We start from the raw sequence: 144,179 nt of genomic DNA, 5'->3' as shown, positions 1-144,179 counted from the left end.
ATCTAGCTCCAACACCCTGCAGTGGGCAGGACTGCCACCCACCATCTCAGGCCCCATCCAATCTGGCCTTGAACACCTTCTGGGATGGGGCATCCATAGCTTCTCTGGGCAACATGTGCCAGGGCCTCACTGCCCTCTGAGTAAAAACTTTCCTCCTGACATCTAATATGAATCTCCCTTCTTTTAGTTTAAAACCAATCTCCTTATCAGAGAACTGTAGAATCATGTGATTTGTGAGGGATCATAAAGGCAATCTAGTCCAACTTCCCTGTACTGGAATAGGTTTCTCAGAGCTCCCATCCTATCATACCATGTAAAAAGTTGGTCTCTGATGAACACAACCCCCATCCCACTCCCTGCAATTCTTAGGAGTGAGGAGTTGGGAAAGATGGAGGAGCACTGGACATAGGAAAGGGGCAGGAAGGTACGGTTTTTATGTTCTCCTTTGTTTCTCATCTTATTGTTTTGTTTTTAATTGTCATTGAATTGGTTTAATTGCTTTCTTCCTTGATTGTTACTTGTTGAATAATCTCCCTGTTCTTATCTTGACCCATGAGTTATTTCATTGTATTTTTTTTCCTGTCCTTTTCAGCTGTGAGCAGTGAGTGTCTGAGTGGGCGTCAAGCCACAGTACAAAGTCAATTAACCACAAAGGCATATATCTTGGCTTTCACAAGGCCTTTAACATCATCTCTGTATATTGTACTTTTAGCCAAATAGGTAAGATAAGGACTGGATAAGTGGATGGTGATGTTGACAGTATATTGGCAAGAGCCTCAGCCTCAAATAGCAATGATAAGTGGTACAAAGTCCAACTGGCAACCTGTAACTAGTAGCTTTCCTCAAAGAACAGTACTGACAGATTATCTATTCGAAATCTAATCACTATAAATAATTTTCCTTCAAGGACTGGAATTTCTGTTTAGCAGCTGTCAAAGTGAAATTCAGACTAGACATCATAGTGTTCTAAAAACCAGCTACTTTAGAAGAACTTATAAAACGATACCCTCCCATTGTTTTCTGTTTCATACCAGCTTCAGGGCTTATTTACACCTCTTTAGATATATTTATCATACACATTCAGTATATTTTGGACAGTCTCTGCTTTTGTTTGGTTTTGTGGTGTTTTTGTTGTTGTTGTTGTTGTTGTTGTTGATGATGATGATGATGTTGCTGTTTGGTTGGGTTTTTTTTTGGTTTTTTTTTTTTTTCTTGTATCTTTATAGCACTAAGGATATTCTTTCCAGGTTTATTCTTGACGTATACTCAAAGCAGTAGAGCCATCACTCTGTAGCACCATTGTGTTTACCCTAGTTTTAACCTTATTACTTCTTCTGTTCTCTGCAGTCTTGAAACATTCTACCTCCAGCCAACTCTTTTTTATAGTCAATATCTATCTTCATCATGTTTTTCTGTTCTCCAGCATTTCTAACCATATAAAAATATAATACAATCGGTAGCCCATATATGCTGATTTCACTGTTATTCTTGCAGATGCAAGAAGCAGTATTCACAAAAGAGGAAAATATATCTCCCAAATGCATTAGATGCAGAGATGGAGGAGGTTCAAAGAATTGTGAGTCCTTGGTTCCCAACAACAGTCTGCGGGGAAGAGCCTGCAGGAGAAAATGCTTCTGAATTTTTCACAGTAAATAAAAGTGCTGCAAAAGAAAAATGACAAAATGGACTATATCTGTCTCCTTCTCTACTTCCCACACCTTTGAAGGCAAAGGTGTCTGCTGATGGCATGGTCTCTCTCTGGTGAAATTACAGTTTTTATCCGTATAGTAAGTAGCTCAGCTTCAGCAGTGGACTGAATTTTGTCATTTTTTTATCCCCTTCCCTGCCTTTCCATTGCAGAAATGAAAGATCATAGCTGAAGGCATAGACTGGACACTCAAGTCCCAGGCAAGATCTGCTTCATTGATGGATCTTCCAATCAGCAGGGTTTTTTTTTCAGTTTTTATGTTATACACACACACACATGTATAAGTATGGTGATTATTTTTATACATATATATTTATATATATATAAATATATATATATATATATATATATATATATATTTATAACCACACAGAATAGTGGTTATACAGTTTGCTGTGAATGATGTCTCACATGTATCATGTTGTATACACTGATGTATGTTCCATGAAATTTGTAGTAATTTATATGCAGACGCTACAGAATATGTGTTTTTATAGATATCTATAAATGTGATAATGAATCTGGGTATTACATATAACAGCCACCAACAGCTTGTTGAGGAACCCAATTCTGTCACTGCATGTTAGGTAAGATCTGAAACAGTGTATGGAACTCCTCAGGAGGCGCCAGCCTCTCTCTGCCTTGTTTCTGTTCCTGGATCACATTTATAGAGGAGGTACTGGCTCAAAGGAAAGGAGCATTTGAATGGTGCCTGAAAAGGTGTTGTGGGAGTGCTATTTTGGAGCTAGACACGTCAGTCTCATTTAGACCTTATGATGGTTGTTTGTATCCATGGTCAAGCCCCAAGGACTGGAACAATTGTTTTGCTCCTAAATCTTTCAGTGATGCATTTTTCCCTGGACTGATCCCATACATGCTTGAACCAAATCTCATTGTGATCACTAGAATCTGTCCCACTTGCTGATTCAGAACAGGAAGGCCTGAGTAACAGGAAAAATAAATAAATAAATAAATAAAATCTCTTAATATAGCAGATTATTGCTCCATGGGGCAATTTATCAGTAACAGTTGGAAAGGCTGTGAACCACACTCTCTCCTGAACACAAGAGACAGCAATCTCTGGAATGAGGAGCAGGGAAGGGTGCAAAGAGCAGGATAAGGTATTGTCAGAAGCTCTTTGGAAAAATATAAACAATCTGTTAAGGAGGAGGAGGTGTAGGAGCTGAGCAGAAGCAAATTAAAATGATAATTAGAAAAGAAAAAAAATATACTGAGTAGCTAAGTACATTTTAGCTGGTAAAGCCAGGGATTTCAGATTTATTCACAGCAGACAGATGGTAAAAAGGGGAGAAAAAAAAATCCAACCAACTACAGACAGCACACCCTATAAACAGCCCCTTAGCATGAATATTTGGGATTTGGTTAGGGGTGGGAAATGGGGAGCTGGCAGCCTGGTACGCAATTACTGCATTTTGTATCTTTGCAGCAGTGGAAAAGGGATCAAAAAAAACAGAGGCAAAAGGCTCCAGCCCTGGTTTATTGTGAACATCAGCTGGAACAGTCAAATAATCCTCACCATTCATCTGAACTGATCTTTTAACTGTAATTTTCACATTTTTTTGTGTAAAAGCTTTGGATTTCCTGTTTGTTACAATGCCAGTGTCCCTGGGTACCTGAAAGTTTAATTAAAGAACATATGGTTTAAATAGATAAGTCATTTTGCCATGTAAATTATCAATACATCCTAAAGAAGAATGAATGAAAAAGAACTCTAACACCCCATTCCCCAACCTCCGATAACATCAAATAACAGCTGCTGTAGTAAGCAAAACAAGAAAGAATAGAAATAATCTTCCCAGTTCGATAAAGCAGTGCATGTCTTGTCAATGCATCAGAGGTGAAGTGCAGAGATTCCCATAGTAACTGACTGCTCAGTGCACCCTTGAGGCATAGAGCAGAGAGCAATGCAGTGAATTGCTTCAGCTCAGTACCAAAATTTTTATCTATCGTCTTGCTCAGAGTACACAAATTGCCCATACAAGCCAGCCTTGATATCTCTTTGGTGTGTGCTCCAGAGCCTGGGATCTACATCTCAGTCCTCCAGAGCAAGTTCGGATGTCCCTGTGAATGACAGCAGGTGGTTAAAACTAAATGATCACTGTGGTCCTTTTCAACCCAGGCCATTCTATGATTCTACAATATTTGGTTTGGTTCTGTTAAACAGAGATAGTTTATATGTTGCCAGCTTTCTCGGGGGATGTACTTGCTTCACCTTTCTAGTCTAAAACTGAGTTCAACCTATTGCCATGCTGAGGTCAGAGCACAGAATTGGAGATCCCCAAGATATATGAAAAATGTCCCTTTACATCTGAAACTACCGGCAGAGCTTCAGCTGGCAGAAGAATCACAGTATTTATAGCCCCCAAACCTGCAAATTCATAAGGACACCTGACTTGTGAGGAGAGTAACCAGAGACAAGCTATTCACACGCTTTATTATTTATGGAATCATGTCTTTGGATAGCATAACTGTGACCAAATTGATTTAAAATAGACAAGCATTTTTATTGAAGACCAAAACTTATGGATATTTCTGCTGATTTCAACAATATTTTGAATTTGTACTGCTTTGCTAATTGGGGTGGTTTACAACAGAGGCATTAATTTAAGAAAAACGAGTAAATGTTTGGGCTTTTTGATGTTTGCTTTAAAAATGAAATGGAAATTAAACGGAAATGAAAGAGAAACCTTTGATTTCCCAGTGCAATTTCTTCTGTGAAGATGATGGTTAGATCCTGAAGTGTTGCATTCTGTGTGTTTTCAGTTCTTGTGTGATATTTACAATGTTGGGTTTTTTTTGTTTTGTTTCTGCTGAAATAATGTTTCTCTCATATATGGAATAAAAAGGGGTTTTGTAAGAGCATAAATCTCAAATAGGTGTGAGATCAAGTGGGAGAGTTAGCCTTCCTATCCACAGTCACCCATACCTAGCTTTAACCCATGCTCAAGCACTGAGTCTTTGGACACAGCTACAGCCACAAAGACCACTGCTGCAGAGAGGTGTAGACCTCCTGGCTCTGACTGAGGGGCATGCAGGGACCCAGTTGTTCCTTCCTCTGTGGTCAGTGTAGGCAAAATAAGCCTCATTTTTGTTTTGTTTTTGTTTTTTGTGCTGCCAAAAGAGAAGAGTAAAACAGCCTGGAGGATCCAACACAGGAAGAAATGACAGAATATGGCAGGCACCATTGCATTCACTGGAGGAACAAGCTTACTTTCAGAAGGATCTTTGAAGAAAATAAAGGCTACAATTTCCCCTTGGCATCAGGCCTGGTTTTGCAACAGCCATTTCCATATTTCGCTTGTTTCAGCTTAGAGGCTGTGATTCCTTGATAGATCAGAACTTGCATCACTTCATCTCCCACTTAACTAATTTGATGAGGAAAATGGAACTGCTACGGAGGCAATTTGAGTGTATTAAAAAAAAAAAGCTAATGCAAAATTTTGATTCACCAAATTTAAAGTCCATTTCCATTACATTTAATAAGTTCAGCCTCTCTTAGTTCATCTGTACTTATCTTTAAGTCTGCATGGCTGGGTGGCATTAGAAATAAGAAGATTATTCATAGTAGGGTGCTCTTCCTATGAACTTTTTTTAGCTTTCAGTAGAGATAAAGAATTTTTACTCAACTGTATACCATTCTATAATCACATGTGTGGTCAGCTTTTCTGTTCTTACAAAATCACATCTCACACCATCAGCCACAGACCTTCCAAAAAATACCGAAAGGAATACAGTTAATTCAAATGGAATAATCATTAAAGTAAGAGGATATCCTGGCACATGACTTTTTATTTCCCTACAAGAATACAGTTATGAAATCAAAACCACAGTCTTGTTCATGCATGTAAGAAGAGGATAGTGAAAGGAACTCGCTACTAGAATTCCCACCCTGCTGCTGCAAACCCATACACAAGCCATTTGGAGCTGAAGGCCTAAATCATGATGTACCACACCAGATCAAGGAAAGTCAGCAAGGAAATGAGCCCAAAGGAAAAAAACAAAACTCTTAGTGATTGAGATTCACATGGGGAGAGAGCACGCTAAAAAGCTTCCTCTAGGTATAGCAGCTGGTGCTTAAATTTAAGGACTGACTGGGAAAGAATCTTGCATTAGCAGGAGCAGCTGGTGTTTCTCTGTCTGAGGAGTCAAGGAGAGGGAGCAGCACACTTGGAGGTGGGAAGGTGCTGCTGTTCTTTGCAGCAGATGTTCCTTAGCAACGAACTTGAGCAGATGGGAGCTGAGTACCACCATGCTCAGGTGCTGGCAGCAGCCCCTGGTTCCCTCACGTCCTGCCTTGGGCAGAGAGAGGTAAGGCAGGACAGCAAAGTCTACAAGAAAGATTTAATCCTGATGAAATGAAAGGAATAATCCTTCATCTGCTTATACTTAGATGAATCCCAAGAGAGTTGAAAAAATTTCATTAAACAAGTTTGATAAACACCAACAACAGTGTTGTAATTACATCTACACTAGTTACAAGTAATTATAGGGGTATTACACATATACATCCATCTATCCAATCTTTCATTTTCTGTGCCTGTGTTAAGCATGTTATCTGAAAATAACACAGATGCAGAGGATTTCAAAGAAAGTATATTTTGACAGATGTGTAGTCAAATTAGAGGAAACTGATACCTTCCAGAGGACAACTAATTAATCTAGCACACAGGGAATACGAAGGATCATCAAAGTTGAACATAGCTAGAAGTAGCAATGGAGCTGTTTGTTGACAGCATCTGTAAGGCTGCAACAAAACCCACCAAGTTACAGTCACCAATTTTCTACAAAATCAGGTATGCAGAACCTAGTGCTCTGATATCCTGTAGTATGTTACTGCTTATGTAAGCACTGTCTTATTCTTATTAAAGGAAAATAAATTATATTGCCTGTGTTTGATCTGGCACCATGCCCTTGAGCCTTGGTTGTAATCCGCATGCAGGAATGAGGGGGAATAAAAAAACAGAAGGGCCATAAAACTTCATGGTCAATAGAGCACCATAACTGCCTCTTGGGGAAAGGAGAAAAGCCCTCTTATGTGAGTTTGTATGTAATAAGAAGTGGTTGGTTTTCTTGCATTCCCAGAGGGTCACTATTTTGTTTGAAATATGTCTATATCCAAGTTAGGTTTATGTAAATCGGACTTTTGTCCCCAACACCTCTTTTCTATCAATATCACTACTTATGAAAATCTGACTGACTGATTGTCTTGGCTGATGACCTTGATTAATCAGGATCTAGGTGAACATCTTAAAGACTCAGAGATAGCTTTTTAGCCAGGAAAAACAGATCAACACATGATTATGCATTCTGGTGAGTCAAGCACACCCATATGGGATCTCATCTCCTGTGTCTCTATTTCACTTCTGCTAATCTAACCTCTTAGCAACATTTTAGCAATTCCTGTGGGTGCAGTGAACCAAGCAGTGAATAGAAATTGAAAAACAACGGACAAATATGAACATAATTCCATCAAAGCTGATAGATTGTTTGTTCCATTAACTTAAAGGACACCAGTTTGTGTAATAATATTATTTAACATGAAGGCTGCTCCAGAAGTAATGCTTCCTATTTTATTATGTTGGTCCACAAAAGAGATGAATGTTGGTGATAAGGCAGTAGAGGGTAAACCTTCCCACCAATATCCCATTGAATTTTGTTGCTGTGTGACAGCATGACAGCAGAGGTGCAAAATAGAAGTGCATATGATTCAAAGGAGTGTAACTGACTTCTTCTATGAAGCAAAAATTGCACCTATTCATCAAAACTTACTGAACTTTTATGGAGATCAGACAGTGGAAGTGATCATAATGAGGTGGTGGGCAGTTCATTTCAGCAGTGGAAACAGCCACAGAGGGGCACTTCAGCTGGTGCAGATGTTTACAAGCATGGCATACAGGCCCTTGATCATTGCTGGTAAAAAAGCATAGCTGATGGAGGTGTCTATGTTGCAGAATAATATTCAGTACCTGACAATTTTCTCCATCAAATAATGTCATTGTGCTCCTTGTATCTGCTGTAGTCTCCATATAAATAAATAGGAGGCATTACTTTTGGAGTGACCTACGTGCAAATCGAGGTTTAATCCAGTTTCCCTCATATTGCACTCAAATGGACCTGAGACAGTAACAGGAAACTGAGAAATGGCCACATCTGAAACCATGCAATAACACTTCTCTTGCTGCAACCTGAAGAAAAAACCACTTTGTACACCTGCCAGACCTGGTTCAGCCAACTTCTGGATTCTGGTCTAAGGAACATGAGCAAGGATCACCTTCTCAGAAGATCTGACATTTAGATTTATTTCCTGCTTTTCAGAGGAGAAGTACCAATCAAAATTTACCTTGAAAGAGGATTGATTTCCGACTTTGAAGGAGATGAACAAGAGTGGGAACTTCAGAGTTTCTGCTAACTAGTAAACTGAGTTTTGGCTCCCGAGGATCTAAAAGACCCCTCCCGTATTGCCCCACATAGCAGAAGAGGTGTCAAGAAACAGTAAACAATTCAAAACTTGTAATCTGGTGGACAAGTAAGTGGGCTGAAATGTTTGAGATAGGCAATGTGTCACGGAGCACACGAAAAACATTAAATTGACCATTATCTCCTCAAAACTGCACAATTCTGTTGAACTGGTCAGTTCTGATAAGAAAGAAACCTCCAGCCTGCTGCTCATTTTACTTTTTTTGTTTTTCACCTATATGAAAGAAAGAAAAAGGTGTTCTCAGTTTGGAAAAGATATAATACTCTCTGAAAGTAATGCTTCCTACTTACTCCCATGGAACTTACAACAGATACAAGGAGCACAGGAATGCTATCTGATAGAGCAAATTCTTAGCAACAAAATACTACTTTTCAACATAGTCACCACTGTTAGCTGTGTATTTTCACCAGTGATGAACTAGAGCCTGCATGCCCTGCTTGTAAATACCTGCATGTCCATCTGGAACATATTTGTCTTTCTCATTGCTGTTGCCACAGCTGAAATACATCATCTACCACCTTACTGTGCTCATATTCACTGTTTGTCTCCATAAATTTTCAGTAATCATTGATAAATGTCAGTGAGTGCAATACCTCCATACCACCAACATCTGCCTCTGACTCTGTGGGCTAAGATAATAAAATAGGAGGCATTACTTCCAGAACAGCCCTTGTACCTTCATTGACTTACTTACTGTAAAGTAAAACAGCAGTAATTGCATTTCACTAAAGATTATTTCTAGCTGCCTCAATGGGAAATAATTTTGGTTTAAACTGATTTAGAAACATCCAAGTAGGAATTTGCAGTGCTTTTCTTCTGTTAATTAATATCACTTATTCACTTAAACAATAGCAACAGTTCTCTAAATGCATTATGGGCAGGGGCTGGGGATAGCAGGCAATGTCCATATACAACATCTTTGTCTCGCAGTAGCATGCCTGTTTTCCTTTTCTTTAGTTGGGTAATTTAATATAGCTTCTCTCACTCCTCTTCACACCCACAAAGCAAAAGCCACTATACTGACATTTCCAAGGCAAAAACATGCAGTTTCTTTTCTTCATCATTTTATACTCTATCGAGGTTATCCTTTTAACTAGTAGGAGAGCCAGCTTCACGTTTCATAGAATATGCCCTTTTTAATGCAAAGCGTTAGCTAGAATGACATTTCAGTGCTGATCCTGAGAAAAGGACGTTGCAAAGTGTCTTTATGTGAGATAAATCCAGTGTAGCGTGAATAAAAGAATTTCCAATGCATTTCCATTCTGATTACATATCTGCTTGGAAAACTAGATGTCTTGTTTAAATCATCAGTCCGCTGGGTTCAATGCTATGCAAATTACAAAGAAGCTCTGTTTTGCAGGACCTTCTGTACTGGATCCATTGAACAAATGTGAATGTTCCAACATGCAGAGCTTAGAAAGTTTGTTGTGACACTCCTCTGCACGGACTGTGTCACTTTTCATACTAAACTGGCTTTTTCAGTCTTTGTTCAGCAGGTTATGTCACTTGAATATACTGTAATTATTTTGAAAAAGATTTACTTTTCATTCATTACTTTTTCATTCATTTTATTACTTGAATAGGAAATCTATTCTGCTTTTACTGTCGTTTTCTCCTTTTTATTTGTTTGCTAGAAAGATTAATAGAATCCTTTTTATAAAGGAGCTTTATATTCCATTATATGCTACAGTAGCCTTGTTGTGCAAATAGTATTATTACTTCTATTTTCTACTAATAAAAGCAATAACAAACTTAAGTACTTGTTTCATTTTGTGAAGATTCTTCTTTTCCTAAAAATTAAATTCCAGACAATTCCCAAAGATAAAGAGGAAATTTTTCTGCCAATATTACAGTCGTCAAATGGAAAATGGTATTTATAGTGCAGTTATTGTTACTGTCACTAAGCAAACAGATGGTGATCTGTGGGACAGGGAAAATCTTGGTGCACATCTTTCTTTGACCAATCCTTTGGTTTACAGGTTAATTTCCTTTCAGTGTTCTTCAAATATTACACGATGTCACGGTCATTGTAAGACACTCATATACAATGCTGAGGCTGAAATGAACAATCACACTACAAACATGAAAAATTTACATTTAATTCTGATTTAGAGGAAGGAAGGAGTATGGTTACAGGACTGATGTTTAAGAATTCAAAGGAAAAACAGAGGAGGTCATTACCGGACAGCTTAATTCTTTTATTCCCTTTTTTATGATTCTGACATTACATATTTATTTCAGTCCCTTATGGTTTTGACAATGTACAGTCTCATTATGTGAAGTTCCCAGTATTTCACTTACCCCTTAGGGTATGTAAAAATAGCAGTTTTATTTTGTTTGTTTGCTTTATTTCTTCTATTTCTTTTGATATAACTTTTTCTCCAGCTTTGCTTTTAAATGTTGTCTAGTTCTAAATGTTTCAGAAGTTCTCACATGGTCTTATTTCAAGCTTCCTCACCTATTTGCAGAACCACCTCCTAGAGGACGGAAGTGAAGATTTCATACTAGACTGCCCTACAGTTTCCCAAGGATAGAGTTGTAAGGGACCTCTGAAGGCCATTTAGTCCAACTCCCCTGCAATGAACAGAGACACCACAGCTAAGTCAGCCAAGGGCCTAAACCAGCCTTGCCTTGAAAGTCTCAAGGCACAGGGCATCACCTCTTGTGTAACATAGAGACAAGGACCACCATTCAGCTAAGACTTGGAGTATGGGAGATGATCCACCTTTATCTTTCCAGTCAGCCTGTGGCATGGCCTGGAAGGAGAACTGCACATAAAGGTGGAATTCTCAGAAATTGCTGTGGTCCCACCATAGCTGGATGTCCATGCCATGCTCTTTTCTAGACTATTTAAATATCTGAAGAGATAGCCCTCCAAATACTCCATCCACATATTAGCACACGCTGTTTATCTCCACCTTGTTGGACCTAGATGTGTTCTAACGAGCACGTATCTGTAGTGATCACTTCCATCCCATAACGTTCCCCACATGTACTTGAAAAAAAAACAACAAACAATTAAATGTTCCATGCTTCACCCTTCCTTAGCATTTATTTCCCACCCATGCTCCTAGATATTAATAGCCAAGCAGGTATTTAGAAGGAAGTGCATGGGTTCTCATTCCTCAGCTCATGTGTATCTCTTTAAAGAAGCCATCAGGAATAGCTGCCTTCTCCCTTTTACATTTGCTGCTTTACTATCAGTGGTATAAACACCAACTCTTCCACACTCTGCTCTACACTAGCAGTAAGTTCACTCTTAAAGCAAAGAAATAAAACTTCTTATAAGTAGAATGAAACGACCTTTATTTGTTGTATGGCTGAGCAAACTTCATAAAAATAATGCGAAGACTGTGCCATGAGGTAAGGAAAGATGGTAAATTTAGGCTGATGCTGTGTCCTCAATTTGAACTGTTCAACAAGAAAGTATACAATAAAAGCAAAGAGTTGGCTTTAACTCAGGTTCTCTTGGAATACTCATTCTACTATATGCTTAATATATCTTCAGTTATTTCCAGAGCTGCCTATTACATGAGACAGAATTACTGGGAAAGCAAGAACGCTGAAAGTCTGTCACTGGGGATCAGAGCCCCTTCAAATTAGATGTTAAAATGTGAAATCACAGTACAGTCCTTGCCCAGACAACTCAGAAGTTAAATGCCAGAAGGGCTGCAATAGATGAGCCATTCAGACAGATGAAGGGAGGAAAAGGAAAAGAGGCTGAGTACATCTGAGAGTAAAAAGAACAAAGGTTATGAATTCCAATATAGAGGTTTTTCCCACATATGGGAGTTAAGGTAAGGAAAGCATCTATAAGCTTGAAAAAGAGAGAAGTGAAAAGCAAGCATATGGGTCTTCTGTTCTTAGTTTGGAATGGACGTTTGGGTGATTGTGGGTTTTTTTAGTCCATCCAGGTTTAAGCTAGGCATTCTAATATTAAAACAATTAAACAAAACTCCTTAAAATGGTGCTGTCAAATAAACCTGACAGATGGGTAGTGGCCTCAGTGTTTCTGTAAGAGGGATGCAGCTACAGATTTGTACTCCAAACTTACATGTCTATCTCAGCAATAGGATCCAGTGTTGTCATTGCATAGTACAGGGAGCTAGAGATTGATTCAGTTGCCTTAAAAGTAGGCATCCTCTTTTGTTTAAGAGACTTTAGAGCATCTTACTTTTCCCCTAGATTCAGGAACATGATATTGGTCTCCCAGCATAAGTCGTGTGCTAGATCTACTAATCTCATTCAGGTATCTTGACACTAGACGCCTGTGCTTAATCATCAGAATGGAGAAACAGTCAATAAATTCAGAGAAGCCTAGGAAGAACTTACAATCTCTTAAACAGGGATTCAGCTTAGTTGCCCAATTGGACAACCATGCTTGACAGCTACCCAGCCTCTAGCTATTACTCTAGATGGTTGTAGAGCTCTAGCCAATGCTGTCTCATGGATATTTAGATTATATGTCAAGAGAAATTTTTCACTAAAAGAGTAATGAGTTGCTGGAACAGGCTGCCCAAAGAAGTAGTGAATGCCCCATCCCTGGAGATATTCAAGGACAAGTTGGATGGGGTCTGGGGCAGCCTGACCTAGTGTCTGATTTAGAATTGGCAACCGTACCAGCAGCAGGGGGGGATGAAACTAAGTATTCTTTGAGTTCCCTTCCAACCCAGAACATTCTATAGTTCTATATCATGTAGATGTGAGAGATACTGTAGGGCATCAAAAGAAGGACTAGTTGTCTTTGGGACATAAGCTGAACAGATCCTATGATACTTGGTCAGTTCAATAATGCTGTAGGTCTCTCTGTCATGACTTTGGTCTGGATTTAGTTGCCTACAGAGAAACATCTACTAAGGTCTAAGACTCCACAAGCTGTCCTGCCCGGCCTCTAGTGGCCTAGAATCTACCTGGCTTAGGTATCATCTTAAATCGCCTATGAGATGCTTAAGAGATGCTCCAGTGATGATAATGAGAAATCTAGCATAACTGGAAGTGAACACCTACATTTAAACTAACAAATGTTTAGGCGGGCCTAAAAGAAAGGAAAGGTGAACACTGATCTTAGCTGAAATAAAAAACATGAAAGCCCCTGCATGTGAGGGGAATGTTACAAATTTTCCACCTGAAGAAATAATGTATAATGAAGATCAATTATCTTGACATGAAACTCCAAAGCAGCAGACATCCCACTATGTAACTCGTTTTGCTGCTCATGTCTTTTTATAAAATAATAGAATCATATCCATCAGTATCTTTCTGATGTGTATTTGTATTCTTGTTAAAGCAAATGAGAGAGATAACAGAAGCAAACAATCAAAACCCTCCTGCAGTCAGTGTTTTTAATTACTATTCTCTGTGAGGCACAACTAGTGATCGTGAGTTGTTGTGGGGATTTTTTATGCTTCATCGCTGCATGACAGTTTCACTGCTATGCTACTAACCTAATTGTGCTCTCTTCCTCAGCAGAACAAGTCCTGGATGAACAGCCAAACATCTCTGATGAGAATTCACAAAACACCTCATGACTTCCTCCCAGCATCAGTAAGGAAAAAAAAAAAAAAACAAAAAACAAAAAAAACCAAAAACCTACCAACCAAACAACAACAACAACAAAAAAACAAACAACTGAATTACCTTTTAAGTTGACTGGATTTCTTTCTTTTTTTTTTTTTTTATTTTATCTTATTTGGAGTATGGAAAGAAGAATTCTATACTGAGTAAATGCTTCATTAGAGTCATTTTCTTAAGTGCATTTCAGCTGTGTAAAAACTACTGACAGCTTAAACTTTTGTGTAAAAAAAATGATACAAACTAAGCTTTAGATAAATTCTCTTAAGCTTACAAACACATAAAGGTTTTTAACTTTTTATTTTTATTTATAATTCCATTTTAACAAGTTTTAGCAACTAGTTTTTCATCTATTTAGGCCCAGCTCCAATGTCAAGGTAAGGTGTTGGGAAATAAAATGCCATAGAGTAAAAAATATCAAAACTATGTGGTAGTTCAGCATGACAAGACAACATATCACTGCCCAGCTGGGATGCCAAGAGGAAAATCAAAGCAAGCACTGGTGTTTGTAGCCTCCCACATAACATGACAAATGTATGCTGTGATCTCAAGAGAAAGGAGGATGAGCTCAGGAAGTGTGTAATGAATGGTGCTCTGTCTTTGAGAGTCAGCAGCACTGGGAGCAACTGCAGTTCCAGTAAAGCTCCATTTCCTACGTTTTTATATTGAGTTGTTGATAATCAATAGCAAAAAGAACTCCTGTTCCTATCTCTTCTACTGAAAAGACTCAACACAGATCTCATACAACATTTTAGTGGCTGATTGAGCCTTGGATCCCCTTCTGAGAGCCAGCAAGGAACAGCAGAAGTGTATTCCGCAGTTTCATCATAAATGATCCCCTGTTTCCAGCAGAGGGAGACACAAGGCATTTGGCAGCTGGCTGGTCCCAACTAAGGTGACTCCTAAGGGATTTGCTGAGAGTGGGCTTACCAGAGGGATGCAACTGCGGGTGACAAAGGGAAGAGTTCAGGAGAGGGATGTGTAAACAAAAGATAGGGATATGGTGGCAGGGCAGGTACATATCACCTGGCTGATATTCAAATTGATGACATCAGTGGATCTTTTCTTGTCCACTGACACAGTTATGCCATCATAGAAGGCCATTAGATTGGTCAGACAGGACTTACCCTTAATGAAGCCATGCTGGTTATTCAGATAATGAACAGGAAAGGAGCCTGAGGAGGCTCCCACTGAGATTTGCCCCAGAAAGTGGCAGAGGAGGTGGAGAATTAAGTTGTACTCATCAGACAGCTGAGCTGGTCAACCCCATTCTATGCAGCAGCATGGCATCAACTCCTGTGATTAAATGGAGGTATATGCACAGGTATAAATAAATAAATATATAAACACCTTCTGCACAAACATGAAAACCAAGAGTGTTTAATTCAGGCTTGGCTGTTACTTTCTTCCCTGCATAAGGACTGTGCAGTGTGAGGACCACTGTGAGATATAAAGAAGCATTGACTCTATTAGCTTTTAGCTATTCACCGTATTAATCATAATCCAGCTCACCTTTCAAAAAGTAAATAACATCTTTAAGATTATCAGAGTCAGTTTCAAGCAACATTTTTCTTATTAAGCAAGCACACGGGACTGGGAAAAATCGATAGGAGAGTTAGACTTGCCTCTGCGTAAAGGGTGTTTGTGATCACTTGTAAGTCACTGTAAAAGATGACAAAGCTGCCACATCATAGGGAAAAGTAATTTTACAGAGCTCAGGTGAGTTGAAATTTCTGCCTTCTCCACTCCTGTTAATTCAGTACACCATGTGTCTCCACCAGCTAAACGAATCTGCAAGCTTGCCAGAGACAGATGGTCACCACAGTGACAGAGATCAGTGTGCTAATTTCCACTTTATGGGCCATGACTCCTTCCAGTTTCTTTTCAGCTATAAAGAAAGGAATCCTAACTCTTCCTGGACTTTGCAGGTCAGTGAGTTTGGGCTGTAACAGCTCGATGTTGCAGGTGGTTGGCTGACTACATCCATCTGGGAAAAGGAGAGGTTCCTCATTTCAGCTGGTAGGAGGAGGAAACTTGAGTGATTTCTACCACATTCATCACCTGGCTGACACAGTCCACCTCTCTTGCTTTCCTAGTCACCTCAAATAACTGCAAACAACAATGGAAATTCAGTGAAATTAATATAGCTTTGACTAAAGCTACTGTGTACAAAAATGTTTTAGTTTCCAGTGTGATTTTTCCAGGTAACTTCATAAATATGAGACTTTAAAAATTAATTAATTATGCCAAATTTTGAGGTGATTTTGAGGGGTTTTTTACTTTGTTGTTTGTAGTTGAGGGAGCAAGTTGATTTTTTATCAAAAGAGCAATGAATTTTGAATGTTGTTAGTAGGCCTGTTATTCATATGTATTACAACAGAGCTTTGGAGGTTGCATATGTAATGGGAAGACCAGTGGCTCTGAATAAGAAAAGGTAAGTAGCTATTCTAGATATTCTGGCAAACTATTTGCAATGCAAAGGAAAGGTGATAAAAGGAACAACAGAAGCAGAGAAGTATCAAACAAGTTGCCTCTGGATTTACAGCCTATGTGTATTAGAGAATCATTCCATTTACCTTCCATTTAATGGATTGCTTGTAGTAGGAGTTAAAGTACATAAATGAAAACAAATATATGTGTTAGACATTATGGACACTGAAAAAAAATGCTTCTAGAGAGGAAACAATGTGGGTTTGTAGTAGTACCAGTTATGATACCAATGTCAAAGGTGTAGCAAAGCCGTTACCTTTCCTTCTCCCTCCTGTATCTATTACATGAATAAAATTAAATTATTCTACCAGCGACTTTCAAATAGATGCCAAACTTCACCTAGATTAATGGGCTATTATTTTTTGTGTTTGTCTTTCTACCATTGTTAATTCTGAATTGAAGTGCAGCTACTAATGATCAATCGGGCCTCTAATATGCAAATCTTTACATTATTAGAAGTAATGGCATGCACAGAACGTAGTGTAGCTGAGACTTTACTTTGTTAGCTGTGTTCACCAGACAATTCCATAACCTCCATCTGTCCTCTGTGTATATTTTGGTAACTAGCATTGAGTGTCTATCTAAAGTGAATACTGTAACCTGTATTGTGAAATCAATCAATATTACTTGCTGCCATTGATATTACATTCTGAGGATATTTAATTGTATATCTCTGGAGCACAGGTGTATTTATAGAACGTGTCAATACATTTAGCTGGCTGAAATGGAAAAATAAAACTTTATTTCATTTTCAGTGGTATAAAACTTGGTCGTGCAATGTAGTAGAACTTCTTTATTCAGATCTATGTATTCCGTGAAAATAGAATTATTTTCAGAATCTTCCCAAATTTGAACTGAAATTCTATATATTGCCACAAATTTCCTGTCGGTGAAGCATAGCAAGGATAGTGTGCAACTAGAATAAGATTATTTTAAGCTAACTTCTGAATTTGCTGTAATCTATATAATTGGTTCAAGATCAATTTTTCTAGGCAGTGAAGCACTTTCAGTACACAGTCCTGATTCATCTGTAAAATGTGCCCAATATATATAAAGACATCCTGGCTTGTATCAGAAATACTGCTGCCAGCAGGAAAAGAGAGGTGATTGCCCCTCTGTACTCAGCTCTGGTGAGGCTGCATCTCAAGTACTGTATTCAGCATTCAGCCTCTGAGTACAAGAAGGACACTGAGGTCCTGTAGCATGTCTGGAGAAGGGCACTGAAACTGGTGAGGGGTCTGGAGCACAGGTCTTATGAGGAATGGCTGAGGGAGCTAGGCTTGTTTTAGCTGGAGAAGAGGAGCCTCAGGGGTGATGTTATTGCTCTCCATAACTCCTTGAAAGGAGGTTTTGAAGAGGTGTGCATTGGCCTCTTCTCCCAGGTAACAAAAATAGGATGAGAAGTAATGGCCTGAAGTTGCACCAGGGAGGTTCGGATGATTTTTTCAGATATTAGGAAAAAATTATTATCAGAAAGAGTGCTGAAATGGGCTGCCCAGGGAGGTGGTAGAGTCACCATCCCTGGAGGTGTCCAAGGAACATTTAGTTGTTGTATTGAGGGACATAATTTAGTAGAAAATATCAGTGGTAGGCAGACAGTTGGATTAGATGGTGTTGAAGGTCTTTTCCTTCAACATGATGATCCTTTGAATTTTATATAATGTATAATATGTAACATATTATGCATAATATATAAACATATTAATGTTATATATAATTAGTATGTGTGTATATTTGCATAGCCAATGTATGGACGATAATATTTAAGAACAACACCAATTCAGGTAGAACAGAAACTGTTTCCAATACTATGTTTATATCTGCTTAACAAAACATTTTATATTGTTAAGAAGTAATAGCAAACAGTGCTGTTCTTAGTGAAAGACTTTGCTTTTGGGTTGTAATATGGTCAGACAGTTATGCTAGAAATGTATGTATGTCTGGGATCATTATTTGGCACCGAGTGGTCTGTATTTGTACTATTAAACTCTTCTAGCCTGCAAAACTGGGTGAGCACATCCAAACTGCTAACTGGGAATGGTTTCTGTTCTGTGCCGATTCCCCCAATGTGTCCAGGATGAGTTCGGGAGAGCACCAGTTGGCTGCAATGAAAACCATAACAGGAGCCATTTAACATGACTGGTGATCAAGTTCTCATCCCTGGGAATGTTCCCTGGCACTGTTCAATTAGCTGGGATAGATGTAGTCCAAAAGTCTAAACTAATTACTGTGAAAAGAGACAGTAATTCAGTGGTGGTCTTTCATTGCCATATGCTGACACCTTTGGGGTCTGGAAAAAAAAAAAACAAAAAACCTAAAGAAAGCTTCATTAAAGGAATGCTCTGAAAGACAATTGCAATGGGGAAGCAATTTCAGGCATCACTTATAACACAGCAAGCAGCGTGAAAATGAGCAAAGGAGGGAAAAATGAGCCCATAGGAACATGTCATGATAAAACTATGCTTCCCTTAATTTCTTTCCTACTATTTCACTAGAAGAAAATTGTGTTAAAGTGTTGAAGAAACAAAACAATTTCTTACAAAGACAAGCTGTTTCCTTTAAAATAAGCCTTTTGAATTATGTGTTGGCATTACTGGATTATAGAGTTAACCACATCCTGCTCCATAGGAAGAGCTCCAATCAGCTCACAGTTAAAGCAGACTACTGGATCTGGTATCCTGAGACTCTGTTCAGGACACAGTAGTTGTGAGGAACAGTAAAAGAAACAGGAACATGTTACTTGGGAGAACCTTACCAGGTAAGGCAAGTGTACCACATACAAGCTGCAGCCTTGTAAAAGCCAAGATTTCCCAGTAAAAAGGCAATTGTAAATGATAAATACCTCAGATTGAATTACTTTCCTTACACACACACACTTAAATGTATGTGGCTTATAATGAAATGTCAACTAGACCTATCTCCAGCATGGATTTACCAGTGTAGTAAGCAAGCCCATTTAATCTATCTTCTTGTCACTTGTTTTAGAGTAGCATGTGCACTGGATCATAGGAAAAGGAAGAAACTGTACTGGGATGCATCATTTTGCTACTGGTACTGCATCCTTATCTGCCAGACCTCTAATGCCAGAAACTGTCTGGATCAGAAGATACTGTATCAGAAAGGAGACAAACAACACATGAAAAGGCTATAACTTGCACTATACCCCTCTAAGTTATCAAGTACGGAATGCCCTTTGAAAATAGACAGATCTACAAACATGGAGGCAGAGGATAAACTCCCTTCATGTTTACTGGGACACAAGCCAGGATATGACAAATGTATAATCATTCACTTATTGAATGGAACAACCAAGTTTAATGTCTACCTCCAGTACAGCTCAACAGTGAAGAGAGGACTAGTTTTACAGTTTTCTCACTGGATGGAAAACATACATGTAGGGCATGACAGACATACAAGTAACTTGATTGTGTCTCAACTAGTTCTCCTTTACCAGGACAAATTCAATATGTGCTTAAAATGACTGGATCTCTGATGTGCCTCACTGCCCACTTGTGTAATGGTATAAGGAGAAGTTGTCAGAATGTGATCTATGCACCCTTTTAGCTTTAACCAACTTCCATTCACTAAATTGTGGGAGATGGATAAAGGTCAATTGGTAGCTGAGAAAACTGAGCTTAATCACAGCCCACCTAAATGAGGAAAGACATTACCAGCTGGTATTATATAGTAAATTAAACAGGCTGTAAACTGGCCTCTAAAGGTCATTATACATTGTAAGGCAAAGGTTGTACTATGGAAATGCTAATTGATTTTTAATATTGGCTGCTGACTTTCCTGTAGAGGGTGCTGAGTGCCTCTTGGGAGTACTTGCTGACACTCATTCCCAATTCAGCCATAATTCCCACTCCGTACCAGTGAAATCAGATGGATTTTTGAGGTCTAGTCCAGCATAGCTGGAAAGGGACTAAGGACCCAGGTAATAAGCATGACTCTGGCAATGACAAACTATTCAACTTCTGTCCATGGTGAGAGATACCACTGCATCTCATCTAGAAAGCAAGATAATTCCATCCTCTATGCATTCAGAGATGGAAAGGGCAAGTTATTATCCATCACATAACTAGTCTGAGCACAGTGTCAAGGCCACAGTGTTTTCAGTATTTAACTCTCATTATATTTCAAATCACTTAAACGTAAGTAAAAGAGCTCAATAAAGAAAAGTCAACAAACTAATACAAGTTCAGTGGAGGCCGCTGAAATGGTCAGGTCTACAACACTAGATCAGGAGAGAGTGGCTGAGGGATAGAAGTTGTTCAGTTTAGACAGTGGAGGAAAATGATCCGAAGTGTTGGCTGGTGCTCAGATGAACATAAGCCCAGTATGCCCAGGTGTCCAAGAAGGCCAATGAGATCCTGGTTTGTCCCTCTGTGCTCAGCTCTGGTGAGGCCACGCTTTGAGTACTGTGTTCAGATTTGGGCACTGACCAGACATTAATGCCCTAGAGTGTGTCCAGAGAAGAGCAGCCAAGCTGTGAAGGATCTGAAGTCTTATGGGGAGTAGTTGAGATCTGAATTTATAAGGCTCTGAGGGATGTTAGATCCCACTGCTGGTCCTCTTTTGTAAAGGAGTTTTCAATAGAGACCTCCTCAGGTCAAAGGAAGCTCTGTATGAACAGTGATATTTTCCCTTCTGTAAAGTATATGGTTGATAAACTTATTGTTTGCATACAACCAGTAGCCTGCTATGATTGTGATCTTCAATAGATGCTTTCAGAGAAGATTTGGTTACTGAATACATGCAAAGCCCAAATCTTCCCAAACTCATTTAATTAGAGTCAGCTCCTTTTCAAGGAAAACCTGAAAGATGAAGTACATTATGTGGAAGAATGTGTTTTCCAGGGCTCTGGTATGGCAGACTTCCTTACTCATGGACATGGACTGCAATGACAGAGGAAACCTCTGGCAAAGCACTGGCAAATTCAGCTCTAAAATGAACGCTGGAAGGTTAATCATCATTTGTATTAGATCACTCGCATGCAAAAATAGACAAAGTCTGTAAAAGAAGGAGGATAGAACTTAACGATTACATCATTTTGTCAAAAAATAACAACAACAAAACCTTTGCTGTTTTGGAAGTGTATATTTCCAGGGGAAAAAACAGTAGGAGCATTTCAGCTTTCAAACTGGGACTTCTTTAAATGACACTTCCTGTAGTTTAGACAACATTACCATTTATGTTCAACTTGTCACAGCTTTGCACAAATGCTCAATACGAGAAAAAAAGAAAAAAAAAAAAAGAAAAAAAAGAAATGAAAAAGAAATGAAAAAGCACTACCAGGGCTTAAAAGGAAGAGGGGAGAACAAAAGACAGCTTATTCCCAGTGCAATCCAGGCTCCTTTTTGTCAGATTTAAAGAATTTTATCCAGTTTCCCCATTAATCAGCCAATAAAGGGGACCCACATTCTGACAAGAAGCATAAGATAATGTCAACATTATTTGCAAACTGCTACATTACAGTGACAGCCTAATGTTTATTACTGTCAAATTACTGTCATTTTATTAAAAGGACAAAAAGAGCTGGCTTTGCTGAGCACAGCTCTCAGTCCCACTAGACTAGTGAAGCTGCTCCCTCTTCCCCCTTGCTGTTCACTGTGATGGAGCACGGTACAAACATTCCTCTGTACAGACAGCACCGTGAACATGCAAGTTAATGAACAATGTAGGGACTTTTAAATACCATGAAACCTTTTTATCTGAATCACCCTTTGTGGGTTTTTTGTTTTTTTTGTTTTTCCCTCTCTCTCCTGAAATAGAAATATATATTATTACTACTGTTTTTTCTCATAATAGCTATTCTCCCAGTAGCATTTGTACTGTTAGGGCTACATTCTTCTAGCCTTACACCATTTTGAAACATTTTCCTGCTACATCAGTTCTGGCTCTTGTGAAAAGATGTGCTTCACAATTTTAGGAAGTATCTCCATGAGGTGCTGGCCCAAGTTGCCCAGAGAAGCTGTGGATGCTCCATCCCTGGAGGTACTCAAGGCCAGGTAGAATGAAGCCCTGGGCAGCCCGATCCACTGCTTGATTTAGTGCTTGACAGGGGGGTTAGAACTAGTTGACTTCTGAGGTCTGTTCCTATCCAAGCCGTTATGTGATTCCATGATATCCTTTTAGATTTGGGTCTATTACTGAAATAACGTCATATTCTCATTACTAACAATTTTCCAGTACAAAGTGATAACTCTTGGTAACAAATAAGGGCTAATTCATTCTGTAGGCTCATCTGAAAACACGTTAACTTTGTTTTGACAGCGTGTGTACTCTGTGCACCTCACATGGCTAATCTGCAATGGGTATCAATCTGCATCAAGAGGACTTCTCTATTGTCTTAATTCCATATTATGGGAAATTGTCAAGATGCTGTTTCTGTCCTCTTGAGGAAAAAGATTATCTTTTTCAAACATCTCAATTGCATTGCAGATTGCTTGCTTATTGCTTACTTTTACCAAGATATGTAGGTTAGATCTTTTTTTCTGATGTAAACTGGGAGTCAGCTTAAAGGTTACAGCAGGAATAAGCACAAACTCAGACTAAATTTAACTAAGTCCAAGAAAAGGGAAGGGGGCACATCTGACAAAACCTTAGGGGTTTTTTTGTTTGTTTGTTTGTTTTAATCAATATCAAATACAAATGACCTCCAGAACACTGACATTTAATTGCAAATATTTAGTAAGACTGAAAGTCTGTCTCTTCCAGAAAAGATCGGTAAATTTTTCAGGGGATTGGGGGAGATGAAAGGAACCAGTCCTCTTCTCAGGGCTATAATAATTTAAGGACCGATATCTCTATCAGTATCTGAATCATTACTCCTAAATTTGCAGATGTCTGGAAAAAGATTTTAAAGTAAAATAAGGCAGAAGAGTAGGAGCTCTTTACTCCCAGGGAATTTCATATGCTTGAAGAAAAGCAGTTGGCTTTGCCTTCTGCTGAAATGCAGCTCTCTCTGGGGTAGAGAGAAGCAGCTGTGTAACAACACATAGCGATGGCACACGGGAACTTGTCAGGAAAGGAAAAATTACACATGAATGTATAGTGGGATCATGGAATTTGCTAGACAAACTGTGCTGTCATTAGCCATTCAGATCATCAGATTACTGGGACAGAGATGGGGATTAAGTTTCCTGTACCACAGGGTCTTTAAACACTCCTGTGTGGGAAAGCTTGAAGTGTGATATCTTATTTGAAGGCTGGCAACCACCACCTCATAGAGCCCTTTGCTCTGATACTGCTGCCCTGCTGTTGCTTATGCTGTGCAAATGTCATAACTGCAGATATATTTTCACTGAGGAGCAACATTTGGTTACAGGCTGAGAATGCTGGTTCTAATAACTTGGGTTGTTTCCAAAAAGGTTAAATAATAATAATAATAAAGAAAAAGAAAGGAAAGGCAACAATCCAAATATGTATCAAAAGCTGCACAACCCACAGAGTCAACAGGGACCTGAACTGAGATAATAAATAACTGGCTCTGAGTGGACATTGGAGGACTTATCAATAGGCTAATAGGAACCATACATTCATAGACACATTAAATAAGGCAGTGCTACTCAAAGGAAAGTAAATAATAAATTGCAATTGGCTAGGGTTTTTTTTTTTTGTTTGTTTTTAATATACACTAGTACACTCTTTGAAAATCAAATTCCTTAGTACATTGCCTGCTCTTGAGATGTATCTGTAGCAGAACAAAAGATCTGCAGGGATGATTAATAAGTAGCTCTGTTTCTCAAGCACTGATTAACAGCATTCCCACTTACACAATACTCCACTTGAATTAGCAGAACAGGATTGTCAGTGAATGGCACTAATGGGACTGGTAGCAGAGCAGCATGAGGAAGTCAGTTCTTTCCTGTAAGCATATTCTGATTATCAGGAACTTATTTGTAATCATCTCACTTACAGTCTGCATTTGTACGAGCGAGAAGGCAGAAGAGGGAACACAGACTTCATGTTAAGAGTGATTATTCATTATTAAATTAACTACTATATTAACAACTGCAATTATTTCAACAGTAGTACATATGGGTTGATAAGGATGTGTCAGCAAACCTCAGACAACCAAATGAGGGCTCTAGCATAGGAGGTCTCCCACATTCCTTTGGGCAAATCATACCTGGCAGGCCTGTTTTTCCCTTTCTTCCACTGCTCCCTCTCACAGCATCCATACAGGAAGCAATTAACAACTGCAGGTCCAGATTTAAGAACACATTATGTGGGTCCAAAACCTCCTGAAGCATATAAGTCTATGAAGTGGAGGAATTTACTTCCCCTGACTCTGTAAAAAAACCCCACAGATTCTGATAGCATCCTATAAGAATCAATCAGAGGTGCAATGAACAGAACTCTTACGATGGTCTTTTGCCTGTTGGCTGAGGGAGAAAAAAAGATGTGACTGTTACTGACTTGATAAGAAAAAGGAACAAGAAAACATGCTGTATGTTTTTTAACCTTCTTCTTATGTATCTTTACAAAATGGAAAGAAGGAACAACCTCTTTTGTTTTCGATTGCTCTTAACTACCTTGGCTTGGGAAAATATTGGACAATTAGCCCAGTGTACTAGGTAATGAAGAATGGGGGAATATTTGAATGGAGATGCATCTCCCTATCCCTTCAACTTTTTCCTGCTATGTACAGAATCAAAAAGATAAAGTAAAAGAGGCCTGAAAAAAGGCAAATTTCACATCCATCACAAAGAAGGAATATCTGAGGAACTGCTGGGAAGGTTATGGAGTAAATTCATGCAAAGGCACATCTTCCCAGAAGCATATGATGGACAAGAAGGTGACTGGCAAGAGCCAGTATGAATGTACCAAGGAAAAATCACTTGTGATCAACCTGTTTGCCTTCAGTGGTGAGACGACTGCCATGGTAGGGAAGGGCATGGGAAGTGCAGCTGATGTCATGCACTTTGACAAGAGTGGTGAACTTGCAGTCAAACTGGAGACAGAGTGGTTGCATGTGGACTCCACAGTGGTAGGAAAACTAGGCTGCACTGAAAAGCAGATGGTCATCTGGTGTTTAAGGGTAGTGGTCACTGGATTAATGCTTTGGTGACTGCTAATTCCTTATGGCGCATCTCATTAATGTACCATACCAGAACCAACAAAGTAGCACAGAGTGCACTGTAAGCACGTTGGTTTAGAATAAATGTGTGAGTTGGAATGGGTCCAATTAAGACAATACAGTGCAAGGCAAGGCATTCAGGTGAACCTTACAATGACGTTACTGCATTACAGAATCACAGAACAGTTCAGGTTGGATGGGACCTCTGTAATTTATCTTGTCCAACACTTCTGCTCAAGAAATCTTGCCTACAGCAGCTTGCCCAGGACCGTGTTAATACGGAGAACTATAATTAGTGCAAACATTGGGGAGTTATGAGTCAGTGTCATGTTTTATTGTTTCTACATGTTTTTCTTTTCTGTGTTTAATCAAATATATACATATAAATTTCATTTGGCCTAGAAACTCCAGGCTTGTCCTCAGATAAAAAGCATACTTTCAAAATATGTTTCTTTGGAAAAAGTCTTTGGAATAAGTTTATTTTGAACTGAAATTGTAACTGTTCCAAACTCTGGAGCAACCAGTTTTCTGGGAAAAATTGAGTTTCTGAAGAACATCCAAATTAAGAAGTTCAACAAAAACAAAAAAGTCCACTGAAAAACTGCATTGATGAAAAAATAAGCTTGTTTTGGCTGTTTCTCTGTATAGTGCAAAATGATCTGTGTCCATTACCTCTTCCTTAACACAATAGAATTTGAAAGTCTGCAAATTCATCAGATGTTAAGAGCCATAGGAATATACTGCCTTAGATTTCCATTAGTGGAAGTGCTGCATGTTTTCTGTTTTTAGTTAAAAGATTTCCTACCCATATTCCAAAGGAGAACTAATCTTATTTATACAGCTCTGGATAACTGGAAAAGTACAATCAAGGCTTTTATTTTCTTTCTATGAGGCATCTAATGGTTATTACTGGGGGCTAGGTACTAATATTTTAGCTACTAAGCTGAAATAGGAAATATTTTACTTTCTTTGTGCTAAGTTTTTATGCATAGAAATTCAACTACATTTTCTCCGGTCTCCAGTCTTTCCTGTAGCCAATCCCATTTAAATGTTTCCTTTAAGCAGCAGCCAACATTAATCTGAAAGGTGATTCAATGATTTATACATAACCATAAATTTTCTCCTGTATGAGTCGTTTCAGCCAATGTTGAAGCTAATCCTTAGATTTAAAGTGCTTATGAGCAAAGAAAAGTATGTAGTGATGTTTAACAGAAAGCTCTGGGAACAAACACTAGCTATGGAAACGCACAAGACAAGAAGGCCACGTCACAGGAACATCTGAAGTGGAAGGCATCAAAGGATAAGTCTTTTTCCGCTCAACCTTGGCCAGAAGGAGAGGAGGAAGGTGGGCAATAAACAGAGTTACGTGTACCTCTCTCATCTACTCCTACTCAGTAAAATTCACTCTATGCTGTGTACCAAACCACATCTTCCACAAATTACTATGACAGCTGCTTTCTGTGATTTTTTCCAAGTTTCTATTTATTTCCAAACCATATCAATTGCCATTATTTTCACTGTATCAACAAACCTAGATTTGGAACTGAAATATAAGTGGGAATCACCATGCCTCACTTCAGACATCTAGAGATTAAACATCCAAATGAGTCTAATCACCCACAAAATCACGGGGAAAGAGCCTGTTGCTTTCAGAGGATGAGACACCTGATCCCAATGTACTTCTGCCTCAGGTAAGATGAGTTATCATTTGAGCTCGTTTCTCTTGGTTGACTGTGACAGGAGTCTGGGCAACTAGTCTCGAGTTTGCCATCTGAGTTTTAGAAGCATAAATTGCCACAGTTATTAGATCATTATTGCAGTTATTAGATCACTCAACCTATTCTCCTGTGTAGAAAAACACACAGAAGCCTGTTCTTGTTTATGTAGCTTGCTGCTGTGGCTAACCCCGCTCATGTGAGCCTAACTTCTCATTTAAGACTGCAGAGCTCTTGCACCAGCATTAGTTCTTAGTTTTTTTGCCATTGCTAGATTAGAGTCATTTAGTACTTTTTATTCTATCCCTGCACACACAATTATAAACCACAATCAAGCTTTTTCAAGTCGTTCACAGTAAGATTTCTTATCTCATTTGAATTATTGTTCTGAAGAGCATTTACCAAGCACTTTAAATTATGTACACATGCATGTAAATACTACTCAGGAGTACACAGTGACCTTTCAATGAGGTACTGATTGTAGCATTACGAACATTATCTGCTTATAACTTTGAAGGCTACAACCAAAAGTTAATAAGGTTACTACTGCTCTATGAGGGATGCCAATGCCAGACTAGTTAATACAGATAGCTCAGTTATCAGAGATCATGCATGGTTCCCACATTTTGCTGTTAAAGGAGACCCCTCTGACCTAGGGCAGATCACTTCAACTTCTTAACATTAGATATATCTAATTCAAGAGTAAACCCCATGGAATCATGTAGGGAATACTGTCTGTCAAAAATATGTTGTTTTGAAGATGAGCAGCTATTACATGGCCTCCTGGACTAGCTCAGGAAAGCTGTGCTCTGCAGCATAAAGGCTTTTTTCTTCCATTCCAGACTTGGAAATACAAATGGCTTTTAGTATTTAGATTGCTTTTTTAATGACCTTTATTTTTATTTTTTTTTTTTTTCCATCCAGAATTTCCAATTCATTAATATACTTATTCTAATTTCCATTTTCTCCTGTCTGTAACAAATATAATAAAAAATGTAAATAAAATGTAAATGCAGTCAATGTTCACCATAAAACACATCAAGAAACTGCCACAATTCCTTACACGTTACAGATCTTTCAAGAGGAAGAACTGCCAGAGGATCTTTCTCTGCTTTCTCAGCTTCTACTCATAGAATCATAGAATCACAAGGTTGGAAAGGACCTACAAGATCATTTAGTCCAACCATCCTCCCATTACCATTGCTACCACAAGCTACTAAACCATCTCTTGTAGCTCCTCATCCACATACTTCTTGAACACTACCAGGGACAGCGACTCCACCACTTCCCTGGGCAGGAAAATTCCAGTACCTGACCACTCTCTGAGAGAAAAAGTATTTCCTTATGTCTAATCTAAACGTCTTCTGGTACAGCTTGTGGCTATTTCCTCTGGTCCTGTTTGTTGCCTGGCAGAAGAGGCCAAGCTCCTCCTCATCACAACCTCCCTTCAGGAAGTTGTAGAGTGCAATGAGGCCTCCCCTGAGCCTCCTCTTCTCCAGACTAAACAATCCCAGCTCCCTGAGCTGCTCCTCAAAAGACTTGTGCTCCAGACCCCTCACCAGTTTCATTGCCCTTCTCTGGACATGTTCCAGAGCCTCAATGTCATTCTCATAGTGAGGAGCCCAAAACTGAACACAGTACTCGAGATGTGGCCTCACCAGAGCTGAGTACAGGGGGATGATCACCTCTCTGCTCCTGCTAGCCACACTATTTATTACACAGGCCAGGATGCCCTTGGCTCTCTTGGCCACCTGGGCATATTCAGGTGAGCATCGACCAACACCTTCAGGTCCCTTTCCTCTTCAAAGTCATCAAGCCACTTATCCCCAAGCCTATAGTGCTGCATGGGGTTATTGTTGCCAAAGTGCAGGACAAAGCATATCAATCTTAGAGGGTCTCAACTGCTGATAGAACAATGATAGAATAAGCGAATCATGAAAAAGTACACACATTAATATACTGCATAACTGAGCATCATCCCTGGTATATTTCTGGTTCAAACCATCAGAAGTTAAGAAGCTTAAGTGCAGTAAAAAATGAAATTATAAACTGAATATGGTTAATTTTTGCATTTGAAAAATTCCAATAATTCCAGACAACCTCCACAATACATCTAGAAAGTATTCACCATAGTTAATGTATACTTGGTCCTCTCATTGGCTTTCAAGCCTGTGATCAACTATCCTGAAGGGTCTAATGAGTTTTTTAAAGAGTAAATATTCATATTGCAATATAAACATTACAAAATTATCTAGTAGAAGCCTAAAGTTCACAAAACGTACATGTAACAGAGCAATTCTGTAGCAGTCCATTGACACTGGAGGCAAAAGGTTGCATCAATGGATTTATGAGCTGGTAACTGAAATATCAGGAGAATTAATTTCAGAACAGATGCTTCTTTCATATACATCCTCAGTGACAGCAGTGATTTCTGTAGAGGTGCAGTCTGCATCTTTTCTCTAAGTAGGAGGTACACAAGAAATAGCCACTTCCAAATTAAGAAGAAACAGAACCACTCAGAAGAACAAGGAAATAAGACAATATTAAATGAAGATGTGTGTGTGGGGAGGTGTGGGGGAGGGGGCCAAATCTTTCACAGGCAGATCAACAGCATTAGCAAAAGTTACCACTTCAGTCCTTTGCCTTAGGAAGCAATGAAAAACTGTTTGTTTGAGTCAGCAGTTGGAGCAGTTCAGAATGTTTTCCTTTGGAGGGGAAAATCACTCTAAGGTCAGTAAAATAACCTTCTCTGACTCCACAAAGGAAGGGGCCAGTATTTCAATTCAGATAAAATTCTTCTATCTTGACTTTATACATCACTTAAGCTGTGTTACACCAAATTATTCCAGGCATAATGAACTGTGGATAACTCCAGTTTTGCAAAAGCAGAACCTGACCCCATGGACTGATTCACATGGGATTTCTCTCAAGGCGGTAGGATTAGAACCTCGTTTAGTCAGGAACAGCACAGTAGCTTTCTGTCTTGAAATAGCATGAGTTATTTTGATATCTGGATGTAAACATTTCTGAGAAATTTTATCCCACACACTAATTAAATCTAAATTATTTTTATTTCAGAAATCACAAGTATGATGAAAACTGGAAATTTCCATAAAGTCTCTTCCCTCATTTGCTATTCTTAGTAATGTCACCATTTCATACTCTCTTAATACTTTCCAATAAGAAGACTAAAAAATAACTATACAGCAAAGCAGCTTTATTTCTGCCCTTGGCTAAAGTTTCTGAGCATTTTAAAGATCCAAGCTAACAGAGATGTGTGCTCTCAGCTTGTAGCTGTAGAGACAGCCTGCCTGAAGACAAGCACCAATACACTGTAAACTCATTCAAGGCTGCACAAACATTTATCATCTTACCAATATGTGCTTTAACACTAACTACCTTCAATAATTTCCTTTACCATAGGGGCTTTTTTTCCCCATTAAATAAAATGCAGCTGTCTTGGAAAAAAATTGCTGAGCTAGTGAAAATAATTCAGCCTCTTGAACCAATTAATCTTTTTCATAAACTTGAAGTCAAAGATACTCTTGAATCTTGCTGTGCATTTGCTCAGCTGTGACAGCATTAAGGTTGCTGGACATCAGTTATTTGGCAATTTTACCACCCAAGGGCAGATTCAGTACCATCAGCATATTAAATATGTTTTTAACTTTGATAACTATTTTCATCTTTAAAGTTTCCATTCTCTTACCCAGAAGGATGAGGAGTTCACACTTGAAAAGTACACTCAGCAACATGTTTTTAGGAATATGGATAACCAAGGTTTCATTCAACTCATCCACTCACAGGCTGTTTCCTTAATTTATGTACCTAAACGTGGTGAGACTACTACTGCTATTAGACACTGAAATACACTGTTGGAAAGACTAGGATTCAGATTGAAGATGCAGGCTCATGTCTTTTTTCCAAACCTTTAGGTAATGCATCATTAGGACCTGGTAACACAGAACCATAGGGGCTTCTGTATCACAGTAAAGGTGGGAGTCATCAATGACAGCACAGGCAGGATGCACCCGATGTTTCCAACACCCATACAGGTTCTTGATGTGAATGACAAAACACTCATCTCTTCAACATGTCCAAGATTTCACCCAAAAGAGATCACAACAAATACATGATTGCACTTACTAAGAATAGGACTCAGCAGTAACAAAGATAATGACTCACAGCACAAGTTTTTAGTAGAATTAAGCAATTGCTTTTAATACAGAATAGCACAGTCAGCTCACTTTCATTCAACCCTATCAGTTCCCATGTTAGGCTACTCAGTGATTAGAAAAGATATCAGAATTCCTGGCAATACTAGATAGCTTTGATAGTGCCATATATTAAAACAAGTCAAGTCATACTGGCCAGACATTTCAGTATCAGTGTTAGGAAACTCACTCTGTAGTGAATACCTTACTTATTAAATAGTTCATAATATTCCTCAAATGAGATTGTGCCAGTAGTCCTGCTGTTCAGTCCAAACTGCAGGAAGTGAAATTGTTTTCTGCTTATCAAAGTTCCAGCCCCCCAACCTCTGTCAGGATCTACAGATAGTTTTTATCCTTGGCCAGCACTTAAAATGTGCTGTTCCACACTGGAGGCGCCTGTCTGTCATTTGTGACGAGAATCCATTATAATCCATCTCTGGTGCTTACTCAAATGTTTTTGGAGTTTGCTTTTAAAGCACGTTATTCATTTACTATTTACTTATTGCTTGCTGTGGAAAACATTGCAAAAATGCAGTTGTAATACACTGAGAGATGACGGCAGGGAAATTCTTTCCCAACTTTGAGAGCAACAAGTAGAAATCAACTTAAATATTCAAACACTGGAGGTAGACATTTTTTAGACTACAATCAAAGTTGTTTGTTTGTTCGGTTTTGTGTGTTTTTTCTTTTATTTTTTTCCCCCAAATTATTACTCAAGACATTTGAATCAGTGTAAACGTTAACATGAAAACTTAATATTCCACGGATGCCCAATAAATTTCTAATCCATTCTTCAATAAGTTAGTATTAGAAAATAATATATGCTGAAGAGGAGACACTTGGTGTAAAGATTTTACCTGACATTGCTTATTCAAAGTAAATTAGGCTTATCTTGCAGTTTTTGGTGGAATGAGACTCGGTGAATGTAAGAAAAATATATCTGATGGACATGTAACAAGAAGGGGACACTCGTGTTTGTTTTTTTTTTCCCTAAATATTATTTGCAAAGCACAAGGACTTGAATTATCAGAATTTTATTTCTGTTACAAATTATCACAACCACGATTGAAATAAAGCAGAAAGCGTCGAGTAAACAGAACTGTAAGATACAAGATTAATTAAAGTGTAAAAGCCTCATCCAGGACTACTGCTAGAAAACCAGTGATTGCTTATCAGAATAAACAATTCTATGCAAACACCAAGTGAAAGAGAATAAGCGGCATAATACAACTGACAGGAATTAAAATACCATGTCATACAAGTTTCTGAAGGAAACTGGATTATCACTACTACCCATGAGTTTTGTTTGGTGCTTATGTTTAGCTAATACATAAATTTCCTGAAGAAACACTGATCCTCAGTTTAATTTATCCACGTTGTTCATATATCAGACAATCTATTTCCAAAAGCATATTTAAAGTCTAGTCATGAGAATTCATACACACTTAAGTTTCTGCATAAGGCTAAAAAGAGTCACTACAGGAATGTGAAGGTGCATTATTGCTTTGTAACAGGAACTTAAATGAAAATTCTTTATTGAGATCCAAGTAGAACATTTTGAATCACTAAACAAATAAGGGTTCATATATACAATTATTTTAAAAAGTATATAACATTATACACTTTAAGGCTTTAATACAAGAAATACAGAAACAGAGTTTTCATACTCCGAAGCCTGTCTCATTGTTGCCTAGGCACATGGACAAGTACAATGTTCTAAGCAGTCAGTAATTAACATGGCAGAAGTTCCTGAAAAAGAGAAAAACAGAATTTATTTGTACACAATCTGAGAATAGCAAATACTAGTTTTCTGAAGACTGTCAGAATACAGGCAGTAGGATCAGGAAATAATGTGGACAATAAATACATGCAGAATTAGGGAAACCATCGCAAAGACTGCTGTCATTGAATTCAATGCAAGTATGATAATGGGTTCAATGAAAGCAGATAATTCTGTCACTATAATGATATTATTTGACCAATAACAAAGCAAAACAAGGACACCTGATTTTTATTTTCGTTTTTCTCTCTAAACAGAACCAAGAAAATTAAGGTTTATAGAATTTCAGGACTGTATTGAGGAGAAAGTGAATACATTCATCCTTCATACAGAAGGTACTAACAAATGCAATCAAAAAATACAACTTGGATAGGCAACCCAGAAAGCTGAATTCACTTCTGATTCACTTGTTCACCTACTAGCCAAGCCCCACCACTAGCCATTTTAGGTTTAAGCCACACAGTTTCATCGTATATCAAATGAATAACTTAATGATTTATGCAAAACATCTTTATCTTTCAGTAGATAAAAAGGGCCTATAAGAAAGAAGGGGACAGGCTCTTTAGCTGGATCTAATAGAACAAAGATAAATGGTTTCAAACTAAAAGAGGGGAGATTCACATTGGACATAAGGAAAATGGTCTTTTGCAATAAGGGTAGTGAAGCACTGGAACAGGTTGCCTGGAGATGTGCCGGAGGCCCAGTCCCCAGAGAAACTCAAGGTCAGGCTGGACAGGGCTATGACAAACCTTATCTACCTGTAGGTATCCCTGTTCACTACAGGGGAATTGGATTAGATGACCTTCAAGGGTCCCTTCAAACTCAAATGATTTCATGATTACATGGTGTTGAATGTGTCGATAGAGATTTAAACAGTTTCACCATGTCTATTTTAAAAAGATGCTCCAGTTTGCTGCAGCAGTTCCAGCAACTAGTTTTTTCTCTCAGTTATTGAATCTTTGCCCTTTGAACCTGAGCGGGCAGAAATCTTCTCCAAGCTTTCCTAACCTTTATAAGGTCCTCTACTTTAAATCTTTGTAGTAGTCTCAAAATTGTTCTAAAACCATATTTGTATGTACAAAAAAATCCTTTAGCTTGTGACAGTTGCCTCCTAAATATACTATGCAATATGATGTGTAAAAAAATATTTTAAGTATGCAGCTCTAAGTCATGTCTACCGCAGGCACTGAGTGCATGAGGTTAGCAGTAAGAGTAACTGGTCCAAATAGGAAGCAAAGAGAGTATTTGTGCAAAATAGTTCAATTATTTCTTAATTTATGTATTGGATTTATCAGAAACAGCACAGCTAGCTATTCTATAGCTAATGTTTCTCAGCGACTTGCTCTCCATTTGTGCCAGAATTCACTTTGTGTCTTGTGCAGAAATGCTCACCTTTAAATCTTTTTAGAAAATGCTTTATTCAGCTTTATAAAACCACTTTAGACAAGCCTGCTGACCAGATCAGGATTTTAAGTTCCCATTTGAACATCAGTAGCATAAAATTACATTTAGTTTCATTCACTTTCTCCTGTGATGAAATTCTTAATTAGCTGAAATGCTATCAAAGGTAAATATACCTTTTATTCCCAGTCTGAGATACATTTACACAATAAGCAGCTAGAGGACAGTGTACGCACACCAGTACAGTTTAATGCCCTGTTTAATGACAATTTAAATTCATGCCTTTTCCCAGAGGAACTGAAAATGGCCAGTGATTTTGACCGTATTCTATTTCAGTACCTGTAACCATTATGTAATTAAAGCCTTATGTATAAAAATTCAAGGACCTGATCAGAAGCTCCATTATTTATCTAATGATTTCAGAGATGAATGAAGATACCTACCAAAGCATCAGAAGATTAAGGTTTTTGTTTTTGTCTTGGCTGTCCAAGGAGTTGAGTTTCCTGACAAGAGAAAAAAAAAACAACACCACAACATTTTACTAAATCTTAAATATTTAAAATAAAAAATAAAGAAAACAATATAAATCCAACTACAATAGAAACTTAATGATTAACAAAGCTTCGGATAACATTTGCAATGTTTACGTTACTAGAATTTATGGAAAAATAATATCTTACAAACTACTGGTTATGAGGTTTTACAGTTGTTTAATAGGGAATAGTTTGTCCACATTTAACTATCTAAGCTAAGAATTTTAGATTACTAACACAAATTAAATGTTTTAAAATGAGAATTTAGGTGCTCTTAAAACCTTCCCTACATTCTGAAATGAAACTCTCTAAGTTGTAGTCTCCCTGTTTTTATTGGTTAAACTAAAATAAATTAGTGAGATTAAAATCTTATTGGATTTATTTACCTTTGCAAATGAAGACCGTTTTAAGGGTTACACATCCTCTGCCTCTGACGAAAGCGACCTCAATTAGTCAAGTCAGAAAGTCTTTAAAAGCTTTGTGTTTATTGCTTCCAGCACGGAGCGAGGTGGTCATTAACGTACCAAAATTCTCATAAAAATTCCAAAGTTGCACTAGTGAAAAAACGCTCAACAAGGTGAAAACTAATCACATCGTTTTCAGTAAATTCATTAGCTATTTTAACCCATTTTTTTTTACAAAAAATATTTTGATTTAATGTGGCACTCAAGCAGATCCATACCATTTGGATACTTTAAACAGCATTTATATCTACGGTGAGTATGTAAACGTACATTTAAGTTTATACCTTTTTTTTAAAAGAAAAAAAAAAGTTGCGCAATGTTTAATATAAGCCTTTTATGCTGATCAGTGTTAAATTGATTTCTCCCTGTTTACTACTATTTATGGAGTTTTATTATAAGATAGACCATAAAATTAATCTCACACACACTGATTTTCTTTCAAAAGTTTATTTAGTATCAAGCAAGGGTAAAACTTTGCTTAACACTACAGAACATTTCAAGACTTGAGTTACAAAATACCACATTATTTGCATTTGTAATTTGCTTCCCTTTTTACGCATGTTTGCAAAGAGAAAAAAACTAGCAAATGGCTGAAAATAAAAAACTAAAAACTAAGTTGTTGAAAACCTTTAAAATAAAAGGTTACGCTTATGTTAAAAGAACGGACTAACATATTTAGTAAACCTAGTTTAACACTAGTTAATCAAAGGTTATTTTTTTGATTACCTATTTTTCAAATACAGTCTGGAAATAACAAAGTTCCTTGTTTTACATATCTTTCTGTCCAGGTTGTTCTGTCAACAAAATATTTTAAGCTCAGTCCATCCATTCAGATTTTTAAGCGTTTTGATTTAATAAAAAGGGATTGTTCATAGAAAAAATTACTTTGAACAGTATACAGGACTGGTGGAGATTGGATATTTCACAACATCAGACAGTACAATCAGTATCTGGCATATGGCTGGTCTCTGTAGACTCCTTTTGTCGTCCTTGCCGAAGGCGCCTTGTGTCTTGAGTTGGTCCATTCTTCTTGCCCTACAAGAAGGGAAAACACAATTAGAACTCTTTCAGTATTCTCCAATGATGTACTTTCTTCTTAATTGTGAAATTAATCGAAACACTATTTTCTGAAACCAAGGTATACAAAAGGAAGTTTAACACTTGGTCAAAAAAGTGTGGATGCAACAGATCTGAATGAGCTAGCTTAGTCGTTCAGCCCATAACAGCATGCAGTGTGACAAGACTTAAGGTGAAACTATCTAAGGTTCTGGCATTCATCTAAGTCTGCATAGTGCAAAGGCAAAAAATGCCAGGTACATTAACAGACAAATAATGACACTAGAATGAAATAATTGAAGGATTTCAGTTACATTTAAGTGACTCAGAAATATTTTTATTTTGATCAATAGCAATTTAGGCTTCCTTCATATATGCTGTCTAACAGTGAAAAGCCACAGCTTCACTGTAAATACTTCTGGCTTCTAAAAATCTCAAGGCAAAATTGAATTCATTGAACACTCACTTCCTCTAGCTGCCAAGGAATGAGGGTACATTATAAAATTAAGGAGAAAGATTCATCACTTGTTTGAATTTTGACAACAACAACAAAAAACTCTCAAAAACGTGTGCTATACTCAGTGCTTCATAATTCTACCATTTTCATGGTCATAGATATTAAGACCAAGTATCAACACATCTTATTAAATGAGAATCTGAAGTGACGTCAGGGATTCAGAACAAGAGGAAAATCCAGGACCAAATGCAGAGTTTAACAAAACATGACTTAGGCATGCTTTAAAATGTAAGCACAAATCAGAGTACCTTATAGGTACTCATTTAGGTTAGACATTAGGAAACACTTCTTTACAGAGAGGGTAGTTAAACACTGGAATAGGCTCCCCAGGGAGGTGGTCAAGTCACTGTCCCTGGATGTGTTTAAGAGCCGTTTGGATGTGGTGCTCAGAGATATGATTTTGCAGAGGGTTGTTAGAGTTAGGGTACTATGGTTAGGCTGCAGTTGGACTTGATGATCTTTGAGGTCTTTTCCAACCTGAGTAATTCTGTGATTCTGTGATAAACCCTGAAAAAAAAAAGAAGAAATCCCAAAAGCAACCACACACATTCTAGATCTGTCTTCTGAGAACTGCTCTGCACTAAGCATAAAGGTGTACAATTGAATCCAGTGATATCCAGAAACGAAATGTGAAATCTAAATGGCTAGATATAGCAAACTAAAACGTTTAAGTCAATAGAACAAAAACACTACAGCCAACATGTATTGGCTGTATTTCTTTGAATGATAAAACAACTTCCTCTGATGGCAGATATCTGCCATCAGCTTACACAATTAGGAAATCAATAATTTCAAGAGTACAATTTCATCACCTCATTATAATAGTCTAATTCCAGCTATTTTAATAAAAAGAAAAGCACAGCAAGGCTGGAAGAATTAAAATTTACCTTAGCCATCTGGTAACAGTAATATGCATGAAAAGCAACCTCTGAGGCTTATTCATTACAGTGAAAGCAAGGCTTGTATTAAGCAGAAGAACCCTGGCTACACAGTAAAGGCAGCTGGCTAAGGAATAAGAAATAAACTATTCTAGCTTTTACGTACTGCTGCAAAGAACAGTTTACATACAAAAAAACCCGCAGCATTATTTAGAAGTCAGAACAGTTTGAGGGGACTACATGCTTATTTTCAAGCCCCTGACTAAATGAGTACAGTGGAGTCACAGTACTTTTCATTATGAAAGTAAGTACTTTCATCATAAGTATTGTACTTCTACACTCTTTAAATACTCTTAGAAATATCATACTTACTTAATGAAAAAGTAAATTTTTCACTTGCGTTTATCTATCAACATCAACTGAAAGTGATGTGGGATAAAGAAATTTGAAATTAGCACTTCTTTTGATGAACTGACTTTTCTCTTAAGCAAAAAGAACTATCTTAATCAGATGTCACTGTGAAAACTAACATATTAGGTATATTTACAGAACCATAGAATGCTTGTGTTGGAAGGGACCTTTACAATCTGCTTGTTCCAACCCCCCTGCTATAGGCAGGGACACCTCTCTTTAGACAATGTTTACTTAGGACGAGGATCCTGGTTGGGGTAATTTTTGTTTCCACAGAATGTGTTTAAAAATATAATTCAAGAAATACTCATAAAGCTCTTTTAAGTTCTAAAATCCTGTAACATGCACAACTCAGAATCATAACTCTCATACTGTGTACTAGCAATCCTCAAATGTCTGATATTTGAATGATCTTGATTTTAATTTCTCTGATCTCTAGCCAGAGATTTAATATTTATCCCTTAAGCAAAGGTGCCTTTTAACATGCTTTATGCCTCTAATCCGTAACAGATTTCTTTAATTAAACCTGTCACTACCACACTTCTTCCTCAAAAAATGTGATCTTTACTACTGGCATATGGTTTTTGCTTCATTACACATTGTTTTGTCTCCAGATGAGTAACTCCCTGCCCTCATGCCTATGAGCCACCTAAAGTACTTCCACAACCTTTACCTAATGACTGTGCTTGATTTCACAGGACTGATGCTTGCCAATGAAATAATGCAAAAAGACCATAACAGCTTTAAAAGCATTTGGTTTGGCTTTGTGTCAGAGAAGTTCAGTGTATTCTATGCTGGTATTGAGTTCACCACCAGTTATGCCATACTAGAAACATTTACATTCAGCAGCAAACAACTGTCGAACTAAGGACCAACAGACATTTTTTAGTTTAAATCTCACTCAATGAGACACTGCAGCACAATTTAGGCTAATCTCTTTTAGTTTATTTCTTTGATTTCACATTCACATGAGTACACTAGCTAATAGACCACAGTAGTTTCCTGCAGTGTTCTTCTCAATAACCACATGTGGAGCTCTGTGACAGTGAAGGAATTCCTAGCAGCTGTTAGCCACTGCAGCAATGAAGTTTGCCTTATGGAAATTTTACATCTTTGATTATATATACATATAATTTTTTTTTTCAGGCATCCTTACTACTGTAGTCACTTAGCCTAAAGCTACTCACCATATGATTCATATGTTTCTTCACTCAGTCCATGGCCGTAGTCATAGTAATCAGCTCCACTGTACAGGAGGGAAGCAGGAAGGAAAGCAAAAAATAAAGGAGTTACATTTTAAGAAGCAATGCTTCCCACTACACATTCTGACTTCAAAATGAGAATCTAGAATGTAGATGTGTCCTAAGCTAAAGAAACTGAGCATTCAAGTGATAGTACAGCTAAAAGGTCCTCATTGTACATTAAGAAGAAGGAAAAGTAAACCTCATTTACATCTGTTTAGGTTGATTTTTCCAGCATTGAGACCCCAGTCCACAGTGCAAAGTGTTATGTGGGAATTTTACATTTATTATTACACATACAGATAGGAAAGTTGAAGATCTTAGCAGTGCCAGTAAGAAGAGTAGCAGGTAATGTTCTGAATCCAATTCCTTTGCTATCATTGTCTATTACTTCCTAGTGGTTTGCATTTGAATCTTTGAATTCACAGTAACAAAAAACAACACACAAAGCATAAGCAAGTGTTATACACTGCCTACATGTTTGCAGAGTTTAGTGCCTTCAAAACAAGACAGATGTGCACAAATGCAAAGGCTATCACTTGAAGAAGTAGAAAAGAAATGACAATCAGAATTTCAAAGCTTAAAGCAGAAATCTGCATTCATTAGTACTCAAAAATTTGTATGAGTACTATAACCATGGATTAAAACAGTCTTCCTTTTCATGGTGACATTTTCTATTCACAGTAAGATCACTGAATGTAACCTAGAGGACAAGCACTACTAAAAGCAATATATCCATCATTCTCTCATATTTTGTATAAGTATAGCTATGTATAAGCTGTTATATATTGTCCATTCCATCCATTAGGTAACAAAATACTAGTCATCAAAAAAAAAGTGTCTCATTTTCTTTCCTTTTCTTTCTAACCACAGGCAGAGCACAAAGACGATAACTGTATACTCCACAAACCGATGTCACCAAATCTTTACCTGCTTGGTAAAGAAATCTTGTAAAATGTGATTACTAACAAGTAATTGCAAATACTGACAAAGTGTATCCAAAACTAGATGGATTTCTATCAAAAGAAAAATCAGAGTGAAAAGGCAATTTACAGCCTTAGCATGAACCGGTAGATATAATATTATAATACAAGTAACTCTCAAGTTACAATTACTTCTAAGCTGAGTAAGATCACCACAGATTTCATTTTTTAATTAGTAACTTCTGAATTCCACAAAATAATCCAAGCCAAATACAGTAAAGCCCTGATGTGTGTAAATACATATCTGAAAACTGTAGCTGAATGTTTTTTAATTGCTAATGTAAAACTTCCTGAACAGAAACATGAACAACGCACTATGAAAACAGTCACAATATATCTGTATCTAACAATATATCTGTACCCAACAAAACCACTTTATGTGGTTTGTCAGCCCATGTGATACACAGCACAGAAATAAGGTCGAAGTTTGAAGCCTAAGATATAACATAATCTTTCCCTGCAGCAGCCAGTGATAGAACAGTCTTTATTCTGACAACCAACCTGAAATTGACATGCACTATCCCTCCACACAGTGCGTGATTATTTATTTTCAAACTGTCAACTTCAGAGGCCTGTAGCAGCTGAGCCCTATTCCCGTATCTGTCAATCCTGTCAGAATGACTTCTGCAGGGTTTCATTTCATAGACCCAAATATCCATTAAACAAAATGTGACTCATTTTACATTATGTAAACCGCAATACAAATAAACATCTGAAATGGAAAATATTCTACTTGCACTAATAGGATATCATGCCTTATCTATATTAATCGACTGATCCTTCAAAATTAATAATCTGTATAAAAATAGAAATAATAATGGGAAGTGATGTTGCCCAGTGAGTTTCAGTACTTTTTACTTCAATTTCTCCTTCTTCTCAGTGACGAAAGCCAGCTTTTTTTGTTTGTTCTTTTGTTTTTGGTACTTGTCTCCTGTAATGCTTGCTAGGGAAAAATAACTTTTTTTTCTCTCCTGTTTCTCCATTTTACACATGGATATCAGCATTAATTTTGGAACTAATGGAAGGCAGAGAGTTTTCAGAAAACAACCAAAGAAAACTTCCAAACAGGGAAGGTATTTTGTTTTAAGAGTAGCTTCAAAATTTCACCTTTGTCCTATAGAAATCACACACAACAACAATGTAGAGAGAACAAGTATGGATCTTTTTAGCAAGATGTCCTACATGATAGACCCTGACTGACAGGATCACATCCAAACAGAACTTTTCCACAAGGACAGGCCTCTTTCTGTCCCTCCCCTCAGATCTTCATGCACAGCTGCCTCTGATATCAAAATCCATCTGTCAACAGCGAACAGGAATAAGCATGTCCTAAGTATTATTGTCAAGACAATGATCATCTTAGTGAAGCTTCTCATCTCCACAATGTCTTGAGCACTACATTGAATATATGTTCTTAATGCTTTTGTGGATCATTAAAATAGATTCTGTAATCCAGCTTACAGCAGGGTATCATGAAACCAGGACATCCAGAGAAGATTTGGATCTCACAGATATATTTTTTTATTTACTGCACAGCTATAACACTTCTTGGCAGAAGTTTCTTTGGCTCACATTCTCAGCCTGCATCTCAGCTTATGTCTAATACAGAGATAATGACTTCAGAAAGCAGCTGAGACCTATATGTGCAAGCCTTATAAAATACGAGAAAATGATGCAATCGCTCTTAAACTACATTCCATTTTAATCTCATAATATAAATAGCAAATCTATTTCCTATAATCCAAAAAGATGACCACAGTGCCCTCTCAAGGATTCTCTTAGCTATCACTGTTTAGAAATTACTTTTATGGCAGGAATTGTAATATTTTTTACTTGTGTTGAAGAACAGTGAAATGCCTTCATAAACACCTGCATTTTGAAGCTACCTACCAGGCACAAAACTAGGACAATGTATTTCTAACAGAACTGTCTTTCCTTAAAGCAAACAGTTCTACCACCTGGAATGTCTGGTTACTGGTATCTCCAGTCCTTTATCCCTGGACTCCACTCCCATCATGTGTCATATCTCAAAAAGGGAAACACAAAGGACAAGCAGCAGGAGTGACTACAGTGCACAAAGCAAGTAAGAAGACTTCTCAGGAATGGCAGTAGTAGGAACCTATAGTGTTACAGCAAAACCAGACTACACTAACAATCCATTCCTAAACGTGGGAAAGACAAAACAAAATGTCAGCATCAAACCAAAAAGCACCAGCAGAGAAACTAACAAGTTGAACCCTAACCAACCTCACATCACATTTCTCTGGCTTGCAAAGCAGTTTGAGGATGAGATAACAAGGATATCAATCCATGCTGTCAAAGGAAACTAGACTGGAAGTCCTGAACAATCCAAGTGTGTACCAATGTGTTTCAACAGCTAAATGAGAAAAGAAACATGAACCAACATAAACAATAATGCTGAAGTATGTCATTTCCAAACAGACAAGAACTCTCAGCACAATGGGAGCAGTGGGGGTAACAAAGATCTGAATGGTATAAGTTAGACTTCGTAGAGTACAGAAAGGCAGTCCTCAAATTACAGAGATGAATTCATTTAACTTGTTCACTGGCCTTCCATGGGTCTATGTTGTGTGTTTCAAATGCATTCCACATCACTCTCATTTGATGTGATTATATGACAATAAAATTTAAATTCTGATGGGTACTAACTGACTGTTTTTCATGGCATCTGGTGCCATAATAGTGCAACTTCCATCTTCCAGTTATTTTTTCTAAAGTAAAATTAGGGAAGGAGAAAAAAAAAAAAAAAAAAAAAAAAAAAAAGGACTAATTTAACATTTTTCTGTAACTGTTTTCCTTTTCTAAGATTTGGCCAGTAAAATAGATACTCTACCACCAATGGAAACAAGTAGAATTTTTCTCCCCTTGCAAGAAAAGCAAATACTTCAGAGTACTCTCTGATTGATAAAACTACAGTTTTCAAGTAACACTAATAAGCATATGTTCTGTAACATAAAAATGTGTCCTGAACTGATGAAGACCTGTTTCTTGTGTCTCTGTTACTTGCCTACTATTCACTCGTTTCCAAGAAAGCATGAGCTTCAAGTTCCTTCTCCACCTAACATCAGGGAAATCAATCTTATGTATATATATTTTTGAGACTCCTGTAAGTGTGGAATTATGGCATAGTCTTTTTTTTCTATCTGTAAAAGGGTGATGTAGTCTTCGATCCTTCCACGTCTATCTTTCAATGAAACTGGTTACGATATATGGCAACTTTAAAGTTATTTCTAAGCAAATAATTTGTAAACCCTGGAAGTCCAATCATCCAGCTTTTGTCTCCAAAGACCATAAATCTGAGACCCCTGCTGCTGCACACTAAGGCTTAGGAACGAGGTATTTCCAAATTAAATTAATCTCACTTAAATGTAGTCTTCATTATTGAAGCTTAAGTCATCTTCTTTAGCCTAGCAACCGTGTATTCCAAAATTCATTTTACCCTACTCAATACAAGGTCTTATAGTCTTCATTACTGAAGCTTAAGTAACCTTCTTTTTAAAAACATACTCTAATTAAATTTAAGCACTAAAATTGATGTATTTTTTAATTTGTGACTAATTTGAGAAGTAACCATTAATATCTGCATAGACTTTTATATACAAAAAAATATTCACTGTTAATTATTTTCTCTCCTTATTAAGTATTTCTTAAAAAGACCCAATTTAACCCACTCTTTTCTCACACTGTTCCACCTGCATAATCAGCTAAGCAAAGATTCCTAAATCCCACCAAATACTCACCCTCTTTAATTAGCTTGTTTGCGATAATGCTTTTGAAGCTTTATTTGTGCAGAACTATAGCCTACAACAAGCTTCTGTGTACCAGGTGCTCATAAGCAGCAATAAAGAAATTGCAAAATTGTGGCCATTCTTACTATCCCAACAATGCTGTGAATTGATTTGATTTATAAGTCAGAGCATGAAATACTAACTGCTACTAGCATTAAAATCCAGAGAATTACATCTTGAAAAGCTACAGTAACAGACACTGTTTTGCATATAATGCATATTTATGGACCCTGGAAATGCTTGACTACTGACAAACTTAACTTAATGTAAATTTAACACATGGAACATCACAAACAAAATGATAGCAATTAACTTGGGAATGCCAACAGCAACACCTAAATAAGCTAGCTTCAAATCCATCTACTCAACTCTTTGCAAAATCCCTCCTTTCATAAAACAGTAATGTTGCCTGCTTTTTGTAAATACTAGGCACAGTTAAAGAATGTAACTGAAAATTTGAGTTCTTCATTGAAAATATGGAGGACCACATTTTTGGGCTTGGGAAAGAAACAGAATCAGTTTGCTGAAACTAAGGTGCCTCTTCAGTGGCACTAGAAGAGGGACTGAGAAATCTGGAGAACTTTGGCCAATTAGTTTACCTATATTAATTCAGAATCAATTGAGCAACACCATTATTTGATTTTCTATCTTTGTTTTCGATTCTTGATGTGACGTCCAGTAATTTTTCCTCCATTAACTACCTGAAGCTACTAATAACTTCCTTGAACCTTTCCAACCAGAGTCCTTGAACATAGTCTTCTGCAAAAATAAATAAATAAATAAATAAAATTGTCTTGAATCAGTCACTTGATGAACAGTGAAGAACAGGGCTCCACTGCATGGCATCCATAACACTGAGTTTTTAACACTCTTAGCAATTGCCACATGTACATTTCTTTTCGCAAGCTTTTAGACATGCACTGTTCCTTCAACACATTGAGGAATAAGTGCACTGAACTAAATGCATTGAAAGGTGGACTGAAGAGAATTTGTAAATCCCCTCAAAAAGTTCAGATTAGCTTGACAAGATGACTCTAAAGCTTGTTATTTGAATGCACTGCATTTTGTTGTAATTTGAAGTGGTAGGAATTGTTGTTCACTATGCAAGAAAAGTGACTGAGAAACACTGCTTAAGGCAACAGCACAATAGCTGTTGCTGAGAGAAATCTGGAGGATTAAGAAGGAAATGTGGAAAGCAGAGAAAAGCATAGGAAACTAGACAAGCTAGCAATTATTTTAAGTGCTAAACTCTCCCTGTTTTTAATCAGTATTTAGATTAAATTCTCCTGCAACAGAGTCAAGATCACTCAGACTGAAGATCTAAAGCAATTTTCAAATAATAACTGTTGCAAATTAAACATCAAATGACTCCACGACTACAGCAATGACTTGATTTTGCCCCTGAACAGGCACAGGTATGCAGCTATACAAATCATTTCTTTTATAGCAAAGACTGCACATCTCCACTGTAGGTAAGAAATAATGAAAATAGTCATTATTATTATTATTTTCCTTTTATTCCTGAGGAAAAGATGTAAATGCTAGCAGGAAAGCATGAAGAGTTACCAGAAACTTCTGAGTGGCAAAAGCAGACAGATGGGATTCTCTAAATTTTTTTGTGCTACAGTAGCAGCATTATCCATTCTCTTCACAGCAAACTTAAAAGCAAACAGTAAACCTTTAATGCTGTTGGAGAGGTAACAAACCCACCCCCTTTCTCAGTAACCTTATCACATAATCTGAATTTTAGTAACAAACCTCATTCTCTGGCATGTTAACTCTCTGCAGCATCTGTCACTGCTATGAATGGTTGATCATAAGTACCTCTGTAGTCATCTCAGTGCTATTAAGCAGATGGCAACGCTAAATCCGAATGATGTAGTACATCTCCCTAGTGGACTTTGTTTCCATACACTACCATTATTCTACAATTCCTCAGTGATAAATCTTATGTATTCTAGAGAACATTTAACAGTGAACTGACAGTGCCAATTGATTTATTAGCACACGTTTCTCCCCGCCCTATTATCGTCTTCGCAAACACTTGTGCAGATCATGTATGAAACCACTAAGGGACAAAAGCACATTCATTCAATTTACAACATATTTCAGAGATTTAAAAGATTTAACAGACTTTTTTCTTCATATGAAAATATCTAAAAATTGATCTACCAGCTAAGAAGCAAGGCCCCATTAAATTATCTCATTTCCTCCACAACATTCTTCTCTAGATTTTCATAATAAAATTGTTCTAGCACTAATATCAGTCCACAAAAATGCCCACTACTTTCTGCAATAAATCTGAGTCAAAGACTGGAGTTCTAGATGGATTTGGGAAGTCTCTCAGGGCTTTTCTCTTTTCACTGGTGACAGGTGATAGGATAGGGGGAAATGGACTTAGGTTGCACCAGAGTAAGTTTATGTTGGATAGCAGGAAAAACCTCTTTACAGAAAGGGTTTTTAAGCACTCAAATAGGCTCCCGAGGGAGGTGGTTTAGTCACCATCCCTAGATGTGTTTAAAAACCATTTGTATGTGGTGGTAAGGGACATGATTTAGCACAGGGTTGTTAGAGTTAGGGTAGTACAGTTGGGTTGAAGTTGGACTTGATCTTTAAGGTCTTTTCCAACCTTGGCAATTCTATGATTCTAAGTTAGCTGTGTTGTGTGATCATGCACACACATAGTTAGGGGTGCTGTCAAATCTACATGCATGTGATGCACACGAGTATATGAACCAAGAGCCCCACAAGGAGATGCCGCACTAGTATCACGGACTTACAACTCACAATCTACTGTAAGATCCCCAAGTTTTTCACATAGCTCTTCAATATTTAATTACTATATGCTTTTATACAACAGATTTCCTGAAGGAATTACTGACTGCATAATGGGATATCTGTGCAGCATGACCAACTATCTTGAGTTCTACTTTTGCTGCTTTCTTTAGCTATGCATTATGCATCTCCCTTAAATGACTAGAGGTTCTGAACATTTTTCATTGCTCTATAAGCAAAATTCTTGGCTGCTTTAATTGTTTAATTTTCAGAAGTTGAGACATTTGTGTTAAATTCATTTTAGATTGTTTAGGTTTTTATAAAAACACTGAACAGCATTTAAACACCTTACTAGTTTGCACTAACATAAATTTTGTCTAAGGATCCTCTGCAAAAAATTAAACATAATATAGTCACATCTCTTCTAAAAAATCAGTTAAGATACCCAGTCAAGCTCAGTGCAGCTCCAAGGGATATCTTTTTAAAGTTCCTTTAACCATAACAAATAATTCTGATAAAAAAACATCCCCAAGCACTACAATCTGGGGCTTTGTAGCATGAACAAACAACTGTGGATAAGGAAATGTTTTAAATGAAAGCAACCTCTACAGGATTACAGGGCATTAAGATGGATCAGAACTTAGAAAGAACTCTGATGTTTCTCTCCTTATTAATGCTGTGACAGGCTTTAACTAAAGCTTCGCATTGTGTACGACTTATATACTTTCTTGTACATGATAATGTTAAGTAAAACACCACTGAAGTTAAAACAAACATGATATGGTAGCATTAAACCAGTAATAGGAATGAAGAACTGTTTGCAAACAAATGCAAACATGTAAAAATAAAAAGAATACTGAAGAGTACTGCTGTCCTGTACTGAATGGCTGAATTTGAAGGGCATGTGATCCTGCATGCAGACATCTTAAAGATGCAAAAAACAATTTAGAACTATTTCAATTCTAGTGCAAATTTCCATTTTTAACAAAGGAACCACTAAAATAAGGAAAACCTTTAAAAACAAAATAAGTATTTAAACAAGCTCAACATTACCACACATAAAAATACATCTATAAATATTAACCAGTTCTAATGAGGTGAAGAACTACTGCATACGATTTAATGAGCAATACTCATATTTTCTGTTTATTAGTAATTTCCCAAATTTTCTTCTTAATACTGAATATCTTTGATATCAGAATATTCTGGAGAAATCAGTATCAGAAGATATGCTAAAATACTATTATTTAAAAAGATTACTGCTTTCAGCATTCAAATGGAAATAAGAGTATGTTTGTTATTAAATGTATTGTAAGCATACAAACATCTTTTCTATCCATGCATCACAAGGTAGGTAAAATACCAAGTATTATTTAAGTTTAAGGTACGACAACAATTCTATTTTCCATTATTTCCTTCACAGGAAGAACACTGTAATGCAACTAAGTATGATAAAACATCTCTTAATGATTAAAAAACTTTTTGCAATATGGCCTACTATTGATATTCAAATTAAAGCCAGCAATGCTATTATTCTAGGTAGTTCAGATGGCTGTTGACTGCTACTACTTTTTGCCTGCCAAGACAATCCTAACATTCTTTTTGCCAAGTCAGAAAGCATGCAGAGAACAAGCATCCATATCCCAAGAGAAATGTACAAATGAACCATTTTTTGTTTTCTTTTAGAATATTTAACGAAATTATGGGGGGAAAAAATGGAGCAATCATTGAAGACATGAACTCCAAACATAACTGTATATAGGACTTTGAAATTACATGGAAAACATGCAGAAATCAGTTTGCGAAGCATCTCCTTCCAAAACAATTTTAAACATGTATGCATAAGAATATATAATATCCATACGTATGCGTATCATTGTTAGTTCTTTACATGAGCAATTTCATCTCATGGGAAAAAGTATTTGCTAATTTTAGTTCGAAGAAAAAGAAATCCTAGTGAAATCCTCAACATAAAAAAAGAAGCAAATCCTAGTAATGTTTTCAGTTTTGGCTCAGTCAAATGACTTGGTAATGAAATCTGATTGCTGTGTGCAATAAACCCTGTTACCCAACTCTAGAAGCAGTAAAATAGTACAGAATTACCAACATAAAAGTGGAGGACTATTCTGGTAATTTTCTTTCGGGGGAAAAAAAAAAAACTATTACCAGCAGCTGGTCTCTAAATGCCTACAGAGCTTTGTATTTTGGAGGTCCTACACTGTGTAGTCATGTCTTTCCTTTTTTTTTTAAATCCATTTTTAGTAGCTTACAACACTGTAGGAATCGAGTACCATATATACAAAGGTAATCTTTCCCTTGTGTTAGTACTCAACAATAAAGACACTGGAACTTTCCACTAAGGTATTTCACATGAAGTTGATGGGAATAGGGAAATATTCATAAATACAACAAAATTTAAGTTGGGTGTGCCAACATTAAAGTAACGCAGATGTCAGTTATAAACAGCTTGGATCTCAATTTTGCTTTGAAATGTTTTGTAGTCTCATACTACACTGAAAACAAGTAAACATTGCCGAAGCTAAATAATATTTCTCTGATTCTTTCATTAACACACATCCAGCAGCATTTCCCTTCCCTTGTATCTTGCTTCCAGTGGGCATGGTTTGAAGCCCTCATAATTCCAAGCAAAAAGTTACACCTAAGTAAAGCATGCACAAGAATTATCTCTCCTTTTTCAAATGTATCCACTAGAAACAGCTCATAACGAGGATCATAAGCCAAACTTTGTGAGAGGTGATGTTTGCTATTAATTCAAACTGCTACCCCAATACAAGTAACTATTACTTCACAGCTTTTTTTTTTTTTTGTCCTGCTATTGGAAAATTGGACACATTATTTTTTTCTATATAATTAATGGAATTTTCAAGTAACTTCTTTAAGCAAAAATTGAAGAAAGTAAATCACTTTCAAGATATCACTTCTGTTTCTTTTCATCCACTCAGTAATTGACTTTCATACTGGTGGTACTAAAGACAAAACAAAGCAGATTATTTCTAATAAGCGTTTTGTAATATATTTGTTATCTAAAATGAATCTGAAAATGTCTAAGTAAAATTAACTTTCCAGCTGTACAGTATTACACCTACAGAACTTGAAACTTACCTTTGTGCTTGAGTACTATAGCTGTTATCATAGGAATCATAGCTTTGTTCATCATAAGCAGTTCCATAGCCATCATCATATTCCTGAAAGGATACAAAAGAAACATAAAATATTAACCCCCAAAATACTTTACAAACAGTAACTCAGTCCTAAATATGAAAGAGTATATTCTCCAAAAACAAACATGACATATGTACATCCTAAAATGGCAAAATCTTGATGTTCATCAAGACTAATTCCATGCATATCTGAGATTATACGGTAACTTTGAAATTCTTAAGAGCTACTGGCAGCCACACACTTTGAAACAGAAGTTTTAGTTCAACACACTGCCTAGTGCAGCGGGCAGTGCAAATGCCTCATGTTTCCACATACTTGAAGCATGAGAGGCACAGAGCTTCGAGAGTTCTGGGAAGTACTTCAGATAGGAACCAAAGCATCTGAGTAAAAAACTGTGGACTTATGTAACTGATTCTTTATTCTGGACACCAAATTCAATACTCCTACCTAGACATAAAGATAGCACTAGTAAGAACCACAGCTTTACTTCAAATGTCTCCTGCATACTCTTCAACCTGTGGGAATTTAGCAACTCTTATTTAAAACACTGAAAGTAAGGAATGTAATATTGTTCCTCCTAAAGTTTAAGAATATACTGTAATATTGCTTTTCCCAACAGTAGCACTGCATTTCAAGATGAAAAAATAAGCTTCAGCTATATGCTGTACAGAAGTTTAATATGGAAATGGTTGACAATGATGCTGGGCTTTCCTTAAAAGATGCAAAGTGGAGAGATAAAGAACTGCTGCTAATTTAATACTGGATAACACAATAAGCTGAAATTAGCTAAGCTAATGATCAGCAAAAATGACACTGCCTTGATAGTGATCCCTCATAAGGAAGAATTAGGAAATCCAAATAACCCGAAGGCCTCAATGAATATTTAGAAGTACCTTGTCCATTTTCACCAAGTGAGAAAGCCCTCTCAAAACAAAGGGAGCCAGAGAAATGAAGATCATGTAACAGCATATAATTTATGCCAGTAGAAAACATCTCCAGTGATCTCAATCTGACAGCCTGCCATATTCTGGAAGGAAAGCTTTCTATAGCAGAGTCAGTGACATCCTCAAACCAAATAAGAGCTGTGAAGTTGCTATCTATGAGGCTTTTTAGAATTTTCCCTGTCATTTGATATCGCTTATGTGGAAAACCAAGCAATCAGGCCATCAATGCTGCTTCACCACTAACCAGCGAAACTTACTGTGTCCCAGCAGTGATTAACAGAAGGATGCCTATGATTATTTGCAGGTAGAGGAGAATGGCAGACAGTCCCTATTCTGGAAGAGGAAACAAAGATTCCTCCAGTTGGGAAAATAAATACATGCCTAAAATGAAAAGGAAATCTATTGTTTTCTCTTTCATCAACTCACTACCCAGAAACTAAATATTAAAATAGAGTCTTAGCATTTTCTTTGCCCATCTGATACGGAAATGAATTTTCCTTGATGCACCGCACACCAAGCCCACAAAACCATTGCCTCTTGGCACTTAATTATGAACAAGCACTTTATTACTTATTGATGCAATGCACAGACATCTGTTTACAACAGAGTCATTGATCAACAGCAGAAGCTGTCTGAGCCAATGTATTTGTCCTGTTCCAGAGCACTTACATGACATTTGGGCTCCCCTCATAGAATCTACCAACTGTGAAAGCTCCAATCCTAAGAGGGACTCCCAAATTTCAAACTACGTGCACATATCAGTGAGAACAAATGAAAGCAGAAGACTGAAATTAACCTTTTAACATTTAACAGGAATTGGTCATATTCTTCACATTCACATCGATGAACAGGCATAGAAAAAAAAAAGGGGGGGGTGGGAGGGGGGAACAAGACTGCTCATATATATATAATGTCTCACAGACATAAGAACAAATTAAAAAGGAATGGACTTATCAGGTTAACAAAGTATAAAAAACAAAATGAAAGCAGAACTTTAGGAAAGCCCACTTTTCATATTATACTTCAGTGTCTGGTGTTACCTTTCTCTTCCACAGAAAGTTTGCCTGGAATTCATTACTGCTGACAATTGTACATGCTAATTTCTGCAGTAGTGAATCTAATATCTTTTTCATTATTATTATTTTGCTTTAGGTGACTAAGCTTTGACTGAAAAATAGCTAGATTCTATTTTTTATAAGTAGGACTCCTATCAGTTAAGGACGATGTTGCTTATTACCATAATCTGCTTAAATAGATCAATTTTAGTGCTGTATTTATATTTAAAAAAAATCACAAATTTACACTAAAAATAAGTATATCCCGTGGTACATGCTCCAAAAAAAATAGAATATTTTTATATAACTGCTGATGACATCTTGTGAACAGAAAAGATTCAAATTTCAAAATATCTTTATATTGTGCACTTGAAATATCAAGGGCACAGGGGCAACTGAAATCTCTATCAGAGCATTCCATGAAATTGGTCTGATTTTGTATTTTGTGTCAATCACACTGGATTTGAAGTTTCCCTTTCAGGAAGTCATTAACAAGGCTGGGCAAAATAGAGTATTATAATGCAATCAAAGCTGCGCTATATTTATTTTTATTTCTGAAATAAGACCTCTTATAATTTCAATAAATGGCTCATTTAACATTAGTTGATACCCATGTGAAGGATTCTCAGACACCTGTATGGGAAACTGTTGATCACAGCCTGAACCTCTGATTAACCAGGTGAGGCAAGCAATGAGGCAGCAGTGGGAGCACAGGTGAAGGTAATTCTTCTTGGCTCCACCTCTCCCAGATCTCATTTAAGGCTGACTACCACTAAGGCAGAATCTCTTCCATTTATCATAGATTATCTTTCTATCACAATAATCTTTCATATGAAACATCTGTTTAACCTCTGTTTACCTATCAACTGTATAACTGTACAATTGTATAACTGTACAGCCACCTGACCTGTTTCAGGTAATATAAAACATGTAAACATGAATAGAAAGATTTGCATTTATATAAATAAAACATGTAAATTTAACAGTATATATTCATACATAATAAAAAGTATAGAATATTGGTATATATTTCAGAACATGAGATTCATTGGCCAACAGTGCTTAAAGTGAGTAGAAGAAAAATTACACCCTCATACAAATATTTCCATTACATTTTTATACCTTATTTTGGTATGTTTCAGTTACTCCTAAGATATTATTTTTCTTATTTAAAGCCATTATTACATTTCATGTAGCAGACAGCATTTGTACTCCTACTACCTATTAAAAGCAATACAATGGACTTCCCCTGTATTCTAATCACACAGGGTTAAAAAAATACCTCTTGCTGAAGATAATCAGTAACTACAGAATTATAGAATCATAAAGGTTGGAAAAGGCTGCTAAGATCTCTAGTCCAACCATCAATTCATCCCATTAAGCCACATTCCTTGGTACCACATCACCATGTTTCTTGAATACCTATGGAGACAGTGACTCCACCACCTTCCTGTTCCAATGCACTGACACTCTGGGAATTTTTTCCTAATATTCAACCTGACCCTCCCTTGGCCACAACTTAAAGCCATTACCTCTTGTGCTGTCACAAGTAACAGCCTCCTATCTCACCAGAACCACATTCAGGCAGTGGTAGAGTGCAATAAATTCTCCTGAGCCTCCTCCGGATGGTCCCTCCACTGCTCCCCACAGAACTTATGCTCCAGACTCTTCACAGCCTTGTTGTCAGGAAATTCATATTTGCCTCCCAAGCAAGCACCAGCAAGAACACTTTATCTATGAATGGAAGCACTCTGTTTCTATGACTCACCATCCTGCTTCTCAGAACAACCCGGAAAAGCAACCCTCAAACTTAGGCTGATGAGAAGGCAGCAAACGTGCTGCCCAGTTCATGCTTACAATATAAAAATGTAAAAAATACTGAGCTGAAAATATTACAACTGACTTAAAAGTGCAGGCATTTTTCACAGTACAACTGAAATATAAACTAGAACGGTATCATGAGAGACCGCCCTGATTTAAATCCTTTTTTTTTTTTAGGATTTTAGGAATTTGTTTTCAATTTAAGAGATTAAGTAGAATTATAAGGCAGATGCTCTGAAATGATATGAAACTGTTCTGTAAAATCTCAAACCTTGTTAATTACTATCCTATTAAGCTAGCATCACTTTACTTTTCCTCTTAAAGAGAACTCATGCCTGCAGTTGTCTTAATGACAGTGCCTGCAACTGCTGTAATACCAAAGAGTGGAGAGCAGCACAGAAATTTTTCATGGACAGAACCAATGGCAACGTGTAAGAATTCATCATTCAAGTATGTTAAACACTAAGTTACATGGGTCAAATGGTAATAATGATAACAAACTTTGTCAAAACTTCTGCACTACCCCCAAAAAAATCATGAGTTGTGTTGTCTTGAACATCTGCATTTCCTTCTAATAACCGAGTACTTTAAACATTCCCTTGTTTATGGGGAATAGGAAATGGCGGCTTTGAATTATAACCTGCAAGCAGTGACAATGCCAGATTAGTGGCTAGGACATGAAACTCACAATGTTTCAAAGAGAGCATGGCAGAAGCTGGCAAAAAAAAGTGTAAAAATTTTATTTTTGCAAGAAGGTCATTTGCAGTGCTGGAAAAAATCAATAAGAAATCAAATTCTCAGCTCATTCTCTGTAAGAAAATTTAGACGGGCTGGTATCACTACAATACAAAGGTCTCTGTTTCCTTTCCTCATCGTTCTATGAATTTAATACTCACAGCAGTACTCTATCACACAATGCTGGTGGAGTGCCTACCTTTCAGGCAAGAACTACCACATTCAGAAAAGTACTGAATGCAGAGATGGACTTGAAGGAGAAATCACATGAGGTAATACCAGCAATGAAGAATATTTTTAGACAAATTAGAATGGTAAAAAGAAGCAACAGCTGTTTTACTGCGTAAAAATGACATCACCCCATCATTTAAATAACAGGGAATAGAGAGCTATCGAGACAAACATAGGCAGCTGAACTCTGAGTTGTAACATCTGAAGTCTGAGTGATAACAGCAGCAAACAGGCACAGGCTCTAAACTCTTAGAACGGTTCCATTTGTTTTCATTGAGGAGTCCATGTTCAACCAGAACAAGCAAGGTGTTTCTGAAATGAGAAATGCACTGGTAGGTTCTGTTTCACGCACTTTAAAATACAATAATAAAATAAATTAGGGAAGTTGCTAAAGAATATAGGCAGCAGCACTTAAAATCAAGACCAATATAGTTGTGTGTATTCTTTTTTTTTTTTTTTTTTTCTGTATACAATGGCAGGAGCCAGAGTAAGAATCAAAGACTCACACCTACACAACTGCATCAAGTCACAAAGGTCCAAATAAAGATTAGCAGATTGAACTCTGAAATAATTGAGGGAATTGTTTACAAGCACAACACAGGTTGTATTTCAACCTCAAGATAGGCAGGCAAGATAAATTTTCCTGCTTTGGCTCCAAAACATTTTACTGTTTCCACAAGTCAAAAAACATGCCTGAGTTCCTGACAAAAACCAAAAGCTTTTCCACAGTCTCTTAGGCCAGTCACAAAAATCCTAACAGTAACGTTATACCATAAAAAAGAAAAATAAATAAAACATAGCAACTTTAAATTTTCTTTAAACATTTATTTTTGCTTGACCTACTTAGTAAGTAAAAGAACTCTGAAACATACAATAAGACAAGAAACTGTGCTTTTTTGTTCTGAACTTCTTTTCCAAAAGCCTTACCAGAATTCACCCTGACTTTAAGTACTTCAGAAAAGCCAAAACTCAGTAAACACATTGCTTTAAAAATCAAGTGAGATTTCAGTGTAAACCACAGCATTATCCACAAAAGGGAACAGAAACAGAAAAGAGTATTTCTGTAATCCCCAGAGAATGAAGTTACGACAAATCCTTTTCCAGGAACTGAAAGCTGCACTGAAGGAAAACAAACAAACAAACAAAAACAAACAAACAAAAAAAGACTTAAGTAAACAAGAAGTTCTGAATTTAATTTGATTAAAATAATTACAAATTATAAAGAAAATATCCAAATTCAGAATCACAAAATGGCTTGGATTGGAAGGGACCTCCAAGATCTAGTTACAACCCCACTGCACATTGCAGGCAGGGTTAAATGCCCTGGCAAATCAGAACATAGTGTAATTCCTGCAAATTGAGACAAAAATTATACTGGAACTCTGTGCAGTTAAAATTTTAATCCTTTATAAAATCTTATTACTTCTGTGTTAGCTCTTTGCATAATATTTTGCCTTGCATCCCAGGAAATTCACTTGTTCACTTGGAAATAAAGATTTCATATTTTTCATACAGTATACAAACATTTTGCTGCCACTCCTGACAGATCTTTCCTTTTCAACAAGAAACAGCAAGTGAGCAAATGAATGTTAGTGAGAAGGAATTCTGGTTTAAACGCAGTCTGCCCTGCAAAATCAATAGAGCTCCAAGAAATTGCTCTCACAGTATGCTCTGTGTAATCCTCACTTTCAGTTTTCTGACATTTTCCAAATTTGGTGTGATCTCAGTGAAGAGATGCAGAAAGGATACTTACAAATCAGAATGCTGTGTTAAATGGTTGAACTTCAGAACTTCTTATCAGCTAGACTCCACACAGCCCCTGAACACCTTACAGAGTGGATATTAAGACACCCAGTAAGTACTGAAGTCACCTAACACAAGATTATTGGTAAAAATGAAGGCATGAAAAACATTCATTGTGGCCTCAATCCTGTTTATATTCAAGAAGCATCAGTCTTAGATACCTGGCTTAACTCTCAGATTGCTCTGTATGCAGCCAGGAGTTGGGCTTTATGATCTTCATAGGTCCCTTCCAACTCGGGATACTCTATGTTTCTGTGACTTTTTATAAACAGTTATTTAGGAATTGACGCATACACTCCTATTCTCATTGCTCTAAACTCATCACCATTACATCTGGCATTTTCCACAGTGGAAAAAAAGACCTGGTGTTACAGCCAGTACTCAGCATCTGCAGACTTGAATTTGAATGCTGGAGATTAAGCCTGAGAGAATTTGAATGAACTTTCTAAGAAGATGCACTACAAAAATAGGTTGATCAGCTGAAGGGGCTCTCACCTGGAAACATTAAGGCTTTGCATTCATTCCTTTCACTAATTTACACATACATATTTTATAATCATCACTGGGCTGTAAAATGGAGTCTGGACTTTTGTTCTTAGCCATCCAGCCAAACATCACTTGTAAACAAACTACCCACACCTCCTCCTTCCTTTTAATCTTCCCACAGAATTCTTAAGAGTTCCTTCCCAAATGGAAAGGATGGAAACCACAGCTCATAACACTGAGAATGCCAGGACAGCCAGCAGCATGGCAATGAGCACATGCTCCCCAGGGAGAACTGAGGAAATGTGAATATCTTCAACAGGAATCTCAACTGAAGGCCTTCCACTGCTTTCAGTGGAACCAAGCTTTCAATTAAGTGAGACTTACAGCATTACATTTGATCTTTTTTGTGTAGATCTTGTTATTCAGAATGTTATTACGTCCTTTGAGTTTTCCCCGTTCCTTGCAGGGAACAGTATGAGTATAGCCTCACACTATCAAAGTGAATGTAACTTGTATGAGTGAGCCTTGTAGAATAGACCTTGCATGACAATTAAAAGCTGAAGTCTGAATTAAATCTGAAGCACATCTATGTGCACCAGTAAAAGCAATTTATTTATGGAAATACCCACAAGTGTATGCTTCACAAACAGTAAACTTTAGCCATTTCTAAGATCTTGCAGAAACAGATGATAACTTAACACAGATCATAAAATTTCAATTTTGAAATTTGTTATGGGCACCTAACACACATCGAGGTGTTCTATAAATTCTTTGAAGAAGGCTGTATCTTCAAATTAAAATAAATAAATAAATAACCCCCCTGTAATTGACATTCCATCTTGCTTTTAACCCAAGCTTAGAATTCAATATTTAATGCCTAAGAACTGATTATCAGGTCAAGTAAATCTCACGTTAAATTTAACACATTTAAAAAAAGAACTTGACGTGGCATCATAACAAATATATTCAAACAGTAGAGAATTGAAAGGGAGTATCTACAAAACATTTTTGTGAAATGAGAATAGAAGCAAATAAAAATCTAATCTTGAACAGCTTCAATCACACTGCTGCATTATTAATTTGGAAAAAAAGCCTCAAAGTTTTAAAGCTGGTGGGAGAACAACAACAAAAAGCACAGAGCAGGAGTAGTTTCTAGACAGTACTTGTGATTCAACAGTTATGCTCTTATCCTGTGTTTGACTGAATATTAAGAAATCAACAGTAGAAAAAAGAAAAAAAAAAAAAAAGGATTATGTTACTTATTTCCTGCTTATTGAAAATTATGGAAAAGATTAAAATCTCCAGGTAGTAAAAAATCAATTTCTATACCTTATTTTCATTGAATAAATCGGCAACTTAAAAATACACGAAAAATATTTTGACTTACTTACCTATTGCATGTTTGGTTCTGTAAATACAGCAACTCTTGATGAAGAGAACAGTATCCCTGAGACTATCTGCAAGTGCTTCTATAAAGCCAGCAACCGTCTAGGATGTTTTCCCTTATCCACCTATTATAAAAATAATCCTGGACATCATTCTACCTCATACCAGGCTTCCTCCTGACCCAAGCATATGAGGATTTAGAAACGGGAGGTGTATTAGCCTTCCAAGAAAGTTTATCACACCAGAGCAGAGAGATTAGGACAGCCATTATAAAGCTGGCTGGCTGCAGAGTCCTGAATTTTTTCCTATCGCACAAACTGATGCTACAGCTATTAAAAAGACAATGTTAACACAAGACGATAAGGAGCTGTGGTTTAGTAGCTTCAAAAACTTCATCATGGTACTAGCAATATGGTTAAGTCCAAGAGAAATGTGTCCTGGGGTTGAATACAACACAGAAGTGAGACGGGCAAAAAGTGGAAAAACTATACTGAAATGGAAAAAGCGTGCAGATATTGCTGCTATTCCAGTACTTCTGTGATGTCAGCAGAGAAGGCCACATCCAGCGTACAAGAGTGTTACAGGCCTCTGAGAAAGCGGACTGAGCAATGAAGGCAGTCTACCTCTTGTGTAGAACCTCCTGTAAGAGTTAAGTCCTGTGCTCCAAAGATGGGATGGATCATCTGTTCCTGCTCATTTTGAGCTCACATTAACTAACTTCTCTGTCAAAATCAAAGAGTCTTTGCTCCTGGCATCATTTCTGTAGTGTGAAATACTGCCTCAAAATTCACCCTTCAGATTTTTCAGCCTACTGTAGGTATTTTCAATTTGGATTTATTTTTACAGATAGTTTTCTAAGTGATAGAAGACAGGAGAGAAATTAGGATAGACAGGAGAAAGAACTGAGTAAACTACTGTTAGATGTTATAGATTCACTGGTGTGATGTGTTAAGGACTATGAAATAAGTCACTAAAGGGAGTGATAAAGAAGAAAATGTTTACGTGACTCAATGATGGCCTCATTTTCTGTCACACCGCATACACAATAGTATGTTAGAGAAAAGGGCAAAGATTTTATGTACTGAAAGCTCTGCATCATCTTAGATTACAGAATTACAGAATAAAGTGTTTGAAGGCTGCATCCACTATACAGCTTGCCTCCTTCCAAACAATTTCACGCTGTTTTAAAGAGTACAGAGTAGAGATATGTTTGTCTGTGGAAATGAAAATTTTCACAGATCTCTGTAGACATTCCAGACTACAATGGAAATGTTTCCAAGGCTGGTCCGTAACTTCTGCAGATATCTGTGTCTCTGGGATTCAGAAATTATGCCATAGATGCTGCTTAATTAGCTTCTTAATGATACTCACAATCTATTTTCCTTTCAGCAAACTGTGACACCTTACCCACCTTGGATATTCCATATTGCAAAAGAACACTTGATACTTACCAGCAATTAGTAAGCGAAGACTGAAGTAGAACTCTTATCATGTTACCTTACTGACTAAAATGTACAGTTGTGGCCCTTTGATTATATGCTAAAATTGGACAGGTGGATGGAGTATCATGCATTGACACACATACAGTACTCTAATGGTTCATATTTTCTTCAGACTTTTCTAGCAAAGCACTATTTTAACAAAGGAGACACAACTTTTGATAACTGTTAAATGAATCTGCTTGCATTGCTTCATCAGTTACAGGATAATGTATTTACCATTGCTCAGATACATGGAAGATAAGTGGTCTAGTTTAGAGAATGCTGTTGCTTTTTAGCAGCCGTATAACATAGCACTGTTTTTATATGTATTTCCAAACATTCTCTCGAAAGAAACATATACCTGGATAGCAATTCAGAAGGCTGTTACTTCCACACCACACAATTGCTACAAACAGGCATTTAAAAGTAAGAAGTTACATCAGGTTTACTTTCTACCAAACTGCCACCCAATCTACAATGCATGGCCTAGAAATAGGCAGAGTAATTCAGAATTAAACATCTACCATCAACATGGTTTTCAGATTTTTTCGAAGCAGAAACCTAATACATTTAAGAACTACGTAAATATTTTTCTGAATGCACTGTAAATGTCTTTATGATCACACATAAAACCTGAAGTCTGAGCAATATGAAACAGTTCAAGCCTGAGAGGGCGATAAGATTATCACATTCTCCATAGATTCTGGGTGTAAGGATTCATTAGGTTCTAATGAAGAGGTTCTGTTGGGTTCTAAAGCAGTAGTTAAGCCCATCCCTTCAAAAATCCAAACAGCTCACATTAATAGCTCTGAGAACAGCTCAACTTACATATTCACCATATGTCTCCTGTGCCGGAGGTGGTGGCAGAGGCCGGTAGCCTGCAGGTGGAGGTACTCCTCTTGCTCTGGGTGCTAGAAGTCCACGGCTACGACTGACTGGTCCTCTACTGGGAGGCACTCCTCTGGGTGCTGGTGCCCCTCTCGGTACTCCTGCAGGTGGTGGAGGGACTCCTCCACGGCCCCTGTGAATACATGGATTACTTACATAAATATCCCCCTTGGTAGCTCTCTCAGTAGCTCCCTCCCACAGCAGCATGACAACTGGGCTTTGCTACAGACAGACAAAAACTATGAAAGAGCCATTTCAGTCTGATATATTTCTGTATGCTTTAATTCAATTAAATGCATGATACAGTAAATGCTGGAAGATTAAAAACTAGTCGTATGATTCAGTGATGAACTTCTCAGTGGTTTGAGCCATTCTCTTTGCTGATCACATACAAAGAAACACTTAATCAATCGTCTTCACTAAAATTAGATTTATAGCATGTGAAATCACAAACACAGAATATCAAGTTCATTTGAACCTGTCAAGCTACTTCATACTCAGAGGAATCAGTCCCAATGCCCTTCTCATCCTGAGCAAGCTCCGAAATGTAATCCAAAGATCACACTGCATGCAAAAGCTTGGATGGGTCAGAATAAATTATTTTATTTTTCTCCTAGTTCTAAAGAAGTGAATTCCAGCTGTTGCAAGAAACTTTAAGACTTGTAATAAATGCATAAAGTGTTCAATTGGACACAACCTATGTATGTATTCAGGGACAAGAAAAAACAGTAGTATATACATATATTTTTTAAAAAATTCTGAAGGATTAATAGAGGTTAACTTGCAGCCCATTGATTTTGACAATCTATATTTGAATTACTCCTACATTTCCATATTGAAGTAAAAAATCAGAGACATAAACAGGGACAGTTTGCAGAAGTATTTGACCCATTTACAGGTAGAGTTCCCTCCTACCTTCCTATAGTAAAGGCAGATCCATAGAAGCACAACTTGTCAAGTTTGCATCAATTATCCTCTTTTCAACAGGATGTCTAAACTACTGCATATAGACATCTCCTATTTAAAGGAGTCCATTTTCCCCCATTTACTATAATTGAGTTTAAATGACTGCTCTGTAGGCATATTCGACTTAAGACACCATCATTGTCTAATATAACAGTTACATAGAAGAAAATGAACAAAAATTATTACCTTCTCTACACATCAAACCATTATATAATTTCCAGAGTAGTAATTGGATGAAAATATTCTGTCCTGATTTCAATAGTTATTTGCAACATCACCAATACTGTTGAATGAGATCCAGATCTAGTTTTGAGATTTCCTATTCCATTTCAATTAAATTACATAAAGATCTTCTACTTCCAGTGATTCCTAGTTAAGGTCCCTTCCAATCCAAGACATACTATAACTTTTTTTTTTTTTAATTAACTTATTAAAAAAGAGTACTATTTTAGCAGAGAATTATTATTTTAAAAACTACATAAATGTTAAAACAATGCAGAAATGTAAACATTTGCCAAGATCAGCATCTAATTGCTTCTAATTACTGATCAAAACACAGAGAGTAAAACTGTGCTTATTACTTGTTTTTGACTAATCTGTAGAATGCCTCCTCAGGACAGGGAACCAGATGCTTATTTGACTTCACTGAAGTGGGGGCAGGGGTGAGCAGTGATGTTCCCAGACACAGCCTGCTAAAGTTATATAAAGAAATAGCAAATATGACACTTTCCAAGCAAAGCCAAAGGAAAGGGAAATGAGTCTATTGGCATAGACAATAGTCAATACCAAGTAAAAAAAAAAAAACCAACAAAACAAAACAAACAAACAAACCAAAAAACACTAAAAAAACTCCAGAATCGTAAGACAATTTTCTGCACTTCATGTTGGGTATAAGTGAAAGAAGGAAGAATTTGGATACAATGAAAAAACATCTGAAGGAAGAAAAAAGTACCATTTTTACAGCCTGCATCAGTTTATTCTTGGTGAGGTATTGTAACACCAGATACACAATTAAAAGGTATCTTCTGCAAACTTAACAGGACTGATGTGATGCTGGGAAATCATACTTATATTAGAAGACCACTTATATAAAGGTTTTCTGAGTTCCTGAGATGCGTACGAACAATCCGTGAAGTACAGAACTGGGCTACGCCACTCGGATGTTAACTGCAACAGTCTGGGAAAGACTATAAAAAGGTGTAGAGACAGGAAACCCAATAACTGGAGAGTTCAATTACAACCATGCAGTGTGAGCCTATCAGGGTATGATGTAAAAAGCTAACTTTAGGAAACTAAAGAAGATATCAGGAATTGAAGTTTGACTGACAGGAGCAATAACAGAAACTGATATATAATACAGAGGAAACTCTTGAACAGAAATCCTTGCATGTCTTTACGGAAAAGTTCTTTTATTGCTTAATTTGAAAGAGGGAAGGTAGATAAATTGTATTTGAAAATATTAAAAATATATAAGAGCAAAATGTGTACACACAGCATGGGAAGAAATTCCAGAACGTCCCATGCTAAGTCATACCAAATACACAACAGTAGTCAAAAAAAAAAAAAAAAAAAAAAAAGGATTTAGGGAAGGGAAAAGGAGTTCAGTAAGGCCAGCGGAGCAGAAGGAGAGGTATTTGTATTTAAGATGTCACTTGAAAAGCTGAAACTATCTTTGAAATTGAGAGACAGAGACCATTAAATTGTATCTAAAATACTCAAAAACATGTCAGGTTAAGGCATTTTTGAAATGCCTACACAGTTACAAGTCATTTAAACACTCTGGAATCAGGAAAGCTGCCAAGAGTCTGAAATCATCAGTAAAGAGTATCTGTAACATTCACTAAGTTTTTTGCAACACGATCAAGAAAGGATGGACAAGGTCCTAAAGCAGAAGGCTTCTCTTATTGGGAATGCATTGGATGCTGCAGCCAACTATCTTAGTAAAAAAGTTACAGAGCATATAAAGCAAGTATAGTATTGTACTATCTTTGTACAGACCGTAATATGAGTTCAGAACCTTAGCTCCATAATCTGGAGCTGAATGCCAAACTGAATGTCAAGGAAAGAAAATAGCAACCAAAATTCAAAGCAGTAAACTAAGCAGGTGCTGTTAGCGTGTGTGTGTGTGTATTAGACATACAGGCACAGCTGTACATCTCCTAACATCACAGAAAGTAACAGGTTTGGAGTTATTCCTACCCATAGAGCATTTGTATTTAACACATATCCAGTGGGTCAATGATCCAGTGAAAAAATAAGCTACCTTCTAGAAAAAAAATTAATAGTGAATAAATAGAACACTACTATGCTTATTTACCATTTTGTTTTCTCATTTGCAAAGGACAGTACAGAACAACCTAAATATAGGAAAAAATTAAGTAAATTAAGGCACTTTAGACTACAGTTGGGAACTGAGGACAACATAATGTGACAGAATCCAACAGAAGCCAACAACGGATCAGAAGTTATATAAAGAAATATTTATCAAGCATTCTCAAGGTAAGAATGAGGGGATAGGAATTAAGAGGGATTGTATATTAAGTCAGATTGCCTTAAGGTTAGAGTTGTTGTGACTGCTCTTACAGTATGTTCACTGAATCACAGAATGGCTGAGGTTGGCAGGAACCTCTGGGTCCATCTGGTTCACCCCCTGCTGAAGCAGGAACACAGAGCACAGTGCACAGGATCAGCTCTAGGCAGCTTCCAAAGATCTCCAAGGAGGAGAACCCACAGCCTCTGAGCAACCTGTGCTGGTGTTCAGTCACGCACAGTGAAAAAAATTCCCTTATTTTCAGTGGAAGCCTCTGAAGCGAAGTGGTCATTGTCATTACTCACATTTATGATACTGCAAACTTGCAGTACATAAGCACTATGAGAGACAAAAGTTTGCCTATTTTGCCACATTTATGAGAAAAAAACTCTACTCCTGAATATTAGTATGCTAACCAGAACCCCCTGCATTTCTCTGGGTGAAGAAAATTCCACTCCTTAAGTACATATATATACACATACATAAACTGTATTACATATACCATAACCCTAATAGCAGTATTATCTACTGAACAGTCTGCAACAATTAATAATAGCACTTAAGCACACGCCAAAACTTAGCTTGTAGCAGGTGCTGTGAACACGACCTCCAGACATATTCTGAAGAAAAAGTGATGGTCTACGCACTTGAGGCCACTGTTATCAAAGAAATACTCTGCCCTAAAACATCACTACAGCCAAGCACATTATTGTTCCACTTTTATTACCAGCTTGGTTTAGATTTTCCAGACTGTATAAGTCTGGCATTGACAAAACAAGTGACAAAAAACTGCGTATTTAATGAGGATGTAAATTCAAGTGTTTAAAGAACTGATTTTATTCCTAGAGCTTAGTAAATTAACCTGTAGATTTTTCAAGGAACAAAGTCTTTTAGTCCTATTCCCAGGGCCTAAACTAAACAAAACATCACAAATATACATACATACATATATATATATATATATATTTATTTGGTACACTAATCTGTACTCCAGAATAATGTGTGGAAGTAACATAATTCACTCATTATGTCATGAAAGATATTTGGTTGGAATGTGAATAATACCCCACAATACCCTTCTAAAAATTATTTATACTTGCAATTTAGCATAAGAAAAAAATCTACAAGCAAAAAACAATGCATATGAAGCAATTTTCTTAATCTGCTGTTATGAATGCAGTGAAGAATGAAACAACAGTCCCTTCAGAAAATCATTTAACTTTGCTACAGCACTATCTGTAGAGATAGTATAGTAATTATATAACTTTACTTCATGAAAATCCCAAAATGCACCTCACTGTGTTCAGATAAAAATAACTAGAGCACTGAATCTTGTAATTTATTATCTTTTGCTTTTTGACTCAAGAGTGTTACACAAGGAAAAGCACTTTACTTGTACCATTCAAAACCAGGTGATATTATTATTAGACTTAAAGATGTGAACATTTAGCAGTAATTTACAGGTAGTAGTATAATTTTTGACTGCCAATGAAGTAGCACAGTACTAGCTCATACAACTTAGGTACATTAACACAACTATTTAAACACTTTTCTTTTGTCATCATAAGCAATAATTTTTTATAATCACGACTACTTTATAGTAGCCTTGTATAATTACTATGACTTATTTACAAGAAGTAATTATCATCGTTGACCATTACAATCACCTTCTATCTAGCATGTCCTACCAGTTTCCCTTGGCAATAACCCTGCTGTCTCATCTGTTCACTTATCAACATATTTTCACCTAATTACATATCAGATGCTATTACAAGCTTCTCCTTTCATTCGATGGCTGTATGAGTTAGTAACTCTGATTACAAAATCACAGCTTAAGTTTGTACCTTTCTGTATTTTTACTAAAAACAAATTTAATTAGTACTTGCTATATAAAGCTCTTTTTCAGTATCTGATCAACAGTAGGAAGTATATAGAAGAATGGATCCAATATGAAAACGCTCATGAAATTTAGGACTAGCTTTCTAAAACGTTATTACTCAGATACTAAATGCCTCACATTCCTTAATTTTAACATCCATAATTCCATGCATCTGCATTATTTTAAATGTAAGTCAGTCAGCATAGCATTATTTTGTCAAAAGGCATTGAAGCACTTCTTTATTTGAGCACAGATGGCTACAGTCAATGCTCCTCAAACAGGTAATTTTGTCCAGGTTTAACAGTAGATATCTGAAAAGTAAGAGTTCCATTATATTATTTTTAAGTGTGAGCACCAAATTATTGAACTCTTCAATACTCAGGTCCCCAGCACAGAGAGCTAGGCTTCCTCTGCCTTTTCATCATTATACCATTTATATGACTGAGGGTAGAAAAGCTTTGTGGAGGCCTCTGAATAGATTAGGTTGATAGACTGAGTCCAATTGCATGACCTTCAAGAAGGCTAAGTGTCAGGTTCTGACCTGGATCAAAACAATTCCATGCAGCAGCATAGGCTTTGTAGTCACAATAAGTAAATAAATAAATAAATAAATAAATCAAGGCAAGAAAACCTGCAACCATCTGGAAACAGTGAAATAAAAATCATTAAGAAATGACTTACCACATACAGGAATGCACAAGCTAGAATTTTATATGAAAGGACAGGACATTAATTTCTACAAAGAGAAATTTTCCTATGGAGCTAAACATACATGTAATAAGTTGTCATAAAAGAAGGCACTTGATAAGATACGTTATCTCCAGTTTATGTCTGATAAGGAGTAAAAAGGCAAAAATTAGTATTCAAGTGAAACTATTCATGAATAATGTATTATAGAAAAACTTAATAAACTGGGAACTTCAACACAGTTATCACATCCTCATTAGGATGTTGTAAGAATTAAGATTTATATTGTAAAAACATTCTACAGATTATAAAGAGAGGTTAGAACTGATTTATTTTAGACTTAATTTTAGAAGTCTTCTCAGGCTGCCTACTACTTTGAAGATATGCAAGTAAATTTTGTTATTCTGAAAGCTTTGCTTCAGCCTCTCTTATAGGTCTCATACATGCTTATTACTCCAACTGCCTCATCATGGGAAGGAAAAGCCTTTAACGAAGTCTTATTTCAATGAAAATATTAATCACTGAAGTCAATTTCTGCCAAAAGGAATGACAGAGTTACAACTGAGTTTGAGAGCTTGAACTCAGTGGCTGTAGTACCACTGCTACTGAGATATTATAAGTCATACTCAAGTAATCTTTTCTGCTAAAGCAAAACTTCAATTTCTGAGGGGAAAAAGAAGAACCAAAGTTTAAGAAAGTCTTTAAAAAAAGGAAAAAAACAAAAACAAACAAACAAAAAAACCCACAACCATCTTCCAGTTTTGTTTGGATCATATGAAAAAATGGAGAAGACAAATATATTTTTTAGCTGCCATCTCCAAATCTTTCACTAATAAAATTTACATTTACCCTGAAGATACTTCAAGAGCATGCCAATTCAATGAATTGCAAACAACTGAGAGATAGATAGCAATATATGTGCCTTGCATAAAAATGGTGGTTTGAAAAAATAATTTACTGAAGGGGGAAATAGTGATAACTTTTTATTATACTGAAATTCTCAGATAAGTATGCATGTAGTAAGTACTTCATAGAGGAAATTAGTTACGAGGAACTTCAGTGAGAAAGATGGAAGAACAGAACAAACTACTTATATTCGGTATCACAGAAACACTAGGTTAAGGATACATTAGGAATGAGAAAACATTTACAGAGAACTGTAAATGTCTGCACTAAGACCTCAGTATCTGTAAAAAAGTTCTGGTAGAGATCTATAGAAAAGTTGAAAACAAGGTACTTAACTGAAGTAAATCAGCAAACAAAATTCATCAAAATCATTTAAGATCTGATTTGCAATATTTTTTACAGCTGATTACAGTGCTAAAGTCAGGAACCTCGAGGTATAATTACCACTACTTAGAGAAAAATTAAAATAAAAAGGAGAATAGACAAATTTATTTAACATAACTCAACTAAGAATAAATCAACAAATCTGCTGTTAAAGAGAAGGCAGTTATATTCCAAATTCCCTAAATTAAGGTCCATTCTGTATTGTGTTAACAATCATTGTTGGGGCACAGAACTATTTAACAGATTGGAATTTCTCAGTATTTCTTCTAACATGCTTAAGCTAAAACAGAACACTTCAAAACACTATCTGAAAACCATTCTAGAAGCTACAATGTCAGTTACAAGCTTGCTGTAAGGAAGATTCATAGTAAGATAAAGAAAGCAGATCATCATTGCACTTAGCTGCAGCAGTCACAATCTACTGTAAACGAAACAGTTATGGAGTTTATTTGGTTTTGTTTTCACACTTTGGGACTCAGGACTTAAAGCTGTCATCCCAATACTTCAACAAAGGCAGGGAGCTTCCAGAGCAAAAACAAGAGATTCCAAAATCCAAGTTCTACCTCTACAACATATCTGTAAAACAAATTAATCACAATCTTGAAAATTGACTATGATACAGTAAAGAAAAGGAATGCATATATTCTATAGATTAGAAAAATCCCTCTGTAATCTGTAAATCAAGGACACCTTTTAAAAAGCTGTGAGCTCCACAGGGCCAAGACATCGACCCTACATGTGCCAAAGGAGCAACTGGAAGTTAATGGTTAAGTGAACAACCACAGTAAGACTGAACATCTCCTATGATGTACAGTGTTTCTTCAAATGTATATCTCAAGTTTCATAAGATAAATTTCAGCACCGTTGTTAATTCAGCCTAAACTGATTAGATGATCTTTGAAGAATCAAAGTTATTTCTTTCTTCCCATTTTTTGGGTGCTAATGTACACTATATAGATTGTTTTGTTTTGTTTTTTAAATGTTTGAAGGGATAAGCATCAAATACACACATACAAATGAAATTCCATTGCAGCTGAGACATCTACCTGGTCAAAGCAGGAACCGGTACTCCCCTTGCTCGAATAGATGGCTTTCCACGAACTACTGGAACCTCTGCATTCTCTGAACCACCATTCAAATACGTTAACTCTTGAAGCTGTGCCTGTCTGATTTCATCATTGTAGTCCTAAAACAAGGGAGGGTAAAGGGGGAGAAAGCAAACTTTTCAACCACCATACCAAGTTATAAGCAGCAAAACAAAGCTTCTTAAAGGGCTTCCTCTTAAATGAACTCCCCACTGAAAAGTTTAATACACAGAAGAGTGCTATAAGCATATTTCTAGAAGAAGCCTATGCATTAACTGCAATTTGTGCTCAGGTCATGTTTTTCTTCCCTACTGCATATTACCTCCAGGTAGCTTTATCACTTAAAATGTGAATGTTAAAATGCTGTAGATGACAGGTGAAAATAAAATAGAAAAATCAAGGTCTTGTACTCTGAGCTGAGATCTAGCCTGTAGTTATTTAAGATGGATAGCTCATAAAAAGCAGGAAACATCTATTGCCTAGTGTTGCAGTGTGGTACAGAAGAAATGCGCTGTTGTGAACAGCCCCCCACAAACAAGGAATAGATTAACCACCTATGCTCTTAAAATCAGGAGTTAAGGAGAGACTAAAAAATGAAACTCAATCAAATGTTCACTGTTCTCTCAAATAAAGACCTCAAAAACCTTCAGTTCTACAATAAGCAAGGGTGAATAAAGTGAAGACAAATTATTTGTTTCTTATTCAGTACAAATCTTCACTCAAGGTCTACAGAAAACTGAGGTCATTTACATGGAATTAATATAGTATTTCTCAAACCCACAAAAGACTTTTCAAGGGACTTCGTGCCAACCTCCAAAACTGGCATATCGCAGGAATAAAAGGGATAGCACAATGAGCTCTTCAGAACTGAGCATATTTTACTGTCATTTCCCTGCACCTTAACTGGAGCCAAATAATTAATATGCTGAAGTGAATCCAAAGATTCATTTTATTCAGCATCTATACATATACAGTAAGTATAAAAAATATGTATAGCTACTTTAAGAATGAAGTGATACTTCTGATAAAAATCACTCTTCTGCAAATCTTTCCATTTCAAAGAAGGATGGCTTGTACAAATACTACTGCTATTCAAGAATTCAATACTACTGCTATTAAGAATTCAGTTCTGAAATCAAAAGAGCTTCATCTCTCCCCAGAAATCTGATTTTTGTTACAATTAGGTACTATGCAGATACCAAATGACGATAAGACAGCCTTTCACTGGAGAACTCCTGAAACAATGCTGCACAGGAAGATTAATACTTCTGTAAATTCAAAGATCTCAATTATCCTTGGAACATTCTCCTTCCCTTAAACTTCTGCAAAGAAAATACAGAAGTTTTCCTTTACATGCCATTTATGAACCACTAAACTGAGAAATCTGTGGCACTATACAAACATTTTGTCTAGCTACTGTTTTATAATAGGATCTGAAATTTAAATCACAACTGCCCCTTTAAGATCATTCTCTAAATAGCATGAGAAACCAGCTGGCAGAAGATGAGGAATAACTGGAAGACTGAATCAACAGAACTGTTTCAAGAACTGCATATAAGAAGTGTCTGAAATATATATTCCATTGTAAAACCAATGCCCAAGATCCAACAAAGTCACAAAGTCACACTACCACAAGGAAGAGGCAATAAGTATTGCTCTGATAACTACTGAACAGAAATCCAGAATGAATTCTGGGTAGATTAGAATCAAGCACAACACCTACAAGTCTAGCAATCGAAAATGCTATTGACCATAAAGTCTGACAAGAACAAAGCGACTGAGTAATTTAAAGGAAAGGAAGAGAACATACCAAAAGACAGATAAGAGTCAAGGCAACTCGATGAGCACAGCCAAAAAAAACCAAACCCAAAACATCAAATGCTTTTATATCTTACTTTCAGTCATTCTGAAAAAGTTATACTGCTGCAGGTGTTGAAGGCTCACCTTCAGTGTAAAAGTGATTGACCGTGATCTAGAAAGAGTAAAGTGGCCCATAGTATTTTACCATACTCAGCTGAAAGGATATTTCATATTTTACACTTTACCACCATCTGTGATTGCATATTCAGATCTGATCTGGAAATTGAAAAACTTCCATAAATCAGGATCAGTATATAAGAATGCATAGTCAGCTGGCACTGTTCAGAACAAAAACTGAAATCATATTCTGAAATCAGGTCTTCTTTCTGGAAGAAAACTGATAGTTTGCCTAGAAGCCACAGCAGATCATACAGGAAATAAAATCAAATAGCATTTGGCAGCAGTTAGCCCAATATTTATTACTTCTAGAAGGGACAAAGCCAGTCCCTATAACTTCACAGGGATAATGCTGCAAGCAGTTGGGGAACAAGAGATTATGGCTTTTAGAACAACCGCGATAAGATTACATTTGAAAAGCCAAAGGGAAATTAAGTCGTGATCTCATATTTCACAAGAGATCATGCAGTTCTGCTCAGTACAATCAAGGCAATGATCAAAATGTGAGTAGAAATGTCTAATCAATAAAAAGAATTGTTCATTATCAGTCTAATTTTGCTGGTTTAATGTTAATAAGGACTATAATTTGCTAAGTATGTTCATTATGACATAAGGTAAATTAAGATCAATGAAGAAATGAGATTTGCACAGGAGTCAGACATAGACTCTGAATTCAAAAGGCGTTTCTTATCAAATCATGGGCATTTTCATCTAAAAACAGCTGTTTGCCCACAAAAGCAGACAAGCTCCTTATATCTTACTGAGAAGACACTTAAGCCTCCACACAAATTTGAATCATGTAAATATAGTAACCTGCTACATTAAAACGACTCAGCATTCCTACAAATGTTCTGCTGGTTTTCCCTTACATCATCAGTTTGTTTGTCTGAACAGAAGTATATGAAAAGAGGTAAAAATATATGTAAAAAAATCTACTTGGAACTCTTATACATATTTTTGTTATTTATATATATATATATACATAGTATATATATATGTATATATATAGTAGCGTTCTCAGGTCCAGTTGCTTCACTCTAGAGCAGAACTTGCAGCTCCACTCAGGCTGTAGTGGCCATACAGAACAGGCATCAAACTGGTTCTTCACTACACTGACTAAACACAAATATCTGTACTACTGTCACTCCCAGACATGCACTTTTGAAAAGTCTTCTTACCTAAATCTCCCACATTTCAAAGATCTTATACTATTCAGGAACAAAATTTAGCAACCTTATCAGCACCATATAAAAAGAGAAGTGAAATCAATACACCTTGAACAAATATAGAAACCAAAGCATGCTCATTCAATAAAACTGATTTCTCTGAATTCTGTGTAGCAACTTCCTACACAGAAGAATTGCCTTGTACATTAAAAACTATTTTCCTGGGATTATCAAGATATGAGAATAATAACTTCAATGAACATCAAGATGAATTACCTTATGAACTGATTATTCTGCACCATTTTATTACTTTGATCAAAGTCAAAGAAGGAAATATAGAAATAAATACTAACAGGGATGAGAAACTTCTTGATTTCTTCTAACGCATGCCCCATTCTGGCATATGCTTCTGCTGGTGGAGCAAAAACTTCAATTAAAACATGAAGGTCATCATTTAGGTGGAAGTATTTTGCCTCTCCGCTTTTTCTCAATTCCTCCTCCTAAAAAGAACAGAAAAAGGTGGGTTTTCTATTTTTTTTTTTTTTTTTACTTTATCATTTTAAACATTTTAATGTAGGTGTTAGATTTTCTTTGGATGCATTTATGCTTACTGTCCACGTTTAGACAGCAGCAGCTAAAAAGCCTAGAATTTTATACTTTTCTGACACACTTCAAACAAACTTGTTGCTAAATGTCAGAATGTTATCAATTTGCTTATCAACACTAGAAGCCTAGTAACTCAGAAAAGGACTCAGCAGCTCCTTCTCATATACAAGAATGTTAATACAAGGCAGAAAGCTTTCAGTTTTCCCCAAGTGCGCCAGTTTTATGTGGGAAACAAAAAGAGAAATAAATAAGATAAAATGGAAAGCTTCTTTTCTCAAAGGTAACATCTTTAGAAATAGGTTTGTTCCACTATTCCACAATAGCAAGATCTTTGCCAGTATTATTTCCATCTCTTAGTTTTAATGCACTCCTCAAATGCTGCTCATTTATTTTCCATTCTCACTGAGATGGTGTGATCAATGAGTTTCCAAAGAATAAATGGGAAGTGTGGCCAAAAGGCTGAAGGAAGCGATTCTGCCCCTTTTCTTCCTGCAGTTATGAGATCCTAACTGCAATATTCTCTCCAGCGCCGGCTCCCAAGCATAAGAACATGAACTTTGAGCAATCTGGTTTAGTGCAAGGTGTTCCAATAGGGTAGGAACTAGATATGTAAAGGTCCCTTCCTACCGCTTTGAGCACTGCTTAGACAGCAATGACTAAATTGCTTGTTTTGGTACCTGCATTACTGTCAGATAGAAAAGGATGTGTAGTCTATCTGCAGGATGAAACAAAGCTTCTGTCCACATTTTAAGAATTATATCATACAGAATGATGTAATTGCTTTTTTTGTTAAACATCACATTAAAGTTTCAATTAGAATTCTATGATTTTCTAGGAAATACATGCATTAGTCACATCTCAGAACTTGCCAGCCTAATAAGTAAGTTGTTAATCAGTAATTAAATTCTAAGCTCAACTTCAGTGCAGACTGTTGTTCTTTCTCATACAGGAGGAAAAGCACAGAGTGGTTTTATATTTTTGGGAACATTATAAGCCAGAGAAGGTGGCCAGTAAATCATGGCATACTATTGACAAGTACTATTTTCATTTGTAACAGTGAAAACGTGCAATTCACTAGGCAGGTGATGTGATTGTCTTCTTACTGATTTACATTGCCTTTGTGTGCTAAAGCTTGAGCCAGATTATAGAATCTTAGAATCACACGATCATAGAATGGTTTGGGGGACCTTTAAGACCACCTACTTCCAATCCCCCTCTTGTAGGCAGGGACACCTCCCACTAGTCCTGGTTGCTCACGGCCCCATCCAGCCTGGCCTTGAATGCCTTCAGGGATGGGCCATCCACAACCTCTCTGGACAACCTGTTCAGTGTCTCACCACCCAAACAAATACATCACAACACAAAAAATGCATATATATGTTAAGCTACAGATTTCTGATGTCTGCTTGGGCTTCATGTAATGGATACTGTCATGATAACCAAACATCCTCTATTAAAACAACTGCAATTGCATGTTGGCTTAACCTGTACCCAGCATCCTAAATCAGGGCTGTTAGTTTTTTTTTTTCCTTCTTGTACTTCATTTGCTTTCGTCACCTGTTATTCTTTGCATATAAAAACAAGTGTTATTAAACATAAGTGTTTTTTTCTGTGAAAACTCTTTGACATTATCCAGAAGTCTTTCTAAGGTGGAAACACTGTGATGTGGACACTATACATTACAAGCACTATTAGACTGATCTATAATGAGCCACTGCTAATGCCAGTTACTTTCCCAGGAACTCTTGTTTTGGGAATATACATGCAGCTTGTAGTAGCCTCAATGCCAAATGTGACAATAGGCTCCTTACAGACAACAGACTCCATCTGAGTCCAAGTAGTACAAGTATATTTGATGTTTTTTATTTCCTCCCTGAATTTATTTTTTTTGTCACAGGATTTGCTCGTCTCTCCAACAATTTTAGGAAGAAATTCAGGTATCTTAAACACTCAACTGAAATAATCAACTCTTACCTTTGTCTTATCCCTCATAGAACCTTTTCCCAAAATAGACATCTTTGTCAGCGTTTCTTCCTGCAAGCGCTTTAAAGAATTGCCACGTGGACCCAAAAGCTTTCCCACAAAGTTAAACTGTAAGAAAACAAAAAGATATTATGACCACTCAATTTCTAAGCACAGAAACATGCAAAATTTGCTGAAACAACTTTTTGTTCTGGGTGCAAAAAAGCAGCAAGTGCTTAATCATAAATGACAGTCACTAAGTAGAAACGTATAGGACAGTTAACAGCATGTTAGGGAAAACCAGATGCCAACTGAAACCTAGAAGTATCTGAACTCAAAGAACTTTCAAACAGCATAGATAAATGACACATTCAAGGCTGAGACCAGATGTGCTCAAACTGCAATTCAGTTTTTCAACAGTTGTTATCAGGTATATAACCATAAAAACAAAGCTGGCAGCAATCCCTCACAGATGCAGTAGCACCCAAAAAAAGTTTTGAAAATGAAAAAATCTGAATTGCCTTATGCTGCCTGTAAGATTTATGAAGTAATATAGCCTCTCATATAATATACCCTACACTAAAACACAGAAACAAACAGGGAATTAAATCCAAAATTTATATGCTTGTGTTTTCTGTCTCAAAACAAAACGAACATTCTTTAAGGCATTCTCAACTGTTTCCTAACCTCTATTATCACTGAAGTTTACCAAAACCAGCTGCAGTTCATAGCCAGGGCAAAACACTATTAAAGTAACTAAGGAGAAGGTAGTGATGCACTACAAATACAAAGGAACAATATTACTCGGTTAAAACTCAAACACAAAGCATAAAAACAGGCTACTGTGAATACCTGGTGCTCTATCAGCCCAGAATGTGATTCAGAGGGAAGATAAGTCAAAAACACAAATTCTACAACCCACCTAGAGCAGAGAAATAATAAAAAAGAAAATGTCTGCTTTTATTTAAGTATACAAAATTGGGTTCAATGGAGCCAGGTGGCATGAGAAATCTGCACAGCACATATATTCCCAGATGCCTACTGAGAGAAAAGGTACGTAAATTCAATAGGTCACTTTTGTACATCTACATGTTGCATTTTGGAAGTTACATGAAATCTGAAGGATGGTTAGAGAAGATTTTAAGGATAATTTTAAGTAAACAGACACTATTTATATATTTATTTTCATACTAAAATGGGCCTGTAAACATGAGATACACTTTGAAATTTGTATGGAACAGCACATACCAAAAGCATTAATTCATTCTATTGTAAATAATACATAAATTTGGAGATTACTGTTCAGGTATATTTACTATACCCTGCAAAGCTTTATAAAACCATGATATCCATAAACTGTTACAGTCTAAGGCAACCCATTTACGGTAACAGAATTTTAGGCATAAGTGATAAACAACAACACTATAAAACAAATACCTTTGGACTACTTGTTTTTCTGGCCTCATTCATGCAACTGTTCTTCACTTGTCTCTTCCTCTAGTACTGCATGATTAGAGGGCCACAATGGAGAGCTCATTAGAGCCCCCTATCATTAGAGGGCTCATTTGATCTCCCTGCTGGGCTAGACGAATCCAATAGCAGTTGACAATGGGGCAGTAGCAGCTCTAACAAACTCTATTGTTGCTACAATGGAAGTGCTGATGGAAAAAGAAGTCCAGCTCAGGTTCTCCTACAATGAAGAAAGTCTACAGCTCCAGTTCACCTACTTCAATCTGAGACAAAAAAGAAATGCAAGCAATAAAAAAAGCCTATTAAAAATGAAAACTTAATTCTTCTCTCTTTAGTACATGCAAGGTCAATTCCTGACTTAGAAACAAGATACGACTGAATGTATGGCTATGGATGACTGGTCCACACAAGCTATTGAATAAGGCCTTTCATGAACTAGCCTTTTCTGAAACTAGCAGATCAAATCTCAAAAAATACTAATGTGACACTTTAACTCTACTGTGATGCCTCATTTTATTGCTTACAGGTTTTTTTTATATACTGTCAAGGAAAACAGATTGGAAACAGGTTGCCCAAAGGAATAGAATTCTGCCATGCTGAGAACGTTCACAAGGTCATCAGGAGGTTGTACCAGAGCTGTCACAGAATTCCCTTTCTACACAGACTTTTGACTTTATGATTACAAGGGTGTAACTGCAATGAAAACACTCAAACTAGTTTCAATAATTTCTTTAAAAAAATAAAAAATTAAAAAACTAAAAACATTAAAGAAAAAGAAAATCCAAACACAGTAACTTTCAAGTCAGAAATGCCTTGTCATTTTCTTAAATAAGTGATCACTACTAATGATCAGGGCCTTTACAGTTAAATGCAAATGGAAACCTTCATGTAATGGAAAATGACATCAACTTTTCAAGCACTTCAGGTTACTCACATTTTCAGTAGTCTTGTTAATTAGGAAAACAAGTATTACATACATTGTTAAAAATGATTCTTCAGCTTACAACTGACTATGATTAAAATATTTCTGAATGCTTAGTAGAAGTAGTCTGATATAAGCTACTTTTAATCTATTTTACTATGTTTTCAAATTGAACTTTACTCAAAAATATTCACAACTTAGGAATACGTAATTATGTAATTAACTATTCAGTGCATAGTGCTGAACTTTTAATGAAACAAACTACTTGACCACTGAAAACTAAAAAATCCTAACATACAAATACATATTTCCAACAATAGAAATGAGTTCTACTTTCAGATGACATTTTTGGAAAAAAAAGAAAATAACTAGAAAGCTCTGGAACTCTGAGAATAGCTTTCTTCTGTTCACTCCTGCTGTTTAATACCAAATTGTGTGTGTGTGTGTGTGTGTGTGTCAACTGTACCAAGTGCTTGCTTGATCTAGAAAACTAATATCAAACATTGTTGCCTTTTCTGCAAATACAAGAAAGCCTGTAGTACGGTCACTATATGAGTAGCCACACAGCTGGACATTCTAGGCAGCACATTTAATAAACATTAAAGTTATTAACTGCACCCTGAGAACCATGGAACTAGTCTTTACTGGGCAATCAGTCTCCAAACATTAGACTTGACACCTTTAAAGCATGAGAAATCTGTGGTGCAAGAATGAAATTCTGCTAATTGGAATGTGCATTATCTTTAGATATTGCCAGATATTACTATAAGTTACTAGAAATAACATTACATAGTCTTATTACTCCCACATAAGAAAGCTAGGAAAGGACTGACCTACTTGAAATTGAATGAAATCTTTTAGTAAAGTTACTTTGAACATGTACTAGACTTCTTGAACTAATGAACGTTAAATAGAAATTATCTCTTCAGAAAAAGCTTTGCATAAAATGTGTCATTTTATCCTACTGAAATGCTCAAAAAGATAACCACTAAATTACCTTCACTATACAGAGTATATTAGTATCAGTAATCAACAACTGGGACTGGAACCCAAGGTAAGAAAAAGCAACCTGGTAATACAAATTTTCCTTATGAAATTAACAAATCCAGCCTAGCTGCTGGTGGAACATAAGGAAATAAACCTGGAAAATCCAAGCTAGCCCTTACAGAAGTTTCACATATGTAAGGTTCGCAGCTGCTTCCCTTGCCTCACACTCCTGAATTTCTTTTGACCTGAACACAGAAAAACAAACAAAAAAATCCGATCTGGTATTGAACTCAAGCTTGCAAACTCACTGAATTAAGCAATGAATAGTGAAAACAAGATATCTGTGCAGGTATGGACAAGCAAGATCAGACAAGTGACTTGTTATCTCTGGTGCAAAATTCAAGCTGACAGATTCTTCTCTCCACTGTCCTCTCAGTACAGCATGATCTTACCTAAATTGCACACTATTAGTCAAAACTGTATTCAAATTTGCTAGTTTCAGTTTAAAAATGTATTAAAACAGACACATTACTTTCCACTACTAACAAGTGCTTTCAGAAAGATTGGGAAGGCTATGGCAGACACGTGACCCTTAGGAAACCACATAATAGCAAAAAAAAGTTGAGACATTTTAGCAAGAAGCATTAAGGCTGAGAGTAACAGACTTAGGCAGACCAGATTGAAGAAGACACCAGATATTGCTAAGTTAATGCCAAAAAACACTCCCCAACAGTGAGTGGAAAAATGGTACCCCTGAAGTCCCACATCAACACAAATAAATCCAACACAATCTCCACTAATTCCTTAGGTATGAGATTGTGTCTGTTGGCCACAATGCCCACTAGCCCCAAAAACACTTAATCTTCTGTATGAATATCAGGAAAAAATGGAATTAATGCCAATGCTGCAGCATGTTTAAGTGTATATATTACAGGAAGTAGGATATAATAGAAAAAGTAATCTTTGTTTATCCCCATCAAGACAAGTCTGCTGAGACCGGTTCATCCAGCTTAAAATACTTAGTGAAAGTACAAATATCAAACCAACTGCTTTGCTGTAAAGCTCTAGCAATCCATTGCTAAAGCTATAGAAAGTTTTCTTGGCATATTAGTTTTCTGCAATGGTTCATATGTGATAGATTCACTAGGAGAAAAAGAATTTAAGTTATGATTCAGTGCACTTTTTCTTCCAGTGACCTGTAGTCTGGAAGAGTTCAAGATTTTCCTAACTCATTCGAAGAAAATATGGTTTCTATAGGAAGGTGAGTGCTTCAATCATTTATGCTGCACCAAACTGCTCCTTCCTCCACTCAGTTCTCATATTCTAAATAGTCATACAATTAGAAGGACTGCTCTGAAAGTAATGCCTCCTATTCCTTTATGTTGGACCAGAATTTCAGAGGTGGAGGTTTGTGAAATAGCAGTAGAGGTTGATATATTTCAATATGACATTTTGTTGCCATACGACAGATGGCAGAGGAGAATCTGATTAAATGGCTCTTGACATAGAAGTGCATATGAAGCAAAAGTGCGGAACTGAACTCCCCCATGTGGAAAAAAAATGGCACCCACTGACATTCATCAACACTCGCGGAACCTAACAGTGGATTTGGGCACAGTGAGGCGGTGGCTGTTGAATGCATTTCAGCAGTATTAACAGCAGTGTGAAAGATTGGCCATGTACTGGACGGCCATACATAGCTTCATACCATGAAATGAACAGCATCTCTCTATTAAGTGCAAATCAGCAGATTACAACCAGGAAACGGTATGGAGCTGATATTGGCTTCAATACAATGGAAGAAATGGTGACAATGCTGGAAATCGAAGTTTGCACCAAGTGGATCCCACCAATGCTCACTCAGAAAAAGAAGACCATATTATATATGTCAAAATCTACTGAACCAATAACAGTTTTGCCCTTGCAACACAATAATGCCAGATCCTGTATCTGTTGAAGACCATGTAGGCTAGATTTGTTGTCTCCTGACTTCCATCTGTCCAAGATAATGAAAGACAGATTGCATGAGCAGCATCTTCCTATCAATGATACCATTACAACAGTGGTGAAACGGTGGATCGCATCCAGTGGTGCAGCTGAGAATTTGCTCTATCAAACAGTCTTAATGTGCTCTTTGTATCTGTTGTAGTTTTCAAAGAAATAGGAGGCATTAATTTTGGAGCAACTTATGTAAAATATGAATCTCTCCAAAACTATGTAGATACTTCAAATACCTTATACATGACAGTCAGTTTGAAATATGCACTCCAATTTTAAATGTTGAGTTAGAACACTTATGGAAGTAACTTTTGAGAATATAGAGTTTCACTTTAGGGAAATATTACAAATCACTTCTTATGAACTTCCGAAATCTACTCAGTATTTAAATATAGTTCTGTAAGCAGTTTTCAAAATGGTAGATTGTCAAAAGGTGGAAGTGATTATTCCTGCAGTTTTGATTGATTCCATGGAAAATCATTATCATTCCATTTATCACCTATTAAAGCTATTTCTCTGAAGTCAGAACACTTCAGCTTACTAAGCTAGCAGAAGAAAATCAGATGTCTGAGATTACAGACTATTTCACAATGCATATTTATCAGATGCATGTGCTTGGGGGGATAATACCCTCCTGCTGCATCTTTACATATGTAAGTTATGAGAATTTTCAGAAGTTCAGGCATTTCATAGATGCAGTAGGAAAGATTTAGAGGCCCTTCGTTCTCATACTGCCACACCATGATCCTCCATTGCCAGCACTCTTTATCACTACCATTATGTCCGTGCAAGTTTAAAGATTCATTTTTCAAGCATGACATTGAACAGAAGTTATAGGGTTGCATTTTCACACTTGACCTGGCATCAGCAAAGATATTCAGCTGATGAGATAGCAAAGTATATTAAATCACCCTAAACTCCAATTCCTACTAGGACAAAACCACACTAAGCTAACAGCATGTTAGGCATTCAGCATTCACATGGACTGCATTATATAGGTAACAATCTGGAATGTAATCCTACCTCAAAAAACTGGCCCTTTTCCATTGAGGCTGCATAAAATCCTAACTTTCCCACTTACCCTTGTTCATCATCCATGTCTCAGAATAGGACTGCACACAGCCTTATCAGAACATACAAAAGTCTCACCTAAATATTTCAGAGTAATTCCAGTATCTCAGCAATGCAAAACTTTCAGACGAATCCATCAAGCTAGACCAACCTGAAGTACTCCTAACAAGATTGTACACAATCAGATTTCGAAAAGACTTGCTGGGGCCTGCAAGCCTACTGTGCCTTTCCTACACAGTTCTGTCTCACCAAATAATGCCATCATCATGTTGAAATATGATGGCTGAATTCTTTAAAAGCACAAATGTTTCCAAGTGGAAGTGTAAAATGAATAGTATATGATGTTGTTACCATATATTGTCTACTGGATCACAAACATCTTCTGTACAGGAAAAAAAATCAGCAATAACTGCAACATTCTCTTTGTCAAGTATACAGGTATTTCTAGAGTAAGACTAAATGCTAATGTACTACTGGTCATTAACTTATGAAAGATAGAAGAAAAAAGCTCAGAGAAGAGGGGGGGAGGGCTCCTTCTTCAGAGATATCCAAGATCCATCCCAGCACCTTCCTATACAACCTGCTGCAGATTATCTGCTTTAGAGGGAGGTTGGACTCAGTGATCTCCAGAGGTCCCTTCCAACCCCTACAATTCTGTAATTCTGTGAACTCTACTATGAGAGATTACAGTTAGGCAAACTTAACACATCCACATCAGTACTCAACTATTCAACTACAAAGAACTGTTGAACTACTACTAAGACCAAGAAAACAAGATTTTTTTTTTCCAGGGAGACCAACAATAATCAAACAAAGGAAAATGGGAGATACTACTTCTCAACCTGATATATACCAGATTCCCTTCAGAGATAAAACCAGCAGCTCTGAACTTCAGTTGAATAGCTTTCTACTGCAGTTAACCTGTCACCCTTAGGTATGTCAGAGGTAATGAGGCTGAGTATGCACAGGACCCAGCCGTGATCTTGCAAGAATACATCTGACAGGACAGGTAATGTGAGCAGTCATTACAATGATGTGTTGATCAGATCAGAGCTACAACTGTCTGACCTATGTTGAGGCTATTATGATTTATTCAAGGAGTCAGAGTTGGAGAGGTTTTAAAGAGAGAAAGCACAATGAAATACTTAAAGGGAACTCAGTTAACCCTGTGTCAGCATAAGTGAGGTGTCTGAATGGTGAGTAGCACACTGGTGGACTGATTTGGTGCAGGGATCTCAAAAACTAACTGTTATTTCATTGATCCCATCTATTTATCTAAACAGCAGTGACATCATGACTTACTAGATTATCACCAGCAAACATTAGCAGAATGGTTTTTGCTAGCAAAATCATTTGTAGTTAGTAACGTTTTAGATACCATACCATCTTAAGGATTTAATAGCTTCAATAATCCACTATTCCGTTCCAGTTTAAGTAGAAAAAGCTGCATTGTTTCAGAGTTGAAACAAGCTTCCTTTTTTTTGTCACTGTCTGGACACCTTAGTTTGTCAGTCAAATTGGTACTCCACATGTATGATGGATTTATCAATTATCATAGTACCTTTGTCAGCTCTAAACACCAGATTCTCACTTCATTAACAAAGTGACTACATCTGAAATACTAGAAGTATCCTTGTCCAGGATTTGTATGCTAACTGACAGCTTTAGCATGGACTGCTGGCGTAGAGAGAGAAGAAAAATTGTGATGAGAACTGCTCTAGACTTAATATTTACATGCAGAAGAGCTTTTCGCACAGCTGTCATCCATATTTATCTGCCTTACATTCCATGTTTCTGAAGCACTTGTCACCAGTACTGATCAGCAGAAAGGAAAAATTACTCACAAATCAGAATCAACCTTCAACCATTTTTGTGAGGTACTATCAATTTGGCACCCTCTTCAAATGACATATTTGCATTAACTCTAACACCTCTTGCAGGCAAAATGGTTTGGCAAACAACATACAAGCACAGAAAAGCATGGCCTAGAGGCGTAAAGCATCATTTCAGGTTTTTTAAGAACCACATTATGTCTTCTAGTTAAATTCTGCACCATCTGAATATATAATAAATACATTCAAAGAACAGCTCACTAAAGTGTCTGGAATCCCTTCATAGCTACCCTGACAGACCTGATAAGGCATTACTAATTCAACCCTACCCTGAATGTATTTAACAGGAATAGAATTAGTATTTAGACTTTCTGCATTGTAAGGTTTGCTCTTTCTCCCCTCATGTTCAAGGCATTCAAAGCTGCAGACTACAATACATCAGAATAAGGCACTCCGTTTGTCATGTTGAAGCAATGCCACCTTGTACAAAGTATTTAAATTCATTACAGATCGGAAATAAAGCAGCAAACCCAATTCTAGTAAACAAGATGACACATAATTACAGCGACTGCTTGTATTTTGGATCTCTTTCAGAGAAGACCAAGATTGCCTGTGACAAGCCTGAATCCATGCCCACCTCCCAGACTGCTCCCACACAGTGAGGAATTTAATTCCTTTTGACAATATTTAATCTGTAATGAGCAAGCTTTTACACAATTATCCATTTATATGTAATAAGATTGAACTTTCTGAAAGAAGTATTGAGCATCTCCCTATCCATTAGGGATCAAAAACACACTTCAACCAGAAAATACTTATAGCTTTATTCCCTTTAGGAAAAGAGATTTGTCTGGGAGGAGCTGCCAGTATTCCCCATTTTGCTGAAAAAGGAGACATGCGAACTCACATGGGAAGTTTGTTCTGCCAAGCAGCTGTGTACTGTCCCTTGGATCCCGTTCATCTAAACACACAGCATTACAAAGCCCAATCTTTGGGATATAAATTCAGGTTCCTTTCCATAAGATAAGATAAGGCTTGTCTCCAGTTCAGACAGTCAAAAAAAGTCCATGGACCATGAATCTCCCAGCAGAACACAGCACAGCATCCCTGTCCTTTCAAAAGACAGCATGGACTTTACCACTAGCTATCCTAAGCATGAATTTCAGTGTTTAGATATTTATGGAAAGTTGACACTAAAGAAAGAGAACCTTTCAAAAGGCACTTTTTCTCCTCTTACTGTCAACTCCTGCTTTCCCTCCTTTCAATCTCAACTGCCTACACATCTCAACATTTAAATGAAGAAAAACATCTTGATTAGAAATATGAACCACGTGCGTTTACAATTCTTAATGTCATATTTTAAGACAGCTCTTCCTGATGATTAGATAAACATGGAATTCTGTGTCAGAATTCCAAAAAGGTGCCCAAGCATACAAAGTCATCGAAGCAATATTTCACTAAAATTTGTTCAAAGTTGAAACTTCTGCAAATTACTTGGCATAGTCTAAGAGAAAAACACTAATAGTGCAAAGAAAACTATTTAGAAAGTCTAGTCTTCCAGGTAAAATGGAGGAAAGGAATGAAGATATTAGCAGAAACAGAAGCAGCCCTGAAATTTCCAATGAAGGCTATCTCAAGGAAGTAAAAAACTGCAGGATCATATGATGATAGAATGGCTTCGGTTGGAAGGGATCTAAAGATCATCTAGTTCAACCTTCCTGCTATGGACAGGATTGGTAACTACGAAATCAGGCACCTGATTAGGTTACCCAGTTCCCCATCCAACCTGGCAAATTCTAACAGTCTTCTGTTATTGTTTCGTTCTTCTTTTAAACATTAGTAGTTACATTTTTGGAGACACAAAAGAATCAAGTTCCACAGAACACTGAATGTCTAACATGCTTCCACGCAGCAACGTATTAACACCTAATAAAGAAATATTAGGAATTCAAAATTATCAACAGAATAGTTTCTACTTCCCATAGAATACACTGCCTAATTTCAGAGTGTGCATATGCCCAGTTCAAGACTAACAGTGCCTGAAACCAAAGACAATAAGGAAGAAATTTACACAGTGAGTTTCTCTGGCAGTTCATTTTAAGCTGTATTTTTTGTGTGAAAAATCAAGTATGTCCCCAAGCCCAGAATCAGCACTAATTTAAAAGCATTATTTCTTTCTTCTATTCCAAAATGGATTCTACTATTCATTAGATATTATTTATAGCTTGTTTTCAACATGTTTTTTGTGTGCTTCACAACATTCTTCTGTGCATTCATTTCAAGAAACATTCCAACCTTAGAATTCCCATAGAATAAACTAGAGAACAGCATTAGTACAGGTAGTTAATGCTATCTTAAATGGAAGAGTCATCTCCTTAAGATATACCATTACTATATTTTTATAAGCATTCAGCTATATAGTATGAAAATCACACTTACCTTAGGGAATTGCTTTACTGGAATCAAAACTTTTTGCCCCAACTTCATATTTTTATTGATGACCACATCAATATATTTTTCTTCCTCCTTTCCTTCTCCTTTCTGGTATTTTTCAATTTCTATTAAAAGAAAAATGTTGGTTATTTCCTTAGCTTAACACTGCTATTTGAAAGCTAAGAATCTTCAAAACGAATATCAATTTAAAATAACTTCAGAAATAATACTGTATAGCATGACACTATTATACATAATTCCCGATGCATAAAAAACATTGAGTAAACCATGTTTTCCACTTAAAGCATTTTTAATACTTACATTCAGATCATTATCTAAATTATCAGTGCAAGCATTTTAGATTTGTTTTAACTTAATTTAGGATACATTTATGTATCGTATGGCTCAAGAAAGGAAAACTATTTTGTCTTAGACATTTTACTTTTTGAATTAAAAAATTTATCATGTAGTTTAATTATTATATGTTATTACATATACATTTGTATATGAAGTTCTGTAAGGTATGCATTTGTAATGGTGATTGTATACTGTTAAAAAAATGCCAACTCAAGTTCTCAAAATTTCAGAATTGCAACTAAAGCACATTGGAATAACACTCGTCTGAGACCTCTGACCCAAGCTGACAATTAGGGACAAGATTTAAAAGTAATGAGATGAGAACAAACACAGGCCTCCTATTCTGCAGACCGAATAACTCCACTTCCCTCACAGCTGCTCCTCCTAAGTTTGTTCTCTACTTACTTCACCAAACCTGAAGGTTTCTGAAAGAACAGGCCTCCCTAGATATACATTCAAATCTACCTGGTACGACCCTCGAAATTTTAATCATACGAATTCTAACATGGTAAACATTTGGGAAGATCCATATTTTGTAAAGCAACCTTCTTCCAGTGCCCTTTATACTGCAGTGTAGTAATAAAAAACATTGAATTTCAGTACATGGCCCTGTAAAATGGTGACAACAGAGAAATATTTCAAAGACTGAATCAACAACGGAATTTCCGTGGGTTCTGCAGATGCCACTTTATGGACTGAAGAATTATAAGCAATAAGATAGATGTAATATCGTATTGAAATTCACTCCCGAATGAAATTAAGACTGAAATTTTGCAGACCATGATGTTCCAGTTCACAGAAAGCAGATGAACAATGTGTTAAGAATTCTGAATTTCTCAATCCACACAGACCTGAAGTGCAGTACTACTGCAGTACTCTGAAATATAAATGAACTACTTCCAACTCCCCTGCTTCCTCATCTAACAAGGACAATGAGGGAAAGGCTCTCATTTTTTCGGATAACAAGATCAGACACCCAAAGTTTTATGTTTTGAAGTGCAAAGCAAACTATGACATTGATTTTTAGCACTCTAGTTTGTACACGCTAAGTATGAATCCTCAGGACTCAGAACTGTGAAACAAGAATGAAGGACTCTAGCAAGATTTTATACCAATATTTACCACATAGCAAAACTGTAATAAGAAAAGTTCTATTCTATGACTGAAGCAAATACAACCATAATGAAATTTAACAGGAAAGCTAGAAGTTGTTTAGAAAAGCAGAATAACATATCCTGACTGCGTTCCAGATCCAAACACTACAAGACAGTGCATTAATTTCATTTCAAAACAGATCAGTGCACAGAAGACTCCCAGTAGTTACATAGATACAAAATCTTCAGACATTTTCAGTAGCAGTAATGAATGATAAAGTCGAGTCATATTTCTAGAGTAATTTAAGCTCACAGAGTAGGAATTGCATTAAGACTCAAATTCAGAAGACCATTGTATTTTTATCAAAGGGTAGGTACAGCTAACAATTCATTTTCTCCTGCTGAGAACACATTACGTTACGGTACATACAGCAATAAATTCCTTCGAAGCTCCGTGTGATGTTACTTCCATGTTCTAAATCTTAGCTCATATTATCATTTGAGTTTGGTATTAAAAAAACTTGTTGATGGCAACTTCAATGCAACATTTATTCATTATTCTGATTTACTTAAGACAGCAAGATTAAAAAGGTCCTAAAAATAGCATCACCTTCTTGCACTAATAATCACTCAACATGAAGTAGCCAGTAAGTTTTGGGGAAAACAAGCAAACATACAAAACAAAAACAAAAAACAAAACAAAACAAAAAAAACCCTCTCATTTGAAGAGCTGCTTTTGTACCACTAATAAGCTATGTACTTTTATTGACCATGTTAAGAACAGTCATTTCTGTATTTCCCACTGCTTAAAAAACCTTCCAATTGATTGAATAAGCTACTGAACCTCATGAGATTGCCAATCAATTGTTAGCAAAATGGATGACATTTTCCCCTGTTTTACTTCAAATTCAAATGAATTCGTTTTCTTCTGAGCAGCCATAAAATGCACTGACACAGCATTACAAAACAAGAATTTACTCATATTATTTTCAAATTAATCAAAATAACCTAAGACTTCTTGAATGTTCACTGAACTAATGACAGAAGTTATCCTAAGAGCAAAAAATTTTTATCACAGATTTGTTTTTACTCTGAATTCATTACACTCAAAACTAAGGCGAATATGAAATAAAACTAAGCATTGAATTAAGCATCGAATCGGATTTACGCAAGTCACTTGCTATTTATCATCCACGTATATAAAGCTTTAGATAATTAGGGAAAAATCATGCACAATCACATAGTAAATCCAATCAGATTTCCAAGGTCAAGTGGACAGGAAGATTTGCTTTTTCTTAATCCTTAGATTACATTCAGTGCTGCTTAGCTATATGAAGTAATGACTTCTCTAAGATCACAAATAGTAAATGAACATGTGATTAAAGCTTTTCCTAATACTAGATATTAAAATCCCATGCTCTCAGATCAAGGATACAACTAATGCAATAGTAGAGGAATTTAGCTGGATGAAGAAATAACTGCTTTTATTTTTATTTATTTTTTTTTTCTTTGTTTGGCTTTACATTTAATCATAGCAGAGATCTATGCAATGATTACTTCTCAGTTAATTCACCAAACAACACTCTTAGATACATTAGATAATGACAAAGTAGAATTGCTTCATGTTAATCGCAAGGTAGAATTAATCTTCCTATGGAAAACTACAAGCTACAATTCCAGGTCCCTCTCCTAAGCCAATCTAAGAACCTGCAATTAATGCAGAATGACGTGATAGTGTGTAATTGTCTCTTGTAAATCAATCTGTAAATCAATGCAAGACAAAATGTCATACAAGTGTGTATTGCATTTATACTTAATACAGTGTTAACAAAACAACAGAAACAAGAATCATCTAAGTCTGGAAATCCATAAGGAAGGATATTGCTTTTCCTCTGACACAGAAGTTTTATTAGAGATCTTATTAAATTTAAGTGATTTCATTAATTTTCCTACTTCAGATGAAAAGCAGGTGAAGAATAGAAGGTTAAACTTTGAGGACACTGAAATGTTTTCAAAAAACAGGGTGCTGATGAAAATGCACTGTGGTTCCGCTAGAAATATTATTCACATTCATTTCCAAAATTAAAGTATTCTAAGAATATGATAATGTATGAATGCTCTTAAATAAAGGGTGATGGCAAAATATGCCAAAGATGTTTTGGAAGCTGCTAACAGCACAACAACATACCATTGCATGTTCTCAGCAAATCTAGTTCTGGACTCCCCAACACATAAGGGACATGGACATACTAGGTAAAACTGTTTTTCCTAGAGAACAAAAGTTGGGAGGGATGTCAGTGTTCATAAAATGAGGATGCAATGATGATGGAGCCAGGCTCTCCTCTGTTGTCTAACATGAGCACATAAGGCAGTGAGCACAAAATGGAACACTGGAACTTCCCCTTGATCTTCAAAAAGCTGTGTGGATAACAGCACTGGCACAGCTTGCCCAGAGTGGCAGCAGAATCTTTTCTGCTACTGGCCAGATAAAATACTTCTCTAGATGGATGTATGGCCTGACAGTACAGTCATTCCTTACACTTTCATGTTGGGAAATACATACATATATATATATGTATCAGTAAATATAATATATATATATATATATATATATATATATATATATATATATATGTATGTATCAGTAAATATTATATATATATATATATCTATGTCAGAAAAAAGATTAGAACTACACTTTGGCTCACTAGGTTACATTTTTATACAGATCTACATTAAAGAATACATATAGGCTTTGAGAAAAGCAAGCTTCCAAAGGAAGAAAAGTGTATTCTCAGTAGCAGCAGAATTCCAGAGTAGTTTAATGGAGAAAGAACAAGGACAACATTATCTGCCCTGTTTCAAACTTTCTACAACTCTTCCAGCACAGAGCATCATTAACTACTTCTGAAGCAGCCTTTGGGATTAAAGGACTACATTTATACCATATGTGAAGTTCTCCTGCATTCCATACTATTTTTCTTATTTGAAATTTTTTACTGTAACAAATCTACACTTGGATCTCAGGAGATTCAAATTCTAAGCTTACCAGTTCTGAGAATGCTGGCAAAGGCAAATTAGAGAACTAGAATAATCAAGAAAATGAAAATAGCCTCACCGACTTCAAAATAATGGACAAATATTTGCGGTATGGTTACAACTAGATCCATTCTGAATGGTTACGACAGACTTGAATGAAAAATATTATAAAATTATAAATGTTCAATGCTGCTGCTCTACTACTGTACCCATCCACATTCATTATTTCACAAATTCCACCCATATTCTTTAGTCATCATTTTAGTACTCTGAAAAAAGTGGGTTTTAACACAAATTTAGACTCAGCAGTAGTTCATAATTTGGAATTGGTATAAAATGAAAGATTTCATCTTGAACTACACATAAGAAACTGGAATTTATTTTAACAAATGTACATTATTACAATAGCAAAATTCAGAACAACTGGTTCATTTTGTTGTTGTTGTTGTTATTTTTTAATATGTCACTGCCTTTGCAAAAGCAACTGACAATGAATCTGATTTAAATGTAAAATGAGTGATTCATGCTAGAATGATGTCTGCAGTATTCAACATACTCAAGTTAATAACATCCATGTTGAAGGACTTAAACCAATCTTGATAATAAACTGCATTCACAAGCATTTTAAGTTCTCTTACCCAGTCCAAATACTGCTGTCTGCAGTGATCTGAAAATACATTTCAGTCACCAATATGACAAATTTGAACAGGCTTTTTATTTAAGCAATTCAAAATTAAATGAACACCTATTACCTTCACACCCAAAATGCATATAATAACATTTCTTCAGACTTACTAACGTTGAAACTGTTATTAGGGAAGTAGCAACTAAGATATTTGCAGATGTTCACTCAGCCTCAGCTCAGGAAAACAAGGTGTAAACATAGGCTTGAGCCCCAGATTCCCACACCACTTCACTAAAAAATTATTATTTATCTTACTGTAAGTAGAGCTTTGGAACTCATCTGTATAATAAAGTGCTAAAAGCTCCCAAATGATTCACCTAATGTTGACAATTTTCTTCAGAGAAGAAAGCCCATATATAGCTAGTTCAGGAATCCACTAACTACAAAAACATCAACTCCTTTGTTCCATGATTTCATAAAAGATTCCAAAAGCAACTGAAATGTATGTACTCTATGTGGATCACTTTGAAAGTAATGCCTCATATTTGTTTCCATGGAAACTACAACAAAGGGCACAGTAACACTAACTACACAGCAAATTCTCAGCTATAAAACTCAACACCGAAATGTACTCACTACCATTAGTTAGGTATTTTCACCTGCATACCACACTCAAGTGCACACTCAGTGCTGGGTCCTGCACTTTGGCCACAATAACCCCATGCAGCACTATAGGCTTGGGGCAGAGTGGCTGGATGAATGTGAAGAGGAAAGGGAGCTAGGGGTGTTGGTAGATGCTCACCTGAACATGAGCTGACAGTCTGCCCAGGTGGCCAAGAGAGCCAAGGGCATCCTGGCCTATATAAGAAATAGTGTGGCCAGCAGGAGCAGAGAGGTGATCATCCCTCTGTACCCAGGTATGGTGAAGCTGCACCTCAAGTATCATGTTCAGTTTTGGGCTCCTCACTACAATTAAGAAATCGAGGCCCTGGAATGTGTCCAGAGAAGGGCAACAAAACCTGTGAGAGGTCTGGAGCACAAGTCTTATGAGGAGCGGCTCAGGAAGCTGAGAGACTGTTTAGCCTGGAGAAGAGGAGGCTCAGGGGAGACCTCATCACACTCTACAACTTCCTGAAGGGAGGCTGTGATGAGGAGGAGCTTGGCCTCTTCTCTCAGGCAACAAACAGGACCAGAGGAAATGGCCAGAAGTTGTACCAAAAGATGTTTAGATTAGACATAAGGAAAAACTTTTTCTCTCAGAGAGTGGTCAGGTGCTGGAATGGCTGCCCAGGGAGGTGGAGCTGCCATCCCTGTCAGTGTTCAAGAGTGTTCTGGATGAAGTGCTATGAGATACGGTTTAGTGCCTTGTAGCAATGGTGATGGGAGGACAGATGGACTAGATAATCTTGTAGGTCCCTTCCAACCTTGAGATTCTATGATTTAAAAATCTGCACCAGTGGAGTGACTCACTGTTTCACAGCTGCTATGACATCATCACTGCTAAGAAAATATTGCTCAAGCAGTCCACTATTCAACGTGATAACATCCACTGCTTGATCTCCATAAATGTTTCGTAAGCATCAAAGAATATCAACAGTTACAATTTTCATTTCACATGGAGAAATTCAATGACACATCTTTACTTCGCATACACTTCTGAGTTAGGCAGCATTTTGTTAGACTACCCTCTGCTGCCAGCTGTCACACGGTAACAAACTGTAACCGAATATTGGTGGGGAGGTACAACATTTACTGCTATACCATCAACATTTGTCTCACGTTGTGGACCAACATGGTAATATAGGAGATATCACTTTCAGGTCAGCCTTCATACATTTCACAAGTGGTGTCAGGACTCAGCACTGGTCTATTTAACATCTTTACTAATAATCTTGATGAGGGGATTGAGCGCTCCCCCAGTAAGCTTGCAGACAACACCAAGTTGGGAGGGAGTGTTTATCAGCCAGAGGCGAGCGAGAAGGGCACCACAGAGGGATCTGGATAGACTGGATGGATGGGACAAGGCAAACTGTATGAGTCTCAATAGGCCCAAGTGTTGGATCCTGCATTTTGGTCACAACAACCCCAGGCTACAGGTTTGGGGAAGAGTGGCTGGAGAGCTTCCTGATGGAAAGGGACCTTGGTGTGCTGATGGACAGTCAGCTGAATATGAGCCAGCAGTGCACCCAGGTGGCCAAGAAGGACAATGGCATCCTGGCTTGTATCAGGAATGGTATGGTGAGCAGGACTAGGGAAGTCATCCTGCCCCTGTACTTGGCATTGGTGAGGCCTCACCTCAAGTACTGTGTTTGGTTTTGGGCACTTCAGTACAGAAAGGATGTTGAGGTGCCTTCATTTCCACATCCTCCTTCAAAAATGGCTCACATTGCTTCCTAAATGTTCAAAATAACATTGGACAGGGGATTGGACCTTCTGAAGTTTCTTAAGGCTTACTCTGTGGTCCTGTCCTTCACAAAATCATAAAGGATGGATAAGACCTCTAAGATTGACTAGTCCAGCCATTAACCTATGCATGTAACTGCTCTGGACCACATCATTCAATGCTACATTTACTCTTCTCTTGAACACCCACAGGGATGGTGACTCCACCCCCTCCCCAAGCAGCTTGTTCTAATGCCTCACCACTCTTTCCGATAGGAAATTCACAGACTCATAGAACAGCCCAGGTTGAAAAGTACCAGAATGGTCATCTAGTTTCAGCCCCCTTCCTATGTGCACGGTCACCAACCAGGTGACCAGGCTGATACTGTGGGAATCAAAAGAATGGGGCCAGGCTCTTTCCAGTAGAGAGCAGTGATAGAACAAGGGGCAACAGACAAAAATGGTAACACAGGAAACTCCATACAAACACAAGGAAGAGTTTAATAACTCTGAGGGTGACAGAGCACTGGAACAAGCTGTCCCGAGTTCATGGAGTCTCCTTCCCTATAGGTTTTCAAGAGCAGTACAGACACCTACTACTGGAGTGACATACTGCTGTGAACCTGCTTTAACAGGGCAGTTGGACCTGACAATCCCCAGAGGTCCCATCTAACCCCTAAGGTTGACTGGACAGTTGCAATCCAATAGCTGTGAATAGCGTCCAAGTGGAGATCAGTGAGAAGTGGCATTCTTGGGAGGTCTATATTGGAAACGCCACTGCTTAAAGTAGTTTTCAGAAGCACAGCAGTGGGATTGTGTGCTCCCTCAGGTCATTTCCCAGCAACACCAGTGTGGTATGGCTGAGGAACTGGAGAGAATAGATGCAATACCAGAGGGGCCTGGAAAGGCTTGAGTTGAGCTTGCAGAGACCTCATGAAGTTACATGTTGACACAGCATGCACATGCCAACAATGAGATAAGGGCTAACCAGCTTGGGATCATGAAGGTAGGTCCTGTCTGAATAGCCTCATCTCCTGAAGGGAACAGAGTCAGTTGGTGAGTGAGGGAAAGGCTACTGAAGTAGACCATGTAGACTTCACCAAAGCCTTAGCCACTGTCTTCCACAATATTCTGGAGAAGCTGGCAGCCTGTGACTTAAACAGGCACACTCTTCTCTGGGTAAAAAGCAAATTAGATGGCCTGAGTGTGACAGTAAATGAGCTAGTGACAGGTCAAGTGTGCTGATCCCCAGAGGTCAGTAGTGGGGCCCATCCTGTTTAATATTTTTTATTAACAAATTGAATTAGTGAATCGAGCACATCTTCAGCAAGTTTGCACATATCTGGGGGGAAAAGCATTGACCTGCCTGAGGTCAGGTAGGCCCTAGAGAGACACTGACAGGCTGGAAAGATTGACAAAAGCCAACTGAATGAGCTTCAACAAAAACCAAGCAAGTCCAGCACTTCGGCAATAACAAGACGGTCAGGTACAGGTTTGGTGCAGCATGGCTAAGAAGCTGTGTGAACAGAGAACATCAGGGGTACTGATCAAAGTTCAGTTGAACATGAGCTAGCAGCAGGCCCACCTGGCCAAGTCAGCTCAGGGCACTCTGACTTGTATCAGAAACAGTGTAGCCAGCAGGAGTAGAGAGGTTACAGTTACCTAGTACACAGATCTGATTAGACCACAAATTTTTCCACTGGTCACAGCCATGTCATGAACAAGGGCTCCATCTCTGGGTGGAGTCAGGTAAGGTGTTCCCCCAGGGCTGCTGGTTGATGTTGAAGAGCACCAGTCCCAACAATAAGTAACGGAATTGAGTGCACCCTCAGCAAATCTGCAAATGAAACCCAGCTAAGCAGTGCAGCCAATACATTGGACAGAAGGGAAGCCATCCAGAGGGACCTCAAATGGCCAGGGAAGGGGATCCATGTGAGCCTTATGAAGTTCACATGGGCCAAATGAAAAGTGTTGCACTTGAGCTGGGACAATCCCAGGTGTTTATACAGACTGGGAGAAGAATGAACCCCTTGAGAGCAGACCTGCAGAGAAGGACTTGGGAGTCCTGGTGGAACAGAAGCTGGACATGAAGCCAGCAGTGTGTGCTTGCAGCCTTGAAGGTCAAATGTGTTTTGGTCTGCATTAAAAAATGGGTGGCAAGTAGGGAGAGGGAGGTGATTGTCTCTCTCTACTCAGCTCTTGTCAGGCCCCATTTGGAGTACTGCATCCAGGCCTAAGGCTGCCAGTACAGGAAGGATGTGGAGCTCTTAGAGCAGGTGCAAAGGAGGGCCACTGAGATGATCAGAGGGCTGGAGCACCTCTCCTATGAGGAAAGGTTGAGGGAAATGGGATTGTTTAGCTTGGAGAACAGAATGGGGAAACCTCACTGTGGCCTTCCAGTACTTGAATGGAACACAGCTGTTTACAGTGGTGGATGGTGATAGAACAAGGGGGAATTGTTTTAAACTGAGACAGAGGAGGTTCAGGTTAGATAATAGGAGGAAGATTTTCCCACACAGAGAGTGGTAATGCACTGGAACAGGTTGCCCAAGGAGGTTATGGAAGCCCCATCCCTAGAGGCATTCAAGGCTAGGCTGGATGTGGCTCTGGGCAGCCTGGTCTGGTGGTTGGCAACCCTGCACATAGCACAGGGGTCGAAACCAAATGGTCATTGTGGTCCCTTTCAACCCAGGCCATTCTATGATTCCACGATTCTATGCTAAGCAACGCACTAAAATTTAGTGGAATAATTAACGTGTCAATTACACCAACATTCAAGGTAAGACAAAACCCAAGTTGAACTGGTAATATCAGCATATATCACAAGGAGTGAGTAATGCCAGAAAATGCCAAAGCTACTATTGACCACAACCACCTTCACTGCCTACATAAACCCTGATACTCAAGTTCCTCTTCTACCGCTTTTGTCCACAAAGGAGCAATATGAAAAGCACAAACACCAAGAACCAGATACATAATCACCTGGTGATTTAATTATGTTTAAATATCTTCAGAACTAGAACAGAAAACACAGATGCACTCATTTAAAAATAAATAAACATATTTTCTAGATGTAATTGGAGAAAGAAGTTGCAAAAAAAAAAAAAAACAACAAAAAAAACAAACAAGTGCTTCTATTCAGGAAATGAGGGGTCTGGCCTCTCAAAGGATGAAGGCTAGCTGAGAAGAAACTCAGTATGCTTTGTAATATAAACAAGGTAAATGGAACAGTTTAAGGGTACATGTGAAAATATCAAAGCAATCATAATATGCACTTATTTTCCCACACATTTATTTGTAAATCATGGATCTTGTATTGAAATACACACATTAATGTATCAATCACGCTAAGTTTCACACCTCACTTACCTTAATTCACTGACAGTATTTTAGAACAAGTGCAGGAACAGCTGATCTCATTAAAAAAACAGTAACTAAAATGCTTGAATGTGCTGCTTAATATAAAGTCAGGAAATAAAGGTTCTTAAATGAACTGAATAGGATCAGGCTGCCCGTTAACAACAACAAAAACTAGAAAGAACATTTAACCAAGGAAAGTTTAATTTTTCATCAAGGCACAAGCATAACTAATCACAAATATTTCCACCAGATTCCTGATATGAGGGTTTAGAGACTTAACAGTCAGTATTTCAGAGAAGAAAAAAAACAAATGTTAGTCTCCACTGGAGACAAATGTAAACAAAACTACATTCTCAGAATTATGTTTTATTATAGTATCCATTTCAGAAGCTAAACATCTAAACAGGTTATTATTCCCATTTACTATAGCTCAGAAATATGAACACTAAATTCTTATTAAGAGCAGAGATAGAAAAAGCTTTTTTTCCCCCCATTAATTTCATATAGCTTCCATTTTAGTCCTTGTATAATAACTCTATTGGCAGTACCCCTTGACAAGAAGCAAGGGATTAACTATGAAGCTGGCCAGAAGCATCTATTCTCTTTAATCTATTTTTCTGAAGGGGCCATCTGCTCTTATTTCTTCATTTCATGTTCTAGCCTGAAATTGCATTCACTATTCTGTTAGGATTTCAATTAGTTGCATGTAAAAGTTTCTACCATGTTAGGATGGCTGTCTTGAGAATGAAATGCTCTAAGGTAAAAAAAAAAAAAAAAAAAGAGGGGGGGGGGGGGAAGGGGCTATTAGGAAAAGCTGATTGACTGTAATTTATACAGCTCAAATAGCTAATTAGTCATCACTGGAGTGAAGGGAAAATAACCCTCTCTAGCATTTGCCTTATTACAACACAGCCTGACATCCAATACAGACAAGTGTGTACAGCCAAGTTATAAGGTGCTGAACTTGAACAGAGAAAGGATCACAGTTTAGCTCTCACAGCTCTTTCCAGATGATTGCTCAAGGATCAGTAACAGCACCAAAAACTTCCAAATGATGTGCCAAAACTGCTTCAGAAAAATGCTGGCAAGCTATTGCTGCATGATTAGCACCATTTGCATGGACTTATGAATATCTACTTCCAAAGAACTTACCATAAACTACAGGTGTGAGCTCTATCTAGATATCACTAATAGCCTTCTAGCCAAGTCAGCCAGCCAGTGGAAGCTCTGGTCACTGCCTTGAGCACACAAGCAAAAGAAAACAACACCCTGTGGATCTACTAATTCCTTAAGTACAGCAAGCTTGTTAATAATGCTGAGCATATCCAATGAAGTCTGGAGAAACTGATTTACTTGTTGAAAGCAGATCATATCAATTTCTATCAGATGCATTATTTTAGTAATAATTTGTTTAGAATTCTTCACAGAACTCATTTCAACCAGCTACTTGCCACTTACGTGATAATGAAATACTCATCAGCGTTTTTAATTAACCTTATATGAACTATTACTTGGCGTTCCAAACAAGGTTCGTTATTTCAGATGTGTAAATTTTTAAGCTACCTATGAACATACGACTTACAAATAACAATGATAGTTGCCCTGCACTCTCCATTTAATCAGTGATAATTATGCGATATTCTAAGAGCTTACCGTTGAAAGGTTTGGTGAAGTGTTACTCTTCAATATCAATTTAACACTTAACAATTGGCCTGAGCCTTACTAGTTAAAGCATACATCAAGACAACAGCACAGGTCAAAGCTATTTCAGTTCCAATCCACAATTTAATTACATTTGGAAACCCTGAATCCCAAGTAAAGTTGCTTTACTCTAACTACAACAAGCAGTCTATGTGTAAGCCTACGCTAATGATAGAACAGTGAGTAGCAAAGAGAGAAAAAAAAACAACACATCTATGGGACAGAGAAGCAGTGTGATGCAAGCACCACCTTTCAGAAGCAGACCAATTAAAAATTGGAGCCTTCATACCCTCAGCAACAACTCTTCACATTTACATAGTTAAATTGAGTCATTTTCACAAAGTGATATTCTAATCACTGACGTCTCAGTTAACCATACACTGGCTTTCTTTAGGAGGGACCCACACTTCCAGGAGCAGACAATATAATTGGCTACAGAAGTCACTGTGACAGATGAACACCGATGGCATACAGCACTCAGGTTCATCTCCCTGCTTTCTTTCAATAGGACCAACATCACTTTCCCAGTTCTGTTCCCTCACAGCCGCAGCAGACACTCGTTAGGCTAAGTGCCGGCTCCCCCTGCTGACACACTGTCAGTACGAAAGTCACAGCACAGCTGTCATGCTGAAGATATGGGCTGCATTTCAAGAAATCATAGCATCATACAATAGCTCCGGTTGGAAAAGATCATCAAGTCCAATCACAACCTGACTGTAATACCCTAACTCTAACAACCCTCCACTAAATCAAGTCCCTGAACACCACATCCAAACCTGAAATTAACATCTGCATGGTGGCTCTAATATTTGGTGATAGACTGCTAACAATAATGTTCCTTAGTAGAGGTATAGCAACCAAAAATAGTTTTGAAAACAGGTAACTTTAAGATACACTTCAGTTACCCTGTAGCAAATGTGTGGAACACGTATTTCCATACTTCTCAGACTAACATTTCCTAATAACCTGAGAACCCCAAATTCAAAGAAAAAAGTTAAGACTGGAAGAAGTCTTAGAAATACATTCATTTCCTCACACATTTTACTGTATTCACGGAATTCCTGAAATGTGCTTCACATGGAATTAATGCATTTCTGAAGTCTTCAAGACAGGCTCAAGTAAAAACACATTTCAAAAACACAAACATTAAGTTTTAAGATATTAATCCTCTGTTGCACACTTTTATATAGTAGGCCTTCCCAACCCCCCACCCCAATCACAGTGTAATAAAAAAAAAAAAAATAGCTTGTAAGCAAAAAGAATCTTTAAAAGAACTTGGTTTTGGTCAAGATGAATAGGATCACAGCAATCCTTTCCAGATTTCAGGTTAAGGACTGCATTTCACCTTACAGTCTCTGTCTAGGATATCATTAGGATAGCACTACAAGATACTGACTAGAGCAAGAGGTATCACTGCAATTGCAACCTATCTGCTGCAGATCCTCCACTGAAAGTGAAGCAGATTAGCTTCTCCAACAACCGGGATCTAAAAAGAGGAACTGAGTCAAATGGTTCATAAGAAACCTGTTCATTCAGAAAATTCTCCAACCCCTACAGAAGTGTTTGGGAAATCCTTGTAAGGCACACAGGGAACTCAGCTTCGATAGTTCTCCCTTGAAACCAAGGCAAATTGCTCTTAAAACCAAAGCAGGCTGGAAGTAGGAATGAAACTGTCAGATAATTAATACAGTGAAAAACCATTCTAGCTTTCTGAACTTCTTTAATCTGTAATAGAGTAAGATTGGAAGGGACCTTAAAGATCATCTACTTCCAACTCCCCTGCCAAGTGGACAGGGTTGACAATAATAATGTTTACTTATGTTTCATATGAAGTGATTTCAAAATGTTTGTGACAGTTCACTTAAGCAAGATGGCCCAGACTTTCCCCTACATACATATCTATGGAGATTTATGGTATAGAGAAGAAAGCAGCTTTGAGTTGCTTTATACATGTAGAAACTGGTTTCATCTGTAATGACAAAAATCGGGGGAAAAAAACAAAACATGCTTGCAGCAGCTTTAGGTCAGAAGGGTTGAGGGTGCAGAGGGGTGACAAGTCCTATCATACTAAGCGGAAAGTAATCAAAAAGCCATTAACAACAACTCCTTTGGTTTCTGTATTGTTAAGTAATACTACTACTATCCCAAAGCAAGAGAAAAATACAGCTGAAAACATTAAACATCTGCTTTCAAGAGTACAGTTATTGTTCCTGGATAATCAGGCACACTTCACTACAAATGTATTTAGACTGAGCAGTTAATGAATGCAGCTGAATGTTCAGTGTCAGAGCGACAACAGAAATTTTGATTTCATTCTAGATCTGTTCAGTACATGGAATCTTCCCCTACTGATTATGCCTCTTGTACAGCTCAAAATGGATTGACAAAACTAAGAAAATCAGTAAACCCTCAAAGGATTTGAACTTCAAGTTTTTCCACTAACACTACGCTATACCAGGATCAGTACAGCAGAACTTCCAGTATGAAGGAAGTTTGTTAAGAGCAAGAGCAATAGGTTTACTGAAATGATTCCTAGTTCTTACATGTGCATCTTGATATGGACAGTTATCAGTACTAACCCTAAAAATCTAATCAAGATTGAATGCCCAGAAATCCATGTGTTCTGAAACAAAGTTCTCAAGGAACCATTTATTTTAGTTTCTTATTTAACAATTAGGCACTCAAAATATTGTGCTTCAGTTTTCGCTTCATTTTTTGCTACGCATTTCATAACTCTGAAGAGCCTCTTTGCACCTTTACCTCTGCAGAGGCAACTACACACAAACCACAAGTTAATTATTTTCACAAACAGATCAACATAAAATTATATCCCTTTTATCAAGGTTGTAATATTTTTCCTTTGTTTTTTCCATGATCTTGAGGGTGAATTCTAGGGACAGAATTGTCTTTAATGTCATTAGACAATGAAATTCTAGTCCATATGACCTTCTCATCTCAAAGACACGATTCTATTAATCTTGGTGTAAGTTACGTACTTGGCACTTCTGCTCAGCTAGAAGAACTTAGTTCTGAGAATGACCTACAATCACTGCTATTCACACCCATTTCACAGAATACTCTAAATCAGAAACCTTGGAGTAGGAAGGGACCTTTAAAGGTCTTTTAATCCAACTCCCCTGCAATGAACTTGCGTATCCACAGTCAGATCAGGTTGTTCAGAGTCTGGTCCCACCCAACCTTGAACATCTCCAGGGATGGGGCACTCACCACATTTATGGACAACTCATTCCTGTGCCTCACCACCCTCACTGTAAAAGACTTTTCCCTTAAGTCCAACCTAAATCTCCCTTCTTAAAGTTTGAAACAGTCTCCCCTTGTCATAAAACAGACACTGCTAAAGAATCTATTTCCTCCTTCCCTGTAGCTCTCCTTTAAATATTAAAAGCTGTAGAGAACAATGAGGTTTCTCCTGTTTCCCTCAGCCACTCCTCAAGTCTTGCTTTACAGTCCCTTTCATCAGCTTTATTGCTCATACCTGCAACTCAAGATGTCCACATCCTACTTGTAGTGAGGGGCTCAGAACTCAGCACAGTATTACAAGTGCCTTCTTATTAGCACCATATACAATGAGACAAACCCTTCCCTAGTGCTGCTGACCATGCTGTTTCTGATGGAGGCCAGGACACATTTTACCTCCTTGACCACCTGGGTACACTGCTGGCTCATGTTCAGCCAGCTGTTGCCTCTAGTTTTCTGTTGGGCAAATTTCCAGCCACTCTCCACTAAGCCTATATTACTGCACGGGGATCGTTCTGACCCAAGTGAAAAATCAGACCTTTAGTCTTGTTGAACATCACACAGTTGGACTCTGTCCAGTGATCCAACTTATCCAAATTCCTCCACAAACCCTTTCCACCCTCAAGCAAATACAACCCAACTCAAGAAGATCAGTTCCCTACTATATCAATATAAACCATTTGCCCAGTGCATCTATCCTTAATTTTCTATCACTATTAATAACAAACATTAAATTCAGCTATGAACAGTCAGCCTATTTACTGTAAGCTATTAGTTCCATCAGTTACCAGCTAATCCATTTCAGCATGCTTTTTACTGAAGTCGCTTAGTGTCAATTAGAAGTCACATAGTACCACACTTTACAGACTGTTCAACTCTGAACTTTGATACCTAACCCTCCCAAGAAAGGAAGGACATGACTTTAGTTCTTAATTATACCTCAATTTGAAATTATATAGAGGGAACTACACAGCCACAAATATCACATGCATAGATTACAGGTACATGCAAGTAGAGCAGAAAAGGCCATGGGCCAGAGAAGCAGCCATTCAGTGTTGTGACATCTCTGATTTCTTCAGTAAATAAGTGCTCAGAAGGTTACCATTTTAATTTGCATGGATGGTGTCGAAAAGGATTGAAAGTGACAAACCATGTCAGCTTAAATTTGAAACCTTTAAATTTGATATCTCTCATTGACTGCCAAAGTAAGTGTGCAAGTGAATTAGAAGTCAGCTTTGGTCTCAATGTGATCATGGGTGAGCAGCTGCAGGCTAGAGTCACGCTTCAGAGCAGATGAGCCCAGGGTGAAGTATGTATGATTATCTTTAGCTGCATTTCCCAGCTTCACTGTTAACATGACTGGAATACCTGATAAATCAATTCCCCTGCCTTTTAGGAGACTAAGACTCAAATCTAATTGTTAACAAGCTACAACTTTCCCAGGGTAGTTTCACTGCAGAAAAAGCAATGAGCCAACCACAACAAATGTCTGCTTCTGAAGTATAGAATAGGGAAGGTACAGACTGGATGAAATGAGAAAGACAGACACTGATGGCTTCAAGTCCTTACTACTTTTTAAGCTGTCTTAAAAGAACCAGAACCTAAGCCATCCTCAGATGGTCTTATGGGGGTGCCATCAAGCACATTCATATTTCTGACACAAATTTCTCTTGCATTAAGCCTGCCAAGTAACCCCTGTAAGCCTTTACACACTACTATACTGAAATTTGATCATTAGAAGATAATAGAGTTTCTGCTTTCTAGTTAACTGCCAGGAATGACAACTTCAGTGGACGTGGTCTTAAAAAAAAAATTCAGTCTGAAGTGTGTATTACAAAATTAACTCATATTCAGGATAACATGGAACATATGGAATCCCATCAGCTTTATTCATTTGCTTTACAAAACGCTTATAGACTTCCAAGAGCATTTTGCCAGCCTCCGAAAGCTGAATACTCAAAAGGAGAGTTACTCCTTTGCTTATGGAGGTTGCAATGAGGAAAAAACGCAATGTAAAGCTGTACAGCAAGGGAGGATGTGCAACATCACAAGGGACTAGGAGCTGAAGTTACCATGCATGTCTGCCCCATGCCATGCTTGTCCACAAAGCAGGAAGATGATTCACCAGATTTATATCACAAAAGTGCATATCAGTTCACTAAAAGGTGTGCTTGATGACACAGAATTTTACATTTTCACACAAATCTTTTTAAAAATAAAGGAAATACTTAGTAAGCACCCAGAAACTCACATCCCTGGGTAGATTTATTCAAAATCATTAACAAGTATGTTAGTGCAACAAATTAAGTTCCTGCTTTAACAATTTTTACACTGCAGGCACAGAACAGCTATAAACATAAGGCAGGTTAATATTCTCTACAACGCAGGAAGCCAGTTTGCTTCCCACACAATCTATCTCCTCCTTGGTTTTTAGGAAGGTACTGGTTTAAAAAGACAGTGATTTGATCACTAACTCACGAAGCTTTGGACACAAGTCAGCAAACCTGTGCTGATCACAGACAGTCACGTGGCTCAGCACAGTGATCCAGCATACAGCTAGCACACACAGCCATCTACTGATCAGAAGGCTTGTCATTCCTGTATATCTTGCTCTTGACAGGAGTTTAAAGGTAGCCTTGCCAACTGAAGCAATGCCTTAAGTCTCAATATAGCTAAAATAAGATCTTAAGGAAGAATTCCTTAAGACCAGCCTACGTAGAAGTAAAAGCTGTCTCTCAGACGAGGCACTGGGACTCATTACCTCTTAATGTAATGATTTCAGCTGCCCTAACTTTAATTACTGGGTTCCCTCCACCTACACATTTAACATTATATAAAACAAGCACCAGACATCAGTTTTAATGTCTTCTCATTACAAAACACAACCCATATCAACATGTTTCCACAGTGAGCTTCTGGTAGCACACAGTCTGACATACCCTACCCTACATTCACAGAATACTTGCCAGATCAGCACAGATCTAGAGGACGAAAAATAAAGCAACTCTTTCCTTCTCTTTTACATCCTTACAGTGCCATTTGTGAAGTTATTCAAGTACAGCGTTTATTGTAATATCTACAAACACTTGCATGCAATGGGAATAGCTATCAAAAATACTGTGAAACACAGCTACAATATGATAAAGAACTAGTTTTACTTCAGAAGTATCGCTTTTACACTCACAACATATTTTACAGTTTTTGCATATAAAATGGAGTAGTTGATAGCAGTAACTTGGAAAAATACAAAGACACATAATACCTATAACAGATTTTTGCTCTGTCACATAACTGTATCTTTCCCAAGGCTCTTTACTTACAGAGCCTGTAAGAGTAAACAGATAATATTCCAGTCCCCCCTGTATGGTATCAGCTGCAAATTAATCCTATTAGGATGGACACAATTATGAGAAACATTCCTGCTTCCAACCTACAGCATGCTTAAAGGTTAACAAAAAAGCATATTTAAAGCATAAAGTAAATCTTATTCAAAGCAGAAAAAAAAAAAGTCTCCTTCAAAAGATTCCTACTACACTAAAATATAGGCAGCAGTTGAATATCAGTATTCTTTAAAAACATATATTAATAGAATTTGCATCCCCAAAAAAGACAGTCACCAAATTCCTGAGCAGCGTTCATTACCAATGAAAAAACACCTCAGTATTACAACAGTACTGCAATATACTACAAAGGATAAATGAAATGTGCTGTCTCCAAACTTAATACTTCCAAAATGCTTAAGGTTTTTATTAGGGCAAGAGGAGACAGACACCTCAATCCCTAGAGACCAACAGCACTGCCTATAGAAGTATTCCGGCAGCATCCTAGTCATCTCTGTATTGTGTTTCAAGTGACTCCTCTGAAACAACAAAGCATGTCGAGCTCTTTCTGTATCATTTGCAATTACGTAATTTGTATGTATCCAAATTATAGTTTGTAATTATGAGCGTAACATGCAAATGTGTCCACTTCTGTGCGAAAGCTGTAATTAACAGATTTTTGGAAGTCTATATACAGGCCACTTTTCCCTAGCCTAGAAGCTGAGTTTCAGCATGGGTAGTTATTTCAGCTACTCTGCTCTTCTGTTGGTGTTGAAGCAACTGAAGTGCGGGTGGAGAATCTCAGGAAGATCTGCAAGTTCAACCATAGAATTCCCAAGCATCAATCCTGAGTTTATTCAGTTAAAGTAAATGCAAATCCTATATGTAACACTCTTAAGACATTAAAACACCATTACGTAATTAAGCTAGTTATTTTAAGCACCTAAAGCCACTGCTAAGACGCTCTCACACACCTAGGCTAAGCTGAACTCTGAAACATGCTTCATTCTAAACCGAGAAACTAAGCAACTTCAGCTTTAAAAAAAAACACTACAAGCCACTTAATCTGCCTTGCTGTTTTATCACAGAAAGAACTCACTGGAGTTGGCATATGAAGAACAAGCAAAAATAACACACTTTGCCACTAATGACTGTACTCACTTAACTGTGAATATCAACTGAAATAAATGAACCAGCCACTGATAAAGTTCTGTTAAACATCTTTTCTCAAAACAGTGAGTTTCTCAGTTCTATTAGACATTCAACTCACCTCACTTGGTTCTTCAACTGTACAACTGCCTAAAAGGGTTTTAGATAGCAGCTAATGAAATACATTTTAAACTACAGTTAACTGGCTGATAGTTGTCTTGCTTCGGTTTTTTACCTAACATGTGAACACTTTAATCACATTTAAGGCAAGACTTCCAATATAGGCAAAAATTTCAGGGAGACTAAAATAAAGAGGTTAGAACCACAACCATCCACTTTCCTATCTATGAATACATTAATTGTTCTTGGAGCCACAGGTATGCAGATAGGTACAAGTATTATACAATAAAAGCAGGTAGACATTTCTGCCTCCTAATTGCCCATCTGAATGAGAACTCCAAAATCTATCAGCTTACAAAAGTGATTATTCTGCAGTAATAACTGGAGAATTGTATGTACTTCTATAAAGAATACTGGAAATAATTTACATACGTCTACAACTTGTACAAATTGTGTAAAGGTTCTGCCAGTATTAACTTAAAGTAACTTCACTAACTTGCAGCCTTAAATTCTGAGCCATCGAGTCAGCTTTTAGCATTTCTTTAATAGGGAACACGGAAATAGAGAGCTGTGTTAACAAAGAGCTTTCTCTCGCTATCAGTGGCACTTAGACAAAATCAAAATGGGAGTAAATAGGCAGAATGTCAACAGCCCAAGGGCAGGCAGCTGCAAGTCACCCAGTATACACATTCCACAGCTGAAACTAACAGTAACACCAGAACATTTTGGACAGCAGTTGAGTCTCCTTCCAATTTAAAGGCTGGCATTTGCAGTCCATTACACATCAAGCAGTATGTCAGTGCACTGGAAGAAGTCACACTGATGTAGCCCTATCCCTGTAGCATGCAGTACATCATACAGCTACGCTATCACTTCAACTGAAGCAATAAACATTTAGCTGCCACTGAGTTACACTGGAAGACCGGTCCCTAACTTGCTTCAATCCAGCATGCTAAACGTTCAGAGTGTCTAAATACAGAGCAGGACTTGTAAATACAGAGATGTGTAACGGGCAGGTGATTTACACCGAGCCACACAGCCCAGGTCACATGGCACTGCTTTTCTACTCAGCATTACTGAAACAAAGAGCCAGTACGACAGGACGTGTCAGAGGCACAGGGATCACTGGGACTATCTGGAGCTGAGTATTTGAAAAGAAGCATGTTCACTGTTTTGGGTAAAGGCAACCAAATGCGTTGTTTGCTCTTTAATACTGGAGTTACAGTGGCAGCAGATCCGAAACAAAGATGCAGGCTCTGTCCAACTGGGACACGTCTACAACCACTAAGCTAATTACGCTGGAGGGTGAAAGAGGGAAACACCCACGGGCTTAACTGCCCCAAAACTTCAACCCATCCTACACAGCAGCTCAACTCGGAACACTATAATTTAAAGCACCTCAGACCCGAGCAGGGCTAGAGGAAACCGCCCTCAGTCACCCGCGGGCAGGACGGGGGGGGGAGTTCAGGAGCCGGGCAGCACCTCAGCAACAGCCATAGGATATAGAACAAATCGCCGCCGTGACGGTGGGCGGTCTCCGCGCCCCTCCGCGTCGGGCGTCTCCGCGGAAACTTCCAGCAGCGCGGAAGGATGGAAGGATAGAAGGATGGAAGGATGGAAGGAAGGGGCCGCCGCCGCTCGCCCGCCGCGCCCCTCACCTTGGTTGACCAGCCGCAGGGTGTGCGTGAAGGACGGGTCCAACGAGTCCTTCTCCGCCATCAGCTCGGGCAGATACCTCTCGTCCATAACGGCGGTAGAGGTCCGGGGCGGTAACGGAGCGCCCGCGGGGAAGGAGATGGCGCGGGGTTGGGTCGGTAAATCCTTGGAGGCAGCGCTTCCCCCCGGCCGCCTCCCGCCTGGGGCTGCGGGGACGCATCCAGAGGGAAGCGCCGCGAGTCTCCGGCCGAGAGGGGAAGGGAAAGGAAGGGGGGCGGCCCCCCGGGTGCGGGACGCGAAGAAATCCCTCAGTGGAAGCGCACGGGGCGGAGGAGAACGGATAAAAAGGGGCTCCGAGAGCCGCCGAGCCCAGCCGGGACGCGCCCCTTCCGTGTACACACGGGCGCCGAAGAAAAGCGTGTTAAAAACAAAAGAGACAGCAGACACACAACAAACACCCTCCACGGCACCGCACCAACTGAGCGAACAAATTCCCCTGCCCCGGGTTTAAATACCTCCGCACAGGCCCCGCCCCCACACCGCCCTAAGCCCCTCCCCGAACACACAGCCCCTCCCTATGGGCGGTGCTCTGCCCTCCCTATGGGCGGTGCTGCTTCAGCCCCCGCCGAGTCGCCCCGCCTGCTCCTGTGCCGACTCCCATTGGGTACATCGGGTACATACGAAAGGGGAGGATTTTGGTTGTTAAATGAGAACCAAAAGCACGATTTTAACTTATTTTCTCCCCCCAAATAGTGGTCGTTCTGTTCACGCAGTGACAAAGCCCACGGGAAGCAAGGACGTGTGTCCTCCTCTGTAACACGGCACAAAGGGGACCAAATCACTGTAGCTGAAATCACCACGCTGAATTTTGGCTTTCACCCAATGAAAGGCCACCGAAAGTGTAATAGTAATAGTAATAGTAATAGTAATAGTAATAGTAATAGTAATAGTAATAGTAATAGTAATAGTAATAGTATAGTAATAGTCTCGTGCGGGTTGGAAGGAACCTTAGAGATAGAAGTGGTTTGTCTCTGTGATCATAATCATCTCACGCTGCCTTTTGTATTTCATGCCAAATAGATTTGCAGTAGGTTTTAATCATATCCTCTTTTTAGTCATAGACGGGGACAGAAAGCCCTGTAAAAATGTAAGAGAAGTCACTCCGAGTTAAAAGGTTAAGGCTCCTTCCTCAGAGCTCCGTGTGCTCCTTCACCTTTCAAACAGGAGATACTTTGCTTCTTGTTCTATTTTATGGACTGGAATGCCACATAAAACAATGTTTGCTGTGCTACAGTATAACGTCTGTTTGATTTACATTCTCCTTCCGACCCTTCCAAATAAATCTGACCCAGCAGTAACAAGAACCAGAAATAGATGTACTAAAAAATATATATTCTTGAATATTCTCCTGCATGACATCAAACTTGACAGGCGTATGAGCAGACAACAAACACGCGAGCAACTGCAGAAAGTTGGGTTGTAATGAGTTTTTTATTTCAATCCTCCATCTAAATCTTCTATATAAAAAAAGAAAAACCTCCTGAAAGGCAGCCATCTGTTGTGAAAGAGGGAGAAGGTGACACAGGACAATATGTAGGAGTGCAATCTTTATTGAGTGACCTGGAGCAAAATAATCCCTACCTCTGCTAGTAAAACTAAAAATGTATTTACAGTCCCTCTGCAGCAAACAGAACCTCAGAAAGAAAAGTAGATATATTATAGAAATGGCATAAAATACAGCGTGCTTTTCTTGGAAAAAGTCATATTCCTCCTAGTACCTGATTAAATAAACATTTGATGTTTCAGAAAGCCACAGTATTTCTTCCCAAAGTATAACAATTCTCCCTGACTTGAAATACAAAAAGACTTACTGGATGTCTGTAGAGTTGTTTTTCATCAGGTCTATAGTAATGTATGAAGCGTAAAATTACCACATTTTATCCTACTGTTGAAAATCAAAACTTGCACATAAGAAGTATTGTACATTGTATTCTCAAGTGAAATTCACTAGGATGTAATAGAAATAGAAGATGACAAGAAAGATGGGAAATGGGAGCTATAGGAGGCAGTTCAGGATATGGTTAGCTAGAAAACCTCCTCAGCATAGCTCTTACTGTCAATAAATAAATAAATAAAATTGGATTTGATTGATTCCTGCTACAGACACGAAGATCAATTTGATTAAGGAACTGCCCAGTAAATATTAGCTTTACTTTTCATAGAATCCTAGAATGGCTTGGGTTGGAAGGGACATCTAGAACGATCATCTAGTTCCATCCATGTTCCAGTTGCACATGTGTAGAAGATATGAGTCTGAATTTTCAAAATTCACAATTCAAGTGTTTTTACAACTACTCTAAAACAATGCTGTGTTACATCCTCTCCCTGATACCTAAGAGTTTCAGTACAACTTGCTGCAGGTCCATCTTCCATGTTTGATGGGTCAGCAAAACAAGCAGTGTTCTAAGGATAAGATCTTTTTTCCTAATATTCTAAGTACACTTGAATATCCATGATCCTGCCCAAATTACTGTCCACTCATTCCATGGCTGCTGTTTTTCCATTAATTCAACTATCTTATTAATCTGCTCCTGACCACGGTAGACTTTATGTGGCTTTAATATAGCTCTTACTTCTGATTTACTGATTTAAAGCTCAAACCCTAGCAGACTGCTAAGAAATTATTATTTGAACCTTCAGCTCGTTGAAATGCATGCAGCTAAAGACCTATAGAAGCAGGGTTTATTTTAGGAATAGTTTGTCACAAATATCTAGTGAATATGTCCTTGATATGACTCACCGTAGTTCTGATTAACATGTTGCTAAGTAGGTGTTGGCTTCCTTAGTATTCCAGTATATCAATTGTCAATTTCTACTTGGCATATTGAAATTATCATTAATTTATTATTATTATTATTATTATTTTTTATGCCTAGTATTTCTGTGGCTGATTTATTTGTGTTTTTTGTTTTCTGTTTTGTGTTTTTTGTTTTTCTTGCACTTGGGCTAAATTATGAAGAAACAGACAAAAGCATACTATTAATCAAAGAATCGTGGAATCATTAGTGTTGGAAAAGGCTTCTGAGATCACTTAGTCCAACCATCACACCATCACCATGACACCCACTAAACCATGTCTCTCAGTGTTACATCTATCCTTTTCATGGGAACACCCAGGGATGGTAATTCCACCATCTTCCTGAGCAGCCTGTTCCAATATCTCACTACTCTTTCTGAGAATAATTTTTTCTTAATATTCAACCTGAATCTCCCCTGGTGCAACTTGAGGCCATTTTCCTCTTGTCCTGTCACTGGTTACCTGTAAGAAAAGACTGACCTCCATCTTGTTTTAACCTCCTTTCAGGTAGCTGTACGCATATCGTTAAATGTTTATGAAAGCTTTGCAATCTTTCTTCTAAAAAATTGTAGGCTTCTCCTTTATCACATTTGCTCCACACTTAAAAGTGAAGACTACTTTCATCCCCAGTGAATCTTACTGCTAGAGCTGTTTCTTTTAAAATATTTGTTACGTGTTTTATTCCCTTTATTGCATTTACTTTTAAGAGAAACAAGATTTGCAGGGGAAAAAAAAGAAAGTATATTGCATTAGAAATTGAAATATTCAGCCATACAAGCTGTTTAGTACCACGTTGACAGCCACTGCAGCATGTGTGGGCACCTATTCATCCAATTTTTCCTTTTTTTTCTTTTGTACCTTGTTTTATGGTATTAAATGTCAGAAATAGATTGACAGGAACCTTATGGAGTTCCACAAGGAGTAGATGTCCCTTCTCCTGACAGGTGATCTTTAAAGGTCCTTTCCAGTCCAAACTATTATATGATTCTATGAACAGCAAAGTCATTTGGGGTCTACTACTGGCTGCCTGATCTAGTGGAGATGGTTTATAAAGCCTTCTTTCTCCAGCTACAGGATAAAGAGTAAAATCCAGGAGCTTAATTTTAGGTAAGCCAACTTGCAGCTCTTCAGGGAGTCAGTCAACCAGTCCCTCTGGAAATCTGTCCTCAAGGACAAAGGAACGGAGCAGAGCTGGAATATCTTTAAAGAAGCTCTATTCTCAGGTGTAGAAAGTCAGCAAAGGAAGGCAAGGGACTGGCCTGGCTGAACCAGGACCTGGTGGTCAAACAGGAGAGCAAGAAGAAAATGCACAGGTAGTGGAAGCAGGGACAGGTAACCTGGGAATTGTTTAAGACTAGGCTGTGTAGGGATGGGGTTTGGAAGGGCAAGGTCCAATTAGAACTTTGCAGGAGGTGTAAAGAAGGTAGGTATATCAACTGGAAAAGGGAAGTTTAGGTGACAATACCCACCCCAGTGAGCAAAACAGGTAGGCTGGTAACAACAGACAAGGGGAAGGCTGAGGGATTTAAGAACTTTTTTTGTTTCAGTCTTCTCTAGCAATTGCTCCATACACAGCCCTTGAGTGGAAGCTGGAAACTGGGGGAGCAAAGCAAAGATCAAGTTTGCAACCACCTGAGGAACCTAAACATCCATAAGTTTATGGGTCCCAATGAGATGCACTGCAGAGTCCAGAGGGAATTAGCTGGCATAGTCACGAAACCACTCCTGATTGTACTTGAAACTCATTGCAGTCAAATGAAGCCCCTGGTGATTGGAAAAAAAGGCAATATAAAATCAATTTTTAAGAAGAGTATTCTATTACACACATTTTAAAGAGAATTATATTCTTCTTTCACATGGTATGTCTTTGTTGTTGTAGAGTCAGCATCCTGACTGTGATCCCAGTACTATTGTCTTAGTTGCTCTACATTTCTGCTGGTCTAAGTTATCATCCTCATTATGTTCTCGAGGTATTAGAAAAAGAAACACAATTTTAATTGCTTTAAGCACTAACTCTGGAGAGTTTGATACCTCCTCTATTCTTGGACATAAAATGATTAACACAGCCTCACCTGCTTTCTATTAACTATGATCCAATTTTAGATTGTACCACCTAGTATTTTTTCCTGACATTGTAATTTTGCCATAATTTTGTAGGGTTTGTTGTTGTTTTGTTGTTGTTTTGTTGTTTTGTTTTGTTTTGTTTTTCAGTACTCATTTAAAATGGCTAATTCCAAACAGTTCTTGTAGTCTGTCATTTAACTTTTCTTAACTATCCCATGTGCAGCAGTTATGATAAAAATCATTTCTTGAACTGCTCTCTTCCAGAGAGCTGAAAAACATGTCACTAATCTCTGCTTGGGCTGACCTGCTGGTATTCGTGTTGAGTGCCTAATCTGTGCAGTGTATGAGAACTGGAGAGGTGACAGATAACATCAGCTGTAGGAGGTAAATTTTAGCGTTCCTCCTTTTTTTTTTTTCCTTAGAAGCATTTTAGAAGATATCACACTGTATCACAACAGCCTTCTCATTTCTTGTGCAGTAATTGAGACAAAACACCACAGTGAGTGCATCACCTTTTTTACAACAGAGCTTTTTTCTTTTCTTTATACATTACTGCTAATGACAGTGGTAGCAATCCAAATAATCCTGGAACTGCATGCACATGTACCTTGGCCTTATGATCTGCATGTGAACATAATGAATAACGTAATATTCTCTGCTATGAAGTATCTCATAAGATTAAAGACTCACTTCTATTTATTTATTTATTTTTAAATTAAGGTGCAGTTACTTTACATCTTTTGTCCTGATACTGTTTTTTTACATTTTTTAATTAAACATCTAGATTTTGACGTCTTCCTTTGTATACTTGCTAATATTTCATGTAGTTTTAAAAATGCAAAACATATCATCATCCTCATGCTGATGCGACCTTTTTGTATACTTTTATCTTGTGTCATATTTGAGTTACATATATACTTTTTTCTATGTGTATAAAATGGTTTAAAAATACTTTCTTGATACTCCTTTCTTGATCTTGCACTGTAGCTATAAGGAACATTGAATTATTGCTAAATTTCTCTGCTAGGAGCATTTGCCAGGTTGTGTGCATTTTGCTTTCCTATTTTCCCGTGTAGCGTGTCTGTAAATGTGGTTTACCTTGTACACTTTGTGACTGCCTTCTCTACTGCTGAACAATCAATGTATACTACAAACCTGGTCTTTCCACAAGCCTTTTACTGTAATGAACAAGGGTGTTTCCAAATCCATTGCACCGTTATGTGTCTTATGTCTGTTGTTTTCCTGGTCACACCTCCAGTAGCACATTATGCTGTGTGCTAATGGATACTTTCTTTTGCTTTTACGACATTTTTTTTCCACTGTGAAATTAATATTTCCTTTAATTTTTTTTTACCCTTATGCAATCTCATTAAAAGCCTATCTTTCACAGACAGACATTCCTATGTATTATGGCCTTACAAGCCATAACAGTTGTCTTACAAAGACCTTGGTGTATCTCAAAACATTTGACTTTGTGTGGTGATGTTTTCTTTAGGAAAAAAAAAAAAAAAAAGACATTCCTCAGTTCAGAATGTTGGTCTGTTTTTTCCTGTCTCTTCTTACAAGTACCGAATAACTGAGATTTTAAAATACATCTGCCTAAAAAGTATCCAATTAGAGAAGATAAATAATATGAAGCCTAAGCCTTGAGAGAAAACTGCTGCATTAGTATGTCTTCTACCTGCCACTGTTTTCTTCAGTAAGTCTTTGCTGATGTACTCTTGGACTATTTCTTTCATTATTCTGCATGAAAACTGAAGTCAACTTTTTTCTTCCCATAATGTATTAGAAAATATTATTGCTGAGGCTGCTCAGGTCCTCAGAGAGTCAGGGTAAACTAAAGTTATATAATAGAGACCATTTGGTAATATTAGTTTATTGAATTTGCCATTAAACAAAGTTAACAGACAGAGTAATCACGAGCAGTTTATAAATAGCTATTCTCAAGCTTCTGTTAAGGGGGTGATGGACAACAGTAAAATGTCAGGTTTTCTTTTCTAAAAAAAAAAAATAAATCCAAAATTGCAGCAAGTAGTGGTTTATGTTGTTGTTGTTGTTTTGTTTTGTTTTTTGACTAAGTGCTCAACTGCACCAGCTACTGCTAGAATGAACCAGAGAACACTTTGCAGGCTATATTGAGACCAAAATGCACTAATGAGGCTTATGAGTGACTGTGAGAAATCTACATATCTAAAGTGAAATTGTGAAGAAAAGTAGCAGTTGTGGGAGAGCCCCAATGGAGTCACTGAAAAGAAAACAAATTTATACACAACACACTATGAGCAGTTAATCTTCTGTTTGTGGATGGAAAGCATGCTCTTTCTCAGCTTTGTATAGGCAACAAGATGAAAGGAAAGGGACTCGCCATGAAAGACAGCAAGATTTTAGCTCCTGCTCAAAGTATTCGGGCAAATCAGTATGTGAAACATTGATTTTATAAGCGCTCTCAGTCTGTCAGGCATGTGTGCTACAATGAAAGTATGAAGCAGTGGAAAATGTTCTCACAGTCTTATGTTCCTGGTATTCTTGTGATTCAGAGGGGGAAAGGAGGGAAATAGCCATAAAGCATTTGTAGTCAGAGATTTGCTCAATTTACTAGCAATTGCTGAACAGGCTAGCATGACTTTGTATCTAGTTCCAAGTGAAGTCTTTTGTGCTATTAAGACAAAGTAGTTGTGTTTTCTAAGGCCCAACATTTTCAAGTTGACTACTGAAACAGCTCCTCCATGAAATGTTGATGTAAGTATCTCTGGTTCATTTTGTAATATCATGGAATAGGCAGCCAATATATACACAAAACTGTTTTAGAAAAGTTTTATGTTCTGTATATATTGATAATGTTTATGTAGTCTGCTCTTGAAAGTAATACCTCCTATTTATTTCCATGGAAATGACAACAGATACAAAGAACACGGTAGCCCTATTGCATAGAGCAAATTCTCAGCTACAGAATGCTATTTTTCAACATTATCATCACCATTAGCTGCGTGTTTTCACCAGCGATGAATAACAGCCTGCATGTCATGCTTGTAAACATCTGCACCATTGGAGATGCCCCACTGTCACTAAATAGATTAGAAACAGTAACAGTCTGATTTCATGTGTAGATTTTCTTTTATATCAGACATGTACTGACATTTAATGCTCTGTAGCATAGTAGTAAATTAGAATAGAAAACTTGAGTTACATTTTGTAATAATTATATAACATATATAGCATTATACTCATTTCTCTCTTTAAGGTAAATTAATCTGGGGATAAGAATCAATATAAATTGTTTAACAGGATTTATCTTTCCATTAGTTGTCTCATTGCTGGAGAAAAACAATGCTTTCATCAAGCATTGTTTAAATTCTGAATGGTCACAAAGTTAGGTAGCATTACATGGAGATGTGGTGAAAGGGAGAGGGGGTTGTTTGGACTGTTGTTGTGATCATTATATTAGCTTTACAAGTATGAGGTGTTCTCTTGATGGCTATCTTACAGTCTCCTACTATGTGCAGTTTTATGTATTTAAATAAGTTAGGAAATCAGCTAGTGTCTTAAGAGAAAAATTCAAACTGAGAGGTTTCAGAGTGCAGTCTAGCAGTAGTATATTAAAAGATTAACATTAGGGTCTCAAAAATAAAATAAAATATAATAAAAATCTAGGGGCTCTCCCAGATTTGTGAGTCCTAACCGTGTTGTGAAAAGAAGACAAAGAACACAGAATGGATTAAGATCAGAAGATTAGATGGAGCTCTATTTCTTTAGGGGCTGGCTGGTAAAAGGAAGTGCAGCTTTGAGAAGAGAAAGAGGAGTCACCGAACCAAAAAAAGTACCCATTTCTTCAAATAATTCTGAGAATTCAGTGGACAAGAGTTATTTTACATTTCTAATTTATATCTCAATGGGAAAACAATATTCACGATCATAAGTTTGCAAGTATAACAGCATTTCTGTCAACATGTTACATTTTAGCAAAGCATAGCTAAACTATTTCATTGCAGTCCAATCCGTAAAGTGAAATAGTAAGAAAAAATATACGTGTGCTTCTCTGCTTGAAGGCTTTAATTAGGTGTAGCGTATCTTCCTCACCCAATCATTTTCCTTAATAATTTGGAACACTGACTTAATGAAATTACGTGACTTAAGTTGAAAAAATGTATTTTTGTCAGAAGAAAAACAAGTTACTAGAAATCAATAGTTTTTCTTATTATTTTAGCAGTGAAGAACAAGGAATGTTACCTTTGGTTAAAGAAAAAAAAAAAAAAAGAAGAAGAAGAAGAAGAAATTGCTTAGTGAGGCTTAAAATTTATCCAAGCACAGATTTCTTTAAAAGTTACATATATCTGGGTACATAGTGAAATTTGGTCTTTTTCACAGGTTTCTAGGTGGATTTTTATTTTTTTTTTTTTAATTAGTAGAGAATTAGAACATAATACTTCCCAAGGAAATAACCTCTATTTTCTTAATGAAACTGTGTAATTTTATTGACTTTTGGAGAGTTCACCTCTTAAACAGTTCAAGAAAAAGTGCAGTGTGTGAAAAATGGGGTATAAATGGGTCTTTTAAATTACCTCGAGAAGCTAAGGATATCTTTATAGCATCAGTATTTAGTAATTGATGCATTCATCCTAAATCTCAACTTTGCTGCTGCAGCAAGTCACAGAAATTAGCATAGCAATTGTAAAGAACAAATGAGTCCCTTGCTGTAAGTTTCTTGGCTACTGATATTTTCATTTATTACTGTGATGTTTTTCTGGTCTTTTGCCACAGATCTTTTGTTCACACAACGTAACATGCAGTTAAAATTACCTCATTCTCTGTGTTTTTTTCAATAAACAGAATAAGTTACACAAACATGCCATGTTCTTAGCTGTTATGCAGTGTTGTAAATGACAAAGATGATTTGACTTTTAATATTCCTTTTTTTTACTTTATAATGTCCTATATTATAGCTATAAGGATATTAAAATGATGTCTTCAGCTCTATATTGCATTAGATTTTCACAGCAGATTATGAAACAATTCTAAGAATATCCAATCCTAAATATATCCAGATAAATTTCTATCTCAATTTTTTATAGCACAGAAATAGAACAGCTGAAATTTTATTCTAGAAACTGATCTAATTTGAGTAAAAACACTTCAGGTAGGCTGGGACAAATTAAAGCATAAAAGTGGGAATGTGTGAAAGAAACATATGCTTCCATTCCAAGATTTGTCGTATTTAGCTATAGCAGTGCTAATGTCCTGCTGTTTTGGTGGGGATTTTTTCACATAGAGGAATATATAAGTAGTCAAATTGCTTTAAGATGGGCTAGTAGTCAATTGTGGCTTTGTAAAAGAATGCCTTGGCAGATGCAGTTGAATTCCACATGCAGAATTAAAAAAATAAAAATAAAAATAAAAATCTACATGTATTTTTTTTTTGACAGCAGTCTTACAGCAAGTTGTGTGATGCAGAATGGTAGGAAAATAGGGTGGAACAGACCCCACACAGATATGAAATCCATCTGTTTGGCTAAGGAATGAATCCAAGAGACATCAGCTGAACTACCTTGATAAAAAATTAGATGCGAGATTCCAAGCATGGACCTTTCCTTTAACCTACAATCTCCTTTGAAATACTGTAAGCCAGGGCAGAGGTCACTGTAAGACTAGAGCGTTTGCTCTAAAATTATGAAGCAATGCATATAACATTTGTCCCGCTTGCCTTATGTGCAGAGGTTGTTCTTATGCATCCTGCACATGTTCATTGATATTCACTTAATCCAAAGAATATGAACAATTATGTTTTGGTTTCAGAACATAAGACTCTATACAACTGTCTAACTGCCTACCTTACATGAAATGTACAAGATCTATATCCCTAGATATCTATACCCCTTATTATATCAACTTCCATGTGTTTCAGTCTTCACCAAGTCTAGCTGTGAAAATAATCTTTGTTGTACTGTTTGCCAATTAACCCCTTTCTAGCAAAAAATGTTTCTCTATTTCTTGGAATAGTTTAACTTGAAAACCTACTGCAATAAAATAGCTGCAGACTAATAGTCTCCAATGTCCCATTAAATGTAAAGGCCAGACTTTTGAAAGGTTAACAAAAAAGTTATGGGCTTTCAAAAAATAAATTCTGAATAAAAGTTTTGTAATTAAAATTATAATGCTTCAGCCATGCTACCTAAATAGCCATGCTACCTAAATGGCTATGCACTGGAAGATGGGATGGGTGAAGTTCAGAAACAGTATTTAACCTTAAAACTGCTTCAAAACAAAAGGACTCAGAAAATCACTTAAAATAAATTGAGACAATTGTTGCTTCAGATGCGGTAAGACAAAAGATATTAATTCAATGAAAGAAATGAAGTCAAAGTTTGTCTGGTTTTTGTTTTCCATTGTAAAGGAGTCTAGAGGGCAGATGAAAAAAAAACCCACCACCCAAACACTTAAATCTGAGGAACAAGAAGCTATTTTCTTTGTCAGGAGGGAAAGCAGCCCGTCCATTGGATGGTTCATTTTAATTCAGAAGCTTGCACAATATGGATTTATAGCATTTCCTTAATGTGTCTGTCCTGTGACTGACAGTATGAATACTTGCATTCCTCTGTAGAAAAACAAAAAACAAAAACAAAACAAAACATAAAAAAAAAAAAGAAAAAAAAGTAAATGATTAAAAATATTGTTTAATAAGAAAGGCTAGCCCATATCTACATTTCAGAGACTTAAGACTACACTGAATGTGTAATCTCAAGTTACAAGACACTGGAAGAAGAAATATCTATAAGCTAAAAAGTGTTCACATAATCTTTATCACAGATAGCTTTTTCTTACTTACCCTGAGCTTTCATTTACTACTTGTCCTGGTTTTGTTACAGCGAAGAAAATCCATACATCGTTTTACACAGATATACTGATTTGTCCAGATATACTGATACAGCTGGAGTCATTACTAGAGTAATGTCTGGCCTGATTTTGTAAAAGCTGTCAAACTCTTAAAAATCAGAAAACCCACTTTGTACCACTGGTGACATTTGTAAAATGTTTCTTTATCCAAATGGAGAAAGAAAAAGCTCTGGAATTCTGAATCCATTTTTGATAGTCCAGGATCTTAGAAGCAACCAACCAAACTGCGGGGGATAGTCTCTGATGTTTTTAAGTATGAAAGAAATAGAAAACAGCATGGACTAATACAAAAGATCATATTATCTCGCATTAACGAACACTGTTTTTTTTAAGGCTGTTTAAGGCCCCCAGTTGGAAGTTCTCAATATAGCCATAGATTTTTCCCATACTACACCACTGTATTGATGAAATTCTTGAAAATTTTGTTCCCAGTCCAAACTTTGTTGTAAATAAATTAGTTGTAATGAGCAACAGAGTATGGATACTACAGTATAGTAAGCTGAGACAAGATAAGATCTCTATAAAAAATTATTATTTCCTTTTTATTAAAAAATAACTGCAGATCTCAAGTTGAGAAAAACTGTAGTGCCAATTGCTGTAGTGGTTGATTTGACTGGCTTCTCAAATCCAGCTCCTCACAGAAGTTCATCAATGAGGTTTCCTTTTATGTGGGTCTTGAGAGCTATTAGAAATAACTGCTTTGCAAAACAGGCTGGGAAATGTAGTTCTACTGAAGGTGATTATTTTGGCAATTAACCCCTAAGCACACTGCTTAACAGGGATGAAGAGCTGGAGTGCTCGATTAAACTGTGTGTTTCAGGTAAAGACTACTTGGCAGTGAGCAACACAGTGTCAGGGGGCAATAAAAGTCTATAAACTTAGTTGTGTTGTGTTGTGTTTTCTACAGGTTATCTTAGATTCTAGATTCTGTGTTGTGATGGCATTCTTTAAAGTAGTAAGATTCTTTCTGTGAGCGTAATGCAGGACACTTGGTTTTATGTCATTTGTTTAACAAAAGACTATGTGAGCAACATGCAGTAAATCATCTATTGCAACCTATTAAGATTTATTTATTTATTTATTTATTTATTGTGGTAAAAGCTGAAGTCTTGAATTTTATGACACTTCTTCAATATTCAGATGAAGGGGTGATAGCTTTTGCTTACAGCTATCCGCTTCCTGTGTGATATAATCAATAGTTTTACACACCCTGGAATTCAGTTTCCTACAACTCTGATGCTGTAGTGTTCTTGCAAGTAGGTGATGCTGTACTGCCTGAGAACATTTCTAGTCCCTCGTATCTGAAAGTCACAGAATTTACTGGAAAAGATTACCTAGTTTATGATACACAATCTCTTACATTTTTAAAAGGGGATTACCAGAATGAATACTGTATTTCAGAAATTCTTAGCTAATGCTTTTTTTGTTTTCAAGAAATTCTTAGCTAATGCTTTTTTTGTTTTCAATCTGAATCAGACAATGAATATTTAAAACAAAATAGTTTCTTCTAAATTTAGTCTTGCATGAACCCTAAGCAATAAAAATGTAGATCTTGTTTTGTATGTGAAAAACAATTAACTCTCAATGAGATTTTAGCATGAAATTTAGAGTGGAAGGAGAAAGAACTGAGGGTGAGTTAGAAGTGCTGACAACCATAATCGAAATTTCCGACTTCCTTATTTTCATTACAAACATGGCAGTGATGCTGCCACCAGTGATACAACATAGAGAGCTCAGTGAGGATTATGCTCCTTTTCAGCATGAAGGTGACACAGAATTCATTTGGGTGGAAAGCTGGTACCAAACGCTGCTCTAATGCAACTTGACGTGTCTAGTTTAGCAGATTTGACCTCCAGCTACTGTTGCAGATGTATGTGGATCACCTATAGATCTTATGTCATATTGCCTCTCCCTGTATAAATGAGTCTCTATACTCTCATCTCAATGAGTCTAAGGTAACACCAGATGTTCATGCTTAGGCAGTTGAATTGAATGCTTCCTGCTCTTGGAAGATTTGTTTCTGGCTCATGAAAAACCAATGGAAAGACACTATCTTTGACAGATAATTATGGTGAGAATGACTGGAATTTCTCATTCCAGTTAAGAAAACAGTTATATTGACTTCAGACTGTGTTTACTTTTCTGTAAATGGCTGAGATGTGTCCAATGACAACATTCTGTTCCTTTGATGTTAACCCCAATGAAATTTGTCATTAGCTGATTTGTTTTCACCAACCAAGTCTGCTGTGTATGGTTAGTGACTATTAAAAAGACATGTTTAAATAAGAATGTAAATGCTTATTCTTCTGTATTTTTACTAGAGCTATTAGGGAAATTAAAATTCTTCTGCAGGTTTTTCATATTCTGATAATATTTAATGACATTATGATGCTTTGGTAACCTCTTTAAAGAATTCAAAACAGGCTAGCATGAGAAGAGATGAAAATATCTACCAATATAGCGGCTAATTGCTATGGTCACATTGTGCCAAAGGTTATGCAAGTGTTTAACTTCAAACATACACACAGATCTACTATGATGGCCTCTAATGAGCTTGTTTATAATGGAGACTGAGAGCCTCAGAAGTTTTAGACAAAAAGAACCTTCCTCATCTTCCAACTTTCCCATGATCCTGCTTCTGTGATAAAAAAATTTCTGAGAACTGCTTAGCTTTTTTTCTATAGCAGTTTTTAAGTGAAGTAGGACTCCTTCCATTCTAGCAACATAGAGTGAAATTGTCTCACATCACGACTAAAGACAGATGGGTAAAGAACTGAAGTGATTTTTTGAGATAGTGATTTTTTTTAGGTGTCTGATCCCAAAAATGGAAGCCAAACCTCTCGGTGTGCTTTCTATGCAATGCCGTGGGGACAGCTAGTTCCCTCAGAGATGCAATTCAAAGATACTCAGATTCAACAGGAATCTGCTAGTAGTTTCAGCAGTTACTAGTAGAAATGTATTTTTTATGTCCTGTTTTTGTACATACCACTGTCAGTTCTGTAGAGGAGATATTATACAACCTCGTCAAAATCTAGATCCAGAACCTGCCCTTGAGAGAAGATGCCTAGTCTGAAAGAACAGAAAAAAGATTGTGATACAAGTATTGCATTGTCCTTCTTTTTCAAAAAAAATCAACTAATTTTAGCACATAATCAGGAATGCTTTTACAGTACTGCTTAATGTGTTGATTTCAGAGCGTGGAGTTCTGAAGTCTCCCCTTTCCCTCAAGATTCTTCATTCTTTTTTGATGCATGGACTGTTGAACGAAAAAGATAGTAGCCTGTAGGTATATTCAGTGTGTTCTGCTGTGCTGAAAATGAAAGATTCATGAAGGCATCAGGAGAAACTGTGGAAGTGTAAGCTTCTAACTGGCTGTAGTAGCTTTCTGAGAGGAGGGAATCTTCCCAAAGCATGCAAGTTAGTTCTCAGTAGCTCCTGGATAAATACTGTGGCAACTGGACCATTATAATGACAGCTACTGCTACAGGTGGTTGGGTTTTTTTTTTTGGTCGAGGGCTTTTTGTTGTGATTTTTTTTTCTTTCTTTTTTTGGGGGGGAGGAGTGTTGTTTTGGTTTGATTTGTATGGAAAGAAACTATAAGTGCACTTTGGCAGCAGCATTTGTCTTATTGAATATGTCTAGCTGCCGCAGACATCTTTCCAGACTGGGTGTCTTGGGAGTCAGGCATTGCAATACCTGTTTTCTGGATCCTGACAGAGCTTGTGCTTTGGGCTATTGGGGGAAACAAGATAAAACCGCACCTGTTTGGAAGAAAAATGCCATATTTGTGTACGGAAATGAGTTACCAAACAAATATCCTCAAGTTGTTTTTTATAAGCATTTAGCATTTAGTTGCACATGATTATTCCTAAATTCTACAGTGAATTCAGCTGTAAAAGTGACTTAAGTACCTATTGGATCTGTGTTCTAAGTGCAGCAAATCTCACAATCAATCCTGCAGGAAAGTAAATATTCTTGTTCCATTTGCTCCACATACGAAAAGAGGCAGAGTAAACATCACACCGAATATCTCAGCATCTCCAAATTATCACTAATTATGATAATGTTACAGTCTTGCTTTTGGATATAGGTGTTTTTGTTGTTGTTTTTGAAGGGCTGGGGTTTAGATAAACATTTTTAATGAAAAATCAACAGTAACAGCATTTTCAGAGTAGTCCTCAGAGCCCTGGTTGTTACAACAGAAATTCCACAGCATGCAAACAGACAGTAATCAGTCAATCTGTATAATTCACTTTATTTAAGAGAAAATGTGAGGAAAAACATATATATTGAATAATAATTTTGTTTTTATCAAACAAGGGGAACCCTTTAAGATGCCTTTTCCCATTTTATCAATCATGGTACAGCCAAGCAATGTAAATCTGTTTCTGTGTGTATGTGTAGTTCTGGTGTCTGGAACAACACATGATCATCACATTAGTGTTTAGATACAGCTATTTTTCTTTCTTTACTTGTCTTGTCTTTTCTCAGTTGCTGCCCTTTTCTATATAAATGTTGTATTTCAAAGATACTGTATTTTCAAAACAGAAGACAGGAAAAGCAAATTCCAGACACACTGTGTATATTCAAACCTCATTTTTGTGTGGAAAGGTTTATTTCTGTACCTTGGTAAAAGAAAGCTAATCTTTTGTATGTTTTAATGCAGTTTTAAGGAATTACATATCTCATTTCTTTTCTCACTGATGCAAGCCAGAAATGAGATTTCCTTGTCAATGAAATTATACTAATACCAGCAGTTATATAGATCAGGATAAATACTGCCATAAAAAAAATCTATCAAAAAATGAGAAGGATAATTAATTATAGGTTAAGCTTCCTCCAAGTCATGACATCGTACAGAACATTATGAGGTTAATGATTATGATTTTTTACTTTTTTCAACTGCAAAAGGGTCCTAATTTGCGACCAAATGGCTGTTGCTTATAAAATTCCACCAACTTTAATACAAATAATATTTTTCTTTGGAAAGCAAAACAAAACAAAGTGGTGTACAAATTCACACTCCCAATAAATATGGGTGATGAGTTTAAAACTGAGAATTTGATGGGCTGTGTGCTTTTTGATGGACTGGTTCAAGAAACCTGGTCTACTCTTTGCAAATGCAGAAATCTAAAGCTATGTGAAAAATCAAGTTGTGGGTTTAAATCAGTGAAACTACTTGCAGGTTGCCTCTGACATATTGTACAGCAATAAGAAATAAACAAATAAATCATATAAAAAATATTTCTCCTCTTCCTGAAGCTGCTGAATGTCTTATGCCTGTGGCATATAAGTACTGCCTGTCTAGCTTTCCTGCATTTTCATAGAGGAGAGCTCTTCAGACCTCTTATCTGAGCTGAGCCTTGTTACAACAGAGTCAGAAAGCTCATGACAGTCATTAGATGATTTATCTTTTAAATTCTGTGATAATTAGAGAATCTTTTGCAGGTGAGAATCCAAAGCACAGAAAAATTCCTAAAATAAGCTGCAACAGAGCATTAGGTTTCGGCTAGAAACCCCATAGAACAAACTGTAATCTACTGCACTGATGTGTACTCCTGGTACCATGCTGCTCACATTGGAGGATGGCAGAGTGCAAGCCAAGTGTAAAAGCAGAACTATTTATTGTCATTTGCTCAGGTTACTACTCGTATCCATCATCTCAGGTGATGCACTGTCACATGAGCCCAGATACCAGACCTGGAGCTGATCTGCAATTAGCTGGCTTTGAGTGGAAGCAGAATTAAAGACAGATATTTCTGCATGCCTGAGCATACACTCATGGCCCATATCAGTTACACCAGATATCTGATATTCCTGTGGATTAACCTAGTAGACTCCCCATAACATTAAAACCTTTATACTGAAGACAAGTTTCAGCTGAGATGCTGTATTGTGTTTCTCTCGATTTCTTTTGTGTAGTGAACTAAATAATTCAATGTATGATGTGCCTTGAAATTGTCCACTTTCAGTTCTTTATGCTATAGATGTTACTATACTTAACATTGTCAGCAAATCTTTCTGAGTTAATTGTTGCTGGGCAGCCAAGGGAGATGATAGCATGTCTATCAGTAATTAGAAGTGTGAGCATCTTCCTTCAGGTTGAAAAGAACAAATGTCTACCTAAGAAATATTGTGGAAAACAGCAGAAAAGGGAAATGTTATACATGCTATCAGCTTCAGGGATTAAACTCTCACATATATGGATCAATGGAGATCATTAAACATAATTGAATGTAGCAGTTTTCATGTTATTCTTATTATAAAATAAAGCTAAATGCTAATTAGTGTCATATTTTCCCAAGTTTATGTTATCTTATAAAAATACGATAATTGTTTATGACAATTAAGTTACGCCTGCTCAGATTGTGATCCTCTGTAGGGGAGGGTTGCATCCTTCAGAATCACTGAATGTAGGGGATGAAAAGACCTACAGTATTCCACAACTTGCCCAAGAGTTATTAATTACATGAAACAACAACAACAATAATAATAATACAAAGATTTTACTTTTGGCATAGTGGAAGGAAAATGCTGAATTTTCAGAATTTTTATACTGATGAGAGGCAATACAACAGCAGCAGGTTTCAGGCTTCTGCAGATTTTCAACTCTGCCACACATGGTTTTGTTTATTCTTGTGAAGTTATAATCAAAGAGGTTGATACAGTGGAAAATTAATAAAACACAAATGTAAGGGGTTTTGACAGTCAAGAGAAGAGTTGTATTAATTCATCACTGTATGTTTCTTCTTTGGCATAGCAGCTTGCATAAGATAAGTGCTCACAGTACAGATATTCCCTAAATTCTTGGATGGAAAGAAGCTCTTTGCTAGGTATATTTTGCTTTGTTTTGTTGATTATAACCCCCACCATTTTCATACCACGTCTGTTCACAATGAGGACACAGGGCAGATGATGCTATGCCATATGAACAAAATAGAATTAAAAAAGAAAGGAAAACAAGCTTTTGTCTTGGGTAACATTTGCAATTCTACAGCGTATTTTCAGTACTATTCAAGGCAGGCACAAGTGCATCTAAATGTCTGTCAGCAGTGTGTTTTCTGCACGTTGGTGCTCCTGCTTGGAAGCTGCTGCTCTGCGCTACGCAGCGCTGGGGTCGGAGCCGAAGGTAGAACTCTTTGACACTGAGTTTGCCAAGTGACAATGCTGCCTCCCGGTGGCTTCCTCAGTCACTCTTTCTTGATGCCTGTACATTTAAAGCTGTGTTTTGGCTGAAATGCATTGTGCTGTTTGTTTTCTATTATTTTGTTGCTAAATGCACACGAGAGAGCACGCTTTTTTTCTTTCTTTTTTTTCAACATACATATATCTGTATATAATAATACATCGCTACACCCAACTGTGCACTGGCAGGATGTTTTTTCTGAGGTGTTTTTTTTTTTTTTTTTGTATGTCTGATTGCTACATTTGCACCACTTGTGACTCAGACTGAAAACCCTAACACCTTGTTTTCCTTTCATTCTGACTTGGCAGCAGTTTCTAGGGAGATGCACAAAGCACTATACTCCTTAAGTCACATGTAAGTCCAGAGCAATTTCTTCTACAGCATAGTGAGCAATCTAAATGCTAGCAACTTCTCACAGTTTTTGCAGAATGTAAGCTTTTTTCATGCTTTAACTAGTTTGTGTGCTTTAACCTAATTATATACATTAATTTCTTTTTGTTGCCTGTGGCTTTCCAAGAACACCCAGGTCCACCTGACCCATCTGCTAAAAGACTCAGGCTGCAAAGGTGTGACAAAGCTTTCTGAAGCTGAAAACCAGTGAGAAGATTGGTCAGCCTCTCAAAATTTTTGGGCACTCACTCCAGCAGCTCCCACTGTCTCATTTATAGTAGTCTTCTATTTAATCCTTCATATGCTAAGTAGCTGAAAATCTGAGACGTGATCACATTATAGACATATCATGTGACATGTAATATGTATATGAGATAAGGCAGATAGCTCTGAGTATGGACAAGATGGATGAGAAGCTTAATGAGCTTAATTCTTTACTGTGAGGGCTGGAGAAGTTGTCACTAGCCATATTTCTTTACGCAAAATATGGGAAGGAAGAGGAAAGGAGCTTAAATGAATGAATATGCAACTACTTCTGAATGTCCTTTCAATGTTTCAGCTTAAAGCAATGCACTTCAACCTGGCTAAGCTAAAGCCATTGTTTACAGAGCTCATGTTGTATTAAGTTAATGATAGTATAGGATGAGTTGAGAGGTATGTGCTTTTTTACATGTATTTTATTCAATTATATGCGAATTAGAAAACCTCATTAAATATCTGCTTTACTGAGTGTGAAACAATGCCTTTTTTCTTAAAGATAAAATTAAAAAAGGAAACTGCATTAACTGCCTAAATGCAACATTATGGCTGTAAAGTTAATGCTGAATGTTTATTTCAATATTTAAATTTTCCTGCTGAAGTTTCAGTCTTTAGGTTTGGGTTTGTCATTTGGCTGTTTGGTTTGATTTGTATTTTTTCTCATTCACCTTTTGGTCATGCTCAGGATTTCACCTAGTGATGTCAGAGCATCTGCAGCTCTGGATGCCAAGACCCCATTAAAACTACAGCCTATTTTTTTGAAAGCAACTACTAATTTTAGGCTGCTGTTTCCTAGCTGTGATTTTATGTAGGAAAAGCTAAAGCTTAGACTCTCAAGGCTGCCATTCACCTATACATTCTTGACTACACCTTCTACTCACGCTTCACGCAGCTAAACCCTGCCTTGCTGAGAATGTGTATTTAAAACACAGACGTGTGAGCCGATGCTACATGGAGATGGCACTGGCTGCACCTGCTCTGCTATTCCCTTGTGTCCTCAAACCAGGAGAGATTTCCAGAGAAAAGTGGAGGTATTGTAGGTTGGTTGGTCAGTGTGTCTCATGTTGGGTATCAGAATCTGAGAAGCCCAGAGTGCTAATAACTTTTGTATAGGTGACTCATGATATGACTCAAGTGGGAAAGATGGATTTAGACACAGCACTAAAGACAGAAAACAGTTGTGATCTACCATGAATCTGCATTAGCAGTTGTCTCACTGGAAGAGGGAGGTTGCTGATATAGAAATGCCGGCAATCCTATCTGCTTGCGCTGTTCAGCTTCTGGAGATGCTGAGGGTATACAGATGTGTCTGTACTGTGCAATAAACATGTTCTGATATTGCCAGGTGCAAATGAGTTTTTTGCATTTTAGAGCAATCCCCAAGGACAGCTTTCCCATAGTGCTAAATTCACATAGCTGGATAATGATTCTCGTGTCATGTAATTAAGTGAACAAGTGCTGCCATAAGGCAGCTCTGCAGCCACTTTATATGCAGAGCGTGCTGCATGCAATGTTTGGGCAGTGCTGTTCTCAACCCTGACAGTTAGTTTTTTTCAACTCCATGGTGCAGGAAAAGGAGGAGACACAGGTTCACCAGGTTACCCAAGCTACTTGGTTCCAAGTTTTCAAGTAATTACTGAAAAAGCATTTACCAAAGAAATTAGAAATTGTTATGTCCAGCAGTGTCTTTCTACATCCTTACTTTGTTTGTGTGATTTTCTAAAACATAATTGGCTGCCTACAGTTTCTGTGCTAGCCAAGTTCCTTGGGAGAGCAGAAGCAATCCCTGCCATGCAGCAACTTTTTTATTATTATTATTATTATTACAGTCTTTGTCTCCCTTGTGTATTCAATCCACACGTGCCCTACAGAAAAGAACTTATTGTCTGACAATAAGTGATTAATAAGTGGTTAAATTTTTCCATGTTCCAGATAACATAGCTCTGAGGGAGGCAAAGGGAGGATATTAAATTCTTTCAGTTACAGGCAGGTACTTGAAGGACAGCTGTGACACTGTACACTGGTAGCACAGACAGGTGAGGTGCAATAAGGATGCTGTACACAGTGATTGCACAGTTCTTTTTGTTTCAGAAAGCACCCTATTTCTGCTGCTGCTGACCTTTGTCAAGCATGGTTAAATAGCTTTTAGTTTTTGGCAAATGTATTTTAGAACAGAATATATGATTTTTGTTTTTAAAAATTCTTTCTGGTATTTTTTAGGAGTTCAGGTAAATTATGGCTTTTTCGTCCTTTTCCTTTCAAACATCTGAGCCTCCAGGGCATTATTTGGATGCAATGCTCTTCTCCTTTTGGCTCAAAAGCTTTGCAGAATTGCTGTTATCAGTTTTCTGTCCTGTGCTGGTACATTTGAACAGCAGGGAATGCTGCAGCCCAGAAGCCTGCACCTGTAATGGCTCTGCATGTTTGTGATGTTTATGACATATTGTCTGGAGCACAGCAGAATTCTTGTAAGCATCTTGGGTTAACAAATACACATGCAGCAACAGAAGCAATATTCTGTTGAAGAGATTGCTGTAGGTAAGAATCTCGTGTGCCAAAAGTTTTCCCTTCTAAGCAGTTCTAAATTAATTTATGAGGCTGAGCTGGTCTGTGAGTGCTTGCTATGGCTTTCAGGGAGCTGCTTGCTCCTGTGATTTAGTCTAGATATATTTTTTTTTCCTTCATCGGCTTCTCTGTGTGTCTCCATTCTTTTTTCAAACGGCGGCTTTGAGACACGTTAAAGCCTCTGAAAGGCGAGTGGAGAATCTCACTGCCACTGGCAAGAATGTTAAAGCAAGGAAGAGCCACTCTCAAGGTGCTGCTTCCAGAGCTGTTGTTTTCTGGAGAAAAGGGAAAAATAAAGTATTGTGCAGGCGGTCTGGAGGCAGCCAGGCAGTGAATGCAGTAGGTGATAGTGAAGAGGGATTCAGGGACATGTGTAGGATGTCCCATGGAAAGGAACCATCCAACTTGGAAGCCTATAGGAGAAGAAATAAGTACAAAATATCAAAGTAAGCACGGGAATGAAAAAAAGAGACAAGGATCTGGGTGTGGATAAGCGTTATCAGAGGAGCAGAGAAAGAGAAAAGAGATGATCAGATGGGCTCAGCATCATTTCTTGTATAAAAATAATGAAAGCAAGTGGCAGTATTATACTGAAAATATTCCTGTCAATGCAGACATAAGTGTAAATATTTACATATATGTAAATATGTGTAGCTTGCTCCAAAATAATGCTTCCTATTTATTTCTGTGGAAACTTCAACAGCTACAAAGAGCACAATAACATTATGTGATAGAGCAAATTCTCAGCTACAAAACACTGTTTTTCAACACAGTCACTACCATTAGCTATTTATGGCTGTCCAGAGTGTAACTTGTCTTTCATATCACTATTGTCTCCACTGAAACAGACCACCCACTGCCTCCCTGTACTCACATTCGCTATTTGGTCTCCATAAATGTTCTGCAAGCACTAATGAATGTCAATGTGTGTAATTTTTTTTTCCACGTGGAGGAATTCAGCGACTCCCTTTTGCTTCATATGCACTTCCATGACAGACAGCATTTTGCTAGACTGTCCCTCTGTTGCCATCTGTCTCATGGCAACAAAATGTAATGGAATATTGTTGGAAAGGTTCAACCATAATATCAACAATTGCCTCTGACATCGTGGGCCAATGTAAGAAAATAGGAGGCATTACTTTCAGAGATGTCCTCATAAATAAAATATGGTTTCTTTTCTATACAAGCAACAGCTACTTCTGCCAAAGAACAGAATGATTATGATGGTTTCACTGCAGAGTTTGCAATAATCTGTGAAGCCCTTTGCTCTGGATAGTAAGAACGTGTCCTGGGATATGATTGATTTTCTTCTAAGCTGCCGGTATAGCTCTGTGTGTTGGATTTCAGATGAGAACAGTGTTGATAACACCCTTGTGTTTTAATCATTGCAGTGCAATGTACTCTAAGTTGAGCGTGTTTCAGCTCCTCACACTGCTCTGAGTGAGGGGTTCAGGGTGCATCCCCAAAGGGCCAAAAGGATATTCTGTGCCACATAGCATCACAGTGAACAATAAAAGTGGAGGAGTTGCTGGGGGACAGATAGTGCTCGGGGTCTGTCTGGCCATTGGTCAGCTGATAGTGAGTGACTGCACTGTACATCTCTTGAGTTTTTATTCTTTTCTTTGCTTGCTTGTTTTTCCGTTTTTCTTATTAAATTTTCCGTATCTCAACTCATGAGTTCTCACTCATTCACCTTTCCTATTCTGTCTCCAGTTCCACTGGTGTGGTGAGTGAGCAACTGTGTGGGGCTCAGCTGCCTACTAGGTTAAGCCACAAAAGAAAGCTCCTGTATTTCTCAACAGAGTGAATATTTCAAAGCATTTTGATATCATTACCTCAGTCTAGTTCCTCTGTAATTCTGTGAAGTGAATGTAGAGACTTGGATAATTCAAATGTATGAGTTAATAAATTACAGTTAGAGTATATCCAGTTACCATAATGGCTCTTAAATAATTGAACAAAGCAACCTTAAATAGGATACTGCTACACTGCACTAACTAGAAAGGTGTCATCAGAGTTACTAAAAGCCTATCTCTTAAGGTCCCCTTCCACTATGTATGTATGTACAATTAGTGGTTGCTTTGTGGGTCTGGAGGAATTGAGTATAAATCAAAGGAATAGAGAGCTTGTTGGGAGTCAAGTGGAATATAATGTTGAGATCTGTGTGAGTTACGGAAAGTGTGGCTTAGTTGCTGCTGATTATTTCTATGAACTACCTAACTTTGCTCTAACTTGTTTTAACTGTCTGCAGCCCACTGCAGGGATGAATGTTTGTAAAGAGCTTTCTCATTCTTCAAAGAGGACACTACTTTCTAATCAACATCTGGAATCAAGATGGTATTGAAAGGCAGCAGTGGATATTGACCATGCCTCTGTCAGGCCTTGGAGTCCTGATGAAAGCAGAAAGCTTTGCTCTTGTAATTAGTTCCACCAACAACTGATAATTTACTTACCAAAGTGAAAGGCAAAGGATTAGTCCTATGTTAGAACTCTTGCAGGAGGTAGATTTACAATGAGGCAATAATGGGCTAATTGATCTTTTGTGCAGACCTTAATGAAAATTTTAAAGAAAAATGCCTAAAACTAAAGGAAAAAGAATATCTTATCAATTTTTTTTTTAATTTTTTTTTTTTTTTATTTTTTCCCATATAAAACTAGTGATATTGTCTAAAAACTGAGTAAAGGATATAGAACATACCAGGAGAGGACTCTATGGAAGAACTTTACTTGAAGGCTTTTTACTATTTGTGGGATTTCAGATATTCTCACAGCAGGTGTGCCATATATTGTGTTACTTTCTTTGAGAAATTGCAGGAAAGCAGCTGGCAATACACAAGGTGTCATCCAACACTGCTTTTATATACAGTAAAGCAAATGAGTAATGTGGGTTTCTATGATTTATCAATAAACAGCCAAACCACATACTGGAATTGGCTCTATACAACTCACTCAGTGTTCTTCCAATATTAACAGCTAAGATTTATGTAGTTCCCGTCATACTCCAAAGATCCCAAAGCATTTTACAAATTCTTTAGAGAACAGTTTTTGAGAGGAAACTTGGGGCTCATGAAGAAAAGATGACCACTGTTTGGGCCAGAAAAATAGGCTGGCAAAATATGCAATACCATAATACTACAGGACTTTGGGCCAGGAAGTGAACAGAAGAGCAGACAGAATTGAGCTAGACATCATGAATAAATACATCTAAGTATGTTGAAGCTGGAATATAGACACTATACTACAGGGGATCTGCTTCCTTTAGGGGATACATTTGTACTTTTTTAGCCTATAATACAAAATCAATCCAAAACTTGGTGCTGAAATACTGTCCAATGTGTGCATCTGCAATGAGAATGTATTTTTATCACTGGTGGTTACACTGTTGTAGTATCCAAAATATATCAGTTGCTGTAGATACAGTGCTTGGACTGAAAAAAAAAAAAAAAAAAAAAAAAGTAGAACAAAAAGTGAAGAATATATAAGAAATTGAAATTATGAGCATGATACTACTGCAGCTTACTCTGCTCCTTCTTCCACACTTTGTATTTATCTTGATCATCAAATCTGTTTTCACAGAATCACAGGAGCTGGAAGGGATCTTTGGAGATCATAGAGTCCAACCACACTGTAAAGCAGCTTCCCTACATGAGATTGCACAAGAAAGCATCCAGGTAGGTTCTGTATATCTCCAGAGGAGACTTCACAGTCTCTGAGCAGTTGTTTTGCCATTCTCATTTAGAAAAAACAACAAAACAACAACACTATTTTTCTCCTTCACGTGAGCTATGAGGCTGTTTTCACCTTTATCTCAATCAATGGGAATAATAATGGTGTATTCCTACACTCCAATAGAGCTCATATCTGATTTAACTTGAATCCCGTTAAATCAGTAGGGCTTTATGCAGTGTAAACAGGACAACCTTTGACCTGCTGTTCTGTTTGTTTGTTTGTTTGTTTTTAATAAATATTATGAGTGTGTGGGAGCAGGCTGCTATATTTTTTAATTCCTTGCCTTGCCCTTCAGAGTCTTCAGAAGCCCTGAAGGGAATGCCTTTGGGAATTATTTATTTGCAGAAAAGTGAAGAGAGGTTTATTGAGTAGTGAAAAAAGCATCTTATTTTGTTGCTGTATTTTCCACTTTTATTCTGAGAGATTAACCTGTACAAGAAAAAAACACTTTAATGGAATATAACCATTCTATGAAGAGGGCCTGAAGTGATATCTGTGCAGCATTTTGTAAGATGTCTCAATTACAACTGCAGAATTGTTTGATGATTCAGCAAGGCCCCTGACAGCATCTTCAATAACTCTTTTCCCTTTTGGTCTCTCTAAAAGAACCAAATATATGCTACAGTTCGATCTTTTATTCCCTTTAGGTCTCACATTTTGGTACAGAAAATACATGCACAATATTCTGTGAGCTGGAAATGCAGATGAACCAGGAAGCAAGGGTGAGCAGAATGGCAAGCCAAGGTTTTGTGACAATGCAAGCTTCTCTTCTCCAGGTACTGTAAAAGAAACATGCCTGGATTCCAGTTACATGGAAAACAAAAGAAAGCAAAACAAAAACACGCTGAGGATAAACCACTTACGGTCCTCTCAACAGAACACACACAGTAGTCTCAACAGAAATGTTCTGTGATGAAGGGAATGTGTTACATCAAATTGTTTGTGTAGTTGGTGTGCAATATGGAATGGTACATTTTCATTGTCTCCAAAGGCAAAATCCTTGGAGTTAAAAATAATGAAGAAGCCAAGAGAAGAAGTTGGGAAGGGTTGACGTACAGCACCGTGTGGGAGATGCTGTAAAGTTTGTGGGTTTTTTTTAACAGTGTCAGAAACCACATCAGGGGAGCTGGTAGCAAGTGTTGGTCACACAGGAATACGTGAAGAACTGTTGTTAAGAATATTGTGACAAGTTATATGGAGCGCCAAGGGAAACTCCAGACTTTATCAAGAGTGAGGCAATCATTCCCTCTGCCATAAAAGTATCTTGGCAGGAAAAGACTATAAAGGTAATAAAAGAGGAGGGTTGGGGGGGGGGAAATGTTGTCTGTGCCCATAAAAGGGGATGGTGATTGTGCAGCTATAGTGCTTCATAAAATCTTTCAAGTTAAAAGGAAGGGAAGAAATTGGGCTAAAAGACCAGCACAAAGCAACCTATGATATTTTTGCTGTGTGCTGGTAGGGATAAGGGAAAATATCATCAGAACCTGAGTCTGATTTTATGTCTTTCTATAAACAGAAGCTACTCTTCTATATTGGAGACAGGACACAGCAAGATGGACTTTTTTCTTCCATTTTCAGCTAAAATAAATGATGGTATTAAGAGTGAGAGAAGCAATTATTTAATTAATTAAGGCCTCCTTGTGTTTTTACATGCTTGAACAAAGAACTGCACAAAGTACAGAGTGGAAGCTGGAAATTACATAAGACCTTATTCATGGATTTTTTAGCACAAAAGCAAAACTGATTACAACTTTTTCCTGACCAAAATGATTGCACTCATTGAATGATGCAGATTAGATCACAAAAGTAAACAAACAAACAAATAAATAAATAAAATATTGAAAAAAAAAACAACGATTATGTCACTTCAGAAGATTTTGTGACAGTGATAATTTCCTTGAAAAATTCTTCGAGAATGAAATACTGTGTTCAATATATCTTGTATATATCGAAAGATTTGTGGTTTACCCTGATTTATTTAGGCTTTACTCTGCTTCTGCAAGACAAGACATGGTAACAGGTAAAGATTCAGGCTTGAAAATCCATGCCTTTGGAACAGCAGACTTGCTTCAACTGTTCAGATACAGTGATTAGTGAGAGTTGTGATAGCTCTCCAGAGATACATAAAAGACTGCTAATGACTGGTTCATTTATAAGTGATGAAGATCTCTCAAGATCAAAACCCTTCAAAAATACGATAAATGAAGAGCTGTGAACTTGCAGAGATCTTGACAGTAGTACATTGTCATTGTCACCCCAATGCTGAGATTTCTTCAGTGCTCAACTTTTAAAGGAATTACTTTTCATTTACAATATCTTTTAAGCCATTTAATTTACTTTCATCTGCTTCACATTTCAGCTTTGCAGATCCAAGTGGTTTATGGCTGCCATAGGTCTACATTTTCTCCATCACAATTTTTTTTGTCTGAAAGTTTGAGTCAAGTCAGAGAATTTTTCATGGTTCTGTACAACTGCAATATGCTCACAACCTCCATTGCATGGATGGCCAACCTACTGGAGAAGTTTCAGAATGCTGAGCAAATAGAGATCAACTGAACAATATCTCTGCAGCCTGTCCTACCCTTGTAGAAGTTGCAATACAACTCTACATTTCTGCCTGGAAAACACTTATCAAAATAGTATAGCCCTTAGAGAATATTTAAATTGCACAGGGACCTCTACAAAAACATGAATCCCTAAGCACAGAAATACAAGGGTGTAAGTCAACATGCAAATAATGTCTCTATTTATTTATCTTTTTGCAGATCTTCGTGTTACTTGTGTGCCAATAGCAAATGAAATTAGATCACCTAAATATAAAAGTAAATACTATTTTTATGTATATTGGACAGATAAAATAAATAATTATTTCCCAAAATAATTATTTCCAGAATTTTTTCTTCAATACTATTGATAGACAAATACCTTGTTGATTACCTGGAGCCTTGAATTTAGCAAAGGCTAATCAATTCCTCCCACAAGGGTTTATCTGAATTACTGGTAAAGCTGAACACAAATTATAGGACTCTGCTATTTGTAAAGTACTCTTATGACTTGTGTATAAAATCTCTTCTATAAATACAATTTTACTTATTTTTCTTAGTTCCCTCACTGAATGTTCAGTGTAATTGTAAATACATACATAAATATATAAAATTCTATACATATAGTTCTCTCTTAACCACACTGTATGAATGGCAAGACTGACATTTACTCTAACATTGGCAGTCAAATCCATGATCTAAATGGAACTGAAATTAGAGCAGACAGCATCAGTGATTCAGTAGCTTGAGAAACAGAGGTTGGCTTTTAACCTCAAAAGTAGCAAGCATCTGTATCTGCCACTGAAGCCAAATTATAAAGGCTTGACCCCTCCTAGTGCTTGTCCCACTATTCTGAAACATAGATAATGACTAGAGGACAGAAGATGACAATTTCAGCAGGAATATTTTGTCAGAGTTAAGTAATTCATCAGCAGCCGAGCTGTGCTGAGACGGATGGAACAGATTTCTTTCTACTCAAACCAAAATGTTAATATATTCTGAATGAACGAAAAGGATTTTGACACTTAAGTCATTATGAAAATTAATACAGCTGTGAATAACAAGAAAAATCCACTTCAATAACATGAGCATTTATATAGTATCACTATTAGATAATGATTAAGTTGGCGAGGTGTTGTAATTGCTGTTATTGATTAATTCTAAATGATGCATTTTGGTGATTGATACTAAAACAGTATTCTGCTTTGAGAATCCCCTTCTCCACTTTTATTTACCTCTTTTTTTTTTTTTTTTTCTCATTCAGCTCGCCAGCGTTTCCTATTGGTTTTACTCATGAGGGCAGAGATTCTCACCTCTTCTGGCTTCTCCTATAGGCATTACCTTAATGAGAGCAAACAGTTGCCATTTCATTTATATTGAAGCATAAAAACCAAGCAATTCCAATCTGGCTTAATCTTGGTCACATAAAGCAAATAAAATCCTGGATTAATATTGTTGCATACAGAACATACATAACAAAAATAAAAATGTTAAATAAATATATGAGTTTCTAAAATGTTAAATTATGCATTATAATATCTGTTTTCATAAGGTCAGGCACTGTTTTGTTTACACAAGAGCCTCTTAAAGAAAAAAAAAAAAAGACAATGGTGCTAATAGTTTTCCCTTATCAAGCGAAATGCCCATTTCTGAAGGGATTCCTGAGTTGTTTTGAGCATGCCAAGAAATATAATTATCACTGTATTACTGCCTGTCTCTGGTTAATGGAGGAAAAGAAAATTTAATTCACCCAAAGGATCATTAAAAAGATGCAACAGAACTCAGATCTACTGTCTGGGATTTGACCTGTAGTTTCTGGGCCTTGAGATTTTTTGAACAGTAGCCTATTGAATGTTAAATTTATACCTACGGGTGGAGTTCCCTTGATACTCAGGGTCACATCCAGGTCTCTGAGGTTTGACTTTCTGCCTGGTATACAGGAAGATTTAGGCAGAGGAAGCAATTTAATAATGTGTAGCCTGAGGGTGAGTTTTCATGGAAAAGGCAAAACCAAGCCAGAGGTAGTTTTGTCCCTTCCCCTCTTCCTCTGTTCCCTCTTTTAAACTGAAAGAAAACTACCCTGGGTAGAATAAAAATGGAAGTTTTCTCCTGGACTTGTGAGTTGCAAGGTACCTGATGAATGTAAGATGCAATGAGATAATGTAGCCATAATTAGGACACCCTGCAGATTAGGAAGAGCTATTAGATCAACTCAAATATTTCAGAGCTCAGGTTGATCTCTATGTATCCAATTGCATTTATTAAGCATGATTGTGTCTTTCCAACTCTGGCACTCTTTCAGAGACAAGAAATCTCAACAAAGCAGTATTAGACTTACCTATTTAGAAGCAAGAGTTTAAGTCCTCACTTTAGGATAAGTCCCTACAGTGGTTCTTCTAAGGAGTTAATTTAATGATTATTTACTCTTCTAAAAGAGGAAGATGGAGCAGTATTCAAGTCATTCCTCATCTTTCAAGACAAGATAAGGTTGGCTCTTATCTATGAAGTGAGACCTTGGTTCCAATGACTTTCTCAGCCACGACAGTTTCAAATCTGCTCGAACATCATGCAAGGGACCAAGAGGGAAGGGAATCCTCTTCCCAAGCCAACTTGGTCTGCTGTCTTGGAGGAGTATGTTAAGCGATACACTGAATAGGAGAAGCTGGTAGTACCATCAGATAGTACTGAAATAAACATATAATATAAACATAGCCTGCACTTTCCAGAGAGCTGTTAGCTGCAGCTGGTTGTACTGGTTGATTTGTCAGAGGTGTTGTGGACCCACCCTACTTTTTTACCCCAGCATGACCTAGATAGTAAGCAGGAGGTAGGACTCTATTTGATTAACCAGGCAAATCTAAGTATGAATTCAGGACCAAGAAGGCAAACCTGATTTGTGTGAACTGTTTCAGTGTTATGTATCAGCAGACCCAAGCCCCATGTTGAGTTTACTCCTTCCGTTTCTATTTCACTTGCCAACACTTTTTCCACTCTTGATATGATTTTAATTCCTTTTATATCAATCATTTAATGAGCAGTGACCTCCCTGAAGTCATGGCCCACTTCCAGTAGTTAGAACTATTGCTCTCCCTCAAACTAGCAATTGCTCCAAAGGCACTTCAGAAATATCCATGAGTGGATTTTATAAAAATTGATGAAATAAATATTTTACTAATAGAGTAGAAATCTCTCTAATTATTTTTTGAGAAAAGTTGGATGACTCTAATCTGGAAGTTATTTAAGTGAATAACATGACACATTTAATGAGAAGGAGGTGGTGTAGCCATGCTTTCCAACCTCCCAACCCTCTGAGAAGAGAGACTTTAGGGGGCAATAGCATTCTTTAAGCTGTAAAATATTAAAGGGACAGCTGAAATATTTCCCTTGCATATTCTACCTAAAGTTGATTTATTTGTGGTTTAACACTCAAGTACTCTCAGTAAATAGGACCACAGAAGTGGCCATATTTCTGTGTTGATAAACCTGATGAATTATGGGATCTGGGACTTTTTATCCTGTATCACATGGTCAAAAATGGGTGCAGTGATATCAGTCCTGTTTCTAGGGGCCAGACGTTCACCTAGTGACCCTAACTGTTGGCCTTTTCTGTTCTTTTAGATGACAGGATGCCATTCATTATATCATAACTGTACTGGCCTTGAACACCTCCAGGGATGGAACATCCTCAGCTTCTCTGGGCAACCTGTTCCAGCATCTCACCACCCTTACACTGGTGTATTTATGAGGCTGGACACTTCACAGTCTCTGTGGAAAACTAGTGCCAGTGCTCCATCATTCTCACAGTACATTGTACTTGTGGGATATCTTTCCTGGACTTTCCTACAACAAAATGACAGACTACCCTTATTCTAACAAATCAGAAGTGTCTAAGACCATCAACTGCCCCCAAAGTTACTGGCTGGTGTAAACAACTTCATAAATAGGGTGGTTGCCTCCAGACAGCCACTTAGGAATGATCCCAGGCCTGTGCTCACTTTCAGATCCTGCTTGGTTATTGTTCTGGGAACTGCAGTTTGGCATGGGCCAAAACAGTGCTGGGGACCATTGGAATGATGTAGCAGCACAGACAAAAATTCCAGTCTCCATGTGGGAATGTTTCCTGTCACTGTTTCTGTGTGGAAGGTACACCAATGTGGCTTTTAGGTAAATATGAATAAGTTTTTGACCTTAGAAACAAAAAAGCATTTCGCAATTCTGTCATTGGAAGTATAGATCTTTCACACAGTAGTGAGAATTAAGTACTTGGTGAGAAATCAGCCAACTTGCACCTATATTACAGCAAGTGACACTGAGGGGTTATGGTGAAAGGGGAAAAGTGCCAATGCAAACCCTCTACCTATATCTGATCTCAGAGATGACTCAATTCATATCAAAGTAAGTCAGAATTTCAGGTAAATTAAGAATCTCAGCACACAGAAATACTTCCTCCATTTCACATAGTCTTATTATTTCTCTTCCAGAGCTTCAAAAGGGAAGGAAGCCATTTCTGTACACTGGGCTTTGAAAGTGATCTGCTTTGTGAGAACTCCCTGCAGTGCTGTGTCTCTGAAGAGAACAGTTTGAAAATGTAAGCTGTACTTAGTTATAACCCATCTTTTGAGTGGCTGTAAAGGCTAAATGCAAATCAAGCTATTCCTTGAGCTATACCTAAAAAAATTAATATATGTGTATATACATATATATATATATCAATCTCTGTTGTTTCTCCCAGCTCCTATATTCAGTTTCAGATCCTGCTCACATTTGCCTTCATGTTCTCATGAGACCTAAACACCTTCTTCTTCGCTACATCCATGAGCTCAGAAGAATAGGTCTGTGGTTCCTATGACCCAGCAATGAAGCTCTTGAAGGTTCTGGAGCACAGTTCTTATGGGGAGTGGCTGAGGAAACTGGGATTGTTCAGTCAGGAGAAGAAAAGTCTCAGGGGAGACCTTATTGCTTTCTACAGTTCCCTGAGAGGAGGCTGTGACCAGTTCTCCCAGGTAACAGCGAAAGAAAAGAGGGAATGGTCTCAAGTTGCTTCAGGGGAGATTCAGGTTGGATATTAGGAAAACTTTCTTTTCAGGAGGAGTGCTGAGGCACTGAATCAGGCTGCCCAGGGCATCTGTGAAGGTATTTAAGAAAAGTGATACGTTTTGGTGAGCATGGCAGTGATGAGTTGACAACTTGAACAGAAGATCTCAGTGATCCTACCCAATTTTAATGATTTAGACTTTCCCAGCCTGGAAGTTCAGGAGCTGCATAATACCCTCCCAAGGGATAGGAAGAGAGAGCTCTCTCTTTCATTACTTAGAATACTTAGCCATGTTTCACTTACTGAATATGAATATGAGTATCAATAGATGTGTTGTTGCAGGGGCCAATGTTTTTGCAGGATTTACTCTCCTGGAGTATCAGTACTGAGTTGAGGTTGTACATTGTGTACAAAACAGTCTGGACTCTTTTCAATGCAAAGCCCTACATTTGCACTTATGCATTAGTATTATGCACTTATTCATGCTGGAAAAGTTCTTTTACTGACTTTCAGAAACATGTAGAAATGATTTGATATGAATGGTTTCATATGGTTTCTTACTTGTACTGTATCATTTGAATAATATTAAAATATTCTGTTTATCTTAATTTCCTTTTTAAAACTGCAGGGAACTGATAAAGATTTATCCAATGCACGCGTGAGTCAATGGGATACATGAGATCTTTTAAAAACAAATTAATTTTTCTGGTTGATTAAGTGGCTTTAGGTAAAAGGCAAATTAAGTAATGTAAAATATCATTAGCCTAAAATGTTATTTGAATATTATTAATTTTATTACAGCTTTCAGGCTAGAGTCTGATCATAATTATGCTAGTGTGAATGCAGATAACTTCTTACTTAGAACTACTAACATATTCTGAACCTTTACTAATATCAAAATCAAAATCTGAACAGCTCGTCTTTTCTGTTAGCACTATTTCCTTTGCTGCTTTTCCAGCTGATTTTTCTTCTGACTTCTACAAAAGTAAAACCCAATCAGACTCAGATCTGTTGCCAGAGAGCATTTTTTTTCATTTTTTTTTTTTCTCTTTTCCACATTTACCTTTCTGTGTTCTTTCTCTGGAGAAGAAAAAGTGATGCGGGTGCACACTTAATAGCTTTTTACCGCACTATTGATTTAAGCAAGTATTTATTCTCTTTAGGAAGTTACTTTAAAAAAAAATAGTTTTCATTGAAAAGGTTTAAGAAATACATAAAAAAACATAATTCTTATCACTATGGAATGTCAATACTTTGATGTCTGTCTCCCTAACAATTTGTTTTTCCTAGGTAGCCCTGTATGTGCGTAAATAACAGGGTTCATAAACATATGTCCCAATCCATACGGTCAGCCATATGCTGGTAAAAGTCCCCAAGCAAGAAACCAATTAGTGGAAACACTAATCTAAAGTTAGGAAATCTACAAAGACTATGTTATTTGTATAGTTTGCAGATGACAAATCCCAATATCACTGTTATAACTAATAAATTTCCAAAGTGTCTTTCATCTTGAACAATTTTGCTTGTACTTTCCAAGCAGGATTACTACAGACATAATTATGTGATGAATCTTTGATATACAGAAGAATTCAAAATAAAAGGACTATAGAGTTTACAGGTCAATTACCTATGTGACTTGCCCTCAGAGGTGTTTGAGGCCTGGCTAGATAAGGCTCTGGGCAGCCTAATGTAGTGCTTGCTCTTGCTGTTGGCAACCCTGCTTGTGACAGGGCGCTTGGAACAAGATAATCTTTGAATTCTCTTCCAATCCAAGCCATTCTATGATTCTGTGACTCTACTGTTAAAGACCTGCCTCCTTTCCCCTAAATTCACAGCCTTGGACACTTACGTTTCCAATAAAAGAGAAAGAATAAACTAAACTTGTGTGAAAGGTAATAACTGAACTGTGTGTCACATATAAGCGATTGCCACACATCTAAGCTGCAAATCACAGAGTGCTTTTTCATAGAAGCACAGAATGGTTGAGGTTGGAAGGAGCATCTGGAAATCATCTGCTCCAACCTCTGCTCAAGTGGGGCCACCTAGAGAAGGTTGCACTGCCCTGTTACATTTCTACCTTTCATCTGACAAGAGTTGGAGGAGCAAGGACTTAAGGCCAGCACAGGCACTCTGCAAACACACAAATGCACCCTCATCTTGAATCTTGGGTTTAGCAAGACTTGAACTTGACAAGACATTTGGTGTGTGTCTGTGCTAATTGCCAGTATTCTCTCAGAGAGCCAGTGGATATATTCTGACAACCTGTTCTTAGACCTGTCCACTCTTATATCTGGGTTATCTTTAGATTCTGGAAAGTAACTAGATTAAGAGCCAGGACAGAGGGGTTTTAAAAGCATGTCCTGAATTATCCCATCAGTGTTTTTTTTATTGACAACACCTAGGTGGCTGCACTCAAAGCATAAATACTCTTGGCAGCTTTCTGCTCAGCACTGTAGCTGCCTTGTAGTGTGTTATCCTCTGTGTCTCATATCCAGGCACTCAGCAAAGAGTTCTGGATTCTTCCCAGGGGGAATCAGGCCTCTAAATGTCATGTATTAGCTTCCAGGCACAGGACTCACTCACTGGATCTAGCTTAGAA

General features: G+C 37.3%; 1 protein-coding gene across 2 annotated transcripts; it reads right to left on the bottom strand.

Moving 5' to 3' along the window:
• Nucleotides 1-32,300: 32,300 nt before the first annotated feature.
• KHDRBS3 (KH RNA binding domain containing, signal transduction associated 3) lies at nucleotides 32,301-108,530 on the bottom strand. Of its 2 annotated transcripts, XR_004306295.1 has the most exons (11): nucleotides 108,068-108,530; nucleotides 86,011-86,129; nucleotides 75,304-75,420; nucleotides 73,077-73,223; nucleotides 69,542-69,681; nucleotides 61,084-61,276; nucleotides 50,254-50,336; nucleotides 39,510-39,568; nucleotides 36,346-36,495; nucleotides 34,907-34,966; nucleotides 32,301-33,031 (listed from the first exon to the last, which is right to left on the bottom strand). XR_004306295.1 is itself a non-coding variant. In XM_032442911.1 (9 exons), the coding sequence occupies exons 1-9, from the start codon at nucleotides 108,153-108,155 to the stop codon at nucleotides 36,404-36,406; spliced, it is 1,038 nt and encodes a 345-aa protein (XP_032298802.1). In that variant the 5' UTR covers nucleotides 108,156-108,530; the 3' UTR covers nucleotides 35,892-36,403. The 2 variants fall into 2 exon arrangements, 1 of the variants encoding a protein (XP_032298802.1); XM_032442911.1 differs by lacking the exons at nucleotides 32,301-33,031; nucleotides 34,907-34,966 and having other exon boundaries at nucleotides 35,892-36,495.
• Nucleotides 108,531-144,179: the final 35,649 nt, after the last annotated feature.

Source organism: Coturnix japonica, chromosome 2 (assembly GCF_001577835.2).
Source record: "Coturnix japonica isolate 7356 chromosome 2, Coturnix japonica 2.1, whole genome shotgun sequence".
NCBI lineage: Eukaryota > Metazoa > Chordata > Aves > Galliformes > Phasianidae > Coturnix > Coturnix japonica.
This window is presented reverse-complemented; position numbering and strand designations above follow the sequence as displayed.

Bases quoted from the DNA above. Each gene is read 5' to 3' on its own strand.
- KHDRBS3 (XM_032442911.1), bottom strand. From the start codon at position 108,155: ATGGACGAGAGGTATCTGCCCGAGCTGATGGCGGAGAAGGACTCGTTG. The intron at 75,421-86,010 runs GTAAGTGTGATT...GTTTTCTTACAG, and splicing joins CAGTAAAGCAATTCCCTAAG to TTTAACTTTGTGGGAAAGCT. The intron at 73,224-75,303 runs GTAAGAGTTGAT...TGTTCTTTTTAG, and splicing joins CTATGAGGGATAAGACAAAG to GAGGAGGAATTGAGAAAAAG.